We start from the raw sequence: 126,009 nt of genomic DNA, 5'->3' as shown, positions 1-126,009 counted from the left end.
ACAAACCCAGCCCTCCGGATTTTACCTAGAACTCATGTCAGGGAGCAAAGAGCCAACTGCTAGTTGGTGCAGGGACAGCTCCCCATGTCTGGGAGAAGAGTCCCTAGGGGGAGAAGAGCATGGTCATGGTCAGGGGGAGGGGAAGAGGCATGAAGGGATGGGGGATGGGAGAGGGGACTCAAGGAGCTGAAGTAACTACTTGAAATCACAAATCCCACCATGAGGGAATGCCCAGAACCAGGACCAGCTACATAACTTGTGGGGCCCTGTGTAAAATTAAAATGCAGGGCCCCTTGTTCAAAAGTGATCAAGAATTTCAGGATAGTTGATAGCACAGAATTCAACCAAGTCTGGGGTCCTTCTAAGTGGAGATGTCCTGTGGGATTGTCTCCTGCCTATGAAGCTGTTTTGCTTGTTGAGAAACAAGCCAGAGAACATTCTCCATAACCAGAGGGTCAGAGGCCAAGAGACGACGTGCATGCCTCATAGTTGGGGAAGCCCACTTGTGTCTGAGGCAGGTGTCTCAGAGTCCCTCAGGGACTGTCTCCGGCACCCTCCTGAGGGCTGAGTGGGCCTTCCTTGGCTTTCTCTGCCCACCTCTGCTGCAAGGGGCTCAAGAGGAGAAGTGGAGGGTCTTGAGCAAACCACATACGGGATGAGCTGTGTCCAAAAGAGGTCAGAAGGGGTAAATCTAACAGGGTAGCAAGTATATTGGTTTGCATGAGGCGAGCTCATGACTCACAAGCATGGCTCACAAATCAGCAGCCAGGAGACTGGGGTGGGGGTTGGGGGCAAAGCAGCTTCGAGGTTGGTTGGAATTAGGGTCTTGAACCCTGTCTGTCAGGATTCTCTCTTTGGTTTTCTTCTGCATGTGGGATTATTCGCTCCTTCTCAGGTTTTCCCTACACAGTGAGAGCCACTCTGTTAACAGACCTAGGTACATATCCTTTCAGCTAAAGAACTTTCAGCCTCAGAAGAATCTTGGAAAGAATCAATTGGCCTGGCATGGGTCATGTGCCCGCCCCTGGACTAATCACCATGAGGCACTACAATGGGGGGCAGCTGGGTCTCATGCCCTGCTCCGGCTCTGATGAGAACACGTCCTGGGATTGTCAGCTTCTGCAGGGACTCACATGGTTGGTGGGGTGTCAGAAGGTTTAAGGGAATGCAGAAGGTTTAAGTTTCCCTCAGAACGAAGAAGGGAGACAGTGTCTGGGCGACAAAAAGAATACCCATGGCAATGTTCAAGTTTGGGCCTTAGGACAGGACTTAGGATGGCCCCACCCATCCCCTCCTCTAGCTCTAGTCCTGCCTGAGAAAGGAGCTGCTGTGTTTATTCTCTTTCTCGCTTTGTCAGGAAAAACCATGCATCTGCCCATCCATAGACAACACAGCTTTGTGTGGTTGGGAGTTGGAGGGCCTGCTGTTACAGGGCCTGAGCTATCACTGTGTTAATCTTGCCAGTCCCGGAACAAGGCCAGATGAGCACTTTGGTGGGAGACTGCCAAAAACCCCTGCAGGGGAGGAAGTGGCTCTTCAGAGTCAAAAGGTGACCTTGTTCCCTTCGCCTCACTTCTGGACTGATGCCCACTAGAACTCGGGAAGCTCTCGGAATCGGAGCACTCAGCCCAACTGCTGGCAGCCAGGCTGAAAATAAGGGGCTGAGGGCTTGACCCAGCTTGTAATTACTGTGCTCTGAGTTCCTGGGGAAAAAATGTCACCTCTCTGTTCTTATGGAGGAATGACACACCTATCGTAATGCCCAGGAAGATGCTGGATAAATAAGCAGAAAGGCATGTGGGCATAACTCAGAGACCAGTTGAATGCCATTCATATTAACTTGCTGGCTGGTGGACTGACAGACACTGACTGGCTGACTGACTGACTGACACTGGCTGACTGACTGTGACTGGCTGGCTGACTGGCAAGCAGTAACGGAACCTGACTGACATTGACTGGCAGACACTGGTTGGCTGACTCATTGACACTGAATGACTGACGCTGATACTGACTGGCTGGCTGACTCACTGACACTAATACTGTCACTGACTGACACGCTTACTGAGTGACTCACTGACACTGACTGGCTGACTCACTGACATTGTCACTAACTGACACATTGACTGACTCATTGACACTGACAATGTCTGACTGACAGACACAGGGGACAGAGGCAGGCTGTCTGACGGGCAGTCATTAACTGGTACTGACTGAGACACTGACTGGCTGACACTGACTGCACGGCTGACAAGGTTAAAAGTGTGGTTGACACCTGTAGTTGTTGGGAGTCATTACTCAAATAGGGTTAACAAACCACAATAGTTTGGGTTTTATCTGAAGTCAAATTGATTCTTGAAAATAGTGTCTACATGATTAAAACAAGTCATATTAAGCCTCCAAAAGTCAGTTTCACTGTTGCCATTCTTCTTGAGGTAGTTTATAGAGGCATTTCTCCCTCAAAGGAAGGATGGACAGCACAGGATGAAGATGAGGTCCCTCTCTCTGCACCAGTGATTTTTTTTTCCTCAGTCTGGCCTCTTTTCCTTTCTCTGAGAACTTCCCTAGCTCTCATTTTCTCAAAGCCCCTTCTTCACCCAAAAGTCACCTACTGAGGGGTCCTTTGTGTTCCATCTTTCACTTGATTGTATGTAGCTCCTTTGCTCTCTTATCCTCTTCAATCTCCCCCACCGTTGTCCTCCAATCTCCCTCAGCTTCAAGGCTTCAAAGCTCTTCTCTTCCCCCTTCCTTGGCAAAGTCAGCCCAGGCCATTCTAGCACTTGTGAACCACCCTTCTCGGATTCTTTCTTCACTGCTGTCTTTTCTGGGGCTGAACATTTCCAGCTGCTCCAAGGCACCCTTTGGAATGATTTTGTTGTGAATGGTTATTTGTTGCTCTTTATCAAATTCTTACCTTGTATTTAGGTTTCCACTTAAGACTATGCAAATTGGAAGGTGGGGACAGTGTCTTTAACCTTGTCTTTCCATCAGCCTTGAGGCTAGTCAGTCAGGACCAGTGAGGTTATGTCACCAAAACAAAACAGTCCTGAATCCCAACAGCTAGGATTACAGAGCTGTGTAACATCATTCTCCATGTCCAGGAGAGGTTAGCTGGGGCTGTGCACGCAGAAACTCAGGCTGAGGGAGGATCTGTCCCTCAGCCTCCAAGTGGCCTGAAGAAGAGAACATGCTCAACTGTGCAGATTCTTAAAGCTTGCAAGCAGACATGGCATGGCAGCACCTAATTACACAGGGCAAGAAAGTGCAATCCTCCTGCACGTCTACATGTGGTGGGCATCTTTGGAGAATGGCACTGTGATCCTTTGCCTGTGGAAGGCAACAGAGAAATATTTATTAATTGAAAACCTTGAAGGAAAGAAAGAGTTACATGAAGCATGGTACATCCGTTTAATGAAATATTATAAGCCATTAAAATGATAGATCAGAGGATGTTAAGGACAGAAAATGTTGAGCATCTTGTCATCAGGGAAACTTGTCACCAGGGAAACACAAATCAAAATTTGATGAGATACCACCTCATACCTGTCAGAATGGCTAAGATTAACAACACAGGAAACAATAGATGTTGGCGAGGATGTGGAGAAAGGGGGACCCTCCTACACTGTTGGTGGGAATGCAAACTGGTGTAGCCAGTCTGGAAAACAGCATGGAGGGTCCTCAAAAAGGAAAAAATAGAGCTACCCTATGATCCATTAATCACACGACTAGGTATTTACCCAAAGGTTGCAAAAATACTGATTCAAAGGGGCACATACATTCTGATGTTTACAGCAGCGTTCTCAACAATAGCCCAGTTATGGAGAGAGCCCAAGTGTCCATCGACTGATGAATGGATAAAGAAGTTGTGTATATGAAGTATAAAAGTAGATCATAAAAAGGAATGCACCACGTTTCTCTTTTGTTAAAAATGCATGTTATATTTCTAGAAAAGAAATTCTCTAAAATGGTCAATAGAGTATATCCGAATGGTGGGATTATGACTCCAGCTGACACTTTCCTCCTTTTGGTCTTTACATATTTTTTTCTGAATCTTCCATAGTTAATGGTTTTTATAACAAGACAAAAATTCATTGCTACACACCACTGCCTTTTAAAAAATGCTAAACTAGGGGCACTTGGGTGGCTCAGTGGGTTTTTTTTTTTAAAGGTCATTCTTTTATTATTTCAAGGAGGTAATACATATAGCCCAATCCGCCAAAGCAATGGGGAATTAGAGGCAGCAAAGGGCGGAGTTTCACCTCACTGACTGAGAGCCGCAGAGGCCTGGACAGGCTGAGCACATGGGGCAGCCCCCTGCCCTGCCTCAGCCAGGGTTCGGCCTCAGTAGCAGCCAGCCCATGGAGCACTTCATTTTATGTCTGAGGGCCCAGAGTGGACAGGACGTGAATATATCCTGAGTCAAATTAAGGTGAAAGACTTAGTAGCATTAATACTTGGGATGAGAGAAGACAACACCATCTCTGAGGAGGCCGGGCTGCCTTCGGCTTGGGTCATGGTCCTGGGGTGCTGGGGTTGAGCCCTGCATGGGGCTGTCTGCTTGGCAGGGAGTCTGCTTCCCCCTCTCTCTCTGCCTGCCTCTCTGCCTACTTGTGATCTCTGTCAGGTAAATAAATATAATCTTTAAAAAAAAAAATTTAAAAATGCTAAACTACACACTCGTTATAAAAGATTCAGAAAAGTCAGGCACTTTGAATTGACATGTGATAACATGGAAGCGTAGATCCTTCCAGACTTCTTTCCATACGTGCATGCATATTTAATTGAAAGAGTCCTCATGGGCTACAGCCTGGACAGCATGGGACTGATATCAGTGACATGACAGCCCAGGTGAGCATCAGGCTAGTTCTATGGCCAGAAAATCCTGTGCAGACCCTGGTTCCTGGGGGCGCTGAAGGACCCTGGGAACTATCCCTCCAACCCCCACCCCACCCCTAAGCTCTATGTCTGTCAGTTGCTGGGGGTGCTCTGTGGAAGACCTGTCACCCTGTGGCAGCCTAGGTCTCACACACACACACACACACACACACACACACACACACACACACACTGGGGATCCTCATACTGCAGGAAGGGAGGCTGCCCTCACTGTGGGGAGCTTGGCCCTGGAGTGTCCAGCTCTCATTGCTGGGGAGAGAAGGAAGATGGATGTTTCCCCATTCTGTTTGTGTTCTTGAAGTTGATTCAGCACCAGGGAATTTTTTTGGCCAAGTCAAGTTCAAAATAACTCTTCACAATCTGTTGGGTGCAAATGCGGTTGATTTATGGCTTTGCTGACCTTTGATTCATCGGCAAAGCACTGCCTGGGGCCCTGGGAGGTTTGCCTTTGCTTGTTTACCCAGGGTGATTTAGGGGGTCCAGCGCCAAGAAGGTTTTCCTATTTCTTCCACCCCAGGACCTGACCGAGTGGCCCCTGCCCTCAGGGCTCACACTCTAGTGGGGCTCCACCTCCAGTTTTCTACAGTGTGACAGTCATCTTTTGGATGCCCTAGACCACAGTCTCTGTCTCTGGCTTTGAACACCTTTGAAGACACTCGCAGAGAAACTGCCCCAAGCGGCTTCTCACGCGGCCCAAGGGCAGCTGAGCCCAGCTTCTCCCCCATCTTCTCTGGGCTTCCACTCCTCTGCTGAGGGGCTGCTGGGAAGCCAAATGAATTATCACGATTGATGTGGATGGGGTAGCCTCCTTCCAGACTGTGAGCACAGCCAGGCCTGCAGCCCCTGCCATTAACTACTGGCAGATGTCACTCGAACAACTCTCAAAATAATTACGCCCGAGGAAGCCAGTTAGAGGACAAGATACTGTGTGATTCCATTGATATAAAGCTCTAGAAAACCTAAACTAATCTTGAGTGCCAGAGAGCAGATGAAAGGTTACCTAGAGATATGGGAGTGGGGGAGGGATTGCCGAGGGACTGATGAATACATCATCCTCTTTATGGAAGGGGTGGTTTCGGGGGTGTGTGCAGATGTCAAAACCCATCAATTGTGCATTTTAAATCCATGCAGTTTATAGTATGTTAATTATACCTTAGTAAAGCTCTGTATGTATTATTATTTTTTGAGAGAGAGTGAAAGAGTGAGAGAGAGCATGTGTGCAGGGGTGGGGAGGGGCAGAGGGAGAAAGAGAGAGAGAGAATCCTAAGCAGGCTCCATGCTCAGCCCAGAGCCTGACGTGGGGCTCAATCCCAGGACCCTGAGATTGTGACCTGAACCAAAATCAAGAGTTGGAGCCACCCAGGCACCCCAGTGAAGCTCTTTAAAAGAAAAAGAAACCTGCTGTGTTCCCAGAATGAATTCTGGAGGGTTTGATGATGCTGCCTCAGGCTTCCATCCTGAGTTGGTCCCAGCTTCTCCTCGTCACTCTTCTGTCCTGTGCTGAGCCCAGCAGGAGGTGCCCCGCCCTGTCTGAGCCCATCGAGTGTGCTGTCCTAATGGGCCCACCTTAGCTGGGTGGGGGGAGGTCTTTGCAGAGACCCTAGGGCTGCTGGGCTTCCTCCCTGCACTACTCAGGTAACAGCTTTCTTTCTTCCCTTCCCTTCCTTCCTTCTTTCCTTCCTTCCCTTCAAGGATTTTTATTTATTTATCTGAGAGAGAGAGAGAGAGAGAGAGAGAGAGAGAGAATGAGTATGGGAAGAGCAGAGGGAGAGAGGGAGAGGCAGACTCCCCACCAAGCAGGGAGCCCAGTGCAGGACTCCATCCCAGGACCCGGAGATTGTGACCTGAGCTGATGGCAGAGGCTTAACCAACTGAGCCACCCTGTTGACCCTCAGCTAACAACTTTCAAATGAAGATGTCGCTTTGGGGTAGTTTTGAAAGACTCAGGCTGGTGATGATTTCCAATGTCAAAGTGAGGAAGCAGTTTTGTTAGTGGCTTGCTATTGTGCCGATTTAGTGAATTTATGAATGGCTGTGGGGAGGAAGGTCTGCTCCTCTCCTGGTGTCACCTGTTTGGGGAACGGGTACTCAGTACTCCTCCTGTGTGGAGTGTCAGAAATACAGGCATTTGCTGGGTCAATTTTGTTCTTAGTCACATGTATGTTCTTGGACTTCAAGACATCCCAGTGCCCGTGGAGCTGGTAACATAAATTCTAAGGTCTCACGTGGTCTGGACATGCTATGATCTTTCGACACTAGCCCTATCTAGCACTAACATCTATGCAGCTCACCAACTTGCTTTGAAATGGGAAAGACCACTGTGTTCCGACCCCATGCCGTCTTTCCTACCCAGCTACAGAAATACTTCTTGCCTGAAATCTCAATTCAAATGTGGGCCTGAGACATTATTTTTAAAGGACCTCAGACACTAGCTTGGTGTTGCCCAGGATGCTGGGAGCAAACTTCTTCAGGATGCAAAGCTCAGCCCCCTTAACTCCAGGAAGAGGAGGAAAAGCACTATCTCTGAACTAGTCTAGGTGTTTTGGGGTGGGGGGGGAGGGCAGTTGGTGTTCACTGACTTCGGTCAACTGAGCAGGGAGCTCACCAAATATAAAAATTCTCCAGACTGGGGGCGCCTGAGTGGCTCAGTAGGTTAAAGCCTCTGCCTTGGGCTCGGGTCATGATCCCAGGGTCCTGGAATAGAGCCCACATCGGGCTCTCTGCTCAGCGGGGATCCTGCTTCCCTTCTTCTCTCTCTGCCTGCCTCTCTGCCTACTTGTGATCTCTGTCTGCCAAATAAATAAAAAATTCCTCCAGACTGAATCCTTCGTTCTCTTTCTTGTAAGGGCCTCTAGAAGAAAAGCTACCAAACCCAACGGAGTATTCGTCCAAGAGCGCACGCAAGTACCGACATTGACCATTAGGTGTCACTGTTGCACACAACATGTACTGACCTGGGCTCCAGACGATTGACAGCGCGCCAACATGATCCGCCTCAGGCTTTCTGCATCATCCCGGGTTCCCAAAAGTCTAGCAGAGTCCATCCTGAGGCCAGTAATCAGTCAACCATTGACGATGATTATAAAATACAGGGGAAATTTACCAATGCTTTACACCTTGGCAATTACAACTCTTTAAAATGTAAAAGAGCCAGTATTTGGAGCAACTGGAAGAGCAAATAAAATACACTTTTATGTTGTATTTTTTTAAAAAAGATTTTATTTATTTATTTGACACAGAGAGATCACAAGTAGGCAGAGAGGCAGGCAGCGGGGGTGGGGTGTGGGGGGAGACTCCCTGCTGAGCAGAGAGCCTGATGTGCAGCTCCATCCCAGGACTCTGGGATCATGACCTGAGCCGAAGGCAGGTCATAATAAACGCTGTCAATGTGCAGGAAAATGACAGAGAATATTATAACAAACACTTGAATTGCCATTTTTGCTTCAGTGTTTTCCTTTGTTTAAGAAATGAAACATTGCAGGTACAGTTGTATCCCCATTCCTTGCTCTCCAGCGACAATCATTACCTTGAATTTCGTGTGTATCCTTTCTGTGCCAATTCAAATGCCATAGCTGTATTTATATGTATTCATAAACATTATGTGGCATGGTTCTATATGTTTTCAAATCTTATGTAAATATTTCCATTTACATTGTATCACCTGGCAAGTTGCTCTTACCCCCTCGGCCATTACTTTTCACTGTGGAGGTTTATTCCTGTCCCTGTAGGTAGCTCTGATTTATTTATTTAAGCAACTGTTTTGTATTCCATTGAATCTCTACAACAATCAATTTATAAAAATATTGGCTGTTTTCAATTTTATTATCATTGCGATAAAGCTGGAATGACAATTCAAAAACAACTTTATGTAGGTATCACTCACATACCATATAGTTTATTTCCTTTAAGGTACACAATTCAATGATTTTCTTTTTTCTTTTTTTTTTTTTAAGTTTTTTTTATTTATTTGGCAGACAGAGATCACAAGTAGGCAGAGAGGCAGGCAGAGAGAGAGGAGGAAACAGGCTCCCCACTGAGCAGAGAACCCTATGCGGGGCTCGATCCCAGGACCCTGAGATCATGACCTAAGCTGAAGGCTTTAACCCACTGAGCCACCCAGGCGCCCCTCATGATTTTCTTAAGTAAATTTACAAAGTTGTGCAACCATTGCCATAGTCAAGTTGCAAATATTTCTATGACTCCCTTAAGACCCTGGTGCCCATTTATAGTTAATTCCCAGCCCAGCCTAGGCAACTACTAATCCACTTTCTGTGCAATGACTGTTCTTACACGTGTCCCTGTGCTCATGGCAAGACTCTCTCTGTCCACCAAAGAGGGCAGTTGCAAAGGCCATGGGAATACGTGTTTTAATTCTCAAATTCTGCCTCATTGTGGGCTGTGTGGTTGAGTCAATTACCACTCTTAACCAGTGGGGTGTGGACTTCTTCTTTGGCAATATTATTAGTATATTTCTTTTGTCCATTTCTTTAGTTTTGTTCTTTTCCTTGTCAATCTGATTTTAACCAGATCATTGATTCAATTTGCATTTTCCTCATTTCTGTCTTTTAGTGTTGGGTTTTTGAGTTTCCTTTTCTGGGAATGCCGATTCCTACTTTTTTCATCTTCTACTGTATTACCTTTTTGCCATTGCTTTGTAGCAGTCTCTTACATACACTGGGTAACTTTTTTCTTGAGAAATTTCCTGAGAAAAAAATATTTTCTCCCCTTCTGTGGTTTATTTAAGCTCTAGGGACTTCTCTTGAACAGAAGTTATCAATTTTTATGTAGTCAAATAATTAACAATTTCTTAGTGGATTGTGCTTTTCATGTCTCATAAAAGGTATTTACCTATCCCAAGGTTACGAAGATATTTTTCTGTATTTTCTTCTAAAAGTTCTAAAGCTTTACATTTCACATTGGGTCTTTAATCTACCTATAAAGGGTTTTCGTGTGTATCGAGAACATGTTTTCTCCGTGAGGACACATGGTTCCTCTATCAAACCCCACCCCGTGTCAAGCTTTGGTTTCTGGTCTCCCTATGCTGTTCGTCCATGCCTGTCCCAACACCGCAGCTTCTCTATTATTACAGCTTCAGAGCAAGACTTGATATTTGAATGTGACCAAGCACTATGAGGGGAGGAATTGCTGGCTATTTTGTTAACTAGGTTCCCAGCTATTAAGTTAGAATATAGAATGGATGCACTGTATTTGTCAAATGATTACATGAATGGACGAATCATAAAGATGGTCTCTCTTTTTCTCATTCCCAATTTTTTTTTTTTTTTGTCTTTAGGAATGTCTTAGCTCTATTTGGTCCCTAATTGTTCTGGATAATGTCAGGGTCAGTTGGTCAAGTTCTGTGAAACACCTTACTGGAAATTTTATTATAATTTTTTTTTGAGTTTGTGGACTATCTTGTGCAGGACTGACATCTTGGTGATACCGAATCTTCCCATCTAGAACGTGACATAGCTCTAGATTTATTTACATTGCCTTTATCTTCTGTATTGGCGATGTCATCTTCTCCACAAGGGTATGTGTGCATGTGTGACTGAAATTATTCCTGGGTACCACGTAGTTTTATTGTTATTATGAGTTGGTTCTTTTGTCTTTAATGTTGGTATTATTTATGTTTGTACAAACATAAATTTCCTGAGTGCTTTGTCTACATCTATTAAGATGATTACATTATCCCCTTTAATCTGTTAATGTACATTTCTAATGATTTATTATTTTTTTATTAATTTCTAATTTTTTAATGTTAAGCCATCTTTGCATATGGGAAAAGCCAGTTACTTTTCTCCTTTAAGTGCTGACCAATAGAGGTTTCTGTGATGATGGCCGTGTTCCGCTCTGTCCGATAGCATAGTCATTACACATATGTGGCTTTTGAGCATAGGAAATGCGGCTACGGTGAGTGAGGAATCGAACTTTACATTTTACTTAATTTAATTATGAGTCTAAGCAGCCACACGTGGCTCAATGCAGCTGTGTGTGCAGTGCTGGCCTGGGATATAGCTTTGGCTTTATCTTCCCTGTTCTCCTCACTAGAATGGGCCTTCAGGAAATGTGACGGAACGAGGCAGGACAATCATTTTCCGTAGAGAAATCTAAAAAAGCAACTGAAGCTGGACGTAATTCACGGTACAGTGAAAAAGCCACGTGCGGGCTGGGCCAGCCCCACCCCAGATATCGCCTGCTCGGTGCTCCTTCTCAGAACAAGCGATTGGGTCCCATCTCACCAGAGCTGCACCACACGTACACCCTAACATTGATTTTTGATTTCTCTCTCCCTTTTTTCCTTCGTTTGTCTGTTTCTTAAATTCCACATGAGTGAAATGATACAGTATTTGGTTTTTTTTCCAACTGGATTATTTCAATTAGCATAATACTCTTAGCTCCGATCATGTTATTTCAAATGGCAAGATTTCATTCTTTTTATGGCTGAATAACATCCCACTGTCTATATACACCACTTCTTTTTCCATTCATCTATCATTGAACGCTTAAGCTGCTTTCATGATTTGGCTATTGTAGACAAGGCTGCTGTTAACACTGGGGGGGCACATATCTTTTTGAATTAGTGTTTTTGTATTCTTTGGGTAAAGAACCAGTAGTGTAATTATTGGATCTAAGGGTAGCTCTGTTTTTAACTTCTTGAGAAACCTGTATACTGTTTTCCACAGTGGCTGCACCAGTTTGCATTCCCACCAACAGTGCATGAGGACTCCTTTTTCTCCTCATCCTTCCCAACACTTGTTTCTTGCATTTTTTATTTTAGCCATTTTGTCTGGTATGAGGTGGTATCTCACTGTGGTTTTGATTTGCTTTTCCCTGATGCCGAGTAACGTTGAGCATTTTTTCATGTGTCTGTTGGCCATCTGGATGTTTTCTTTGCAGAAATGTCTGTTCATGTCTTCTGTCTATTTCTTGATTGGATTATTTATTCTTTGGGTGTTGAGTTTGGTAAGTTCTTTATAGGTTTTGGATACTAACCCTTTATCTGATATGTCCTTTGCAAATATCTTCTCCCATTCTGTCAGTTGTCTTTTGGTTTTGTTGACTGTTAACTTTGCTGTGCAAAAGCTTTTGATCTTGATGAAGTCCCAATAGTTCATTTTTGCCCTTGCTTCCCTTGCCTTTGGCAATGTTTCTAGGAAGAAGCTGCTGTGGCTTAGGTTGAAGAGTTGCTGCCTGTGTTCTCTTCAAAGATTTTGATGGATTCCTGTCTCACATTTAGGTCTTTCATTCATTTTGAGTCTATTTTTGTGTGGTGTGTGTGTGTGTGTGTTTTGAGGGTGCAGAGGCAATGTGACTTCCACCAAAGAACGGCTTCTAAATGCACTCTGAAAACTATGCACTGGACTCTGTTTAAGGGACACGGAGGCAGAGCAGAGACACAGCAAACAGGAAGCTGGTGGCGGATCCCAAAAGGAAAAGGAATCCATGTTCCCTAAGCCTCCAAAAGAAGCAAAGCCGGAGGTAGCTCCAGGAGTAGTAGTACCAGCCATGTGGCCATGGGGGGATGGGGGGGGCAATTCTAGAATGGACCAGAGAACAACCCTTAACAGCTGAGGCAGCTTTAGTCAGGAGCAAGAGAGTGACAGCCCATGGGAGCCTGTGGCAGGGAGTCTCCAGGAGAGCTGGAGAGGTGTTCACACCCTGCCAGGGCCCCTCCTGGGCGCCCAGCTCCCACTCCCAGCACCTACAGGGTTGGCGAGAACAGCAGCCCTGATATTTCAGACCCCTGAAAGAGAATTCTGTCTCAGACAAATGGCATGGGCGAAGAGAGGACAGAAGGGGACAGGGAGGGATGTCACGGACAGGTAAGGGGTGGGACAGGATGGACTGTAGAAGGGAACAGAGGATACCGTGGACGCAGGAGAGGAAGGACCATGAAATGGTCCAGTTTTCTTCTGAATGTGGCCGCCCAATTTTCCCAACACCATTGGTTTGTCTTTTTCCCATTGCATATTCTTTCTTCCTTTGTCTACTTTTGTGCCAGTACCATACTGTCTTGAGGACTACAGCTTTATAATACAACTTCAAATCTGGAATTGTGATGCCTCCAGAGTTTTGTTTTTCTTTTTCAAGGTTGTTTTGATTATTTGAGGTCTTCTGTGGTTTCATACAAATTGTAGGATTGTTTGTTTTAGTTTTGTGCTAAATGTTATTGGGATTTTGATGGGGATTGCATTAAATCTATAGATTGCTCTAAGTAGTACAGACATTTTCACAATATTCATTCTTCCAGTCCATGAATGTGGAATATTTTTCCATTTCTTATGTCATCTTTGATGTCTTTCGTCAAGGTTTATATAGTTTCAGAGCATAGGTCTTTTACCTTTTTAGTTAAGTTTATTCCTAGATATTTTGTTATATTTGGTGCCATTGTAAATGGGGTTGTTTTCTTAATTTCTCTTTCTGTTGCTTCATTATTAGTGTATAGAAATGAAACAGATTTCTGTATATTGATTTTATATCCTGCAATTTTACTGAATTCATTTATCAGTTCTAGAAGTATTTTGGTGGAGTCCTTAGAGTTTTCTACATATTGTATCATGTCATTTATAAATAGTGGAAGTTTTACTTCTTCCTTACCAATTTATATGCCTTTTATTTCTGTTCATTGTCTGATTGTTGACTAAGACTTCCAGGACCATGTTAAAAAAACGTGGAGAGAGTGGACATCCTTGTCTTGTTTCTTGTTACTGACGTTAGGGGAAAAGCTTTCAGTTTTCCCCCAGTGGGTATGAGTTAACTGTGGGTTTTTCGCATAAGACATTTATTATGTTGAGGTATGCTCCCTCTAAATGAACTTTGTTGAGGGCTTTTTTTTTTTTTTTTTATCATGAATGGATGTTGTACTTTGTCAAATGCTTTTTCTGCATCTATTGAAGTGATCATATGGTTCCTATCCTTTCTCTTTTTGATATCACCACGGTTCTAATTTGCATTTTCCTGTTTACAGCAAAGCTTAGCTCTTCTCCCTTGAGCCTTGGTTGTTGTGTTTTCCATGTCTGAAAATTGCTTCTTTGTGACCTTTGCCCAAAAAGAGTCTCTTATCCCTCTAACCCATTCTTTACACTTGCTGCCAGGGCAACCTTCTAGAAAAGGTGGTTCTGACCAGACACCTACCCTGTTTAGCACCTCTTGCTGTGACCTACGTGAGGGGTCACACTTCCTTCTTCTCTCTGAACCCCAGGCTGCCTGGACTCCTGTCAGTTCCTCAGATATGCCAGGTTTTCTCCTGCCATAGGGCCTATGTGGCACCTTTTTGTGCTCATGCCCCACCTCCCCTCCAAACTCCTGAAATTCTCCAGGCTCAGAACAGCATGGAGCCTCAGGGTCCCTTCACTGGTCCCTGCCCTCCTGGCAGCTTCCCTCCTCCCGAGTCCTCCCACTCAACCCCACAAATCTGAACCCTGGGAGTCTGCTTGTCTTGTTTAGGGCAGGACAAGGCCCTGGACACACAGGTGCTAGATTTCTCTGCTCCTTGTTTCCCTCACTAACCGGGTGCCACAGCTGCCCCATTACCTCAAGCCCTTGTTGGACACAAGTGGGTCAGGGTTGGGAAGAAAAGATACTGCTTCTAAATATATCAAGGCTGTAAGCTGTCACGAGATTTAAAAATACACATAATGACAAATATTTGCGCCAAAGCTTTCTGAGGTACCAGACTGCTTGCCACTCTCTTTCATGGCTGATGAAGACTACGTCTTCAGAATGTCATTAAAATCTCATCTACACTGTGTTTCACAACAGAAAAAACTAAATCATGGTGCTGTGTGATTAATACTAGACCAAGAGAGCCTGAAAAAATGTGACTTGGCTGACTGGCTCAAGGTACCCCCCCCCCCCCGCCCCCGCAAGCTTTACTGAGATATTAGAACGTTGTGTGAGTTTAAGCCACACAGTGTGATGACCCCATTCTCGTATAGGGTGTGAAATGATAACCACAGTAGGGCTAGTTCCCATCTCTGCTCCTCACATATTCACCCTTTGCTGTTGTGTGTGGTGAAACCATGAAGGATTTACTCTTCGAACAACTGTCAAGTGTTCCACACAGTCCTGTAATCTCGAATCACCACCCTGTGCGTGAGATCCCAGAACTTCGTTCACCTCATAGCTGGAAGTCCGTGTCCTTTGACCAGTGCTTCCCCAGGTCTCTCAGCCCCCTCCCTGGCTCCGTTTCCCAGCTTGGCTTTTTTAGATTCCACATGTAAGTCAGACTTTCTTCTGACTTACCCCACTTAGATTGGCTCCTTGTTGAATCACTTTGCTCCCCACTGGAAAGCAACACTACAGGAAAGGCACTGAATGACCAAGGAGACAAAATGACTTAGCTGGTTGACATTGGTCAGATGTGGTTATGGATCCCCTGGAACTGGCACGAGGGGCACACGAATGAGTGACCATGGCGACAATGATGGAGGTTATACATATGTCCAGAAGAGAAACTGTCACCAAGGCCAATGGAGTTACTGACTGCCTCTGACTTTGTAACCTGTCAGCACTGGAGGCCAAAGTCAAGCCCCTGAAGTGGTCTTGCTACCATCTCCTTGGTAGCAAGTCAGCTACATTTGGCCCATTCCGTCACAGAGGGGCCAGTGGTCATTCTTCATAGAGATAGATATGCATTCTTGGTGTGGGTTGGCCTTTCCTTCCTGCCCACAGAGCTTCAGCCCCCATCACTGCTGGGGGACTTCCTTAATGCCTTACCCCTGAGCACAGAATCCCGCACAGCCAACGTAAGACAAGGGGATCCTCTTCCCAGAGAAAGGGGTGTAGGAGCGGTCCGGGAGCGTGAGCTCCGCAGGGAGGTCACAGGCCACACTACTCGGAAGCAGGGGCCTTGGGGGAGGCCTGGGGAAAGACTCCTGCCTTCTCTGCAGACACAGGGGCTGAACAGTAACATTGGGAAGGGACGGGGCCACCTTCGGGAAGCAGTTCAGGCATTAAGTCAGAAACCTGATAGGGCAGTGTCCCCAGCAAGAGCGCCTGGGGCTAGGAAACCCTGGGGGGACACAAGCGACTCCACTCACCATGATCTCCCATGACCATTCCCCACCCCCCCACGCCCCCCCGCCCCACGAAGGTGTGTGCTTCCCCTCCCCGAACTTCGGGCCCTTCAGGGTTGCGGGTCCTAGCGAGTCCCACTGACCTGTAAGATAATGCGGTGGCAGGGCACTTTGACCCTGGTGTCCGGCGGCCAGCAGGTGAGGGGGCACCCTCCTGATCAGCGGGGGGATGGGGTGTAGGGATGGGGAGAGGGGACCAGGGAGGTCGTGTGTATGGAGACTGGATGATCCCCGCGGCCGCCCCCGGGCCCTCTCCTGCCGCGCCGCGCTGGTGCGCCCATGTCTGCCGGCCGCGCGCAGGGCCGCCAGGGAGAGGAGTCCCCCCGACCCCCGCCCCAGCCAAGACCTGCTGGACTGCGAGGAGGGAGGCGGCAGCCCTGGGTGGGGGTGGGCAGGGGCGCACGGGAGCGAGGGGACCGCGGTCTGCTGCGCGCGCGGCCGTGGGGTGACGGCGACTGGCGCCCCGGCCCCTCTGCGCCCGCGCCCCGCTGCCTGGTCTGCAGGGGCGCTTCCCGCTGCCGCCCTCGGGCCCCGGCGCCGGCCCCCAGCTCCACAGGTCCGACCCCCGGGGGCGCGGTGCTCTTCAGACGCTCCTTCAGTGGCTGCTGTTGGCCTTCCCGCTGCCCCGCCGGGACCATGGGCAGGGCTCCTCCCGGCCCCGCCAGAGCCACGCCCCCCCCCCTCCGGCCCTGACCCCGGCCCCTGCCTCCCGCAGCCCCTCCTGGCCTCCCCGCGCCCAGGAGGCTGGGGGCTGACCGGGTCACTCAGCGCTGGGAAAGTGCTCCCCTTTTCGGCCGCTTGTCAAGGGGCTGGTGGTCTGTGAAGAGGTTTATGGGTGTTAGAGCAAAAAGCACGCTTTGAATCGAAATCGATTTTGCTTTATGCAAATTCAGCACCCTGTTCTCGCTTTTCTTCTGTGCTCTGGATCGCTGAGACTTTGGGTGATGGATGGGTGGGGGGAGCTCGGAGCTTGGCATCTGGGAGCAACAGGCAGAAAGGTCAACCCGCTGCGGTGTCCAGATGGCGAGGCTTACTTTATTGCAGTTGTTATTGTTAGCGAGGATGGCGGGGAGGGGTCTGAATCAAGTTGAAGGCTAACATGGGTGGTGGGTGGATGCCCCGCCAGAAGGCCTGTACTCGCACGCCCTGGGGGTGATGGTTTCGGGGGCGGTTTTCCAGCAGTCCCTCCTGGGATGCAGTTGAGAGGGGCTGCTTTGGGGGAGGATGCTGACGGCTCCCCTAAGGCCCAGGACCCCCTCCACTGAACCCGTGGCCTCCTCCGCTTGGCATTCGAGGCTTGTGACCAGCATCGAGTGCTTCACAGCCCTCCAGCCCACGTTTGGGGGCGTCTCTCGGTATTAATCAAAGATCTTAATCCTCTGCTCTACTAGTTTCTTTTGAACTGTGGCAGTATCAGCCCTGTAAGAGAATCGTTCAGAAGGGAAAACTGCAAACAGCTTAAACTTCTCTCTGTAAAGTTTTTTCCGGGTGAGCGATGTTTTTGACTTAAAAATGTTCCCTTGTAATTATGCCTCTGTGTGTATTCGTGCTTTTCTTCTGCTTGACTTCCTTTCTGTTTATTCAGCAGTTAGGAACCGTGCCACATGGGACTCAACTGAAGGAAGACGCCCTTGCGGTGTCCTTAGAAAGCAAGAACGAGGAGCCCAAGTAAGAAACCGCACGTGTGGTGTCCCCCATGTGGCATTAGCTGGGGAGGAATCCACTTTTTGAGATGCCTTCCACACTCCCTTCCTTATTAAAGAGAATATTGTTTGAAAGAAAAGAAAGAAAGAAAGAAAGAAAGAGAGAGAACACCCTGATGTCAGATTTAGGAATCCATCCAACTTAAAGAAAAGAACATCAGATGCTGCTCAGCATACCACAAATGCAAGAGACAAAGAATGCAGCATTTTCGAGCAGAGTGTACCAGCTTTAGCAAGCTGTAAGGGCAATGCTGCTAATTTGCCTATTCCCCTTTCCCTCCCGCCCAGCCAACATCACCCCTAAAACCAGTTCTGAAGTGATTAAAAGCTAATTTCCAAGCACTTAGTAACATCCCTGGACTGATAAGTTTCTCTGCTATATCCCAAAGCAGAAGCCAGAAAGCATTACGGTGTGTGGTTTTCACTAAAGGTAATGTTGGCTCACTTGCAGAAATGTATTCTTCTGAAAATGAGAGGATGCTATTTAAGAGGGAAGCTGAAAATAAAACATAACAAGACCACTCTCAGAACTAGTGGGTAACGACTAGAGAGGGGACATAATGAGGAAGAAGCCACCATAGTCCAGAGCCTTGGGAGATTCCCAAGAATAATGAGAAATTAAATTTCAAATCAATGTTTAACCTGAGAAAGCAGGACCATCTCATAGTTCTTTCGGATTTGTCAGTTTAAGATGCTGCACAGTGAGTGTAAGCAGAGACATTGACTTCACCTATATGAGAATTACTAGAATTAAAGATGTTTTTCAATGAGAACACACTTCAGACTGGGAGAACTGAAGGTGGGTAGCTCCCTGGAGAATTTTCTTTTTTTTTTTAAGATTTATTTTTTTGACAGAGAGAGAGACAGCGAGAGAGGGAACACAAGCAGGGGGAGTGGGAGAGGGAGAAGCAGGCTCCCTGAGGAGCAGGTAGCCCGATGTGGGACTCGATCCCAGGACCCTGGGATCATGACCTGAGCCAAAGGCAGATGCTTAACGACTGAGCCACCCAGGTGTCCTCCCTGGAGAATTCTACTTGGATGGCAGAATTCAAGCTATAAGAAGGCCAGAGGCCATGCCTCAAGCGTGTCCATTCCTGATGCTGGTGAGTTTCATGGACCTTCAGATGGTGGCTGTAAGTGGCTGCATGGCGCCGACCTTGGTGTGCAGATGGCGCAGTTCACTTGGCCTCTTCACAGTGTACATTTCACACTGAGCTCCTGAGGAGACCAAGATGACAACACAATGCTCCTCAACACAGACTGATCTCATGCACTTGTCTTAATTCCACAGTGTTACAGTTTGAGAAGAAAGCCGACCAAATATATTTGCCACCAGATATATAATGGTGATAGAGAGGACTTGGTATATACACTACTAATAGGCAGTTGTAAGTCAAATATGAGTTAGCAGGAGTGTGGATAATGGAAATTCCCCAGTAGGATGACTTCTGGGAGTCTTTAGCTTTAGCTATGACAAGGTTTTACCTTATACCAGAAAATTACTAAGGAAGCATCTAGTTGGTCATTTGTTTTGTGTTTCTTCTTTTCCACTTACCTGACTTTCTCATGGTGTTCGTTCATCAGAGTGGTGGAAAGGTATTGGAATATATATCAGATGATTCCCCTTCCAAAGCTTCTTTTAAAACAAATTTATTATTTTAACTTATATACTATAAAATACACTCATATAAATTGTATGGTTTTTATGTAGCAAATGCATCCATTTTTTTAAAATCTAAATTTTGTTAGTTAAAATATAGTGCAAAATTGGTTTCTGGAGTAGAATTCAGGGATTCATCACTTACATGCAACACCCAGTGCTCATGACATCAAGTGCCCTCCGTAATCCCCGTCCCCCATCTAGTCCATCCCCAACCACTTCCCTCTATCGACCCTCAGTGTGTTCTCTATCATTAAGAGTCACTTACAGCTTGTTTCCCTCTTTCCTTTTTTTCTTTTCTCCCTTTCTATATGTTCATCTCCTTTTTTTCTTCCTTTCCTTTTTTAAAAAAAGATTTATCCATTCATTTCAGAGAGAGCGAGTACACAAGTAGGGGGAGGGGCAGAGGGAGAGGGGAGGCAGACCCCCCACTGAGTGTGGAACCCCATGCAGGCTTGACTGGAGAATCCAGAGATCATGACCTGAGCCCAAACCAAGAGTCGGATGCTTAACTGACTGAGGCACCCAGGAACCCCATGTTTTCTTTCTTAAATTCCACATACAAGTGAGATCAGATGGTATTTGTCTTTCCCTGACTGTCTTATTTCACTTAGCCTAATACCCTCTAGCTCCACCCATGTCATTGCAAACGGCAAGATGTCATTCTTTTTGATGGCTGAGTAATATTCCAGTACACAAACAAACACACACACACACACCCCACGTCTTCTTTATACATTCGTCAGTCTATGGACCTCTGGGCTCTTTCCATAGTTCAGCTATTGTTGACAATGCTGCTATAAACATCGGGGTGCATGTACCCCTTTGAATCTGTATTTTTATGTCCTTTGGGTAAATACCCAGTAGTGCAATTGCTGGATCATAGGGTAGCTTTATTGAACCTCCAGGCTGTGCTCGAGAGTGGCAAAATGCATCCACTTTTAAAAATTAATTAACTAATTAATTAATTAATTTTTAGGGACAGCAAGAGCACATGAGAGTGGGCGGGGCAGGGGAGTAGGAGGAGAGGGAGAAAAATCCCAAGTAGGTTTCACACTCAGCGCAGAGCCTGACACATGGTTCGATCTCACGACCCTGAGATCATGATCTGAGCTGCCATCAAGAGTGGGATGCTTAACTGACTGAGCCACCCAGGCACCCTCAAAATCACCCATTTTTAAATGCTCTGACAAACGCATACACCCATGGAGGCTTGCCGTCGTCAGGATGTGGAATGTACGTATCACCCCAAGAAAGTTCCCTTGTGCCCCTTTTCAGGGAATCCTGGCCCACTGCTTCTGCTGGCCCTATAGCTTCACTCTTTCTATAATGTTATATAAATGAAATCATGCAGATGTACTCCTGTGTCTGGCTTCTTTCACTCAGCATAAGGCATTGAGATTCACTGATATCATCGCACAGTACTTGTTGCTTTTTAATGCTGAGTATTTCCAACAGAGAGGCCGTAATCTGCTTGTCCCTTCACTTGTTCGTGGGTATGTGGGTTGTCTCCACCATTTGGCTGCTGTGAATTCAGCTGCTATCAACATTCATGGATTTACATTTTCATTTCTCTTGGGCCTGTTACCCAGATTATTTTCATGGCTCTTTTTACCTATCAAATCAAGTACAGTCTCGACCTTGTTTCACGGACTGGTTCAAATAACCTTTTGCTCCTGTGCTCCCCTCTCAGCCAAGTGAGATTACCTGCAGATCTCCTTGGAACCCCTGTGGTTTCTGGCTCTGCCTGGGCTCACTCTGTTTTCTGCACTGTGGAACATCTTCCCCTGCTCTCGATTCTCCCCTATCATCTGAGACCCCTCTCAGATGCCTCCCTTGCATAAATTGTCCGGGACTCCACCATTAGAAGTCATCTCTCACTCCACGGAGATTGGGCCCTCTGTGTTTATCCCTTGCCTTAATGTTCTGTAAGTCCCATGAAGTCCTATAAAGTCATCACAGTGAAAAATGCCCAGATGCATAGAGAAGGATTAATTTAGGATGGATTGTTAATACTGAGAGGGAAATTAATGCTTAATCTCAAACATTAGAAAAAATGGTTCTAGAAAAACCAAATTACCAAGTTCTAAGCCATTGCTCCTTGGGCAAAGACAGGGTGAGGTTCCCACAGCCTCTGGTCATGTTTCCAACAGATCCATACATGACCTTGCTTTATATGTGTTTCTGTTTAATACATATTATTGGTTCACCAACACTGAACTCACTGGCCACAGCACTAGGATTTTACCTGAGCAAAGTACGTTTTCTCTGGAAGACACACTTGCTCGGGGATCCTTTTCAACAGCTAAATCACCAACAAAAAGCGCTCCAGTGTGAAAAACGTGGCTCTGACCAGACCGTCAATATGCACCATTGTTTACAGCAGGAAAAGCTGAAGCAAGAAGGCAGAGCGTTGGCACTTGGTCTGACCTTGGCCAGGAGTGTGAGTGGCGGGGGACTCGGATGTGGCACTGCTTGGCACACGTCCAGTCAGGGCTGTAGCGAGCAGGCAAATTCCCAAGCACCGGACTCTAAGAATAGTGAGGATTGACTATGCATGCACACCTGTGTCCCCTTTGTAAGCCCCAAGGTGGCCAGTTTCCCTCCCGGGTTAGGTAACATGTGGCCGGCCGACGGCCGGAATGCACTACCGAGAAGCATTTGAGGGCAATAACAGAAAGATACAGTTACACTGGGTTACCGAACTTATAAGGCGAACTTGAAACTTACTGCGTGTCTGCCACATGCCATGTGCCACGTCCACGTTGGGGGCAGGGTGCACGATGATGAACACGGAACGAGACCTTGGCCTCACACATCAGGAAGAGATTAGGAAGATTGGCAAATGAGGGAGAAATGTAAAGTGTTTCTTGAAATAGGAAGATGATTCTGGAGCCCGAGAGCTGATCGCTCACTGTAGCCACCTTGGAATAAGGAGGAATAAACATCCGTTTGGTTAAAAGCAAGACTGGAGTGAGAGTGCCTGATGTGGAATTCTGGTCCCGAATTCTTACCCGCTGTGTGACCCTGGGCAAGCCGCTTACTCTCTCTGTGCTTCAGGTCCTCGCTTGTGAAACGGGGACACCAGAACATCTACCATCTGGGCTCTTCGGAGGGTCACCCTTGGGAGTGTGTCCCCTGTGGTAAGTGCGTGTTGGTAGTATCTAAAAAGATGCATGGCATCTGATTTATTTGCTGAAGAAGTAGATCCTGTCAGATCAACTTGATTATGTTTGTGAGAGAAGCGGAGAAGTGGAACGTGAGGAAGTTACTGCTATGTGGCTAGGAAAGCGCAGTTTGGCCACTCAAGGATGTGCCGAGAAGAGATGTTCTGACCCTACAAGACTGAACCGTGGTTGGTCCCGAGGCTGAGAATCAGCATGGCCATCCTGCTCAGCCCCTGCTGAGTGGCATACAAACCTACTGGAAAAAAATTGTCCAGAAATGAAGAGAAGAGTTGGTTTAGGATGGATTGTTACTGCTGAAAGAGAAATTAAAGTTAATAAAAGTTTAAGTTTATTTAGGTTTTTATAGAACTATTAGAAAAAATGGTTCTATAAAAACAACATAAAGTCAACAGTCAGGGGATACAACCACTGAATGATTGGAAATGGACAAGAGCAGAGAGCAGGGGGAATGACTGGAGAGGACCCTCCCAAGGTCAGCGAGGTTCCATGGAATCAGTCTGAAACGCGCAGGCAGGGTGCTGTGCTGAGTACCACAGTGGGAAACTTCCCACATGCCCCCCCAACACATACAGGAAAGCACACATACTTTCCTGTATGTGTATTGACATACATACATGAAGCCCATTCTGTATGTGAATCAGGATGCCAAGGGGCCCACGTCCACCCTAATTCTTAAAACATGGTTAGAGGAAGGTCGCCCCTACCTGGACATGTCTGAGGAACGGCGGGAGGTAGTTATTCTGTCTAGAGAAGACAAAGCCGAAATGCTACTAAATTGCACTTTCTGGCAATGACGGGAAGAGTTTCTTTCTCGGTATCATGCCTGTAGAAAACTGAGAAGCTGGAATCAGTGAGAGTCATTACAGTAACAAAATCCATTTCCTTGTGGATGGATGAGTCTGTCAAAATGCTATGAAAATGAGAGCCTTGTACAATTCCAAGGGGGTCTCAAGATCTCTGCACTGCGGCAAATGTACATTCCACAGCACAGATGCTCAGAGGGAAAAAAAAATGACAGTTGGTCTAAAGTTTTCAGTGATTCCTGCTTATTCTTTATTTCACTTGCCTTAGAATGTGCGGGCCATTTGTTTCATGTAATGTGAACCCATTGCATTTAACTGTAGGTTATTGATGGTTATGAATGGTAGGAGAGAGGTTGTGGTGGAGGGAGAAATAAAAGTGGCAAAGTTCAGAAACTTTGCTATATGTTCCTGCCATTTGATATTCAATATACTTTGGGATGCTTCACAATCTTAACAGAAAACACCTATTATCATTCACTGCAATGAGGTTGCACGTCTTGCTTCTAAGTAGCCTTCTAAGATGTGTAGACTGTTCTATGATAAGGAGCTGGTTCTTCAGCGTATGGGTTTGTGAAATAATTCTATTAAAAGCTGAAAAGGTACTCATCAGTAAGCTCCAAGCCAATTTGTGTAAAATGTGCGCTAGTCTCATGGTGTGCATGATACAGGCAGTCTTGGTGCCACATACCCAATTCACAAATACACTCTCTGCTAGTATTCCTTTAGTCAGAACGCTGCCTTCTCCCCTTTCTTGGGAAAGGGGAGAAGGTTATTACATCGTGTTCATTCAATCGTCTTTATTCCTTTTCTTCTTGACCAGTTTTCTAAGGAAAAAATACTCTTCCATGTCCCTCTGCTTCAGCTGTGATATTAAAAAAATTTCAGAGGTGCCTGGGTGGCTCAGTCAGTTAAGCGTCTGCCTTCAGCTCAGGTCCTGGGATCAAGCCCTGCAAAGGGTTTCCTGCTCAACGGGGAGTCTGCTTCTCCCTCAGCCCCTCTCTCCCACTCATGCTCTCTCTCTCTCAAATAAATAAGGTCTTTTTTTTTTTTTTTTTAAATCTTCATGTCTAAAAACATGAAGCCACTCACAGATCTGGATCCAAGAAAAGAAAAAATTTAAGCTTTGAAGTAAAATTGGATATACTGGAACCAGGAGCCTCCATTTCAAATGTCAATTCTGTATTTCCCAGAATATCTACAACGGTCCCTACTTCTCCACACTCTTGCAGAGCCACACAGAAGATAATTGAAACATCCTATTCATTAGTTACATGTACACATCCTAGTAGTATTGTGCTATATCCCCGCATTTCAAATGCAAAGCATTCCTGTTAGTTGCTGGGCTGGGCTGGGAATCTTCAAATTATGATGTTGTTCCAATGGGAAAATACGTAAAAAGTTCAAGAGGGCCATGGCCATCCATTAACTTGGGAGTTCAATGTTAGAAATGGCCCTCAAGAATCATCATCACCATCAACAACGACTGACTTTTTACTCTGCATAGGGTTATCTACTGTGGAGACACAGAGGGGTGAGTATTAACACCTTCCCCGTCAGTGTATGAATGGACAGGTCACAGCAGCAGTAAATGCCACGTGGGCACAAGGTCTAGCAAGTGCTGCAGGAAGGCACAGTTTGGGAATGCCTCCTAACCTGGACCCGTGTCCTGGTCCTTGAACGTTTAAACTTAAGCAGACAGAGGAAGAGGGATGGACAAAGGTACACAGTGGTGGGGATGTGCAGGTTTAAGGGAAGAGACTAGGCCGATTTAGTTGGAAGAGTGTTCTGTTGGAAAGCAACAAACCATCCTGAAGACCTAGGCGACACGGGCTACAGAATCTTACAAGTAAGGCCTGGTCAGCAAAGGGGAGATGATGGGATCTCTCAACAGGAGAGCATGGGCATGGGGTTCTCTCTAATCCCGGCTGCCCCATGCCAGGACAGGGAAGAAGCCGAGGCGGGAAAACCAATGAGAGCAGTGTGAGAAAGGCGCTAAGCACCAAGAAATGATGGGTGGACTCACAGGTGGGCGTGAAAGTCCGTTTTCCCCATTAGAAGTCTCTGGAAAGCATTTCCATGGTGAAAATACTACAGTATTTGTTCCTTGTGCTATGGGGATCAATAAACTTTTGTCGCATGTAGTTGGGGGTCAGAGGAAGGATGTATTCCTGCCCTAAGGGGGGAAAAGGGAAGTTAAAAGAAAGGGATTGGTAGAGAGGCTCGAATGAAGTTCACCTTGAGCCAATTTTAGGCTTAAAACAAATATGCAAATGTGCAAACACTGGAGTAAGTCCTTTGAAGAAATTATTTTCCTGGAGAAATAATTTGTTGTACTCCATCATAAAACATACATTCTTTAGATAGCTAGACATACAACAGAAAGATAAACATGTCTGATCTTCAGGCCAGCCCCTGGATAACTTTATAATCTTCGCCAAGCAACGTACCTTTTGACGTTAAAAGGCAAGAATTTAATCGTAGTGACGGAAATACCAAATTCTGGTCCATCGAGATGTCCCTAGACCAAGTTAGAGAAATAACAGCAAATTTACCGTTTCATTCACTGATACTGTTGAGAAAACTGCATCAAATCCCATTCATTCAAAAACATGGCTCGGTTTGAGGACAATGAACTTGCCAGTGAGAAGGGGTTGGCTCAGCTAGTTTCACATTCAGCGCCCCAGTGAGGCGGGTTGAACGTAATTCATATAGTTCTCTTCATTTAACAGGGCTGAGAAATAAAAGCAAAGAACTATCTTAGGGTTACAGGGCCTATCTAGGGAGATGCCCAAATTGTCCTGATTCTTAAGAATTGAGTGGTCTCTCTAGGGAACCAGGTGCCACGGTGTTAGAAAGGCAAACACACTGAATATAGAACTGATGAATCACTGTATTAGACATCTGAAACTCATGATACACCGTATGTTAACGCCACCGGAATTTAAAAAATTAATAAAAGAATGCTAATGCTTTCATAAACTTTTTAAATAACTAGGCAAGTTGGTGAACTATTACAATGTAACATGGCAGTTCTATTTTTGAACGTGTAATATAGGAAAAAATTTATAGTTGCAAAGACAACACATTTCCAAGCATTTTTGCATGATTACACTCCCTTAAAAACCAAAACCACCAAAACATACTGGGGTGGGGGTGGGGGTAGAAATCCCCCTTTAACAAACATAAAGCTACCAAATTCTGTTTTCTTTAAAAGTCTTTTCTTTCAAGTTGCCTTATTTTCAGATGGAAGTAATAATAGATTAAACTGCAGCCCTAAACCATTTCATCTTCAAATAATATGGCTATAATAATTGTGGTTTCTAAAAACGAGCCAAAAATATGTTCATTTGTCACAGAGAAATATAAGTATTTTGTAACATTATGAGGGAAACTATGCTAACACCCAGCATGAAGATATTAAATCTGGGATGGCCCTTGGTGCCAATACAGATCGAACAGCATTTTCTAAGGCAATACAGCCAACTTCAATTCCTCATTACCGGACATTATTATATCTTACACCATTCGCTTCTTAAACCCATCACTGCTCACTGAACTGCCCATCATTTAGCTGGGATAGAGGTAACTGATGAAATGTTGGTGAAGTCTTTTTATAATGCTTTGACTGAAATATGCTTGAAGTTAACAGCCTATAGTTTCAACTGTCCATGGATTTTTCTGCACAACTTCAATTCTCCAATATAAGGTCAATTAATATTAGGTTGCAGATTGACCTAGATCAGTCATTTAAAAAAGTAACTGGAAATTATGGAGTGCCTGGATGGCTCAGTGGGTTAAAGCCTCTGCCTTCAGCTCAGGTCATGGTCCCAGGGTCCTGGGATCCAGCCTTGAGTTGGGCTCTCGGCTCGGCAGGGAGCCTGCTTCCTTCTCTCTCTCTGCCTACGTGTGATCTGTCAAATAAATTAAATCTTGAAAAAAAAAAAAAGTAACTGGAAATTATAACAGAAAAATTAGATTTCGTTATCTCCCACCAGAATCCGCAATTTAACATGCATCTTTGCGTGACGTGTCACTGTGATAGCACATATTGGCCCCTGTTCGGTTAATATAAAAGTTTCCTGAGACGTTCAGGTTACATGAACTAATTTCCCATCCCTTTAAATAGAGCGAATATCTGCACCCAAGGATTTTTAGTGATAAGAAACAGAAGTCCATCCTTCGATCTGAGGTTCTTGGACCCTGAAATTCTATTTTAGTGCAATGATTCCGGAAGGTGGTTTCCAGACCACCAGCCTCAAATTCCTTGGCAAATAATATTTCTGTTCCACCAAATTTAGAAGACCAATGGAGGCAAAGGAGGGCTTTCTACAGTTACGACAGAGAGAGGTCAGTGAATGCTACTTGGCCTTTTTCAAGCTCAGAAAAGCCAAGTGATGTTTTTGAAAACTCTTAATATAAAGGTTCTCTCCAAGAGGAGCACCACAGCACCTACACATTATGGAATAAATCAGATCTTAACTGAATGACTCCTCAGGCCAAATGGCCCAAGGTATCCCGGTTTCAATAAGATAAACTTAAAAAATTCAAAAAGAAACTAAAGGAAAAGTAGTAACTATGAAAAAGCAATATTCGTTGTTTTTTTGTTTTTGTTTTTTGGCTCAGTTGAAACGTGGTCACTCTCTTTCATTAGTTAAAAAGCTTGGGGGAACTGAGAACAACAATCCAAGAAAAGCAGCTGAATGCTAGGATGTCACAAGAAGACTCTAGAGGATGAGTTTTCTCTGATTTCAATAGCTATTAAGTGTTCTGCTGGGATATAACTTGTCTTCTAGCCCACAAACTTTTAAAAACAAGTCACAAATCCACATTAGAATATAAGTTTTTTTAATTTTTATAAATAACTTATCTGTTACAAAGATAGTTTACCCAGCTAAATCACAAAACCATCAACTCAAGATATCCAAATTACGTTTTATTAATAAAACAAGTAAAAACTGATTTATCAATCTTCACATAGAACTGCAGATGAAGCTGAAAAACAAGGCCTAGTTTTAAAACAAAATGCATCAAATGTAAGGGCTTTGGGTCTATGGTCTAATTAACTAGGATTGTCGTATTTCTTCCCATATACAAGATGCAAAGCCTGGAAGTCAAGGCTCTGTATAGATCACCTGTAATAATCCTGCTTATTGAAAAAAATATCCATTTGCAGACATTTACAATGGGTGACAGTCAACATTATCTCCTCCCTTTTGCTACGTTTCAGCACTTCCCTTAGCCCCATTCTAAGCACTGACATATAATTTCAGAATTCTGTTTTTAAAAGGCATACTGTTCTTTCTTTTTCTCGATTTCATATACATTCCCGATCATCTGAATATTTATTTTCCTTATAAAAATATATCATCAAAATAAAGAGATGCTTGAGGTTGCTTCAGTGTTCAAGTTTGCTTGTTTTTCTTTTTTCCAGCTTTCCTTCAGTTGTCCTAAATACGACTAGCCTCATTTCATAAATACACATGATACTGCCACCAAGTCAGGTTTAGAGACGGACTGCCCGGACGGGAAAGCGCTTCAACTTCTCCCGGCATCAGGGCGGTAGGTACCGCGGCTGTTGCTGGTTTTTGAGAACCGTACCTTCCCCATAGTGATCTCTTGCGGAGGCTCTGTGGGACACCAGGCAGACGAAGCAAGCTTAACCTCGGTGCTCTGTCAGTGGGTTAAAAATGCCTTTTGTGTCAAGCTTCCCTGTGGAAGGTCAGTGTGCTGCGCCCCCCACTGCTGAAGTCGGCAACGGAGCGGGACGGAGAGACCTACGGCCCGTAGCACTTGCTGCCGGTCAGCGTGCAGCGTCTGCACGTCTTCACAGAACATGGGCACTCAGGAGGGCGAAGTACAGAGTGAGCGGAGGAGAGTTCTTTTGGGCACAGTTTCATTAATGCTTTTTTATTTTAAGGCACTGCTTCTCTCAGGTAAGGCTTAAAAAGGGACATGATCGTGCTTAATCACTAACAGGAGAAAAGAAAATTAGTTAACAAAAGACTATTACGCTATACATATAGAAATATAAGAAAATAATAAGAAAAGAAATCACTTAAAGCAGACTCGAGAGATCTGTACAGTAGGAAAAGCTTTGGGACATTTCACTGCATGTTTGTACAGACAATGCAGGCTGCCTTCCTTTTCATCTTTAGCCCCCAGATGCTGGCTTCACAGAGTGGAGACGTCTTCAGGGAAGACAAGGACGAGGCCAAGAGTACCACAGATCAACGAAGTTCTTCCCCTATCCGCTGGCACCGTGCGGCAGCAAACAGTTTTGCAATAGTTAAACCTTGTTCCTTTTCTTCATGTTTGTAGTGTTTCACCGAAAGCTTTAAAAAAAAAAGCCATCGTTCTATTCCTTCCTCCTGTCAAAATTCAGTAGTGACATGAGGGGAAAAGGTACTGGGCACACCTGGGCATGAATATACTGAGAATCATCCTCAATGGGCTACTGGTAACACTGTACATGGTTAGGCAGCGGGCAACCGAGTCTCTCAGCAGATCCCCTTTCATGTGATGAATTTCAACTGCCCATGACATTAGACTGAGGTATTATTAGCTCTGTGGGTTGACATTTAACATTAGCACAACACCATCTCGTCACACCTTCAATTTGACAAAAATCCTACGTAGCAGTGAAACTTTTCCCCTGATGACAGACTAGTTTCTGGAACTTCTGATGTGGTTTTAGAGCTAAAGGGCCTTTTGGCTCAGAAATGCCTTGGCATCTCACACTGTTCACAGCGGATTAAGGCTGGATGGTTTAAAAAAGTACAGGCAGTACAATTCCACTGAGCCCCCTCATCATCTTCTGTGTCTTGAGTCTTTGGTGTTTTGATGGTGGTCCTTTGATCTGTACGGAGGCAAAAGAATTGTCTTAGAAGCAAACAACTGCAAAATTGTAAATTACTGGCAACTTGAAGCACCATTTGGACTGCACAGCACTAAGCAGCCTGTTGACCAATGAGTGTCTAGTCGGTCACTGACACCCACACCTGATCCGCACCCGCCCCCAGCAAGCTGGTGCTTCTCTGCTGGGGAACACAGACCAGACACGATGGGGTCACCTAACTGCCTCCTTCGGGGGGAAAAGAGCATCATTTTCTCCAATTGGTAGCAGGAGAAAAGGGAAATCAACTCATGGGAACCAACAGCAAAGATTCCCATAATGTCACCTTAGGACTGTGAAAAGGTGTCCTACCACCATACTGACAGTAAGTCTGGGTCTCATTAAAGTTAGATTTTCGTTCCCCACTGATGAAGAACATATTATTTCTGCTTTCTACCAGGAGTGGACATTTTTGTTAAATATTCTCTATTTGCTAAAAATGTAAGCTGTGAACAACACAAATAAAAATAGAAAGGTGAGCCAATTTCTGAAATTTTAACTCTATCTCAACAATAGATTTGGAGAAGTTTATCAGTGTAAAAATTCTACCTTTGTTTCTCATTTTATTTTAAAATCATATTCATTACAGAACAGTTAGAAAGAACCCTAGATTGAGGTTTGTGAGAATGGAGTTCTGCTCCTGACTCTGCTACTCACTTTCACACTTTTCTCTTCTGTGATCTTAGATAAACCACATACCCTTCAGGTCTAATTATTTCCCAGGAAGTAAAGCTACTGCAGCTTTAAGACGCTGAAGTTCCAGAGTGTTTGAAAGGATTAATGTATCTTAAATTTAAGGAATGATTACATTCCTCCAAGGTTGTATCTAAAATGAAATTACATTTATGAAACTACTTTTTTGGAGGGAGGATCCCATTAGAAATTCAGGATATTATTCCTACAAATTAGTTTGGGGAGGTTTAAAGTAAAAGGAACATGCACTGTTGGAGCTCTCAAGGTTTACAAGTAAAGACTCAATACTAATTTGCAAATTCCACCTACTCTACTGAGTTGGTAACTAAATTATATCTTTTCTGATAATTTAAAAGAAACTCACTGTATCTAGCAGGCAAAATAGAGGAAGTCAAGCTTTTATAACAAATGTAAAATAATTCAGAGATGTTTGGTATTCTGTCCCATTATTTTTTAAAAAAATGTGTATTTTAAAATTATTGGAAAGCGAGAGAAGGTAGACTCCCTGCTGAGTAGGAAACCCAATGTAGGGCTCAATCCCAGGACCTAATCCCCGGACCTAGAAATCAATGACCTGAAATGAAGGCGGATGCTTAACTGACTGAGCCATCCAGGCACCCTTCTGTCCCCCGTTAGCAGCATCTTATTTACTGATTAGTCTTAAGGAACACTTCATTGCAAAACTTTCAACTTTCGGCACTGTTCACAATTTTTAGGGATCATGACACTTTTTGCCACATTCAAGAGCAACTTGAGAATGCTATTTATAAAATAATTATTTTTTTGAGTAATATAATTGAGTAATAAGAAAATATCTAAGGCATATCTAAGTAAAAATATTGGAAAAATCGAGACTCTGACAATACTAGTTAATATTTCTTAAACCATATTAAAATAGTTAAAATTTTGTTTTGACTTTTTACCATATAAAATGTTTTTACACTTCATACCTGGGAAGCATTTTATGGACCGACCGTTTTAATTTGGGGCTCCATCCTACTTCCTAGAATTTTGGTCTCACTTAAGTGTTAGAAAATATTCCTACCTGGCACATTTAAAAAACTGTCTACCTTTTCTACTCAACTACAAAGGTTTTTAGGAAGGTGGACTATTTCTATTAATACTTTAATCTATTATTAAATATCAGCACCTTCTTCATTATTGAATTGAAGTAATATCCAGGGCAATCAATAGGGAACATATACTTTTTTTTTTTTTTTTTTAAATGAGAAATCTCCAATGGTTTTCTTATACCTGCACAATCTCATTTGCTGGTTAAACTTACAAATCTTTTTATTAGAGGTATCTGGAAACCAGAATTTAAGAGGAAGTTAGACTGCAAAGGTTGGCTTGTGATTTCCACAGTAATTTTAGCTATTTTAAAAATACAAAACACTGCAGTGTAAAGCAGAAATGCACAATCAGTTCTAATTAAATAAATCTCTATAAATGAAACTAGTGATTCTTTATTTTAGTTGAAGGCAAAATGTTTGATTCTATATTTCTCCAAAATAGCATAAATAGATAGAAGCACACAAAAGCTTCTATCTTTTGTGGAAAAGCTTTTAATATATTTTTTTCTTCTTTTCCTTTTTTGGGTAATAATTACTATATTTCAAATTTGACATGTTATAAACTTCTTAAGTATAGTTGACATACAATGTTATTTTAGTTTCAGGGGTACAGCAGAGTGATCCAACAATTTTATACACTATACGATGCTCACCATGATGTAGTTACCATCTGTCACTGTACAGAGTTATTACAATTTTATTGACTATATTCTTTCTCTATGCTGTACTTTTTAATCCCTGTGACTTAATCGATTTTATAACTGGAAGTGTGTACTATTTAATCCCTTTCACCTACTTTGCTCATCCCTCCCCACCCTACCCCAGTGACCATTAGATTGTTCTCTGTATTTATGAGTCTGAATCTAAAACAGATGTTGTTGTGTTGTTGCTGTTGATTTTCTGGATTCCACATATAAGTGAACTTATATGGTATATTATCTCTGTCTTATTTCACTTAGCATAATACTGTCTAGGTTCATTCATGCTGTTGTGAATGTGAAGATTTCATTCTTCTTTATGGCTGAATAATATTCCACTGTGCACACGTGAGCACACACACACACACACACACACACACACACACACCATCTTCTTTATTCATTCATCTATCAATGGACACTTAGGTTCCTTCCGTATTTTGGTTATTATAAATAATGCTGCAAAAAACATAGGCATGCATGTATCTTTTCAAGCTACTGTTTTCATTTTCTTTGGGTAAATATCCAGCAATGGAATTACTGCACTGCATGGGATTTCTAATTTTTGAGGAACTTCCATACTGTTTTCCACAGTAGCTACACAAATTTAAGTTCCCAGCAACACTGCACAAGGGCTCCCTTTTCTCTACATCCTCATCAGTACTTTGTTATTTCTTGTCTTTTTTTTTAAAATTGTTTAAAAATTTTTTTTTGTCTTTTTGATGTTAGCCGCTCCTGACTGATGTGAGGTGTTATCTCAGTGTACTTTTGATTGGCATTTCCCTTTATGATGGGTGATATGAGCATCTTTTCATGTGTCTGTTGGCCATCTGCATGTCTTTGTTGGAAAAATGTCCATTTAAATCCTCTGCCCATTTTAAAATTGGATTATTTGGGGGGTTTTTTGGTGTTGAGTTGTAGTAGTTCTTTATATATTTTAAATATTACTCTCTTATCAGATATATCATTTGTGAATATCTTCTCCCATTTAGTAGTTGCCTGTTTGTTTTGCGGGTGATTTTCTAGCTATGCAAAACCTTTTTAGTTTGACAACTTTTGTTTTGTTTTGTTTTGTTTCCCTTGCCTGAGGAGACATATCTAGAAAAATGTTGCTAAGGCCAATATACAAAATATTACTGCCTATGTTTTAAGAGTTTATGATTTCAGGTCTTACCTATAGGTCTTTAATCCATTTTGAGCTTATTTTTATATATGATATATGTGGTCCAGTTTCATTCTTTTGCACAAAGCAGTCTAATATTCTCAATTAATTGAAGAGATTGTCCCCCCCACCCCGACTTACTTTGTTGTAGATTAACTGATGATTTAAGTGTGGGTTTACTCCTGGGCACTCTATTCTGTTTCATTGGTCTATGTGTCTATTTTTGTGCTAGCACCATATCTTGAAATCTGGGATTGTGATACTTCCAGCTTTGTTCTTTCTCCAGGTTGCTTTGGCTATTTGGGGTCTTTTGGGTTCCATACAAATTTTAGGCTTATTTGCTCTAGCTCTGTGAAAAATATCATTGGTATTTTGGTAGAGACTACACTGACTCTTGGTGTAGACTGCTTTGGTAGAAAATACATTTAACAGGGTCAGTTCTTCCAATTCATGAGCATGATATATCTTTCCATTTGTTTGTGTTGTCTTCAATTTCTGTCATCAATGTCTTACAGTTTTCGGAGTACAGGAATTTTTTCCTCATTGGTTAAATTTATTTATAGGTATTTTAGTTTTCTTTGATGCAACTATGAATGGGATTGTTCTCTTAATTTCTCTTCTGCTACATTGTTGTTAGTGTATAGAAATACAACAGATTTCTGCATATTAATTTTTATGTCCTGCAACTTTACTAAATTCATTTATTAGTTCTAATAGTTTTTTTGGTGGAGTCTTCTATATATAGTATCATGTCATCTGCAAATAGTGACAATTTTACTCCTTCCTTATCAACTTGGATACTTTACTTTTTCTTTTCTGATTGCTGCAGCTAGGAACTTACAGTTGAATAAATGTTGAATAAAAATGGCAAAAGTGGGGATCCTTGTCTGCTTCCTGATGTTAGAGGAAAAGCTTTCAGTTTTTCACCAGTGATTATCATGTTAGCTACAGGTTTACCATATATGGCCTTTATTTTGTTGAGGTCTGTTCCCTACAAACCCACTTTGTTGAGTTTTTATCATGAAGTAATGTTGAGTTTTGTCAAATACTTTTTCTGCATCACTTTGTTAATGTGGTGGTGTATCATGCTGATTGCAGTCAAATGCTCTACCCCTGAGCTATACCCCCTGTATCATGCTGACTGATTTGGAGATATTAAACCATCCTCGCGTCCCTGAAATGAGTCCCACTTGATTGTAGCAGATGAGCCTTTCCCTGTTTTGTTGAAATGCATTTGATAATATTTTGTTGACGATTTTTTGCATCTATGTCCATCTGGGATTCTGGCCTATAATTCTCTTTTTTTGGTAGTATCTTTGTCGGTTTTGTTTATCAGGACAATGCTGGCCTCGCAGAATAAATATGGAAGTCTTCCTTCCTTTTTTATTTTTTGTAATAGCTTGAGAAGGATAGATACTAACTCTTCTTTAAATGTTGGCAGAATTCACCTGTGGAGCCATCTGGACTTTTGTTTGATTTTTTTTGATTCTGGATTCAATTTTGTTACTAGTAATCGGTCTGTTCAGATTTTCTATTTCTTCCTGATTTGGTCCTGGAACAGTGTTTATTTCTAGGAATTTATCCATTTCTTCTAGGTTGTTAAAATCTTGGCATAAAACTTTCTATAGTTATCCCTTATAATCTTTTGTATTTCTGTAGTATTGGTTATTATTTCTCCTGTTTCATCTTTTATTTTATTTATTTGAGCCCTCTCTTTTTTCCTGATGTGTCTGTTTAAAGGTTTATCAATTCTGTTTATGTTTCTGTTTTATGTTTATGTTTATGGTTTCATTGCTCTTTTCTATTCTTCTTAGCCCTATTTTTGTTTATTTCTACTCTGATCTTTACTATTTCCTTTCTTCTACTAACTTTGGGCTTTGCTTGTTCTTTTTCTAGTTCCTGTAGGTATAAAGTTAGATTGTCTGAGATTTTTCTTGTTTCTTGAGGTATGCCTCTATTACCATAAACCTCCCTCTTAGAACTGGTTTTGCTACATTCCAGAGAATGTGAACCTGTGCTTCCATTTTCATTTGTCTCCAGGTATTTTTTGATATCCTCTGTGATTTATTCACTGATGTACTGATTGTTAAATATGTTGTTCAGCCTCCACATATTTTTTCCCCCCAATTGTTCCCTTGTAATTGACTTCTAGTTTTATAGCACTGTGGTTGGAAAGATGCTTGACATGATTTCAGTCTTCTTAAGTTCATCAAGACCTGTTTTGTGGCCTAACATGTGAACTCTCCTGGAGAATGTTCCATGTGTACTTGACATTATATATTCTGTTGTTTTTGGATGAAATGCTCTTTATCTATCTGTTAAGTCCATGTGTTCTAATGGGTTGTTCATAAGACACTGTTTTCTTATTTTCTGTTTGGAAAACCTCTTCATTCATCAATGAGTGTACAGTTCAAGTTCCCTACTATTATTGTATCACTATCAATTTTTCTCTTTATGTCTGTTAATATTTGCTTCATATATGTAGGTGCTCCTTTGCTGGGTGCATAGAGATTTACAATTGTCATATCCTTTTGTTGATCTCCTTCCTTATCATTACATAATGCCCTCTTTTGTTTCATTACAGTCTTTGCTTTAAAGTCTACTTTGTCTGATGTAAGTACTGCTACCCCAGTTGTTTGCTTCAATCTGCATGGAGTATCTTTTTCCATCCCCTTTTTTCAGTATCTTTAGGTCTGAATTGAGTCTCTTGTAGGGAGCATATAGATGAGCCTTGTTATTTTACCATCCAGTCACCCTATCTCTATGACTGGAGGATTCAGACCATTTACATTTAAAGTAATTACTGATAGGTATGTACTTATTGCCATTTTGTTGTTTTCTGGTTGTTTCTGTAGTTCTTCTATGTTCCTTTCTTGTGTTGATGGCTTTCTTTAACGTTATGCTTGGATTCCTTTCTCTTTATTTTTTGTGTATCTATTGTAGGCTTTTGGTTGGTGGTTACCATGAAGTTTGTATGTAACATCCAAAGTATATAGCAGTCCCTATGAAGCAGATGATCACTGCAGTTCAAACACACTCTAAAAGTACTACATTTTTACTTTCTCCTCTGTGTTTTATGTAAATGTCCTATTTATGTCTTTTTATTTTGTGAGTCCCTTAATTTTTTTTAAGATATAGTTGAGTTTACCACTTTTGTCTTCATACTAAGCTTTATAAGCAATTGATCAACTATCTTTACTATATGTTTGGTCTCACCTGGAAAATTTTTTCATTTCATTATTTTCTTATTTCTAGTTATGGCCTTTTCTTGTCCCTTTAACATTTCTTATGAGGCTGGATTAGTGGTGATGGACTCTAACTTTTGTTTATCTGGGAAACTCTAGCTTTCTAATTCTAAATGATAACCTTGCTGAACAGTATCTTGGTTGTAGGTTTTTTTCCTTTCAGAACTTTGAGTATATCATGCCACCCCCTCTGGCTGCAGCTTCTGTTGCAAAATCAGCTGATAGTCTTGTGGGGTTTTTCTTTATATAAAACTAGTTCCTGTTCTCTTCGACATTTTAAGTCTGTGTCTTGGTGTGAACTTCTTTGGGCTCATCTTTTTTGAGACTCTCTGTGCTTCCTGAACCTGGATTTATGTTTCCTTCCCCAGGTTAGGGAAGTTTTCAACTATCATCTCTTAAAATAAGTTTTCTGCCCCTTCCTCTCTCTCTCTCTCCTCCTTCTGGGACCTCAGTAATGTGAATGTTATTATTCTTGATGCCCCAGAGACTCTTAACCTGTCCTCGTTTGTTAACATTCTTTTTTCTTTTTGCTGTTCAGCTTGGGTGCTTTCTATTACCCTGGCTCTAGATAATTGATCGGTTCCTCTGCATCCTCTAATCTGCAGCTGATTCCCTCCAGTGTATTTTTTATTTCACTACTTGTATTCTTCAAATCTGATTCTTTTTATATTTTTTTATCTCTTTGTTGAAGTTCTCAGTGAACTCAACCACTCTTCTCTCAAGTTTGATGAGCATCTTTATGATCATTACTTTTAAATTCTTTATCAAGTAGATTGTTTATTTGTTTCATTTAGCTCCTTTTCTGAATTTGTTTGTAGGACATTCCTCTGTCTCATTTTGTTTGACTTTCTGTGTTTGTTTCTATGAATGAGGCAACGGAGCTACCTCTCCCAGTCAGGAAGGAGAGGCTCTGTGTAGGAAGGTCCCTGTATAGACTGCATGTGCCTGGCAGTTTTGGCTGGCGGGTGGTAGCTGTCGGAAGTGTGAGCTGAGTCTGATGGTACTCCATGAAGGGATGCCCTGGTAGGATGGCTGGAGCTGCACTGGGTATAGGCTGAGGGTGCACTAGTGTGCACTAGTGCACTGTGGGCCACCTTGGTGGGATGGCCAGAGCTCAGGTGGGCATGGGTACAAGGGGCTATTTTGGAAGGATGGCTGGAGCTAATGGGGCGGGGGTGGGGGGGAGAAAGAGGTATAAGTCCTGCTGAGAGGGTAGGCTGGCTACAGTGACTAGACTCTGCTCCCATTTATGTTATCAAGGAGGTGGGAGAATGCAAACATGATGCTTGCTTGCACTTCTGACTCCAGAGTAAGTTCCAGCAGTTCTCCACCATTTGGTAGAAGCTCTAGAGTTGGTATATGGGTTTTCTTCACTAATACGTCTCCCTTTATTTTATTTAAAAAAAAAAAAAATATATATATATATATATTTATTTATTTGAGAGAAAGAGCACAAGTGGAGGTGGGGCAGAGGGAGAGGGAGAAGACTCCCCACTGAGCAGGGAGCCTGATGTGGGATCCTTAGACCCTAGGACCATGACTGAACTAAAGGCAGACACTTAACCGACTGTGCCACCCAGGTGCCCCTCTAGTTGCCCTTTAAATCACAGCTTTTTTTTGGTGTGTGTGGGGGGAAGGTGGGCAGATCTGTGCATGGGTCCCTCAGTGCTCTCTCTCTGTCTGCAGTTCACAGTGTAGGGGTTGGGGTTCCCATGGTTACTGTGATTCCATCTCTTCTTCCAATGGCTATGTGGTCCTTCCACCCTTTATTATACAGAAGCTGTTTAATCAGCCTTAGTTCTTCAGGAGGAACTGTTCTATATGGAGGTGTAGATATGGTATGTCCATGGGAAGAGGTGGGTTTAGGTTCTTCATATGACACCATCTTGGATCCCTCCCCTTGACATATTATAAATTTAAGGAAAGGCTTCCATCTGTGCTTTCTACTGTTCTAGCTTTCCTTACTTTTCATAACCATGAAAAACTTCACACTTATAAATAGAGCATAGTGAAATAAACCCTCATGTTCTTATCCTGCTTCAATTGTCAAGACCAATCTTATTTCATCTATTTTCCACGTAACCTCCATATACTTTTTCCTACACTCAACACGTAAGTAGTGGATTATGCCAAAGCAGAACAGGAAATCTTTTCATAAGAAAAAATCTAGTTAATTTTTGAGAGAGTGAAAAGATCATATTAAAGTAACTCTCATTCAGAGTCTGGAAATACCCACTTTGCCTATTTTAAGGAGCTAGGTTATGCCACTGTTCTCTTTATCCCTTTCTTCAATTAAAGTCCAACTGGCATTTAGTATTTTAACCACTGCTTACTGTGACAAAATAATCTTACTTTCGCTCTTCTGTAATAATAGTTCACTGCATTCCACCTATCTATGTTTAGAAATACTAAACAAACAAACAAACACACCATGAAGATACGGCTAATCCTAATTGAATTATATTTAAACAAAAATGAGGGAGTGGAGAGAACAGGATATTGAATGAGACTGCGAAAAGTCTTGTAACAAACCAAAGAGTTAGTAACATGCCTATTCTTTCTCATTTCTCTATTTTAATTCCTAGAGTAAAAAAATCCACACACATATTTTGACATATCTTCATTACATGTGTATACAAATCTGATTACCAATGATGTAAAATGATAGTAGGTGATAATTTTCAATAATAATCATTCATTTGAAATTCAGAGTATTGTGATTATACAGAATTATGCATAAATAAAATACTCATGAAAAAAAAACTTCCCTAAAGTATTGTTCTCATCAGTTATCTAAAATTTTAAAGAGTACAAATTTTACTGATTTTTTTTTCCCCAAGACTTGCTATTTTAGGAGTATATAATGAATCCTAAGGACATGAATATTACTTTTAAAGAGCTAAGTACATTACACTTCTGCATGCTCCCCCATCCCCAACATGTAAATGAAAATAAGCAAGTATCTTCCTAATGAATTCATCCACGAATGCCAAAGTTGAAGCACTTATAGAATGGAAGGGTGCTAAGAACAAAATTTTCTAAAATCTTGGATTTCAAAATGTAATGGTTTTCACACATAATGAATACACTAACCTTTGGGTTTTGGTGGCACAGGACCTACAAATCCAATATTGTCATAAAAGTTATGAATAGCGCTGGGATTAAAATGTGGTCCTGAAATATATAAAAAGTAAATGTATCAATGTTTATAGCTCAAAAATATTTAATTTTATTTTCCAAAAAAAGCAAGTATTTTCTTTCTAAAAAACGTCACAGTATAAACAGAAGAAATGCTTTCATTTATTTTGCACCTCTAATCTCAAATTACATGTAAGGATGTCAAAACAGCCAAGGAAGGTATAATACAGTACTCACAACAGATGTTTAAGTGGTAAATGGGGGAAGAAGTCAAACTTAACTGTTAGTAAGACAGTAATAAAATTACAACTAGACCACTGTTTTATGTGCCAAGTTAAAATAACTTACAATTTAACAATTTAAAATATAATTTCAAATGATCAAACATGATCTTAAGCAAAAAAATAAATAGCTTGGCCCCAAATAAGTATTAAAAACCTTGCACTAATTAAATATAATGGTTCAGATGACAAAAGGAGTAAGTTAAGAACTATGGTTGCTAGATCAGCACTAAATTCCTTTTTCTCGCTTTTTAAACTACGGCATCTTCATAGAGTATTTCAAGATACATGACTTATGGAGGTTTTAAAAGAAAATACAACATTATCATCTTTCAACTTGATGGATTTTCAGCACACATTTAAAAAGAGTAACTAAGGACTTCTTTTTTGTTGGTTTCCTTCTCTTATCCTGTCTTTTCCATTTCATATATTTCTATTATTTCCCTAACTTCAGCTTTAGGTTTAAGTTATAAAATTTCCTGTTAGTTGCCTAAGGAACTGACTTAAATTGTCAAGATTTTTTGCTATAATAACCAACTATTGCTTATCAGGAATAGCTCAAGTTTTCATAATAAGCTTTCATAATAAGCTATCCTTGTTCTAAAAATGTGTAAGCCACATTTTTATTCCCTTTTCTGTTTTGTCAATTAAGAAAGTGCCATTAGGGTGGAGATGCCTTTTTAACTATGTTCTTAAAAGCACGATTCTAAAAAAACAAAAAAAACAAAAAAAAAACCCAAAAAACATGATAAAGCATGATTCTCAAAAGATAAAAGGAAAAAAGGAAATAGGAAAAAGACACGAGTACCTATATTTTAACCTTATTAAATATTATAAAAATATTATAAATATTATACATTCTACTAATATTTAATAGCAATACTTTTGACAACATAGCCATAATCACTGTCTTCCCTTAACATGAGAATAGAGTAGGTTTGAATAATACAAATCTTATCAAATTATTCATAAGCCAAATACATAATTTATTCTGGAAGAAAAACAGAATAGTTTTTAGTACTATCTGGCTCCAAAGTCAAACCTGAGACAATTGAAGATTATAACTGCTAAGTTTGTATTCAGCCACAGGAAAAGAGTTGGCAAATTAATACAATGAATTTCAGTTGAATATGCACTGAACTTTACCTCGGGCTTGAAAAAGATCAATTTCTTTGGTTAAGCAGTCAATGTCAATCTGGAGTTGTCTATTACAACTTCTCAACTGCTGCATTTCTTCGAGCTGAAAAATAAGTCCGTGTGAGAAGGATCTGCATTGAATTCTCTTGTCATTAGTTAAGAGTGGAGTTTGGCAGGGGAGGGCGAGAGCAAAGAAACAAGTATGAATTGAGAGCACTTCTAAAAAAACCAGATCAGCTTTTTACACCTACGGCAGATCGCGGATTCTCATGTTCAAGCACAGAGGTCACAAGAGTTACAGACTTACTGAAGGTATTTGGGATATGGAATTTGATCTTTTCAGGCGCCTTCTAGTTAGATTATTTTCCATTTCATTGACCTCAGATTTTAGTTTATCCAGCTTTTTCTTTTGAATCTCAAGTTCTCTTTGAAGTCGTTCCATTCTGGCCTTCTGGTGTACCAACAGAGCTGCAACACATATTAGTAAACATGAGGACCCACCCACTTTAGTCAGTTAACCTTTAAGCTGCCTTGGGAAAACAAAACAAGTAAATATTTCTGCAACAAACAAGAGTATGCCAAGATACCTTAAAAAAACTATTCTGAGTTTAAATGTTTAAAATTTCAAAAATTTTAACCCGCAAATTATTTTAATTATTTAAGCAGACAAACATTACTACTTGTTTAAAATTTTTTTAAAAAAGTGTTTGGATAAACCCCCTTTCTGGCTAAGGATAGTACTTTTAGTAGCTATTACTTCTCTAAATGCTCCAGTCTAGTCAACTACTCTAGTAACTGCTATTTAATTAACATCTGACCCCCTGAAAGGTTAAGACCTTCAACTCTAAGAAGCCTGATGTGTTGGGACTCTGCTAAGGTATTCTAATATGAACACTTTGCAGACATTTTAAAAGGGAATGTGGGTTAAGCTAAATCCATTTTGATGTATGCAATAAATAAAACAAAGCAATTTCAATACATATAAATGTTATCATTAAATTGTTATTTTTTTTTTTTAAGAGAGAGTGCAACCATGTGAGCAAGGGTGGGGAATAGGGGACAAAGGGAGACAGATAATCTAAGTAGGTTCCACTATTCAGTGCAGAGCCTGATACGGGACTCAATCTCAAGACCCTAAGACCATGACCCTAGCTGAAATCAAGAGTTGGACACTTAACCAACTAAGCTACCAAGGCAGCTCCAAATTGAGAAACATTAGTATTAAATTATTCAAGTCACAAAGTAAAAATGATACCACATAGAGAAATCACTCATATTTTGTGAAAATATTTTCCTAAAGTTTGTTTTTTTTTTTGAGAGAGAGAGTGTGCGTACAGGCACAGGTTAGGGAGGGGGCAGAGGGGGAGAGAGAATCTTAAGCAGGCTCCATGCTCTACACAGAGCATGACAAGGGGCTCGATCTCATGACCCTGAGGATCATGATCCAAGCTGAAATCAAGAGTTGGATACTTAACTGACACCCACGTTCCTTTATTTTCCTAAGATTTTTAAAGAAAGAAATTATGTAAATCAGACTTGTAGCATGAATGATAAACTGCATGGGAAACTTTCTTAAGTCATAAAAATCAGTGTATGTTCTTATGATTAATCCTTGGACAATGTAAGCCTCCTTTTTAGGGTACTGGACTGGAAGTAAAGATAACCTGTGGCCACTTTTGTAAAAAGTCAGCTTGGGATGATTCTATCATGAGAAAACAGGTGGATTTAGAAAAGTACAGTTAACAACCTTTAAAAAGGAAAACTATTAAAATGAAAAACTCAAGTAGATTAAACAGAAGATTAGATTAATGCTGAATAGTCATCTTCAATTAATCTCAAATTTTATGAATCTAAAAAATAAGAAAAAGACTATGGCACATTTGGGCTATTCAATCTAGCAGTGTATTCTAGAGCCAGAATTGGGGTATGGAAGGGGGGAGGCTATTAGGCTCAAGTACTTCAAAATTAACCTTAAATGGTAGGTAATCCCGCCCCCCCCACCCCCGCCAAAATCTGACACTGTTCTAATCCATAGATGCTTCGTCTGTAATTCTCCTTTCTTATTTATTGGAAGAAATAAATACTTGGGCATAATGTTTCATGTTTTAAAAACCATGGCTGATTCTTTTTTGATAAACACTAAAACACTGTTAACCTTCCTCCCATTTTAATACATATTTTGTGACTTCAGGGAGGTGTTTTTGGAGATAAACATGTTCTTGGTTGAAAACTTGCTGTGTCTTTGTTACTTTCCTATCAAGCTTGTTTTGTCAGACTTTTATTCAAATTGGCTTATTTATGTGAACTGCAGTTTTATCCATCTATTTCCAAAATATAATTCTAAATAAGGGTTTGTTCATTCTCCTAAAAGAAGACGAGGGTGTAGGTTGTTATTTTTTGACTGGGACACAAAGAGAAGAAAAGCTGGAAGCAGGACTATAGTGAGAATGAAGGACAAGGCAAAGGAAGATGAGGAATAATATACTTTCTTTCATTTCTAAACTCCAACCATCTACTGATAATGTGTCTCAAGTGGCATTATTTAGAAATTTGTTCAAATTTGTCATTATTTATAAGTAGCATTTCTTAAAATTAATACTCAAAAATTTTTCCCTAATGACTAAATCCTTCAATTTCTCTAATGACTAAATGATGGTTTATATTTACGCTGAAATTATAAAACAAGATATATATTTGTGGTACTCTTCAATATTATATTATGAGTGGGGATGAGAACAGATTTCCTAAGAAACTGAAACCCAACTTATAACACATTTGAGTGATCAAAATTTATATTGTAAGGGCAGAGAGTGAACCACAGGGTGAGAAATTATTATGACAATTATCCCCAGGCTAGTGATTTCTTTGGAGTGTCTGCTAGAAGCAAATGCAAACTGATTGTCAGCAATCCACTTCTACTACCAGTGAGCTATTACTAAGGGATCCATACGGAAAAATTGAAGAGAAGCTCTCAATAGAAAACTATGACCAAACAAGAAAATGATCTACCATGAGAATCAATGGCCCAGAAAGAGCCCCCACACTCAAAAGACAGGTTGAAGAATAGGAAAAGATATTTACAAATGATGTAAAGGGTTAGCGTCCGAAAACTACAAAGAACTTATAAAACTCACCATCCCAAAACCAAATAATCTATCCAGTTAAGAAAGGGGCAGAAGACATGAATAGACATTCTTCCAAAGACATCCAATGGGTAACAGATACACGAAAAGATGCTCAACGTCACTCACCATCAGGGAAATACAAATCAAAACCACAATGAGATATCACCCCACACATGTCAGAATGGCTAAAGTTAACAAGGGAAACAGATGTTGGGGAGGATGCAAAGAAAGGGGAACCCTCTTACACTCTGGTGGAAATGCAAACTGGTGTAGCCACTCTGGAAGACAGTGTGGAAGTTCCTTAAAAGGGGAGACTGCACTACTAGGTATTTACCCAAAGGATACAAAAATACAGATTCAAAGGGGGTATGTGCACCCTGATGTTTAAAGCAGCCTTATCAAGAATAGCCAAACTATGGAAAGAGCCCAAGTGTCCATCAACTAATGAATGGATAAAGAAGCTGTGGTGCACACGTACACACACACACACACACACACACACACCCCACACACAATGGAATATTACTCAGCCATAAAAAAGAATGAAATCTTGCTTTTACAACAATTTGGATAGAGCTAGGGTACATATGCTAAATAAAATAAGTCAGTCAGAGACCAGTATCTTATTTTACTTAAATGTGGGATATAGGAAACAAATAGATGAACATATGAGAGAAAGAAGTGGATAGCAAAAAAAGAAAGAGGGTGGCAAACCATAAGAGACCCTTAAACAGAGGGTCAGAGGGTCAGAGACCCACTTAAACAGAGAACAAACAGGCTTAATTGAGGTAGGTGGGGGATGGGCTAAGTGGGTGATGGGCATTAAGGAGGGCACTTGGGATGAGCACTGGGTCTTCTATGTAAGTGATGAACCACTAAATTCTACTCCTGAAACCAATATTACACTATGTGTTAAACTAACAGAATTTAAATAAAAATCTGGAAAGAAAAAAAAAAAGGAAAAGTACCATAAACAACTCTAGAAATTAGAAATATAGTCAGTGAAATGAAAAAATCAAACAAATGAAACAGCAGATTAGACAAAGTAAAAGACAGTTAGTGACCTGGAAGATAAATCTAAGATCATTACCCAGACACAGAGATAAAGTGACAGCAAACATTAAAGGGGTTAAAAAATCTCATGTAAGTCTAAAAAGGAGTTCCAGAAGAAGATAACAGAAAGAATGGAGGAGAGGCAAAATTTGATGAAGAGATGCTTGCTGAAAATGTTCCAAAACTAAAGAAATAACAGAATCTAGAAGATAATGCAATAATTTGATCCTCTAGATTATCAGAGCATGGATGAATAAATACATTTTTAGATAAAGTTTAGGGGAATTTACCAACCACAGATTGCGGCTGAAAGAACTACTAATGTTTTTTGATAAGACGGAAATTAATACAAAAGGAAAGAACAGATGAATAAATTCAAATAAAGTTCTAACTCTAAAACAATGGAGAAGGACCACGGCAGTGGGTGGGGTAGCATAAATTGCTTAGAAAAAAATAAAACTAGAACATTAGAAAATAACAAGAAATTGGAAATGTGAAGACCAGACAAGCATTCTAAAGTCTTAAAAGTATTTAGGAATACTCTCAAATGTTGCTAAACCAAATACACATGTTGGGGCACCTGGCTGGCTCAGTAAGTAGAGCATGTGATTCTTGACCTTGGGGTCATTGACCTTAAGCCCCATATTGGGTGTGAAGCCTACTTAAAAAACAATACACACACATGTTAACTAGCTAGGGATCATTAGTAGAGAAAGCTAAATAGAATGCAGTTTCTAAATTAAAAGACCAAATAAAAGGAGAAATTATTATTATTATCTGGTTAAACTTAGATGGCAGGAAAGAAGGAAAAAAGAAAAAAAATTAAAAAATCATGACAAGAATAATTCCAAATATATCAGTAATCACAACTCTAATTTAATTAAATGTATTTGTTTAGATACAAGAGATCTGCACATTAGATTCTTTAAAATTTGGGTATATGCTATTCATAAGAACACATTTAAAACAATTCATTCACACATTTAATATATTGAGAGTCTACTTATGAAATCAATGAACAGGAAAAATTCCTGCCCTTGTGGAGCTTACACTATAGAGGTAGGAGAGATGTGTGTGTGTGTGTGTGTGTGTGTGTGTGGTGTGTGTGCAAGAACAAGGCCCTAAAGAAGTGGTCAACAAACTGGACCAATGGACAAAAATGGCCCACTGCCTGTTCTGCGGAAAAAAAGTTTTACCAGAGTACAGCCACGCTTACTTGTTTACTTACTGTCTGTAGCTGTTTTTGTGTTACAACAGCAGAAGTGAAGAGCTATGACAGAAATTGCACGGCTTGCAAAATCATACACAGTTTATTTACTATTTGGCCCTTTATCAGATCATGTGGAGACTTGATCATATTAGGAAGTTTGAGTAGAAGGGGACTCATCATAGCACAGAAAGGTCAGGAGTAAAAGGACTAAAGTAAAATAAATATTTTGTGCTTTGGGTACCACTCGAAGAGACACAAAATAAAAGGAGTCAATTGCTGGGGATATTCAAAGTCTGTGGCACGCTAAAGGCAACATCAACACCCAAACCCAGCTCCGCACCTCATTGAACTGACTCAGCCCTTTAATAACCCACAGAAAAGAGAGGTGTTCTTGTTTCTGGGTGTAAATACTACTTATCTAGTCTCTTCTCTCTCTCTTTTTTTTTTTACACACAACATTTGGCATTTAACAAGAAATTATGAGACACACAGAAAGCAAGAGAAAAACCCAACATCACCAAGAGATAAGGCAATCAACAGAACCACACTAAAAGATGACCCAGATGCTAGAACTACCTGATGGAATTTAAAAATAACTGTGATTAATATGTTAAAGGATCTAGTTAAAAAGGTGGACAACAGGCAAGAACGAAGAGATAATCTAAGAAATGTAAATTATAAAAAAAGGGCAAATGCTGGAAATTAAATATGGCATCAGAGAAAACAGATTCCTTCAACAGGGGCACCTGGGTGGCTCAGTCATTAAGCGTCTGTGTTAGGCTCCAGTCATGATCCCAAGGTTCTGGGACCAAGCCCCGCTTCGGGCTCCTTCCTCAGTGGGAAGCCTGCTCTCCCCTCTCCTGCTGTCTCTCCCCTTTGTTGGGTTCCCCCTCCAGCTCTCTGTCAAATAAATAAAATCTTTAAAAAAAAGATTCCTTCAACAGACTTACCAGCACACTGGACACAGAAGAATCAGTGAACTTGAGAGACAGAAATTACCCAAACACAAAGAAAAAATTGAAAAAAAGAACAAAGCATCCAAGAGATGCAGGAAATATCAAACAGTCTAATAATACACATGTAATCAGTGAAAAACAAGTCTGAAGAAATATTTGAAGAGATAATGGGAAAATATCTTCTAAAATTAAGGAAAGACAACATATCACAGATTAAAGAAGCCCAGAGATCTCCAAGCAGTATTAAAACAAAACAAACCAGACATACCATAATCAAACTACTGAAAACCAAAGATATAGAGAAAATCTTGGCCAGTAGAGAAGTGTTTTTTTTTTTTCCCCTTAAGAGATTTATTTATTTACTTCGGAAAGATAGGGCATGTATGGGAGTGGAGGTTGGGGGAGCGGCAGAGGGAGAGAATTCTCGAGCAGACTCCCTGCTGAGCGCAAAGCCTGACAGGGAGCTTGATCCCCGGGCACCAAGATCCAAGATCATGAAGGGTACCAAGATCCAAGATCATGAAGTAGGCCAAAATCGAAAGCTAGTTGCCCTTGGTTGGGCAGGTGCCCCCACTAGAAAAGTTTTGAAAGTGACCAGATGAGTATAAAATCAAAATAAACCAAGTGTAGTAATACCCACTTCAGAAAAAAAAGAAGTTTTGAAAGTGACCAAATGAGTATAAAATCAAAATAACCCAAGTGTAGCAATACCCACTTCAGAAAAAAAAAAAATTGACTTTAGGGCAAAGTATGTTATGAGATAAAGAGGCTTCTTAATGATAAAATTCGGGGAGGGGGGTAGCTAGCATCCAACTTTGTTTCGAAAACTTATAGAAGAACATTCAAATTTATTTTCCAACCAGTGTATCTCAGAACATACATTCCAGGACAGGGGCTGAACACTCTTCCAGTCAGAGAGAGCTCCATTAGTAATCCCCAATATGATAGTTTTTGTTTCTATCAAAATACAAAAGTAAACTACAGAGTTGAGAGCTAGACAGAAGACCAATGTTAGCAGGAGATACCCTTTAACAACAGCCAGAAATATGATTCAAAAAAGATTTAGAAAAATGAAGGAGCCAGAGCTGCTGAAGGTTGTGGGGGTATTTTGAAGTTAAAGAGTAAATTCTTCAGAATGTTTCTGAAATAGAAAAAAATATTACATTCATAAAGAGAGACGTTTTTACAATGGCTAATGACATGACTTGCCTTTGGGGAAAATGGCAAGATATATCCTATGATTAGCCTGAAGCCCTAAAGTAAAATATTGTGAATCCACAGTCTGAGAATTTATGAGAGATTTCTTTCCAGTGAAAACAAAAACTTAGAGCAGAGTTATAATGACTATATTACTTAGAAGTGACAAATGTAGATTATAGACTATTCGGGATTTCTTAAGTATGTCTGTCAATTATAAACAAAATAAAAAGTGCTCTGAAGATAGCAGGAGAGATATATGACTCTTTCTTAGCAATTCTTTCTTCTAAGGGCCTGGATTTTTATGTGTCTAGTTCACTTTCATTTGTTGCTTGGGATTTTTAGATAGAAATCTGGGAAAGATGAATGACAAAGAAAAGAGGGGTGTCAAGGTAAATCATGAAAATTCAGCTAAAGCCAATGAACTCCTGTTCTCTAGTTGTGGTCTGTCTCCTAATTTTAACTTCTACCATATAAACCATTATACAGTACATATACATTAAGAGCCGTTATCAGACTCGTAATGAAGAAAATTAATTACAGTCATTTAAAAAAAATTATTTGAAAGACTGAGTGAGAGAAAGCATGAGTTGGGGAGCAGGAGAGCCAGTTGGGCAGAGGGAGAGGGAGAGGGATAAGCAGACCAGGGAGCTTGATATGGGGCTGGATCCCAGGACCTTGAGATAGTCACCTGATCTGAAGGCAGATGCTTAACCAACTGAGTCACCTGGGCGCCCCAATTACAGTATTTTTATAAATAAGACCCTTTTGGTCTGAATCAGGCTCTACCTAAGGAAGTTAGCTTTCACAGTCCTTCATTCTTATATATAAACCAACAGCCATGGATCACCACATATTTCATTAACATTTGACATGTAAAAGACCTAGATAAAGAGAAAGATTAAACCCAGATTAAGCAGAGATAATTCAGGAGCTAGACAAAAACTTAAATCCTAATTAGCATCATTAAGTGATCTGTGATATTCACATACCCATAAAACAATCTGCTGTGAGAAAAGAATTAGATAACTAGCTCTTAGAAATTAAAAACAGCATTTGCCGAAATGAAAATGTCCTATCTGGGTTGGAACAAAAATTAAGGAAGTATACTCAATTACAGAACAGGAAAGATAAGGAGGTAGAATATTTGAGGACTAACGATGAGAAAGAGAAGGCTGTCTAGGAAGTCAAATTGTTGTATAAGAGAAGTTCTAGAAAGAAACAGTGGAAACAGGAATCAGGAGGGGATTTTCAGAACTGAAAGAAAACACTAGCCTTCAAACTGAAGGAGTTCACTGAATGTGGAACAAGGATAATTTAAAGATAAACCTAAACCCAGATACATAATTGTGTCTATATATATTAGATACATATTTATATTTTATAACTATATTTATAAGATACTATAGTATACTATAGGTATACAGATACTATAACTATACTATATTTATAAGATACTATAAAATATATATAAATGTATATAAGCATGCATACCTTGGTAAAATAATATCCAGTCATACATGAGTAGTTACTATAATAAGGCATTGGTAAAGACTGTGCTTTAGTTTTATCTGTGACGTTTGCATTGTAACAGTATTTCATTCAGCCAAAAACACATTAATTACATTTTTACTATTCTGGAATCTGAGATTTTCTGGATTGGATGTGGAGCCCAGTGCAGGGCTTGAATTTATAACCCTGAGCTGAAGACCTGGACTGAAGAGTCAGATGCTTAACCAACCGAGCCACCCAGGCACCCCCAAGATAATTTTAATAGTTAAGGAATTTAAGTCAATTTCTATACTCCTTGTTCAAAGGACATTACCATGAGTAAAATGTCAAGGAAGGAAACAAAGTTAAACTAGTTCAAGAGCTTAAATATTATTACTTTGTATTTATAAATCAATATCCCACTATAGGAGAAACTTGCTTTTTTTGTTAGTTCATTTCATTTTACACTTGGAAAAATGCAGCATTTTTGAGTTTTCATTATTAAGTACATGTCTCAACTAAACCTCAAGCTCCTTGAGAGTAAACACTGAATTCAGTTTTGTACCACGGGGTATCTATATTAAACCTTGACAACTGTAGGCACTTGATAAATATCTGTTAACTGTAAAATAATGACAATTTGACTTTCAATGAATGACAGAGTAAAATACTAATTTTTGGTCTAAGAGATAGAAATATTAATAAAATAAAAACATGAAATTATTTTAGAGTTTCCTTGAATGTTTATCTTTAGTATTTATCACAGTGCAACTGAATACATTTTGAAATATGGCAAGACTTCTAGGTTGCTCACAATGCGGAAAGGTAGCTTTTTTTATATGCTAGTTCTACCAAGAAAATAAAATAACTTATGTATTTAACATCTTGATCACACATTGACTTTGTTTTCTAAACCTATAATCTGATATATATATATAGTTATATATATATAACTATTTGAAACACAAAAAAAGGGGAAGATAAGTAACAGAGAAAAAAAATTCAGTACCTTTTGAAATCCTCTTTCAGTCAAAATTACATTTTAGTAGATAAAGGTAATTTAAGTATGCAACTCCCTCTTGTGGTTGTTAAAATAACTATTAGTTAATTCAAATACTAGGGCCCGTAAGGCACCCCTCTAGGCATCTCTTTTAAGCAGCAGTTTTAGAAAGCTTAGTCTTTACCCAGCTTTTGTCAACTTTCAGGGAGCGATGGAAACAATTTCTTACTCAACTTTATTTGTAATTAGAAAAACACACCTCAAGTTTCAGATGATGTTAGCTTTACTAATTTTAGGTATTTAATATTGTAAATAACATAATTTCTCCAAAAGTAAAAAAAAAGGGGGGTATGCAGTGCACATATTAAAAGAATACCTTTGCCACTGGAAAATATAACAGGTATTTATGGATACAAAGATCTTGGGCTTATTATAAAAGAGAGAGAGAGAGGAGAGAGAGAAATTTGCCATTGGAAACACAATAGATATTTACAATAGATATTTATTCCTAATGTCTTTTATACTTTTGTCTGTCATAATGATTTTATATGCCTAAATCAGGTACATGCCTAAGTGACTGTACCAAGCAAGGTACAATGTCAGCTTCTAAAATAAATCAAGACTTTTCTAGACTCTAACTGTTGACAGCAGGGGTATTCGTTTTATATGCTAATGTGTAATTATTATCACTTGTTTAGTGATGGAGTCACAAAGGATTCAAAGATGGCAATTACTCATTAAAATAAACATCTTGATGTTTTCATCTACTTTCCCATTTTTAAGGAGACTCTGAAATCAGATCTGTCAACAGTGCTGCAACTAGGCCTGTAATCTGGGTAACAGAAATAACAAAACTATGAGGAATGATGCTTAACTCCTGTAATTATTTTTAAGAATCTTAAATTACTTATACTTCATATTAATAATAGAGGAGTATGAGATTTCTGCTTGATAACACTTTTTTGGCCTAATTTGTACATAAGATTCTAATGCAATCTTACAGCATTAAGATACAGATACTATCTAAAATTTTTGTTTTAGAGAAAAATAAAACCAGGCCTTAGAGAAGCCAAAAGAGCCTCCAAGAAATACAAATGGATGAACCATTAAAGAAACTGGGGACATTTACAGTTTAAAAAGGCTTACCCTTTTAAAGGGGGAATATATATGAAAATAACTATTTTCAAGTTTTTGAAGGGTTGCCACAGGTAAGAGAAATGAGGCCAATTCTATATAGTTTCAAAGACTATCACTATAATTTATGAGAAGGTATGTGCAAGATTTCTGATCTTTTGAAATACTGGAATGTTGTGAAGGGCTAGTTTCTTTCTTTCTTTCTTTCTTTTTTTTCCAAGATTTTATTTATTTATTTGACAGAGATCACAAGTAGGCAGAGAGAGAGGGAGGAAGCAGACTCCCTGCTGAGCAGAGAGCCCCATGCCCCGATCCCAGGACCCTGAGACCATGACCTCAGCTGAAGGCAGAGGCTTTAACCCACTGAGCCACCCAGGTGCCCCGAAGGGCTAGTTTCTAAATAAGACATAAACCCCAGAAACCAGAAAGGAAAAAAAGATTGGCAAATTTGAACATACAAAATTAAAGAAAATTATAAAACAAAAAAATTTATTGATCAAGTTAAAAGTAATCATGTATTAGAAAAAAACAGACCAAGTATCCAACAAAAACAGGCAGTTCACAAAATATAAATGGCTTAAAAATTAATACAGGAAAAGATGCTCAAACTCACTCATATTTAAAAGATGCAATTTTTAAAAATCCCAAACAATACATTTTAGCTTGCTAGATTGACAAAGATATATACATACTTTTCAATCACCTACATAATGATGGGTAGGGGAGGGAAGAAAGGAACATCCTTATAAATGTTGCCAAAAGGGGCACCTGGGTGGCTCAGTGGGTTAAAGGCTCTGCCTTCGGCTCAGGTCATGATCCCAGGGTCCTGGGATTGAGCCCCGCATCGGGCTCTCTGCTCAGCAGGGAGCCTGCTTCCTTCTCTCTCTCTCTGCCTGCCTCTCTGCCTTCTTGTGATCTGTCAAATAAATAAATAAAAATTTTAAAAAAAAGTTACCCCCCAAAAATTGTTGCCATAATTACAAATATGAGAGTATAAATTGGTAGATAGAGTCTTGAAATTGGCAACATGTTCTGTGGTAGTCATTGGTGTCCTTCACCAAGTATTTCTGGCTCTCTGCCTTCTGGGTATGTATAGTAGAATTATGCCTCTCCATTCTCTAGCAATCAGATGTGGTTAGATGTGGCTCAGTAACTTGCTTTACTAAAGAGTAATATGTCTGGGTAGAAGCTTAAGGAATCAGTACCGATTTGTTGTATTCCTTTTGTCTTGCCTGACCACTCATGGAGGCATGGAATGGAGCTTCCCTCAACCTGGGTCCTTAAGTGAGGATGATACAGAACAGAGCCCACCAGCTAATCTATGGTGGCAAGTGAGCTAGAGATAAACCTTGGTTGTTAAAGCCAGTTTGTTACTGAAGCATAACCAAGGCTAAATGATATATCTATCAAAATTAAAAATACACATATCCTTTGACACAGCAGTTCCACTCCTGGTAATCTAATCTCTTCTGCCAACATACTTGGACACGGGCATAAATATGTACGTACAGGATTTTTACTGCAGCAGTTTGTAAAAACAAGACCTTAAGGTCTATCTATCAAGAAAGGCCTGGTTATGGATTATGGTACAAAATACTACGCAGCCGTTTTTTAAGAAAAGAGATCTGCACCTGCTGACATGGAATAATTTCAAAGAGACAGAGACAAAAAAATGACAAAGACAAAAAGCAACATGCTGTATTTGTACAAAAAGAGGTGTAAATATGTGTGTATATATGTATATAAATATGTTTATATACATATATATGCTTGGTAGACAGTTTCAATTTTTAGAAAAATACAAAATGAAATATTTGTGAATAGCTATTGGTTGTCTCTGGTGAGGGGAACTTTTCAGTACATACCCTTTTATTTTGATTGTATTTATTTTTAAATCAAGTATATGTAGAAAAATATTTCAGTGCAATTCCTATAAGAATCCCAGCTGACTTATCTGTAGAAATTGACAAGTTGATTCTAAAATTTATATGGAACAAGAGGCCACAAATAACCAAAATAATCCAGAAAAAGAACAATGCAGAATTTACATGTCTCAATTTCAAAACTTACCACAAAGTAACAATAATTAATCAGTATAGTACTGACATAAAGATAGACAGATAGATCAATGAAAAATAATTAAGAGTCTAGAAATAAACCCATGTGCTTAAGGTCAACTGATTTTCTATGAGGGTGCCAAGACCATTCAGTGAGGAAAGAAAAGTCTTTTCAACAGATGGGTGCAGGGATATCTGGATAAGCCACATGTGAAAGAATGAAGTTAGGCCCTTACCTCATACTAGTATATAGAAATTAACTCAAAATACATTAAAGATCAAAATATGAGCATTAAAACTATAAAACTGTTGGGAGAAAACATAGGAGTAATTCTCATGACCTCTGATTTGGCAACTGATTCTTAGATATGACACCAAAAACATGTGCAATGAAAGGAGAAACAGCAAAATAAATAAGTTGGACTGTAGCTAAATTAAAAACTTCTGTGCTGCAGAGAACACTATTAAGAAAAATAGAAAGACGGGATGCCTGGCTGGCTTAGTTGGTAGAGCATGCAATTCTTTTTTTAAAGATTTTATTTATTTGACAGACAGAGATCACAAGTAGGCAGAGAGACAGAGGGAAGCAGGCTCCCCACTGAGCAAAGAGCCCAATATGGGGCTCGATCCCAGAACTCTGGGAGTCATGACCTGAGCAGAAGGCAGAGGCTTTAACACACTGAGCCACCCAGGTGCCCCAGAGCATGCAACTCTTGATTGCGGGGGTCATAAGTTCAAGCCCCATGTTGGGTGTAGAGCTTACTTTAAAAAAAGGAAAAAAGAAAATTCACAGAATAGGAAAAAATAATTACAAATCATGTAAGAGACTTACATTTAGAAAGCACAAAGAATTCACATAACTCAGTAGAAAAAGACAAATTACCCAATTTAAATGGGGACACAGGATATAAATAGGCATTTCTCCAAAGAAAATAGACAAATGGCCAATAAACACCTGTAGTAACCTTCAATGTCATTAGCCATCAGAGAAATGCAACTCAAAACCACAAGGAGATAGACTTTACAGTTATTGGGATGGCAAGCTTCAAAGTCAAACAATGGCAAATATTGTTGACGATGTAGAGAAATCAAAATCCTCTTAATCAGCTGGTGGAATCTGCCAAATGGTTCAGTCACTTTGGAAAGCAGTCTGGCAGTTCCTCAGTGGTTAAACAGAGAATTACCATGTGGATGAGGAATTCCACTCCCAGTATATGTCCAAGAGATATAAAAACAAATGTCCACAAAAAAGTGTACATGAATGTTTACAGTAGCATTATTTGTAATAGCTGAAAGATGGAAACAACCAAATGTCCATCAACTGATGAACGAACAAACAAAAGTGTAGTGTATCTCTCTACACTAGTGCATTATTTGGCTATAAAAAGGAATGAAGTACTAACACATGCTACAGCATGGATGAACTTCTAAAACATTATGCTAGGTGAAAAAAGCCAGTCACAGAAAACTATGTATTATATAATTTCATTTATATGAAGTATCCAGAAGATGTAAATCTAGAAGTAGATGACTGGTTGCTTAGGACTAGGGCTGGAGGTAATGGGACAGGCGGGTGATGGCTAAAGGGTGTGGAGTTTCTTCCAGAGGGGAGAAGAATGTTTAACATTGGTTGTTGTTTCTGGTGGCATATAAGTGACTATACCAAAAATCATTGATTTGTACACTGTAAGTAAGTGAACTTCATGGGATTAACTCTATTTTAATAAAGCTATTAAAATAATAACTAAACCTTTTAACTGACTGAGCTGCCGAGGTGCCCCAGGACTGATTTTAAGGAAGAATGAGATAAATTTGTACATGCCAAAATGCAATGATCTTAAGGTGTTAAGCAAAAACCGTGTTGTCTCTCTCTACAATGTTTGTTATATATACCATAGGGTATGTACAGATGATAAAATCCTGCATATGTGTATTCATGTATACACACCCCATATGGATAGTGTATCCCCATTACAGATGGGGTGTGTGTGCGCCTGTGATTATGAAGCCAAGGAGGATAAAGATGGCTAACGGAGGTTACCTCTGAGAGTTAAGTGCTGGGAGGGCTGGTGGAAGGATTAAGGCAGGGGCTGAAAGAAGACCCATTTTTATTCTACCTTTCTTTTTTGGGGGGTTGAAATTTCTTTTATCATATGTGTACGTTGCATAATACTTTTTAAAAAGATCAGTTTAATATAGGAAATAACTTGCTAGAAGAGTGCAGTGTTCTTTAGCTATGCAAGCATGTACAGAATGGATTCATACTTACTGGGGACTTTGTAGGATTAAGGTGTTGGATAAGCAAATGGATTAGATAACCTTTGAAGAATGTGAGATGAATTTTAAAGTCTCTTCCAACCCTGAGATTTATTTCAAATTTAAAAAGGTAGTTAGTCTCAAGATTGGGAAGAAACTATGAAAATTCTGTACAGGTTGATGTCAATTAAGCTTCACTTTGATTTAATTACCTAACATAATCTCAAGGTCAACATAGTAAGTCAAAAAAGGCATTTCTAATCGGTAGGCGCATAAAGGCAAAAGGCAAAATAAAAAAATCTGAACTAATTGAAGTTATATCTCCTCTTGGAAAGAATACTTAGCTCTCTCAATTTTTGTCATGATTAAGCATTTTTATGAAATCTTATTAAAAACAAAGGTGTTGTGATTTGGAGAGAAGCATTGATAAAAAAGAAAATGACAAGGAATAAGAAATACAAAGTCCAAGAAGCTCATTTTCATGTTGTAAGTTTTCTTATTTGTTTTTCTATTTTAGGTTCAAAGTCAAGGCTACTGCTTAACAATATGACAGGACTATAAATATAACTGGAAGGAAAGTACTGAAGTATCATTAAAAATGTTTATGACCTTATATATGTAACTTTTAACACCGCACAGATGGATTTCTGTAGAAATAACAGAGAAGAAATTATTTTTTGGCAGCAGTGGTAGTTTGTAAGAGCTTCTAGCATAGAAAGCAGCCCTTCTTCCCCTGACCATGAAAACTGGCTTGAATGAGTGAAGCATTTGTTCTCCACATCATAGCAGTTGCCAGTGTTACTAAGAGCATACTTCTATGAACAGAAAACACGAGAAAGCCTCAGAATACAGTGAATAATCAGGTATTTCTGGTACTTTCAGAAGTCAGGTAGAGTCAGGTAGTATAACTGAAGGGGGGTAAATGTAACCATTTGGCCACACAGTAATCTTACTGCTGCTGAGCAATTTTCGCTGCAATCTTTGTTCTTCTTAGCAGGTAAAATAAGAGTCTTCTTCACATCCATAGACTATGAAATGGAACTTCTCTCAAACCTGAATTTGTCTTTACTATTGGGCAGTCATTTGTGTCCCTGGTTCCTGTGGTAGTTTAAAGACTCAAGTGCAATTTATTTCCTTTAGCAGTAGCAGTGGGAGATTTGGTGGAGAAATAAGTAGGATTGTGATAGAAGTTTCATTAATTTACATCTTTTTCTTCTGCTCATTCTATAGCAGAGGGCATATCCAACAAAGTATCTTTTTAAAACATAAATTCTCTTTTTTGAAATGTTTTATTGTAGATTTAAAACGTTATATGAAATACAAATGAAAAAAATAATGCATTTTGTTTACCAAATATATTTATGTGTATATTCCCTCCTCAGTCTGAGAAAAATATTTTCCTATGACTCTAGTACCTGGCTCAGCTTTTTTTTCCTACTTGGAAACAGTCATGTTCCAGGAACTATAGAAAGATCAATTTCACTGCAGGAGGGAGAGAGATTGCTTTTCTCTGTATTGCCAACCCCACAGAAATCAGAGTTGAGGAAAGATGCTTGCTTAAGATCAGTATTATCTGGTAGTATGGTAGTGAGCGCTGCAGGAACGGCAGAGCATCATGCACATGTAAGGTACCATCATAAAAGATGCATTTTGGGGGCACCTGGGTGGCTGAGTGGGTGAAGCCTCTTCCTTCGGCTCGGGTCGTGATCTCAGGGTCCTGGGATTGAGCCCCATATGGGGCTCTCTGCTCAGTGGGGAGCCTGGTTCCCCCCCCCCATCAGCTGTCTGCCTCTGTCTACTTGTGATCTCTCTTGTTATCAAATAAAATCTTTAAAAAAAAAAAAGATGTATTTTCAGAAAAGAACAATCCTTTGATACTAATAGAACAGAGTCAGAAAAAAAACACTCAATCAAAACTTTGTCAGTGGATATGCATAAATCTGGGTCAACAACAGCAGTTCCACATGAAACAGAAGGAAATGAGATGGAAGGCTGCAGAACAGTATCTCCCCAATACGGTGTGCACGCACAGAGAAAATACAAGGGTGCGTGGCCACACAGATGTTATGAAATTCAGAATTTCACACGTAGATATGTTTAAAGAAAGTGAGCATGGTTGTTTAAATGTTCTGAAGGCTGTTAGTGAAGAGAAGTAATCTGAGTGGCAGAGTCTAAGGAACCCTGCTATTTGCTATTTGGGTAGATTTTGAGCTCTCAGATCAGAGCCTGCACTCATCAGCAATTTTTTAAATCTTTTTTTTTAAACCTTTAGGTGCCTTTAGAAGGTGTTCCCTATACAACTCCAGGGTATTTATTTTTCAAATTGTTTTCCTAATTACAACTGTATGTTGTGATTTCTTTCCCTACAGCTGCCTGTTTTTGTTTTACTTCTCATTGAGTGATCTTTTAGCTTCACACTTCTTAAACCGGGGCACATGTGGTCCCCACAATGACGTACCAGGGGTTACGTGATGCTACAAGACAAACTTGAAGCATCTTTCCAAAGGGTTTATTTTGAAAATGTGGAAAGATATTACAATGCCATTGATTCTGTTACTTGTCCTTTGGCAAGGTTCTTACTTACTCAGTATATTCATAAATTAAATAAATAAGAGAGAAGATAATTCAGAGTGGGCTCCATGTTCAGTATGGAGGCCAATGTGGGGCTCGATCTTGTGACCCTGAGATCATGACCGGAGTCAAAATCAAAATCTGGACGCTTAACTGACTGAGTCATGCAGGTGGCCCCTGTTCCTAAGTGTTTTAATCTGAAAATAGGAATAGTACTAGTGTCTACTTTATACTTGGTTGTGAGAAATGAATGGGCATTCAGAAAACTGCCTAGCACATAGTAAACTTTCAGCAGGTATTAGCTATTGTGTCTTAATATTCTTCATTCACCCCGCCCCCCCAAGTAAATATAAGCAAGGAAGGAGACAGGAAATGCTGGGTGGAGATTAAGATAGGAAGATCAAAGATAATCTCATGGAAAGGGTGAAGGTGACATTTGAGTAAAGATCTGAAGGGAGATAAGCATGGATTCTGGGAGAAGAGAATCTGAGACAGAGAAAACAGACAAATATGAAGAGCCTAAGGCATGCCTACCATGCTTAAGGAATGCCAACAGGGCTGGAACAGTGAGTGAAGTGGTAAGCAGAAGGAAAAGAGATGAGGGATGGGTAGTGGGTCATGTGAGGCTTCATAGCTTTTACTCTGAATGAAACAGCCATCATCTGCAGAGGAGTGAGATAATCTCATTCATGTTTTTTAACAGAGTCTCTCTGGCTGCTGAGCTGAAAAAAGACCACAAGGAAGCAAGAGTGAAAGCAGGTAGGCTACTGCAATAATCCACTTGAGAGATGATGGTAGCTCAGATCATAATGGTGACATGGGGTAGTAAGAAGAGAGAAAACTTCTGATACACTTTAAAGGTTAGAGTTGACATATTTTACTGTCAAATTAAATGTGAAATACGAAAGAAAGAAGGAGTCAAGGGTGTTTTTGAAGTATCTGGCCTAAGCACTAAAAAATTTAAGTTGCCACTAACTGAGATGGGAGGACTGATCACAGGAAGAGTACGCTGGGGAAATGTCAGAAGGTATTGCAGATACAGAAATTTTGAGATGCCTAGTAAACATTCAAATGGAGACACTAAATAACTAGTTCAATCAACTGGCTTGAAATTCGGGGAATAAGTTCAGATTAGAGTTACAAATTTGGGAATCACTAGCACATGATATTTATTTATTTTTATTATTTTAAAAAGATTTTATTTATCTGGAGAGAGAGGGAGTGTGTGCACATGCCAACAGGGGAGGGATAGAGGAAGAAAGAGAATCCTAGGTAGACTGCGCTGAGCACGGAGTCCAACGTGGGGTTTGACGCCATGACCTTGAGATCACAACCTGAGCAGAAATCAAGAGTGGGACGCTTAACTGAGCCACCCGGGCGCTCCAGCATTAGCACATAATATTTAGAATCATGATACTGAATGAGATCACCTAGGGAATGGTACAGACAGAAAAGAAAAAGGCCTAAGGATTAAGCTTTGAGGTTTTGATCTCGTTTCTTTGAGAAGTGGAAGGAGAGATAAGAGATGAGGGAGGGAGAATCATCGAAGAATAAAAAGAGCGGAGGAAATTCTAAAGTAGTATCCTGGAAGCTGAATGAACAAAATGTTTCACAGTGAAGAGGGTGCTTGACTGGTAAATGCTGCTGATACATACATCAAGGAAGTTGAGGGCTCAAAGGAGACCATGGGTTTTGTAACAATGCTGTCACTCATGACCCTGACAGCATTCTGGGTGACTATAGTGGGTAAAATCCTGCCTGGAGTAGATTCAAAAGACAATGAGAGAAACTGGAGGTAACAAGTTTAAGCAACACTTTATATTCACACTCTAGTTAAATGTGATTATGTCCATTTCAGTGGAAAATTCCTTTTATCAAGTTATCTTCACACAACAATTTATTCTCCATTTAAGAAACAGCAAGTATCTAAATACAGGAAAGCTGCTATTTTGATGGAAGGAGAGAAAGAGAAGAGTACTGTGGGAGAACAGGAATTAAATTTCAGGAAAATTAATAATGGTGTATTAAAATTCATGTACTGACTGAAGCTAAACAAAAATGCGTCCAGTTTTAGCACAATTTCTAGTGCAATCAGAAGCACCCATGGAGGGGCACTTAGGTGGCTCAGTGGAAGCCTCTGCCTTCAGCTCAGGTCATGATCCCAGGGTCCTGGGATCGAGCCCCACATCGGGCTCTCTGCTAGGCAGGGAGCCTACTTCCCTTCCTCTCTCTGCCTACTTGTTCTCTCTCTCTGTCAAATAAATAAATTCTTTAAAAAAAAAAAAAAAAGAATCACCCATGGACCTTTAAAACATGCCTGCACACCTACACTTCATTTTTCAGAGATTCTAACTGAGCAAGTCTGGGATGAGCCTTGGGCATCCTTATTGAAAAGCTCCACAGGTGTTTATGAAATCTGAAAGCATCACAGCCCAGCTTGAGTTGAGAATCACAAGAATATAGTAGTTTAAAACACAAAATAAGGCCAAACAATTAGGCTCCTCTGAGAAGCTCAGCAGTAAAACCACTATTTTCAAAAGATTTTAAAAGGACAAGTGATACTAGTGGTCGTATGGGGCTGCATGTTGCAAAGGGGTGATAACCTAGTATTTTCCAACCTACAATACTTTTTCTTATATTTTGGGATCCAAAAATGATCACGATATGTTGTTGCTCTAAAGGACTCCCAGCTAATCTACAAAACCGCATCAATAGTCAAGAAAACACACAATGAATCACCACTTTCTTATCTGAAGGAGTTTAATGGTTTCCTACTGAAGATGAAGTAACTTAGAGTCATATAAAATATATGACAAAAATTGTCTCTACTTGAATTAAGTGATATAATTTAGTATTATGCCAATATCAACTAGCTTATTTCAGAAAAGGATTATCAAGTGAGATAGACTAACCAATGTTTTTATCCATGGTTCCAAATAAAAAGAAAGGCTGCTTTAGTTGATGTTTAAGGGAGGCTGAAAGAAACACATACTGCAAACAGAATTCAAAATCTCTCTTAAAGGTAAATTATTCTAGGACTTTCAAGAAGTTAGATTTTGATATAAAATAAGACTAACAATGTTATATTAGAAAAATGAAAATACTGGAATAACAGAGAAATTGCCTGGTCAAAGCAGGCAGATTTACTGACTATCCAAGGCCCCTAAATCTCTTACTAAAATGTGTTTTTATGTATTTTTATCTGTAGAAATTTTCAAGGCAAGTCAACAACACCACAGAGAAGAGAATTCACTGAAAAGCAAGTCTTAAGATATTAAGAAAGTAAGCAAACCAGGGGGTGGATTATGCTGAAGATGTGACAACCTTATCCTTCAAACTTTAAGTTATATGGCAGTAAAAATGAAATTCACAATTGGTCCGAATACTTTCAGAGGTTTTATAAGTAGTATGATTTGACACTTACAAAAGATCAACTAATAACACTGATAGTCATTTCTACATGTGAAATCAAACGGATACCAAAAAGCCCAGCATGGAACGTGACCCCACCTTCAGTGTCATTACCTTGAGTGTAGGCAGCATCATCAGATCCCATACTCAACTTCCGTGCTTCACTTATTCTATCCACATGTGCTAATGCAGGGTCCGTGAGGTGCTGCATATTCTCTGTTTCTACATAATGATCAGGATGGTTTAGAAGATTTGTAAGTTCAAAGGTAGGGGACACCACCCCCGGTGAAACTGCAGGGGGTTTATTAGGAGAAACTGTAATTTTGAAAGTATATTTTGTATTGGGTTGAGTGACCACGACTCGAGGAGAAGTTGCAGAGTTACTGCCTATTGCTCGACTTTTGGGAGGGTGGTGATGAATAAAGGCAGGACCCATGCTCACTTGCCCAGACATATTCCTGGAGGCAGCAGATGCTCCAGAGTTTGTGGATATGAAGAGAGTGGGCTGATTCCGCATGATCTGTTCATCTCCTGGGGCAGCATTAGCTGAAATATAGACCTTGGGTTGACTACGGGACATCACCTCATCAGTATTTGGGGGACTGGCAGCTATGTAAACAGTGGGCTGATTTCTATTTAAGGTCTGGCTGTTGACTGAAGACGAACTGCTGGAGGTTCGAGGTCCAGAAGAACGCAATTTTGAAGAGCTGTTTCTTTGTGGGGGTTCAAGTTTGATTTCAATCTGGTTTTTTCGAGGTCCTGTTGAAATATTCTGAATGTTATATTGGCTATGGGCAGAAGACTGGGAGCTACCAGATGAATGAATTGTTGGTGGCTGTGGAGTAGTAGGTGAGCTGATAGGCATGTAGACATGAGAGGTCTGGTGGCCTTGCTGGTTTGGCTGCTGGGCTGAGGTATGTGACATAGGATTCGATGCAGGGTAAGTAGTCCAGGGACCAGGTTGTGAAGGCTGATAGGCTTGTTGAGGGTTCAGAGGATTAAACTGAGATACCCAGCCAGAATGCTGTTGCGTCTGTCGAGTTGTACCACTAGGAGTTGTAATATAAGGCCTAATATAGATAGAATTTCCCTGTGGACTGTTAAGTACAGGTGGAGGTACACCATGTATGTGCAAAGATGTGGGAGTGTTACGACCAGTCTGGATATTTGGGGCTAAAGTTACCATAATGGGATTAAATCTGGGAGTTTGTTGAGAAAGGTTAGATGTTCCTTTGCTGCCTAACTGAAATCCAAGATGTGGTGCTGAATTTGAAGCACCAGATGTACTAGACATTCCAAAAACATTAAAGCCTTGCGGAACTTGAGCTGGTGCTGTCTGTGGCTCCTGTTGAAAGAGTTCATTATTGGACTGACCACCTTGAAGTTGTCCATCACTAATGCTGTGCGTTAGAGTCCTGCTTCCATTCATTCTAGTTCCTTCTCTTCCATGGTGGTAAACATTCTGTGACTGCAAGTCCAAGTTGAGAGAAGTCATGTGATTTCGTAGGCCAGAAATTCCAGAGTCATCCGAGAAATTCAAGTCTCCTTCACCATAAAGATACCTTGTACTCTCCTGAGAGAGAACGGCACAGCAAGCATCCAGGTTATTATTATTCTATAAAACAAAATAAAAAGTTTTATGTTAAGAACCAGAAGGTAATGCCTACACGCTCACCACTACTAAAATATTACGTGATTAACAAGTGATTAGTTAATACAATTCTAACAGACCTTACACTCTCACCACTACTAAAATACTGTGATTAACAACTGATTAGTTAATACAATTCTAACAGACCTTTGAACCTTTTATTTGAGAAGAACTATTTTTCTGTGTAAATGCTTGAATTACAAATCCTCACTACTAACATGATGGAAAAGCTCTAACTAGCAATAGCTGACAGCAAACCAAGTCACTGTTCCTAATGTTTTAGGAGCTTTTTTACAGTAAAATGGATTCATGCAAATATAGTAAAATTATAACATAATTAAAAACACGATTTGAATGCTGAACAAAATAAAACCATTCAAGTATCATATTCATTAGGCATATAATACTATATAATTACATGTTTTGCACATTCAAGTGCTATATGAGTTGTTCTAAACTAATGACTGTCTAAAAAATTATACATGGAGTTGTTCTAAACTAATGACTGTCTAAAAAATTATACATGGTGCCTGGGTGGCTCAGTCAGTTAAGCCTCTGACTCTTGATTTCACCTCAGGTCATAATCTCAGGATCGTGAGATCAGGCCCTGTGTCAGGCTCCATGCTCAGCACAGCATCTGCTTAGGATTCTCTCTCCCTCTCCTGCTCTTCCACCTGTTTGCAAACGCTCTCTCCAAATGAATAAATAAGCTCTTTCAAAAATTATATTATGCAGTATTTCAATAGAAAAAGTCCTAAAATAACACAACAAAGTCATCTCAATTCCTTATACGCTTCCTTTTAACTTGTGTAAAAAAATCTCCCACACCTATGAAATAGAAACTCAAGGTAGCACCTAGAGCAACTGAGCTCTAGAGAGCACTATACAAATCTACTCCACAGAAATGAAAACAAAACCAAAAAAGCAACCAGATTATTTCTAAAGAATCCTCAAGAGACTGACCAATCACTACTCATAACTCATCCATAAAAATATTTACTGAACACCTAAAATATACACAGTACTCCGAGACCGTAGAAAACTCAATAATGACATACAAAACCAAAATTTTCCCTAGAAGCTTGCAACTCAATTAGAGAGACAAACCATGGATTTATGAAAAAGTAACATTATTAAAACAAGACAATGTGCCAACAGTAAGTGGTTTTTAAGTTCAACAGAGAATCGGTATTGTAGACAACTGTACAGAGAAATGTGTTAGTAACGGACGCTTAGTCTGATGGGCTTCATATGTAGTATATGCAGGACTTGCATAGGAAAAAACGAATTCCTGGGGAAGGAAAAGGCATGAGTGAAGACAGACATTAGTGTGATAATAACTAAAAGCATATTCTAAACAAGGTTAACTACAAGAGACTTAGAGTTAAAGATTTGTACTGGAGATTTGGTGGAACAAATATTAAGAAAAACAGATTGGGATTAAATACAGGCATAACTCCTTTTATTGTGCTTTGCAGATACTGTTGTTTTTTACAAATTTAAAATCTGTGACAACCCTGTATTAAGCGAATTTATCGGCACCATTTTTTCAAGAGCATTTGCTAACTTCATGTCTCTGCCACATTTTAGTAACTGTTAGAATATTTCAAACTATCATTACTATTATATTTGTTAGGGCAATCCCTGATCCACTGATTTTTTTTTTTTAAGATTTACTTGTTTATATTAGAGAGAGAGAGAGAGTGCATGTGGGAGCATGTGGAGTGGGGGAGGGGCAGAGGGTGAGAAAGAGAATCTCAAGCAGGATCTGTGCTGAGCGCAGAGCTCCACCCAGGACTTGATCCCACGACTCCTGGGATCATAATCTGAGCTGAAACCAAAAAGCTGGATGCTCAACAGACTGAGGAATCTAGGCGTTGAATCCAGTGATTTTTGATGTTACTACTCTAATTGTTTTGGAGTGTTATGAATCATACCCATGTGACATGGTGAAGTTCACTGATAAATGTGTGTGTGTTCTGACTATTCCACTGACTGTTTCCCTCTTTCCCTCTCCTTGGATTTCCCTATTCTCTGTGACACAACAATACTGAAATTACCCTAATTAATAGTAATAATAACCCTACAATGGCTTCTAAGTGTTCAAGTGAAAAGGAAGAGCTGCATATATCTCAATTTTCAATCAAACGCTATGACTAAGCTTAATAAGCATGGTGCCAAACAGCAAAGTTGTAAATGCAAAGGATTTTAAGTTCTTGAAAGAAATTAAAAGTGCTACTCCAGTGAGCACATTAATGATAAGAAACCAAAACTGTCTTATCACTGATATGAGAAAGTTTTAGTGGTCTGGATAGGACAGCAAAATAGTTTCCCCATTCCCTTGAGCCAGAACCTAATCCAGAGAAAGGCTCTAACCTCTCTTCAATGCTGTGAAGGCTGAGACAGGTGAGGGAGCTGCAGAAGAGAAGGCTAAAGCTAGCAGAGGTTGGTTCATGAGGTTTAAAGAGAGAAGCTGTTTCCATAACATCAAGTGCAGGGTGAAGCAGCAGGGGCTGATATGGAAGCAGCAGCAAGTTCTCCATGAGATCCAGCTAAGAGAATTAATGACAGGGGCTACACTAAACAACAAATCTTCAATATAGATGAAACAGCCTTATACTGGAAGAAGATTCTATGACTTTCTTAACTATAGAGGAGAAGTCAATGCCTGGCTTCAAAGGACAGGCTCACTCTCTTGCTAGAAGGTAATGCAGCTGGAGACTAAGTTGAAGCCAATGCTCATTTACTATTCCAAAGACCATAGGGCCCTTAACGATAATGCTGAATCCACTGTTTTTGCTCTATAAAGGGAACAACAAAGGCTGGATGACAGCACATCTGTTTGCAACATGATCCACTGAATATTTTAAGCCCACTGTTAAGAACTACTACTCAGAAAAAAGATTCCTTTCAAAATATTATTGCTTACTGACAATGCACCTGGTCACCCAAGGAGCTCTGATGGAGATGTACTATGAGATTTATGTCATTTTTACGCCTGCTAACACAATTTCCATTCTACAGTCCATGGATCAAGGGGTAATTAGACTTTCAGGCTTTATTATTTAAGAACTATACCTTTGTAAGATTATAGCTGCCATGGACAGTGATTCCTGTGATAGATCCAAGCAAAGTAAACTGAAAACCTTGAGAGCATTTGATTCATGGGAAGAGGTCAAAGTAGCAACATTAACAGAAGTGAGGAAGAAGCTGATCCCAACCCTCATGCATCACTTTGAGGGGTTCAAGACTTTAGTGCAGGAAGTAACTGCAGATGTGGTGGAAAGAGCAAGAGAATTAGAAGTGGAGCCTTAAGACAGGACTGAGTTGTATAATCTTATGATAAAAGTTCAACAAGTGAGGAGTTACTTCTAATGAATGAAAAAAAGTGGTCCTTTGGAGATGGAATCTACTTCTGAAGATGCTGTGAAGATTGTTGGCATGACAACAAAGGATTCAGAATATTACATAAACTTAGTTGAGAAAGCAGTGGCAGGATTTGACTGATTCCCATCTAGAAAGAAGTTCTTTCTCCTATGGGTAAAATGCCATCAAACAGCACAGCATGCTATAGAGAACTGTTTGTGAAAGAGGCAATTGATTTAGCAAATTTCACTGTTGTCTTAAGAAACTGCCACAGCCACCCCGACAGCAACTATCACCCTCATCAGTCAGCAGCCATCAACAAGGAGGCAAGACCCTCCACCAGCAAGAAGAGTGCTACTCACTGAAAGCTCCATGATGGTTAGCATTTTTTAACAATAAAGTCTGTTTTAATTAAGGTATGTTCACTGTCTTTTTAGACATAATGCTACTGCACAGTAAACAGACTATAGTATAGTGTAAACATAATTTTTGTATGTATCGGGAAACCAACAAAAAATTTGCTTGACTTGCTTTGTTACGACATTTGCTTTGTTATGGTGGTCTGGAACCAAACCCACAATATTTTCAAGGTATGCTATAATTAAGAATTTTGAAAAATGAGTCTAAAGACACTAAAGTCTGTACTCTGATATAGGTAATGGGGAGAGCCACTGAATATGAATGAATGGAGAAGTAAAGACACAAGAGTAGTTTGGGTAGGTAGTCTGTTGATAATCGACATGAATAGGAGAGGGAAAATTTCTCGACAAGACCACTACTGGAAGATGTGAAATAATGACTGTTTGACAGTGGACACAAATTATGAAAGACTACAAATAAGCAGTCAATAACAATTTGGCTATAAGAGAGAAAATGACTTCAAAGAGGACTGGAAGATTAGAAGCCTGACAGAAAGAGGTCAGTTTTAGACATAAAAAAGATGAATAACCAAGTTAAAATGTCTATAGGTGGTTTGATAGAAGATAAAATCTAATTAAAGGAAACTGAACTACAAAAGGCATCCTGAGGTACTGTTAAGAAAGGATGGTCCACAGTTTGAATGGGTAATGCCAAAACAAAGTTAGTGAGCAAGGTTTGACTTTTTTTCCTCCCAACTTAACAGTTCAAATCTCTCATTCTACAAAAATTCTTTTACCCTATTCCTAACTCTGAGTAGATAGACATTAGTTTTTCAAATAAAATTTAAAACTTCATCTTTATCAACCAATTACTGTCATTATAGTTAGATCGCATCTTTTGCCAAACCTAATTGGTGCTTTTTGCTTCAAGCTAACTTTACTGCTATTCCTGTAAATTCTCCCCACTAAACCAAAGCTTACAAAGACCCCATCTTCTCATCTCTTCTCTACCTACATCCCCAAAGTAAAATGAGTATTGTCTACTTAATCCAATCCCACACTTCCTTTTTGAAAGTGGATACTCATTATTTACAAAGTCTTCCTCCTTAATTCTCTTGAGTTCTCAAAAATCCCTTCAATCCTTTATTAAATCTGATTATTCAACATGTTCTAGTCCCAGTAATATGCCAGTAACTCAGACACCCTTAGGTTTCTTAAGAAAGACATCACTTTCTTATTAGCATAATACTGGTAAGTAGTATACGTACAGGGATTTTATAAAGCCACAACAGGATAAAAGAAAATGTACTTTTAACTAAATTCATTTTAAAAATTTAAAACATATTAAAAAATAAAGGGTAAATATGATAAACTCATCTATATTCATCCAGCTTTAACAATATCAACATATGGCAAATATTTTTTCATCTAATAGATGTGCTCCAGCTTTTCCCCCGACCAAGCTAGATCAAGTCTCTGACATTATTTCACTTTTATCTGTAAATACTTCAGTATCTTTTTTTTTTTTTAAGATTTTATTTATTTGACAGAGAGAGAGAGAGAGAGAGACAGCGAAAGGGAACACAAGCAGGGCAGTGGGAGAGGGAGAAGCAACCTTCCTGCTGAGCAGGGAGCCCAATGCAGGTCTCGATCCCAGACCCCAGGGATCATGACCTGAGATGAAGGCAGACGCTTAACGACTGAGCAACCCAGGCGTCCCCAGTATGTATCTTTTAAAAATAGGGACCTATAAAAACAAAACCACAATGACAATATCATAAAATATTCAATACTTAATATCACTTAAAAAACTTAATATCTAAATAGTGTCAAAATCCCGATTTGTGTCATAAACGTCTTTTTAGTTAGTCTGAATGAGGATCTAAGGGAGATCCACATATTTAATTTGGCTGATATGCTTCCTAAATTTCTAATAATTAATTTTCTCCTCTTCTAAAAACTTTCTAGTCATTTGTTTGTTGAAAAACTTGATCATTTCTGCAGGAGAATTTTCCATCTAGACTGGATGGGTGCACTCTATGGTGTCAAAACCTATATTTCATTGTGAACTAGTAGTTGTAACTCCATGTATAAGCAGGTGCATGTGCAAATTTTTGGCAAGACTCTTTATTGGGTCTGTTTCTTACTGCATCACACGGAGATAAAATAATGTCCATCTGCCCTTTTGTGATCTTAAAGCTGCCTGGCAGATACAGATTTTATTAGCCTAATCCAGCTAATGATTTCTAGCAGTTACTGACAATCCCTGTTTAGAATCTTTATCTCATTCAGGGTTGCAAAATGGTGATACTGGTGATATGCCAATTATAAGATTGTTCTTTATGTATTAGCTGCAGTTCTTCCTCAGAGAACTTGTTCTCTTCAACTATTTAGTACTCTTTGCACAGAAGAAACAGGATAAGTAAATTCTCTGTCTACTGGTTTTTAGAATAATGAATTGATACCCTCAGCAACGTCTGAAGGTTACTAAGATTTATTTTCAGTATTGTCATAAACTTCAGTATATTTTTAAAAGAAACAAAAAAACTTCAGTATGTTTAATGTTCTGATGTGCATCAATTTTTTTTACGATTTTATTTATTTGAGGGAGTGAGTGAGAGAGAGCACACACAAGTAGGGAGAGGGGCAGAAGGAGAAGCAGATTGCCCACTGAGCAAGGAGCCTGATGTGCGGCTCGGTGAACTGAGTCACAGGCAGATACTTAACCGAGTGAGACATCCAGGTGCTCCGATGTATATCAACTGATTGCGGTCATTGTATCCTACCTTTAGGCTAGTGGGAATGATATCATGTTGGCTCATGTGTATACGGCATGAACCTAGTAGTCTTTCATAGCTTCTTTCTGATATGACAAGAAGTCCAAAATCATCTTGTATACACCCCAGTTACTTTCAGTGAGACTTCCTTTAAGCATAACAAAAGGCGTGGGATGAGTTTCCAAAGGCTGAAAATCATTGCTCTTTTGTATATATGCAAACCTGCATTTATTTTCTTCAAAGCTACAGAAGCTCTGACTCATTATTTCCAGTTCCTCTTTCATTTTCCCTAAGCTTCTTGAACAGAGACGAAGATTACAGATAGTATCAAGATATCTATGAACGTCCTTCTCTAACTCTGATTCATTCACTCCTTCAACCAATTTACCTAACTTCCATTAGGCGAGTAGAAAGGAATACGACGACTGCGGAGGATATCATGGTCTAGTAGAGGATATTAATGTGTTCACAAATAAATATAATATAGAATGACAAGTATTTTAATAAGAATTTGTATAAGGACTATGGGTGGAGGTCATCTGAAAAGTCTTCAACTAAGGATATGGTACTTAAATACTAAGTATTACAAATACTGAATGAACACAACTATTGCATTGCTTTGAAGAGAAACAGCATATTTTAAACTTATAAATTCAATTGTCACTTTAAAAGAATTGAAAAATTCAGTTAAAAAAAGGAAAAAAATCAGTGTCAACTATGCAATATTTTTACACTACCCTAAGATTTAATTATCAAATAGAAACAACATTTAAAGATATGAGTAACACCTGCTAATATTATTGCCATCTTAGGGAATCCACAGCACAAGGAAATGCTATAAGTAGCTCCAAACAGACGGATCTGAGCAGTAAATAAAGTCAAGAAGAGAAAAGAGGATAGACACTTCTGTTCTCTTAAGAAGCAAGTATTTAAGCGCAAATATACAAAGTGGCAGCATAGCATGATCCTTTGATGACTAATTTCTTATATCTTCTTCACCATGTTTTTTTTATCTAGTTAAGTTCTGAACCAGTATTTATAGGGCGGCTCTCCCAAGAGAAAAGACAGAAGCCCACCCAATTGAGAAAGGGATAGCAGCTCCCAAAAGAAAAGGCTGTCACCAAATAAGAGATGTTTAGAAATACATTTACAGGTACCTAAATGTACCTTTACTTTAAAAATATCTCCCCAAATTTGGAAAGGTGTATGTCCTAGCCATATTGCCAGAGGAGCCTTCCCCATTCCTTTCTTTAACATTTCTTGTTATATCAGCTGAAACCCACATTACTTGGATGCCCAGAATGATTACCAACTCAATTTAAAAGAATGTGGTCTCACAGGTAATTTGCAAGCAAAACAGATTTCATTTTGGTTATCATTAGATACTGGGAAGCATGCCCTAAGGAAGTTTGTCCTTGTAAAACCAGCTAAACACGGTAAAAGTGTTATTACCGGGTGACCAAAAGAAATAAAAAATCATTTCTTTTCTTTTTTTGGTAAAATTGAATACATACTTACTTATTACATTTAAAAAAACAGGTTAATTCATGTATACAGATCAAAACAATAGAGAGAGATATATGTTGAGATGTCTCACTTCTACTTCCATCCCCATCTGGCCTGTTCCCTCTTGCTCACTATGGGTGACTATCTTTTATTAATTCTGTTTTTAATCCTTCCAGTATTTCTTTATGGAAACAAGGGCAAATAAATGTGTGTCTATATATTCCCCTATTCTCATTTATTTTTATTTTTAAAAGATTTTACTTCAAAGAGAGAGAGCCTGTGTGCGTGTGCACACGCAAGGGGCTGTGCAGAGGGAGAGGGAGAAGCAGACTCCTCACTGAGCAGGGAGCCCCTTGTGAGTCTTGATCCCAGGACCCTGGGATCGGGACCTGAGGTGAACGTAGACCCTTAACTGACTGAGTCACCCAGGCACACCCCATCCTCCTTTATACATACTATCCTGCATTCTGTTTTAATACACCCTGAAAACCATACCGTAGCATTCTCTATTTTTTTGAAAATATTTTCAATAATTCTACAAAATGCTCCCAGTTAAGGTTCTTCAAAATCTCTACAGCTGTGTTCTGGGCAGTTCTTTCGTATCAAGTCATAACATTTTATTGAAGAACCTATATTATTTTTCTATTTTTCAATGACTCACTGAACTCTCTCGGTATAATGTTATTTTATTATAACATTAAAAGTTAGAAAAGTTAGAAAGAGGTACCTGGGTTCTACGGGGAAACACCTCTTCCCCCAACCCTCCTCCCGCATCATCTCTGCTCCTCTGCATACTTTAACTTCTGACTCTACTCTTACTACTTTTTCCCCCAACTTTACATTTTTTTCTTTTACATACTAACTATATCAACTAATGTGGACTACTGATTCATTCACCAAATATTACTATAGGTCTTCTACTACTATTATTATTACTAGTAATGGCTGCTAACATTTATTGAGCACTCATGAATCAGGTATCCTACCAGTTGTTTTACCTGCCATCATCATATTTAATTCACTATGGAATTTTTTTATTCCAACTACACAGGTGAGGAAAATGAGGGTAGAGAGGGTAATTAAATTACTGTTAGTAACTGTTAAAACTTGAACACAAGTCTGCTTATCACCAAAACATACACTATTTACTTACTATTTACTTTTAAATTTTATTTTTACTTATTTATTTCTCCCCAATTTTACTAGGTATGATTGAGAAATAAAAATGGTACATATTTAGGCTGTACATGTGATTTTTTTACAAGTAAATAGAATATGATTTAATATACTTCTACAGTGTGAAATGATCACCACAATCAAGTTACTCAAAGCACCCACCACTTCACAGTCTTCCCCCACCCCATGTGTTTTTTCAGTGATGGTGAGAATACTTAAGATCCACTTTTTGTGAATTTCAAGGACACAATACAGTATTATTATATATTATCAAAACATATGCTCTTAAACACTATACTATAGAAAAAGCCAGGCGTGTTCAGAGAATTCCAATCAGTTGAAGACGTCTGCAGCATGGGGTGTGAAGAGGAAGGACGAGGCAAGACAGCAGGCTGCAGAAAAAGGCAGGATTCCAGATCACAGACCTAGTACGCCCTAGTCACGACATATGAACTTTATTCTGAAAGGTACGGGAAACAATCATGAGGTTTTTAGGCAGGTAAATACATGACAAAACCTGCATTTAGAAAGACACTTTGTCAGAAGTGAGGTGGATGGACTGGAGAAACCAAAACCGGATCAGACTAAAGGCAAGTAATTAAATGTACAGATAAAAGCTGATGAGGGTATGAACAAAATGTAGTCACTTGGCATCAAATACAGATGTTGAGCCTTTAAAAATTTCATGCAACATCAACCTTTAAAAATAATTTGTCAAGTAAATACATCTGAGCCAAAATTATTTTTTATAGCTCTATTTTTAACAAGCTGAAAGATTTCTAGTTTATCAAATGAGAAGACACAACTATCACTAAATATTTAGAATTATGGATTTCTAAAATTGTACATACAAGAAAAATGTAAAAATTTATTACATGGTTAGTGATATTAATTAGAAAGCCTACAGTTCAAATTAAAAATATATAAAAACTTGTTTTGTTTTTATATATTTTTGACCTGAGGCATTGTTGAAGTCCAATCCCTTTGCTTTACAGACAAGCAAACTAGAGGATAAAGAAGGCATATTACTTACAAGATTGGCTTGGGGTGCTCATCTGGGATTAGAACCCATGTTTCCTGACTCCTTATTTAATGACTTTCTCACTTTTATATGGAGATGTGGAATTAAAAACATTTTGCCAAAACAGATGGGGTGTTGGGGGCAGGGGGAGAGTGAAGCAAGCTCACAGTAAGTACGGACCACATACCAATGCTTTCTACGGGGCTCCAGTTTAGTCCTCACGCCTACTTTACAAGGTAGGTATCATCTGTATGCCAGAGCTGAAACACCTATTAAAGACCACCTGAAGATCAGATACCAAAGTTTGTTTCTTTTCATCACAGCACACTAATGCCAACAAGAGGTAAGAGCTTTCTTCCAATGTTAAAAAAACAACCACCCAGGTTTGTATGAATGAGTTCAGAAATCAATGCACACTGACCTGTAACATGCACCTGGATACAACAACTTCAGGTACTTCAGGGAATTTTTGTCGCAGGTCATTTAAAACCTGAAAATCAATTTGGTGGCTTCCTTGGGCCATTCGTATATTGCCTGATCAGGACTATTTGTACAGTAGGCAATTCTAGGCCTTAGTGGAAATAGTACTCATCTCTTCTGTCCAAGCATTTTCTGTGAAAGAAAGAAAAAAAATTTTAATGACAACTGATTAGAGAATGAATATTGTTGTGGATTTAAAATTTCGATACATAGGGTACGTGCTTTAGTACCGAACATTTAATATAAGTTATCAAAATATTAATCAGTCCTATAATGCTTTCCATATAGTTGTATTGTCTTTTCAATTTGTAACTCTTGCTGGAAAACTTTTAGACTAATTCCTATCTATTTGTATGCTTTATGACGGCTGTTCCAAAAGCTTTTAAGAAACTATTGTCAAGGATGTCTTCCCTCATTCTTCTAAAAGGGGAAAATGAGTAACTTCCCTAGCATTTTTCTTAATAATCTGAGGACAGCCTAAGGTGCATAATCTTATTTACTCTACCTATTATTTTTAAAGTTTGGATCCTGATAAAGTCTGATTCTACAAACGACTTTGCATGCTTTGTCTAAAAATGATCTATAACCCAGTATGTTTGATATCTTGATTTTCAGATATATTTAATCCTTAAATGTGCAATGAGTTAGTAGCATTTTACTCCATTTCTAATAAAATTAGTATTTAAAAAATACTAATGCTTGAGCCTCAACCCCAAAGGTCCTGATTTAACTGGTGGGGAGTAGCCTGGGCATAGGGATTTTTAAAACTTCCCCAAGTAATTCTCATGTGTGGCCAAAGCCAAGACCTACCTACCTTGTTTTTATTCTTAATGCAAACCATGCTTAATCTTGAAAAACTCTTTGGGATATAAATAGTATGTAAGTATATTTAACCTAAATAACATATTAAAATATTTAAATATCATGCTATTTTCTTAATCATTTCAGTTTATGATAAACTTAACAAACAAGACCATCTCTCTAAAACAGATTTCTTATCTGTAGTATTTCTCTTTTAATTTTCTCTTTTAACATAAGCTTAAAAAAAAATACAGACCCTTAAGCCCCACGAATATAGGAATCAGGTCTCTTTTGTCCCTTTTTGCGTAGCTAGCACTGTGTAGGTGTTCAGCGTTCAGTGGAACAATAGATATTAAAGTATTTTTTATTAAATTTAGTTATGGAAGAACTCCTGAGTCCTCAATAGAATATAAGCTCATTTAGATATACATAGTAAAAAGCCTTTCAGCTTTTTATTATTTAATTAAATTCCTTAATTCTTTTGTCTATGTGACGTTTCATAAATAAAAGCTATAGTGGGTTACAGAAGAAAAGAGAAATACTGAAAATTAGTAAATGATACTTAAAAGTAAATTAAAGTGTGATTAACAGTATTGCTCAACCTGAAAAGGCCATCCTGGACTTCCCTTCAGCTATCAGCTCATTTCTCTGCCCTTTCCTTCTTCTAGGGGAAAACTACTTGAAAGGAATGTTTATACGTGTCTCTTCCTTTCCTCCCTTCTAATCTCTTTGAAACCTTTGAACCCCAAACAGGCTTTCCCAGTTTTTCGCCACCGAAACTATACTTATCAAAGCTGGGGGAGAACTTCAGCTATCAGACCGAACCAGCAGTCCTCAGTCCTCATCCAGCTTAGGACTCAGTCAACCAATCCCTCTTTAAACAAGGGCTTCACTTGGCTTGCGAGAGTTATACTCTTCTGGTGTTTCTCCTACCCACTGCCAGCTCCTTCTCAGTTTTGTCAGATCTTCTTCCTTTTCTGGACATCTAATGTTGGCTGACAATGGAATTCAGATCTAGGGTTTCTTTTCAACGATACTGATATTCCTCTGCAGGGTAATCTCATCCAAATATACTGCTTTCCACACAGAGGCTTTGCTAATTTATTTCTGATTTAATAAATAAATAAATAATAAATTAAAAAATTTATTTATTTTTGCTCTCCCTTGAGTTCCACACTAATAGAGCCAGTTAGATACCTGCCTCATGTCTCCTACTGGACATCTAAAACTCACTTTTCTGAGTAAGCCCAAAACTAAACTCTTAACTCTCCCCATCCAACCAATCCTTCCAGTCTTTTTCATCCCAGTAAATGGTGCCATCATATATCCAGGTGATCCTTCTTTCATATCCCATATCTAATCTAGTATCAAGTCTTGTTGGTTTTATCTGTAAACAGTATTTCGAATCGGACCACTTTCCCTAACCTGTTACTGCTCTCGTCTGAGCCCCCTATAAGTCACCTAGACCGCCTAGACTGCCACAGCAAAGGTCCCTTAACTGGTTTCCTCCCTGCCTTCACTTTCTGCTCTACCCCTGCCCCTCACTCTATTGAGCGAAGTGATCTCTGTGAAAAGTAAATCAGGGCAAACTCCCTTGCTCGAGATCCTCCAACACAAGGCCCCCAGCTAACTCCCACCACTCAGACTTCACTTCTATCAATCTCCCGGTTCCCTCAATTCTGGTTAGTTCTCAAAAAAGCCATTCTTTCTTCCCTCAGGAATTTTGTACTTGCTGCGCCCTCTACCTGGAACATTTTACCCTCAGACACTAGCACGGTCCCTCTACTACTTCATTACCATCTCTGATCAAATGTCACTTTTCTCAGAAACAGTTTCTTTGACCCACCTCTCCAAAATAATGCCACAACTGTCTCCCACCCTGCCCCATCACATCCTCACACCCTGCTTTTCTTCATAGCATTTGTCAATACCTGATATGTATTTATTCATTACCTATCTGTTCCCACAACGTTAACTCCACAGGATTAAGAACTTTCAAGTTCACTGCTACATCCTCAGGATGCAGATCAAATGCAACATTCGTTGGATGAAGGAAGGTTTTACTGTATAGTTTTTTCGTATTATTTTACTTCTTTTAAAACACATTTAAAAGATTAAACACATTTAAAATGATCTAGATTTGGAAATTTTTACACAATTTGAGGAGAGGCAAATAAATTTTTATTCTAATTGAGTTAGACCACCTTTATTAAAAGAGGATGAATCATGAATATAACTTTTGACTGATTCCATTATTAAAATATACATTTCCAAGATTCTTTGAAAAACTCTTAATCAAACCTGCTTTTCTTATAAAAACCATCAAGTGCACAAACAGGAAAATTGTTCAAATGTACAACTGTATTTTAGTGATTCCACTTCCTGTAATGGTCAGTAGCTCCTACTAGATCAACTCTTTCATAAACAACTATAAACACTAAACAAAGTATAAAATCTGCTACTTGAAGGCAAAAAGCATCAATAACTATAGAAGGATGGTGGGGAGAAGGAAGTCAGTATTTTGAAGGTAACAGCATGGGGTGATTTTCCCTTTTTTAAAGGAATTGAGCCAGAGAACCGGTCCCAGCTTGTTTGGGTAGCTGAAACCTAGACAGAAAACCTACAGGCCTACTTGTTTAATGAACCAAAGGATAGACTCTGGCATAACCACAACAGCTGAAAACCTAGTAAGTAAATCACAGAAAGAGAGGAGCACCCAATCCTGTCTCTGATCCACAAACTACACACATGTGGGATCCAAGCAGCCTGGCCAAAGCTAAAATAACTGAGATTTCAGAGTCTCTAGTTGGGAGTTCAGCAAAGTTAATTGCCTACTAATGCAAGCAAGCAAGCAAGCAAACCAACCAAACATCAATACTCACAACTGGACGAACACAATAGAACCTAGCGTCTTTATACGTCATTTTCATAAAAACACGTAAAGAACAGGAAAAACTGACCCATACTTAAGAAAGTAGGCAACCCAGGGAGACCAAGCCCAAAACAACCAAGACACTAGAATTATTAGCACATAAGGATTCTAAAGCAGCTGCTCTTACTATGCTTAAAGATATGAGGGCAAATATGCTTGGATCTCAGTTAAAGGAAAAAAAAAACACACACACACAAAAAAACACAACCCCCAAATCAGAAACTGTATTTAAAAAAAAAAAAAAGAGAGAGAGAGAACCAAACTCAATGTCTGAGATAAAAAATTCACTGGATGGATTTAACCACATACTGGAAATGACAGAATAGTCAGTGAACTTCAAGACAAAGCAAAAGAAATTGTCCCAAACTGAAGGATTGTGGGGGAAAAAAAAAAGGGCTGGCGGTAGGGTGGGTAGGGGAAGAAGAGAATCTCAGGGACCTATGGGAAAACATCACAAAGTGTAAGGTACATGTAACCGGATATCCAGAAGGATAGGGGAGAGATAATGGGGTAGAAAAGAACTATTTGAAGAAATACTGGCTAAAAATTTCCCCAAGTTAATAAAAAAGATATAAACTTACAGATCAGGAAGATCTTAATCACCTCCCCAGACACCCTGGTGGCTGTTTTTGGTTGGGGGGTCATCTCACACATAAGGCAGAAGATGGTGGCTACAAAGACAACAAAAAAAAAGTTGCCGGAGTCCATCAATTCTAGGCTCCAGATCAACTCTAGGCTCTAACTCCTCATGAAAAGTGGAAAGTGCTTGCGGGGGCAGGAGCAGACTGTAAAGATGATCAGACAAGGCCAAGAAAAACTGGTCACCCTCTCCAACAACTGCCCAGCTTTGAGGAAATCTGAAACAGTATTATGCCACACAGGCCAAAAACGGTGTCTGTCACTACAGTGGAAACAGTACTGTATTGGGCCTAGCATTTGGAAAATTTTGCCAAGTATGGACTGGTTACCACTGATCCAGGGGATTCTGATATCACTAGAAGCATGTTAGAACACACTCGTGAAAAGTAAATCATGCAAAATGTTTTATAAAACCGACCAGAGCCTGTTTGAATCAACAACAACAACAACACAAAAACAAACAAAAAGAAGATCCTACTCAAGAATATCAAAGCCTGAACAGGTTAGACTCAAACCTTAAACCGGAAAAGCCCAGGAAAACCACACAAAGGCATAACTGTCCAACTGCTGAAAATCAAGGAAAAATGTTGAAAGCGGCAAAAGAAATGACAGAGAGGGGAAGAGTAATTCCGGTGATGTCGACTTGTCATCAGAAACTTGGAGGCCAGGAGACAGTCAAATGACGTCATATAAGTGCTGAAAGAAAAAACACCAACCCACATTCTATATCCAGCAAGAGTAAACTTTAAGGACAAGGCAAGATTAACGGTTTTTAATGTAGTCTTTGTGGTGAGTAAATAAATTTAAAAACTAAATTCATTACTGAAACAAACAACAGGTGGTATTTAATTTTAAAAGGAAAGTCATGCAATATAACTTAATCTGGAAAATTATTTCTAATAATAAATGGAAATATATTTTCCATGGTTAAGATGCAACATGACTGTCTTTTGAGAAAATAAAGAAACCATACTTTCTAGAAATGTTTCTGGTGCAAAAATTTGGCACCAAACTGTCACTACCTCAAATGATCTAGGACGATTAATTTCTTAAGGATTCTATATTGTAACAGAAAATATACAGTTCTACAGACTCTAACAGTAAATATACTGGAAAGCCTTATAAAATGTGCCTTATTCTTTCCTTTCTTAAAGAATATGTGAACAATTTATTTCTGACCCCTCAATTATTATCACGAGCGTGCAGAGAGCCAAGAATGAGAACAGGGCTCACCGACACCTCAAGCCATGATAGTTAGCAAGTCTTCACATTCACCATCACTTGTCACAGTGATTTTTTCCAGGACTCTAAGAGTAGGCAGCATGACTAACTTTTTAACTGTACCCACAAGAAGAGACCATGGTCCCCAATTAAAAAAACAACAAAGAGAAAAGCAACAGGACTTACAGATCTGATCAAAATTCGGGCATTTATGAGGGAATGAGATCCAAAGAATGTTTAAAACTGGACAATCATTCTCTAATTATCTTAATTACACTTAAGGAGTGCCCAGAATGAAGCAGATACTGTGCTGAAGATACAAGTAGTAGTCTGTGCCCTGGCTCTCCAGGTCAAAGAAATTCCTGGATTATAGGCACACAGACACAGGTTTATAATTCAGATAGTTATTTGAACTGGTGCACTATTTTACCTTCTATCTGCCTCCTGTTATCAGTCTAGGTTGTTGCTACCATATTTGTTCCACCTCTTTCATATTCAAAAAGAGACTGAAAAGGAGCAATGTACATGAGGAAAAACTGCAGAGAGCGGAGAGCAAGAAAAATGTATGGCCCTAGTCCTGATGTGCCTTAGAGGCCATTAAAATTTGGAAGTCTTATTATCTTCAGAGTAATGGGAAGCCACTGAAGATTTAAGCTCAGAGACAGGGAGGGAGACCTGATCAAGAAATCATGTATGTATGAAGAATGGCTATAGAATAGAGAAAAGGGTAAAATATAGAAGCCCCATTGGCAAACCACTGCTGGAGGCTAGCCAGGAAATGCTAATAGCTTGTCCCTGCAGAAACAGCAGTGGAGGCTGAGAAGGAAAAACTGAAGGATATTTAGGAAATAAAATTAATAGAACTTGTTGATGAATTAAACATTGGGGTGAAGAAGTAGGTGTCAAGGTCAGTTTCTGATCTATGAATGATAGAAGAGGACCAAGAAAACAAAGGGTAGATTACAGGTTTGGTGTTGAACATGTTAAGTCTCGGGCAACTTAAAATACCCAAAGAGATATAACACAGAACGAGTAGAGATCGATGGGTCTAGGGCTCAGAGAGCAAGTCTGGGCTACAGAGAAACACGAGAGAGGTATCTCCGGTGCTGGCATTAAATTAAAACCTGAGTGTAGATAATCCTAACATATAACTGAAGAAAAAGATTCTTGGTTATATTATGTATAAAACATTATACAATCATTATTAATTTTTCCTTAAAGGCCAACATTCCTTCCAGCATAAAAACCTGAACAGTAGATACAAAAAAATGATTTTAAAAAATCTTACTATTTATTTGTCCAGGAAATATTTTAACATATATATATATAAGACATATCTTATATTGAAAATTTTAAATAAAATTGTAAAAACAAAACCATGTACACAGTTTAAGAGCCAAAAGAGTACTACAAAACTTACCAGGGAAACCAGCAACTTCCCTACCTCATGTCTTTCTACTCTTATTCTATCGAGTAACCACTGTCAACACTGGGCTTTTTCTCCACAATCTTACACAAAGTGATTATGGGGTTATTGATTTTTCCAACTTCACACATTATCTATGGATTTCCTACTGTGGAAAATGAAGACTTAGCATTGTAATTCAGTTCCCGAATATACACATACACCATGCTTCTCAATTCCTATGCCCATCGGCCCAATTACTCATTTCAGAATTTTTGCTTAAACCTGTATTCAGTGCTTATATTTCCTTTTTTTTTTTTTTTTTTGGTAAATACTGTTAGCCTAGCCACTTGGTCTGTTATGGGGGATGAGCTCTATCTCCAAGGTGCTTTCCTATACTAGCATTTGGGGAAGAAAAGTTTGAATGTTCTTAATTAAAAAACTGTAGAATATTAATCATATCTGATCAAAAGCTAGTTTTCCATCAAGTACAATGAACAAAGCCTTTGCAATTCTCACTCTACAGGACATGAGGAAAAGAGGCATGAAATGCGTGAAGGGTTGTAAAGGGGAGACACTACCATTCTACTAAGTTACAGATTTAGATGAGACATGTTACTTTCGCAAGCAAACTGCCTAGATAAGATAAAAAACAAAACAAAACAAAAAAACCCTAAAACAATGACTATGGAGATATGTAAAAGTATATCAAAGACTGCTGCTGACCAGAAGGTACCATACAAAGTAAATGAAGGAGCAAACTTTTTTTTTTTTTTAAAGATTTTGTTTATTTATTGACAGAGAGAAATCACAAGTAGATGGAGAGACAGGCAGAGAGAGAGAGAGAGAGGGAAGCAGGCTCCCTGCTGAGTAGAGAGCCCGATGTGGGACTCGATCCCAGGACCCTAAGATCATGACCTGAGCTGAAGGCAGCGGCTTAACCCACTGAGCCACCCAGGCGCCCAAGGAGCAAACTTTTAATATGAAAGGAAAAAATGGCAAGATCCAACTTTTAAAATAAAGGGAGTAGCTAGTTATGTACTTTGTATAATTTAAGCTTGACAATCAAAGTATTGGCTTTTACTATTAAAGTCTTACCAAAAAAAGAAATCAGTGAATAAATTAAATGCCACTCTGAGATAGGCTTAAAATTTTCCCAAAGAACAGAATTTCAAGAAACAGCAATCTACGCTTTAGCCATTTGTTTCTAAAGTTTTCTGGTGAAGAAGCATGTCAATGGTTAAAAGCAGAGATAACACTGCTAAATATTTCAACCTCAATTCTGTATTAGTGGGCATTGTCTCATTTAATGAGATAAATAAATGAGATAATGTATATAAAGTATACAGTAATTGACACCTAGTGGTGGCTGCTTAAGTATAAATTCCAGGATTCTATAATTTTCTCACTTATGAAATTGACTCTGCCTCTTACTTACAGTATCTTCTTGGGCAAATCATTTAACTTCTCTGTGCCTCAGTCTATAAAATGGTGATGATTGAATAGCTATCTCATATATTATTATGAAATTAAATGAGTAATACATACAAAATAATTAAAAAGAGCACAGAGTAAGTACACAAATAAGGTAGCTTATGTAAGTGCAAGTCACTAAACTACCATTCGTTGTAAAATGGAGAGAAGAGCTCAAGGAACTTCAAGGATTAGTGATAACATAGTAAAAGTGAATTGCATTGCGTCTGCCTGCCCTGTAGCAAAACATATACACTGGTAGTAATATTATTTATTCTAAATACCATGAATTCCCACGAAGTACAAAGGAGCAAAACCTTAGCAGAAAACAGGGCTGCAGGCTACCCTAGCTGTAGAATACAGAGACAGCTGACTGAAATTCTGTAGCCTTTGCTTTCCAGGTATATGGACAAATAACCCAAGTAACGAGGAAACTCAGGCTCCCTGTGAAAGCAGTCAGTCAGTCCCAGGCCATCCGTGAGGGCCAGATGAGTGGTATAAACTGCGCTGTATGTGTTTAATGGTCCCTCTGGGCTGAGGGAGAGACTGGGAGGCTCTGAATCATGGGTACTTAGCAAGTTTAAGAATATAAAAAAGAATGAAATCTTGCCATTGGCAACAACATGGACGGATCTGGACGGTATAATACTAAGTGAAATAAGTCAGTCAGAGAAAGACAAACCAAATGATTTCTCTCGAATGTGTTCATTAAGAAACAAAAGAACAAAGAAAAAAAGGAGAGAAACCAAAAAACAGACTTACCGATACAGAACAAACTGGTAATTACCAGAAGGGCAGTGGCTGGGGTGGCGTGAAATAGGTGAAGGGAGCGAGTGCACTGTGATGAGCACTGAGTAATGTACAGAACTGCTCAATCACTACATTGTACACCTGAAACCAATGCAACTGTAATATTAACTAAACTTAAACTCACATTAAAAATAAAGGTTTAAGTATGAGGCAAGACGACCAAATGAGAGGCAGATTCTGGAGACAGTGAATCAGTCATCTGTCTGGCTAGAAAAAAGGAGGGACAGAAGGAAGGAAGGGGATTATGAAGCAGGAGTTTGGGGTGGGGAGTAGTTACAGGAGAAGATGAGAAAGGCCATTATTACAGAAAACCTTCCTTGAGATATAATAACACTATAAAGTTTTAATATTATTATGTAAAACTATATACATATTTTATCTTTGCCCCATTCTTACATGATTTTTATTGGAATAAATGTAATTATTCTAACAAAGGAATATACAGTTCAAGTTGAATATCAAAAAGAAACAATGAAATATATACAACTATAATTCACTTCTCAATTAGCACTAGGGTTCTCCTTTAGCTTATGGACCAGAAGGTGAAATCTTCCCATTTTAACATATATACCATCTCAAAATTAAATTAATAAATACATTAATTAATTTCTCAGAGACAGACAGAGAGAGTACAAGCAGGGGGAGCAGCAGGCAGAGGGAGAAGCAGATTCCCCACTGAGCAGAGAGCCCGAACCCTGGGATCATGATCTGAGCTGAAGGCAGACACTTAAGTGAATGAACTATCCTAGTGTCCCGTCATCCCAAAATTTAATTCCGGCTAATAACCTCAAGAGATGATTTTTTTTTTCCTGTAAACAATGGAATCTTGAGTGGGACAGGATCCTAGGTAATTATCTTGTGAAAGTATATAATTTAAAAGGTTAGAGAAAAGCCTGTTGCCCAGTATACTCCATTGTGAGACTTCTCTTCCATCTATCTGATTTTATTTCATAAAACCAACCCCTGATGACAAACAAAATTCTTTATGCAAGTCCTCTTAGTCCCAAATGTAAAGACTATCTTGATCACTGCTGTATCCTAAATACTTAAACAGAGTATGCCAAATATTAGACGCTCAGTAAATATGTGCTCCAGTAAACTCCATGCATCAGAAAATGCCTAGATTCTGAAGACTACTATAAAAAGTGGAATCTATCTATCCAAACAAGTGTTTCCCTTACCCTGAGCTGTTAAGTCAGTGCTGCTAGAGTACTTGTTTTGAAACTGTTAAGTTTGTTCTAATGCAACTGACACAACAGGGAACAATTTGAGCATTAAGTGAATTTTGCTGTGATTTTGCCAGCAGGAAACACTAGCTGAACACAAAACCACACTCAGCTGAAACAAGTTGTGTGAATACACAAAATGTAAATATGAACACACCTCAAACATCTGCTAGCCACCTCAGTTCACCATATCTGCGCATGGTCCCACCTTTCTACATCTTGTGTTACAACTTTCGTTCTGATTTCAGAAAACCCTTCTTTGGACCACTTAATTAACAAGCTGCCGCATCTATGCTCACTTCCACAAGCAAACTTCAGAACTTTTTCAAAGTACAATATTTGCTTGTATATTGTGTATGAGTACATATAATCATTTAACATGTGTAAAACTATACTGTCATTTTTTAAGGTTCCTATCTTTTTTTATTGTTCTCTGATAAAGTTTTTGAGCGTTTCATCCCAAATTCTGCTTTTTCCATAAGCCCTGTGGCTTTTTTTTTTTCATGATTTGCATAGCACAATTTTTTTTGCATGATTTTTAGAAACACTATGTTAAATCTTAACGGAACTATCTGTGCTGCAAAGCCCCTCTGACGTCAGCACCTGTGAATACTAACTTCCCCAGGGTGACTACTAGGAAGACAGAATGTTTCAACTTATCTCTTTGTTGTCAAAATCATGTTAGTAGTTTCTCATAACTAATTACAATTTATGTGTCTTCTGTGAATTGGCTGACATTATCAGACCATGCAGTGAGTTATTCTTAAAGAGTATCCTCATCAGAGAAAGAAGCATTGATATGCAGGAAGAATAGCTGAAAAATGCTATAATTGTTTTTAATTTTATTAACATATAATGTATTATTTGTTTCAGGGGTATAGGTCTGTGAATCATCAGTCTTACACAATTCACAGCACTCACCATAGCACATACCCTCCCCAATGTCCATAACCCACTCACCCTATCCCTTTCCACCCCCGAGCAACCCTGTTTGTTTCCTGAGATTAAGAGGCTCTTATGGTTTGTCTCCCTTCGGACCCCATCTTGTTTAATTTTTTCTCTCTCTACCCACCAGCGACCCCGACCCTGTCTCTCAAATTCTTTGTATCAGAGAGATCAGATAATTGTCTTTCTCTGATTGACTTATTTTGCTTAAGATGCTATAATTTTTAAAATTAAAGCAAACTTTGAAAGCTTTCAGCCTCAGTATGATTTCAGAATTAAACCTTAAAAAGAAAAGAAATATATTCCCTGTCTAATTACATACACTGTTTTAAATACCTTTTACTTTACTGATACATTATCTAAGCATCTCATCAAATGCTAATTAGGTAATAGTTGGTGCACTAAACATCTGCTTAACCTCAAAAGAATTTGCAAATGCCACTAACTGAACATGAAAAATTAAAAAAAATTTTAACAGCAAATTATTAGAATTTTAATTCTTGGAACATGATGTTACAACTTTACTAAGGCAAAACAAACCCTACCCCCACCAAATTTACAATATCAAGTCATTTTCCTAAGAGTTAAAATGTGGGAATTATAGCTATGTAATTAGAAAATCTAAAATTCAAATACTATCACCAGTGAAGCCTCAAAACAAGATAATTATAATTCAACTTTAGCATAAATTTTAGCATGAAACAGTTGTAATATTGAATCACTTTACACAACCAGTTATTTACAAAAATAAAGTAACGGAAACATACCAAATCAGTCATCTAAATGTTATTATTTTAAATTAGCTATCATGTTCAAGCATTTTAAAAGCTTGAAAGGAGCAAAGGATTATGTTAGCAGAAAATCAATTCCTCAACTTTATAACCCTGCAATAATTTACTTTGTAAAGGAAAAAAATAAACATCAAAGGCTGAAGTATGTAATGATCAATACTACCTCCTCCTAAAAAGAAAATGTCCCAATTTTTTCACTTAACACATTGCCTCAAGTCCATGAATACTGGCCATTTCTTATGGTTAAAAGGCTTACCAGTTAGAAGCTTTTCTAAAGGAATGTGCAAGTCAGCCACACTTAGCAATTTATGTACTGTGGTTTTGTGGTGAGTGCTACCATTTTCTAAGGATCAAGAAAAGCGCAATAAATCTAAGACAGAATGGTTATAATTCATCAAAACATATTATATAACTAACTACCTTGGGTGTATTTTCCAATTCGTATCTCACTATTTTTTTTCCAATACATTAGGGCTCTAAGATGGGACACACAAAGTTATCTTTCAGTGCCCCCTTTTACTGTACTTTTTGGATAATCCATCCTGTGTATAAATATCCTTAAAAGAAAACATGATATAAATAAATGATATGACAGTAAGTTCCTATTATGGATAGGAGGGGAAAAAGAGAGGATAAAAGAAAATGAGAGCACTCGGAAGGACGAGTTAGCATCTTCTATCAACCACAAACATTTGTAATGAACCAATGAACTCAATGGCATGTGAAAATTATAACAATCTGGTTAAAATATTAATCTAAAATGGCATCTTAATATGAAGGCGCAGATAAAGTTAGGAGAAGCTTCATCAACTAATCCCCATGCAGTTCCAAACACTTACTTGGTCCCATGTTTTTATGGTACATCTCACATAACTTTGTCCATATTCCTTCAAATGTCATGGTCCTCAACTGACTTTTCCCCAGAGTGGACTTCTGGCCACATGCTAGATGTAGTGTGTGAGTGTGTGTGTATATGTGTGTTACAGCACTGACTGTGTGTTAATTATGTTCATGAGTTACACATAGTTTAAATAGGTAGGTGTTATTGCTCTCTTATTAACAAAAAGCTTTAATAACTAACAAAAAATTAAACTGGCAATTTTAAAATTATACACCTATACTTGATTGGTAATACAACTGTGGTGAATGGAGACAGCTATGCCTGCTAATGAAGAAACCATATAAAAAATTATTTGTAAAGAACAGCATTTAAATAAAACATGTCATTACTGTAATAGCACCCAGAACCTTAAAAAGAAATTACAGAGAATTCAAAATGAGCAAAGGTGAAATTTGTAAAACAGTATTAAATTGAATCAAGTCTCTAAAATACAACACAATGCAATAATTTTGTTTAGTATGTGCCCATCTTTCAAATATTATAGTGTGAAACTGTTGTATATAATTGGCTATTAGTCTTGTTACAGTTATGGTGAATGAATTTTTTTATTAGATGGTCAAGAATAATCTCAGGGGGTGCCTGCAGGGGTCAGTCGGTTGAGCATCTGCATTTGGCTCAGGTCATAGTCTCAGGGTCCTGGGATCAAGTCCTGCATTGGGCCCCCTGCTCAGTGGGGAGCCTGCTTCCCCCTCTCCTCTCCCAGCCCCCCATGCCTCTCTCTCTCAAATAAATAAAATCTTTAAAAAAACAAAACAAAAAAAATCTCAGAACTGTATGGAAACTTTCAACAGCACATTTATTATATATAAATCTATTCCACAATTCTCCAATTTAAATACTCTTAGAAAATATTCAATATTTTTAATTGTATAATGTAATCAAATAAAGAACCATAAATCTCATCCTACAAGTACCCATAAACCTACATACTTTCCTAACAGGAAATCTGAACTGTAAAAATACATAGAAGTGACTATATCTACCTAACATTTTTATTTATGATAACCCATTTTCTAATTTATTTTTATATTTTTTCACATGTACTCTCTCTATATATTGCTTACTCAAACTTTGTTGAGTGCCTGCTACTACTCTACACTATAGTAGGTGCCAAAAATATTAAAATTAATAAAAGCACATTTGCCTAGGTTCAAGAAATTCACATTTTAGTAGGGGAAGATAAACATTCAATAAATAAATGTAATAACTGAGTTGTTACAGATATAAAGTGCAGTGAACAGGGGAGACAAAAGAGGGGCCAGTCAGTTTTGAGGGAAGGGGAGGATTTAAGGAAAGGATTCATTAAACAAGGGGATCCCTAAGCCGGGCCTTGGAAGATCAAACATGTTCACCAGGTAAGTGAGAAGGAAAGAGTATTTCAGGCATGGGTAGTCGCCTAGGGAAAGAGTTAAAGGAGTGAAACAGTGTGGTGAGTTCAGGAAGCCAGAGTCGCTAACTAACACTGAGGTGCAGGGAGAAAGATTCACAGGGAGACCGTGTGATGAAAGATGAGGCTGAAGCAGCAGGGCAAGGCACATCACGCAAGATGTGAAGGGTCCTCCTCTGCATCATACGTGCTGCATCCCACAAGTCAGCAAAAACAACAGGCCTCTCATTTTCGCAATACAGAGGATTTCTCTCTGAAGTTCCAGGCCCTGCCATGCCCCAGTGGTGGGCATGCCTTCAGACAGCAGCAAACACTGTGCCATTTACAGGTGTATAAACTGTAGTGAAGGTTAAGAGGAAAAAGTACCTAAAATGTAGAAACTAAGGAAAAGGCAGGTGAAACGTCACAAAGAATGCTGTGCTTCAGTTTAGTCATTAGGAATAATAAAGGTCTTATGGGATATCCCTGACAACTGTTTGTATTGGGGGAAAGGCCATAAAGGAACATGATAAATTTTAAGAATTATGGCTGAGTGGGGCAGAGAAGTAAGATAAGGTTGAAAAGGTGGCAGTGAAAACTGTATAGATTCCTAATAATGTAGAAAATACATCTAAGAAAATTCTATAGGCCTGAACCACCTTCTGGTCACCTTCCTGTGTGGGACCCACTCTACAAATACTGCCCACCATATGCCAGACAATGCGCTCTAACCATTTAAAGGTGAATAAAATACAGCTCCTGCTTTTGCGAAGATTACAATCCAGTAGAATTCAGATTTATACTGGACTTCTACAAGCACATATCCATGACCTCTCTTTATCCTCCCCACTTGTGAAGCAGAGAGGACAACTGCTAATACCGCTCCTCTGAATGGAAGAGAATCATGGACAGACACACAGATCAGTGTTCTGTGCCAGCGGCTCCCAATGGTGGTGTCACCACCCAGTGCTACTGCCGTCAGCTGTGAGGTGGGCTGAATGCAATCTGTCATGAATAATAAAGCATGAGTGGTCTAGCTCTTTGTCTACATAAATTAAAGCGCCTAATCTAGAGAGAAACACAGGTATTTCAAGAGGGAAGGCACCTTAGTGTGTACTACTAAAAACAACCTCTATCGAGGCATGAATAAGTACATTATATAGTAATATGAGGGAATACCCTGCAGCTGTTTGTTTTTTTTTTTAAAGTGGAATAAGACATCCAAACAATTAAATGGAAAGACCTTTATGACTTTAATGAATGAAAAAAGAATCCATTATAAGAGTATACTTTGTTGTTAGAAAAAAAAAGACATAAAAATAGATTTTAAAAATTATTGTTATATGAATGCATAGGAAAGGTTCTGAAAGAACACACACTAACTGGGGCGCCTGATGGCTCAGTCGATTCAGCATCTGCCTTCGGCTCAGGTCATGATGCCAGGGTCCTGGGATTAAGTCCCGAAACCTCAGGCTCTCTGCTCATCAGGGAGCCTGCTTCTCCATCTCCCTCTGCCCCTTCCCCCCACTCATGCTTTCTCTTGCCTTCCCAAATAAATTAACTAATTAAAAAAGAAAAAGAACACATGCTAATGATTTTGGAGAGGGAGCTAGGTAAAGGGACACATGGATGGAAGACGACCCATCAGAATACATTCTGGAACATGGATGGGAGAGTAAGAGTAGAATAGTTTCAAAGTACCTGTATTTAGCCAACTATATATACTTCCAAATAACTTAAAGCTAATTTATCTATATTAAAACTGTTACTGCTATAGTTAAGCTGCAACAATTACCACTTTTCCGGATGCTTGACAGTGGAGATCTATAGTCACATTTTGATTTAAATCTTATGTATGGGCTTTATGTTTAGGTGCATGACTATCTCTATGCTCAGTCCTGTTAAAACAAAAAGCCAGGTACCCCCCCCCACCCGCCTTTTTTTCAACAGAAGGCTAACTCAGTGTGAACTAATGTGCAGCTGTCCAACTGAAGTATTCATTCACTAATGGGATAGTTTAACTTAAAAGAAAGAGGCAAGGGGTATTAGAAAAAGAGGTTTATGTTACTTCTTCAATAAACACAATATTCTTATAGAAAGTTATCACACATAAAGGTGGACAAGAACACTTTTCTCTGAGTTTACAGTATAATCGCCATGATTCAGCATTAATGATTCATCATTACTTTGGGCCAGGTCCTGTGCTAAATGCCTAGTATGTATTATTTCAGTTACCTCTCACATTCCCGTATTGAGGATTAAATGAGAAATTTCAGGTAAAACTCTTCACACATAGCGTGTGGTACATACAACAATGAATGTTGTCTTTAATTAGGTATTACTACCACCTACTCCGACTTCATCAAGTCAACCCTTATTCTACCTCAGTCAGCTTTTCAAAAGACTCACCTACTTAAGTACGCCAATGCTAAGAAATCTCCAATAATTCCCATTACCTACTACTGAAGTCCCAACTCTTTCACATGACATTTGAAAGCACGCACGACATAGATCCATCTTCTATCTTATCCCATACACTGTTGTCTAGGCACACTGGAATGCTCACAATTTCTAGGACATGTTATATACTTTCATTTCCACAACTTAGAAATATTCTTGCCATTCTCTCAAAAGAATTTTATCTGTTCTTCAAGGCGCAGTAGAAATGTTACCTTCCCCACAAAGCTGATTCTTTCTGGTACTCTCCAGTACACAATTCACACCCCTATTACAGTACTTTTTTGGTATTACTTGTCTGTAAGATCACTGAAAGCAAGGTTTATTCATTTCCACATACCTACTGTGCCTATTACAGTGTTTTATACAAAAATTGCATTTTAGGTAATGTAGAAAAATCTCATCATTACCAATAGCCCCAGTGATAACTAGTAAGACTTGAAATTCAAATGCACTTTCTCCCCTCCAATTCCTGTGACAGCAGTAATGATCCTATAGTAACTCTGGCAGCAGATCCCTTTCCAGTCCTAATTTTATAATGTCCTAACATTTCATGAGATACAATCCTTTCAATACCAAACAAATCATGTGGGACATAATCAGTGACCCAATGCTGAATACACCGGCTGACATTAAATTCATTATACATTAACAATGGAGGAGAGAATTTTTAAAGCACAAGTTAAGGATATTAGAATCATCTTGCAAAATCACAGTTGGGATATAAAATTCCTCTGTTCAATTCCTCTGACTTGAACTTTAAAAGCAAAAGATATGGAGGGTCGCCTGGGTGGCTCAGTTGGTTAAGTGTCCAACTCTTGGTTTTGGCTAGGTCATAATCTCAAATGTCATAGGACTGAGCCCCTGTTGGGGTCCACGCATGGTGGGGAGTCTGCTTGGAGATTCTGTCCTTCGGCTCCCCACCTCCAATAAATCTTTAGAAAAAAATAAAGAAATAAAAACAAAAGATATGTATGGCTATCTGCCCACTTAGTAAATAAAGTTACTTTTTATGGATTAATCCTGTTTCTAAATCTATACAAATGGGTAAAAGTAATAAAAGTCCTAAAAAGCTAATTGCCCTCTGCCCTCTAACCAACCATAAGTAGTTTTTACTCCATTAATATCTAAGGCAACAGGAAACCTCAGTTTTTGGTTGTGTTGTTATATTCCAGGACAATTCCAACTACTATGACTTTCTTATCTGATTTATTTTGAACAACTAAGTAAAAATACAGCAATATTATATACTTACATTTAAAATTCTTCAGGTTAAAAAGTACTATATAATACATTATCTGGTTCAATTCAGAAATCCTATGATTTCCAATTACTGAAGAATATATTAATTCTATGTGAAGACGTTTGTAGTATAGAATAGTTGTGAGAACTAAGATCACTTATTTAATTCCCTGTGCTACTTATACTATATGTGAACCTCTTAATGGAAGAGTTTTGTTGTGTTTACTTTTCAATGAAGACCAGAGTATCTTTTGTACATGTACAGGGCCTAATTTCTAATTTATTTTTAACTGTTTTTGTATTAGTTTGCTACTACTAGCAAACAAGTTAAATTAGAAATATTCAGGCAAAGGGTATGTTAAAGTCAAGAGTAGCTGCATGTTATCTAGATGTTAGGCATGTTACTAAACTTGAAAGCAAGAGGACTACAGATGTTGAAAGTAAAGTTTTGGTTATTATAATTGTCATAGTAAAGCAGTTACGCAAGCTAAGCTTAACTGGTGCCATGGACTTTAGCATACCTGGAAATAGAAAAATTCAAATTGTAGCTGTTCTTGATTGGCCCATTGCCATTTTTGTAGCTTACAAATTTTTAATTAAGTAACTGCAGTGAGCTCATCTCTACTGGATACTTCTTTTCCAGGGCAGGTCCAGGAACTGGGTCTGGAGCCTTGAAAGCAGAAGAGAAACTGGAGTAAACTAGGGGTAGGCAGAATAAGAAACGTGACCAGATAACATTATGAGATCTAAAAGCAGTGAGTTAGTCCCCAGTGACTCTCACATAAAATACTGAGATGGAAAAAGGATCTCTTAAGTTCCAAGTTCCCAAAAGATGCTATTTACATTAGTTAAGTCATTGTCTTACTTTACCCAATTCTACTCTACAGACTCCCAGTTCCAGATGTTCAAACAGTGGCCTATATGAAATCTATACAGGCTTTTTGCAACAGACTGTGCAATATGGGACCACAGAGTATAGCAGAAAGAGAAAAACAACAAATCTACTTTCAGTGGTAAAATTAAAATTGTAAAGTCCTCATCTTCCAGTCATTCTGCTCTTCTCTCACTATCTCATTTCCAGTCATCTTCTAACTTCTCCCCTAATTTCCTACAATCAATTCTCAGAGGTTTCTTAAGAAATGCATCCAAGCAATGAACTGAATTTCAGGTTCCAATTTTTTAAAAATACTTGGTAATCCTTAAAGTAGGAGGCAAAGAACAGCTCATAAGATGTGGTTCGTAACCACACTGGAAACTCTTTTTTCCATTACCAAAATAGACTGATTTTTTTTTTGGTATAAATTTGTTAGGTCCATAGGAAAAAAAAAAAAACAAACCCTGTAACTACAAAGGTTACAGAAATGTAGGATACTAAAAATGGTAGACTGTTGTACAAGGGCCTGGAAACGATATCCTTATGCTTGATGAATTGGCACCTGCAGGAGTTTCTCTAAGGAACAAATGTCATAGCAGTCAAAATAAACTGAATGCTCTGCAACTGTCAAATGATGGCAGACTGTGAGAACTGTAACAGCAAAAAAACCAACAACAACAAAACACACACACACACACACACACACACACACACACAGTGAAGAGGAAGATTCAAAGAACTCCTTGCATTTCTTGTGACCAGCCAACACAGCAAAGTGAAACAGAATCAAAGCAGTTTTTAAGAAAATGTAAATTTCCCATCTTTTGTGACGGTATGTTGTTGGTGAAAAAATTCTGTAGAGACAGATCCAGGTTCAAATCTGGTTTCAGGATGGAATCACACTAAAACTCTGAACAAGTTTCTTTTCTATTAAGTGGGATACCACACCCTACCTCACTGGGCTGTCAAGAGGATTAACTGAAGTGTAGAAGAACCTGGCATACAGTGAGTATTCAATATATTTTTCTGTATTACTACAGAATGAAACAACATTTTTTTATTCTAAACATATGGGTATACTTAAGTTTCATTTTTATATAAGCTAAAGCAACAGCTATATGATAAGCTTTAGGTTTAAATATCTCAACCGCATCACATCGAAAGAGATATAACTGATTTATCAAACTGATTTCAGAACAGCTAGCTATAAAGGGAATGTGTGAGAGCCCAAGTCAGGAGCTAATGATGAATAAAAATAAAACAATTTACTTTTAGGATATAAACAAAATCAGTGGTAAAGAAGGAGACATGAATTCTTTTCCCTACAAATAAAGGAGAAAATACCTTTGTCCATATACTTTTGTTAAAAAGTTATAGATCTGGAAGATGCTATACTTTTAAAAAACAAAACTATTTCCATGCAAGATAGAACTTGGTCTTTGAGTCAGGAAATGCTTTAAGGGAAAAGAAAAGCCTTACATTTGGGCAATAATTTTCCTATCACTGATAGAACTGTGGGTTCTATACAAAATTATTATTTACCAAATATGGCTCAAAGATCAGATTACACCTTCCCTAGCATTACCAAGTAACACAGCAAGTATCAAAAGTAACAAGAATTTTAAAAAGATCTTAAAAATAACTATCCACTGCTACAAATTTATTTCAAAACAGTGTTTAAAAGTTAACACAGAGGAGCATCTGAGTGGCCCAGGCGGTTAAGCATCTGCCTTCAGCGGTTAAGCATCTGCCTTCAGCCAGGTCACGATCTCTGGGTCCTGGGATTGAGCCCCACATTGGGCTCCCTGCTCAGTGGGGGAAGTCTGTCTCTCTCTCTCCCCCTCTGTCCCTCCTCCCTGCTTGTTCTGTTTCAAATAAATAAAATCTTAAAAAAAAAAAAGTTAAGGTGGAAAGTGTCTCATTCAAAACACACGCAATTTACTTAGAGATGATAAGATTAAAGTCAGTCTGTGTATTCCCTAGAAGGCAAAAAAAAAAAAAAAAGTATTTAAGAATGAAGATTCCCATTTATTAATCCATATAGATGGACTTTCAAAGATCAAAAAAATACTTTAAATGATTTTTAAAATTTTATAACTACCTATAATGAAATCTCATTACTCACAGTAAAGTAGATTCTTTTCGTCTTTTCCAGACATACAATGTCATCTATAGATAAATTTGCCTTCTCCCTTTCAATAATTTTTTTGTTTTTTAGTCTGATTACATTGGGCAGTATTCCAAAGACAATATTATAGAATAGTTAATGCTGGCCAGACTTTTCTTGATTCATGACTTTTAAAAAGGAATTTAATATTTATTTCTAATAACAAAATGCAGACTTCTGGTCTGAGATATGTCAAATCTTAGGTATACTCATTTATTCCTGTTTTATGAAGGAATATTAGAAATAAATGTCGATCTCCCCTTTTTTTACGCTTCAAGATATTCATAACCCTCTCTCACCTACTAACATATGAATGAATGTATCATTTCTACATTCTACATTGCATTCTACTTCATTACAGTATTATTCTGTTAACATAATGGTAGTTTCCATTTGATAGTTTTATTAATCATTTTTTGCACCAACTGTTGTGAGATTGGTGTGCAATCTTTTACGCTCATATTTTATTATCATGTTACACTGGCTTTGTAAAAAGAACTGGGGAGTTTACCGTTTTCCTTCTACACTCTGAAATTGTTATCAAGGGCTTGAAGTTTTGGGGCGCCTGCGTGGTTCAGTGGGTTAAGCCGCTGCTTTCGGCTCAGGTCATGATCTCAGGGTCCTGAGATTGAGTCCCGCATCAGGCTCTCTGCTCAGCAGGGAGCCTGTTTCCCTATCTCTCTCTCTCTGGCTGCCTCTCCGTCTACTTGTGATTTCTCTCTGTCAAATTAATAAATAAAAGCTTTAAAAAAAAAGGGGGGCTTGAAGTTTTAAGAATTCAATAGTACAACCTCCTGGGTTTGGTGCATTTTGCAGCAAACAGTCTCTTACTAGGAAGACCAGCACTTTCATCCATGGCTCCAGATGCTATCCCCCACCCCCATCTTGAGGAAACCAGCCACCTACCTTTCTTCTCATCTCTCCCTTCAACCTTTGAACATGTTTAAGTCTTAATCATCTTAAACATAATCCATGTATATACTCATACCAGAAAGTATTTCCTTATCAGTTAAGTCTTGTCCAGCAAGTATTTATTCACAAAACTATTTATGAAAATAGCTACTTTATTCAAGGCACTAAGCAAAGAGAATGGGTGTAGTTCCTGCCCTTTGCCTCCTCCTCATCACATGAGAAACACAAACATAAAAAAAAAAACCTGCCATAGCAATGTAAGGAATGGATATGCTATGCTAGGCCATCTGTCTCTTACCATTCATGCCGTGCCAAACTTCTCTATTGAGTAGTAATACTGTGGCTTTGATTTTGTCTTAACCGACCTCGAAATTTCCCCCCTTGGTAAGAGTTTTATTCAGATCAAATACAATAACCTTTTCAGGATCCTCATCTACCATATTGCAATAACTAAACTTCTTAAAATATTTTGAGTTTTACTGGTTAATTTCTTTTTTTTTTTTTTAAGATTTTATTTATTTATTTGACAGACAGAGATCACAAGTAGGCAGAGAGGCAGGCAGAGAGAGAGGAGGAAGCAGGCTCCCCGAGAAGCAGAGAGCTCGATCCTAGGACCTTGGGATCATGACCTGAGCCGAAGGCAGAGGCTTTTACTGGCTACTTTCTAATTCATCATATCATTTGATCTTCATGAAAAACCACTGAGAAGGCTTGGTAGTCATTACTCTCATTTTGCAAGATTCAGAAAATTAAGTAGTATATTAATTATCAAAAACTTCAATCCGTGGTAGATTGAGGGCCAGAAATGTATTTGTGGCTTTCTAACTCCTGGTTCAGAGTTCCCTCTGGGCGATGCCTCAGACCTTACTGGGGATATTACATAGTATACAATAAAAATACCATGTTTTCTTTCTAAAATTCAAAAACATTTGAATTCCGAAACAGTTGGCCTTGGGTTACAGATAAAGTACTATGAACCTGTACAGTATTATTCCAGGAATCCCAATTAGGGACTATTCTTTTCCCTTACGCCACTCCATGCATTTTAGCTCCCATGTTTACCACCAAGCCCTTTAAGTTCTTAATAGCTCTTAGTTAGAATCGCCAATTCTACTCCACCCCTACCGCCACCACACTACCCCAGTCATCCCACATTTCAATGACCAGACCCACAGCTTACCTCCCTGCCACCAAAGTTTTCCTATTTGACCTATGAAGCCCAGTACAGCAGATTAAAAATGCTCCTATATAATCACTTTAATAAATATTTCACTCCTTTGCAGAAGAACTTAATAAACTGGAACAGATACATGAAGAGTATAAGGATAATGAATGTGGGATGACAGACAAGTTTTTGTTACCTTGTAAACTTTATAGCTGTGAAATAAAGAACTCCCTCTTTTTTAAACTTAACGAAATTAAAAATGTTTTCTAAGTTAACTTGCATTTATTCTGTAATCAAAACAAACAAAAAATTTATTAGACTCCTCCTCTACTTATCATTTCAACTAGAACTCTTTGGTATGGCTTTCAAGGCCTTTTCCCATCTGGTGTCACTGACCCCTTCGGCAGTCTGAAGGCTACAGATATCTTCTCATAATATTTTTAAATGCATTAAATACAGTATGTAGGATTACAAAGAGTCAGTTTTACTAAAAATATAATTTTAAAAAATGGATTTAAATGCATAAATGATTACAAAGAATGCATAATGAATACAAATGCAAAATGATTACAAAGAAATTAAAAAAAAATACTGAAAGTTACCAAGTTTCTTTTAAACCTGTATTTGTGATATGTTTATATGCTTCTTTACTAATACTCAATAAAATAAAATCTAGCAGAAGTCTAATAACCTTAATTTTGAAGTAATCTGCATAAATTATATTAAGAAATATCAATAATCAATAATAAAGTAATATGGAAATATCTGTGCTTTACCATTAGTAATAAAGTCACGGCCACTGCTAATACTACTGTGCTTTACTGTTTAAAATCCTAATACAGATCTTTCTTGAGTTATGATGGGGTTCCAACCATCATAACCCCATTGTAACCTGAAAACACTGTAAGTCAAAAATTCATTGGATACACCTAACCTACAGAACATCACAAGTTAGCTTAGCTACCTTAAATGTGCTCAGAACACTTACATAAGGGCAAAATCATCTAAACAAAGCCGATTTTATAATAAAGTGTTAACTATCTCATGTAATTTATTGAACAGTGTACTGAATGTGAAAAACACAATGGCTGTTTGGGAGCAGAAAGGTTCTGTAAGCAAACATTGGTTGTTCACCCTCACAGTTTCATGGCTGACTGGAGGCTGTGGGTTGCTGTGCTGCCCAGCACACAAAAGAATCCGGCAGTACATATTGCTAGCCAAGGAAAAGATGGAAATTCAAAATTCGAAGTATCATTTCTGCTGAACACATATCTCGTTTGCATCATCAGAAAGTTGAAAAATTTTAAGTTGAACCACTGTAAATGGGGACTGTCCATAGAAGGAAATACTGAATTTCATTTATAGGTTCCTGTTAGTGAAAACATAAAAATGTAGGGTTTTTTCCTCATCTAAACACAGGGATTCCTCTAAAGTCTATCCTCAGACCCCTTCCGGTTCATGGAGCTAGAGTAAAACTCACACTAAGTCCACCTACTTTCATTTCACACTAGTCCTTTTACCCATAGGAATCCAGTCAGGCTTGTCTGAACATGTTTAACCCAGCTTTCTTTCCTGTACGCTACTGCCCGGACTTAAAATGTCATTTCTCCATCTTGATGCTTATCAAAATCTTAACTACTCCCCAAAACCAATTCAAGATTCATCTCCTTCTTGAATTCTTTTCTTACTGCTTCAGTCCACATGGATCTATTCCCAAAACTCCCACTGTACCTGTGGGTCAATGCTTCAAGATCCAACATTTAATTTTTCTCTTCTAATTCCACTTCTGTGTCTCTTCATCTAGGTTATAAAATCCTTGAGGACATGGGCTGCATCCTTGTAAATAAGACACTGCTTACATATAATAAAGGCATACAGAATATACTCACAATAAGCAAACTACTCTCAATAAATTAGAAGATCATTTTTGGGACAACTTTAAAAACAATAAAACATCAAGAAGGCCAAAAATTCCACAAAGCACCTAAAAGGCAGCATAAATTAAGTTTAACAGTTCACTTCAATTAAAACCTAGATATTCCTACTATATTAAAAATTCAGAAGCTTATTTACTAGGTAGTAATGAAGTCCAAGTAATAAATCAGGAAAGGAGTGGTAAAGTAGGCATAAAACAATGATTTGTTTCAAAAAATATTTGCTAAGCACCTACTACATGCCAGGCACTATACTAGATTCCACAGATTCAATGATTAAAAAAAACAAAGTATCTCACATAGGAATTTACTGTTAGACCTTGGACTAGAACCTAGGGCTCCTGACACTCATTCCGAAGCTCTGAAACAAAAAGCTATTTCTATCCTTCAGGACGGGTTAAGTGTGGAGCAAGGGGAATGTTCCCGACTACTTATTACTACTTACTAGAAGGTAGTAAATCATATAAAACATTATAAAAAAACTATTTGGAGCTATTAAAGGTATATATACACATATACACATTAAGTAAAACCTACATAGTGTTATTATTAAACATCATATAAAAACCTCTATACATAAAATCTATTAAAAAAACCATTTTGGGATAAGTTTCAATTATCTTATGCAGCATTATTTATTACCTAATGAAACCAGATGAATGAGGGGTTACTCTATTCATTGACTGATGTTTTAATCAGAAACACTTCATAAAGTTTTTTCTTCAAAGATCTCTATCCAGTTGACTCACTTATTTCAAAAAATACTAAAAACTTACGTACCATATCTCAGAGGTTGGGTGGGTATGGCATGAGGTGGTAAGAGTGATGGTGGTAAATACCATTCTAAGTAATCTGTCTTTCTTTTTTTTTTTTTTTCTAAGTAATCTTTCTTGTTGGAGGGAAGGGTCAAAAGATGAGGATAATGGGAATGTGGGTAGGAAACAAGGAATTGCTTTTCACATATTACAATTTCTACTGTTGATCATAACCACAAAGAAATTAATTTTCCTAAAAGGAAGTTCTTAGACCAATAGTAATGGAATACAGTGAGTGAGGGAGGCAAGGGCCAGGTGTGGAGGGACGAGTAAAACTAATAGCCTGACAATGCCATGCTAGGGACCCAAAGTTACTCTGTCCAAAACTTATCTCACTACCTCCCACCCAAAAATGTACCTCTATGTCAATTATTAATAACAGCATGATTCTGAAGCTGGCAATTTCAGGGTCTTCAACTGTTTTCCTTGCTACACACAATCAACAGCAAAGTTCCACTGATTATTCCCCACAAATATTTCTTGCATACATCCCCCTCTTTATATCCACAATGTCCTTGATCAGGTATCTGATACCTGGACAAACACAGTAACACAAGTCTCTTATCTGATGGTTTATTCTAACCTTAGACCTTCCTAAGCTGTATTTTGGAGTGGTAACAAACCTCTTAGCTCTTTTTTTTTTTTTTTTTAAGATTTTATTTATTTATTTGACAGACAGAGATCACAAGTAGGCAGAGAGGCAGGCAGAGAGGAGGAAGCAGGCTTCCTGCTGAGCAGAGAGCCTGAAGTGGGGCTTGATCCCAGGACCGTGGGATCATGACCTGAGCTGAAGGCAGAGGTTTTAACCCACAGAGCCACCCAGGTGCCCCGAACCTCCTAGCTCTTAAAACTCACATTCCTCCCTAACAGAGGTTAACAGATTTTGTAGAATTATACAGTACTGAGTATCCGTAGAAGGTGGTAACACTCATCTAGGGAATTATGGAAAAGGTGCTAAGCAGGAAAAGAGACTTGAAGACCAAGAACTTAGAGCAAAAGAGTCAGAAGAATTAGATAAAATTCAGGAAGGAGTGGGGTCAAGAAAGCCAAATGAAAATAAGCATAACAATAATGATTATAGAGTTTTATTATTTTGGTAATAATTTTATAGCTAATTTAGAATATAATAATTTTCTATAAACTAACATTTTTAAGATTTTATTACTGCATCAACAATATCAGAGAAAGCTTCTTCCAATAAACCTTATTAATCTGTTATAGAATCACATGACATAAATATGTGTATACAGATATATACATACACACACATATACACATACGTGTATAAACAAACTATATGGATCTGGAAATAAAATACATGGCTGCAAAAATAAATGTTCTCAGGTACTTAAATCTGCACTGGAACAATAAAGGCTCAGGGTATTTTTGTTTTGTAAAGCTCAAAGGAATAAAGGTTTATGAAAATGCTTTTGAAAGTATAATTATTACGAAAGAGAAAGTTGGCCTATAACTCTACCATCTACCTGGATATGGGAAGGACGAGTAAAAGATTTTTAAAATGTGCGCAGGAAATTTCTTATGAGACATGCTACTACGGGCTAAATTCTAAGCTCAGCCTACTATTTGCAATGTATGCCCCTTTCACTACAAGAGTCTGGGCTAAAGTTGTGATGATTTTTGCATAAATCCATTACCACAAGGAAAAAAAGAACAAATAACAATAGGCAAAATGTGTGCCTCACTAACTTTGGTTAGTATTGTTGCTATGTGCATTCTGTAGGAATATAATGTTTGTCTGAAAGCATCAACTCAAAATGTGGTACTCAGAAGAGACATATGGCCATAACCCATACTCTGGAATCTCAAAAATTCATTTACTTTCAAAAGCAAGCAAGGTTACTAGCTTTAAACTTTAGCAGTGTATATATGTGTGTTCACTCATTTACTCACAAATACTTACAGAGAGCTTAAGTGCCAAGGCATAGTACAAATGCTGTGAAAACTTACATTTAATGGGAGAAACTGCAAAGTAAACAGACTATTATAACACAATAAAGTAAATCCTACAACAGAAGAACTAAAACAAAGTGCTAGAAATATAGAAATTATCAATCAGAAAATATTACTAGAGTTAATTAGTTACAACAGAAAAGACTGTGGTATTTAAAAAGTATTTTCTGAAATACCTTTATATGAAGTAAACATATCTTAATGGAACTCAGAAGATCTGTCTTTTTACCAGTTCTGTAAATTGAGGCTCACCCTCTCCCTTCACCAATTTATTTTGGGGTCTAAGTCAGAAATTAAGGTCTCTTCCTTGCTAGATATTTTGCATACGTATTTTCAATTTTTGTTTTTGATCTGTCTCTCTGGCTGTTCTGTTTTTTCCTACAAGAGAAATATTGCCACAGAAAGCCTATAAGGCATTTAAATAATAGTGCCAAACCTTTTTCACAATACACATAGAAGTACTTCCTTTTAATAAAGGTTCAGGAGAAACCTCTGAAAATATAGACACATGTGTCTATACTACTATTATAGTCATCTTCCTGTCAGATTAGCATGGTTAAATACATTATTACAGGAAATACATATCCCCCAATCACATAATTTCTGGTGCTTTTTTTTTTTTTAAAGATTTTATTTATTTTATTTGACAGAGAGAGAGATCACAAGTAGGTAGAGAGGCAGGCAGAGACAGAGTGGGAAACAGGCTCCCTGCTGAGCAGAGAGCCCGATGTGGGGCTTGATCCCAGGACACTGAGATCATGACCTGAGCCAAAGGCAGCGGCTTAATCCACTGAGCCACCCAGGCGCCCCTCTGGTGCACTTTTAACATCAGATACACAACAGTAGGTTGATAAATAGAACCAATCCAAACTGGAACTTGGTAAAGTTCTTTATGTGGTAGGAAAATATGGCATTTTGCTAATAAACCTTAGATAAGATACAGTAAAAAGAAAAAGGTTACAGGGTATAGTTTTTAATAAATATTGCTAGACTATAAATTTCTCATATATCAACTCAATTGTTAACTCTCAAATTTCCATTTCTAGCCTGGATCTCTTGCTGGAATTCTATTTTGTATACCAAATCACCTACTTGATATTTATAAATCTAATGGGCCTTTCAAAGTTAACATGTCCAAAAACAAATCTTGACTGCCCAGCCGAAGCCTGCTACTTCAATGTCTCCTCCAATTCAATAAACAGCGACTCCACAGTTCCAACTGCTTGGGCCAAAAATTTTAGGAGTCATCTACGACTTCTCTTTTATGCCTCAGATCCAATTCATCAGCAATTCCTGCCCACACAAGGTTTGACACATATCCAAAATCTGACCTCTTCTCACCCTTTCCTGTTACTACCCTGGTCCAAGACACTATCATCTTTCATTTGGACTAATGTAATAATTTCCAATATGATTTCCCTGCTTATAACTTTGCCCCACTCCCACAGTTTATTCCACATAGCAGCCTCAGTGAATCTTAAAAAGAAAAGTTACCGTCAGTTTAAAAGTTTAATGAAGAAAAATATGATCCTATTAATTGATGTAGAAAGAGTACTTTATAAAATTTAATACCCAATCATGATAAAAATTCTTGAAATTGAAAGGGAACTTTCTTAATCTGATAAACAGCATCTACAAAAAACCTACAGCTAACATATACTTAATGCTGAAAGACTGAATGCTTACTCCTAAGATCAGGCACAAGACAAGCTTGTTTGATCTCACCACTCCTATTAAACACAGTACTGGAAGTACTAGCCAGTGCAGTAAGACAAGAAAAACAAATAAAAGGCACACAGATTGGAAAGAAGAAAGAAAATTATCTCTATTCACAGACATATTAGAAAACTCACAGGATCTACAAAAAAACTCCTAAAAATTGTTCAGCTTATCAAGGTCTAAGGAAACAAGGTCAGTTAACAGAAATCAATCCTAAACTAGCAATGAACAACTAGAAACCAAAATTTAAAACACAGTATCATTTACAAGTGTTTGGTATAAGTCTAACAAAACATGTACAAGGTTTGTGTACTGGAAACTAAACAATGCTGATGAAAGAAATCAAAGACCACCTAGATGTAAGAAGAGATATAGTGTTCACAGACTGAAAGACTCAGCAAGGTAAAAATACAGATTTTCTTCAAATTGATCTATAGATTTAATGGAGTTCCTACCAAAATCCATGATTTTTATAAAATTTTATAAATTTTACATGGAAAAGAACTGGAATAGTTAAGAAAAAAATCTGAAAAAAGGCAAATTAAACTGGAGGAATTTTACCATCTGGTTTTAAGACTTAACTATATATAGTGACAATAATCAAGATCGTTACTAATGGAGGGAAAGACACAAAGATCAGTGGAACTTAACAGAGAACCCAGAAACAGACCCTTACAAATACAACCATTTGATCTGTGACACAGGTACAAAAGCAATTCAATGGAGGAAGGATATAATTTCCAACAAATTGTGTTCAAACAATCTAGACATCCACAGACAAAAATGATCCTGAATCTAAACTTTACATCTCAGGGGTGCCTGGAAGGCACAGTTGGTTAAGTGTCTGTCTTTGGCTCAGGTCATGATCCTGGGTCCTGGGATCAAGTACCACAATGGGCTTCCTGCTCAGCAGGAAGTCTGCTTCTCCCTCTGCCCTTACCTCTCCCCCAGCTTGTGTGAGGTCTCTCTAATAAAATCTTTTTTAAAAAATAAAATCTTACGGGCGCCTGGGTGGCTCAGTGGGTTGAGGCCTCTGCCTTCGGCTCAGGTTATGATCCCAGGAGCCTGGGATGGAGTTCCACATCGGGCCCTCTGCACAGCAGGGAGCCTGCTTCCTCCTCTCTCTCTCTCTGCCTGCCTCTCTGCCTGCTTGTGATCTCTGTCTGTCAGGTAAATAAATAAAACTTATTTAAAATTTATTTTTTTTTAAATCTTAAAAATACAAAACAAAACACCCAACTTAAAAAAATAAAATAAAATCTTAAAGAAACAAACCACATCTTAAATAAAAATTAAGTCAAAAGGATCATATCTCTATATATCCAAAATGTAAAGGTTTCGGAAAACTTACAGAAGAAAATTTGGGATCTAAGGTTATATAGTGAGTTCTTAGACTTGACAACAAAGGCACAATCCACAAAAGGAAAAATGGGTAAGTTCAACTTCATCAAGATTAAATTTTTTTGCTCTGCAAAGGACAATCAAAAAAATAGACAGATAAGCCACAGACCAGGAGAAAATATTTACAAATCACATACTTGACAAAGCATTTGTATCCAGTATATTTAAAGAACTCACTAGACTAAACAAGAAGAAAAAAAAAATCCCATTAAAATATGAGCAAAAGACTTAACAGACACTTTACTATATAGGATATACAGAGAGCAAAGCACATGAAAATATACTCAAAATCATTAACCATTAAGGAGATGCAAATGGATACTTTGATAAGATGCCACTACAAACCTAGCAGAATTTCTGAAATAAAAAATACTGACAACACCAAAGGCTGGTTAAGGATGTGGAGAAACTGGATCTTTCATATATTGCTGGTGGGAATGTAAAATGGTATAGCCACTGTGGAAAAGTGGTAATTTTTATAAACATGTATTTATCATACAACACAGCAAATGTACTCCTGGGGACTTACTGTAGAAATGAAAATGTATTTTCACAAAAACCTGTAGAGTTTTATTTTTATAGAAGACTAGAAACTCAAAAGTCCTTCTGTCAGTCAATGGTTAAACAAACTGTGGTAGATCCATACAATGGTATACTTCTTTGACATTAAAATAGAATCAACTACTGATAGAGGCATTAACTTGGATGAATCAAGAGCATAATGCTGAGTAAAATAAACCAATCTCAAAAAGTAACATAATGGGTGATTCCATTCAGACAATACTCTTGAAGCACCAAAATTATACTGACAGAGAACAGATCTGTGGTTGTCAGGGGTTAAGGTTGGGGAAAAAACACAAAGGAGTTTCTTTGTGGTGATGAAACAGTTCTAGTTCTATATCCTGACTGTGATGGTTACAAGAATCTTATATATGTATGATGAATGATATATAGCCATACACACATAAAGTGAACAAACATGTTCTAAAAAACGAGGGGAAAAAAGGCAAATAGATCATGTCTTAAAACCCTTCAGGGCTTCTTATCACATCCTGAATAAAATCTAAAGTCTTTACTACGATCTAAAGACACTACATGAAATACATACTTGGATCTCATCACCTTTCCCCCCTCTCTCAGCTCCAACTACAGTGGCCTTCTTGCTCTTAGAACATGGCTAGCAGACCCCCACCTAAAGGCCTCTGGACGTGTTATTGCCTCTATTTGGAAAGCTCGTTTCCTTTATCACTTCATCAGGTACGTATTCAAATGTCATCTAATCAGAGAAGGCTTCCCAGTCTTTCCCCAATAAAGTGGTATCTTCCTACTCTCTCTTTAGGAACCTTGAAATGAACAGAAAGAACTCAAATATATTCCTCACACGTTATTGCCCTGGTATGTTCTTATGCTGGTAAATGGCAGGCATTACACTAGGCACTCTGGTACTCAAGCCAGGGCATGTGGACCATTACCTTGTTTTATTTCACACTCAGTATTCTCTTCTCAAATTCATTACGTACTCTTCTCTTTAATCATTGCCTTAATTCATTAGTCCAGTTCCTTATCCAAATACATGGCTGTAAGGCCTGCCCGTTCCTTCCAACCCTGGCTCTTTTCTAAATATTCTGTACACTACAGCCAGAAAGATCTTTTTTTTTTTTTTTAATTTATTTATTTGACAGACCAAGATATCATAAGTAGGCAGAGAGGCAAGCAGAGGGGGAAGAGGAAGCAGGCTCTCCGGTAAGCAGAGAGCTTGATGTGGGGTTCCATCCCAGAACACTGAGATCACGACCTGAGCCAAAGGCAGAGGCTTTAACCCACTGAGCCACCCAGGTGCCCCCAGAAATCTTTTTAGAATGTTAATTTAAGCACTTGCCTTTCATCATTTATAGACTAAGGCAAATCTACCTTACAGAGCATAGAGGTATTTTCATGCTCTGTCTTCTAATTTTCCACCTCATTTCCTACTGACCCCTCACTAGTGCCTATGCATGATGAAACTACAGTTACTTAAGGTGTGTGGACTTTCCTTCTTCCATCCTTCACACATATTGTTTTCTCGGACAGAAATGGCCTCTCTTCTCCCAGCTTGTACTCCTGGTCTGACATACGCTCAGATTAAGCATCATCTCTCCTATGAAGATTTCTGTCGTATCCCTTCATCCCTCACTGAGTCAGACACTCCTTCTATAGAGTCCTTAAGGGTTTTACCACTACCACAGCATTTGTTACAGAATAGCACACCAGTTTTTATACATGTCTGCTGAAGGCAAGACCTAGATCTTATTCATTTCCATCTCTGTCACCAGCAAAGTACCTAGCACACAGCAAAAACTCAAAAACAACTCAAAACTATTAGGTAAGTGAATTAGGTTGACTAATAAAGAATGTAGAAATAAGACACAGTGGAAGATTGAGTCAGGCAAGATTCCCTGGGTTAGCCAACTATTTCACACAGGTGTGTCACAGAAGGCATCTGAAACAAATTCTGTGGAGTTTCTGTCTACTCTTTTGATCACGTGACAGTCCATGAAAGTTGAAGTACTAATCCTGTAGCTTGGTTTGGCTAAGATCACCAGTTCAATTTTCCCATGAACCAGCTACCTTCCCCACCAAAGTACTTCCTGTTCCATTTGCTGATATATGGGAATGGCTCTGAACAGTAATCCTGTAAATTCATGCCATTGTTCACAGGGGGAAAATCTCCTGAAGAGAATGAAGATGTCTCACTCAGGCTGACCAACTACTTCATCTACAAAAGCCCTGGAAAAGAAAACGAAAAACAAAAAAACGAAACCTCCAAGTAAGGAAGGAAGGAAGAGAGGAAGGGAGGAAGGAAAAAAAAGGCAGGCTGGCAAGCTCAACCACACAGGTCAATACATTTTCCTATGTAAAAAAGCAGAACTGTGGAAATGGAAATTTATTTTTCCATTTCCTTAGAAAATCATCATAAAGTGGCAAACAGTACTTAACTTAAGTACCATTCAGGTAAATGTTAGCTACAAGGTAAATAGCAAGTTGCTCTCAATGCAAATACACAGTACCTGTATCTCCACCAACTTTTGTTTGACAATGATATCTTAGATATCTCTGTGAAGTACTTTTTCTTTTCAATTCTAGCAGCTACTTAACTGTGATGCCTACATACAACTGCTTCAGTTCCAAAGAGTAAATGTCCATGTTTATGAGGTCACTAATTGCAACTATACAAGCTGTGCTTAATAGATTAAAATGGAACATACATTGTATGTCGAATTCCTTTCAAAAAACCACTGAGGTTTTTTTGTTTGCTTCTGCCTATATTACTGTCTTCACTAGAACTATTTTCTAGGGATGACTTAGCACCAATAAAAACCTATGATCAGGAAATGCTAGTATAAAAGACAGGACAGCCTACAGAAAGTTAAGAATATGGAAGCAAGTATCTATCTTATTTTTATACCATAGATTTGAATGTAATTAATTTCTTTTTTTTTTTTTTAATTTATCTGATACAGAGAGAGAGAGATCACAAGTAGGCAGAGAAGCAGGCAGAGAGAGAGGGGGAAGCAGGCTCTCCACTGAGCAGAGTGCCCGATGCGGGGCTCAATCCTAGGACCCCAGGATCATGACCTGAGTGGAAGGCAGAGGCATTAACCCTCTGAGCCACCCAGGTGCCCCTGAATGTAATTAATTTTTAAAGCAGACTTCCTCAATTTAAATCCTTATGTAATTGATTACTGATCTGTTACATATAAGATGAACTCTGCTGCAAAGGACAAAAAAGCAAAAATTTGCTGACTTAATTATTATTGGCATTAAGTGACCCATCTGAAAGGTTCTGAAAATACGTTAAGTTTTTAAAATAATGGCATTTGAGGAAAACAAAAATTACATAAATAATCCTACAAACTACATACTGACTTTGCTAAAAGAAAAACTATTCAGCTATTAGAAACAACACTAAAAAGACCAATGTAGATTTCATAATCCTCTCTGCAATATTATTATTTATCTAATGATTAATGACTAAACTTCCAATGCCTCATGGCTTTATTTTACAGACTGTACACAAACCACACGTGTTAAGAGTAAAGTGTATTTATTACCTCTAGGGTTAGAGATTTCATATACACACTACAAAATGTTCTAAACATACTTTTTATTCATTCATTCATTCATTTATACTGTTTAGCAGTAACCACAGTAATTGGATTTATATTTTAGTAATAAATTACTTGTATTACTTATAATGCAGGGAAAGTTCTGAAATTTACTGGATGATAAACTAATGGTATTTGTTAATATATTAAAATACTATTTATGCAGATAGCACTTATGCTAATTAGTAGAGTAAAATATCCTACAACAATCACATTAATTCACTCAATAGATTAAGATTAAAAAACTTAGGAAAGATCAAAGCACAAAATCATAGTTAATCCAGTAATAAACATTGGGAAAATCAGCACTATATTCCTTTTAAATGTGAAATAGACACAGAAGAGTATTACTGAAATAACTTACAAAATATTAACTAGGAACTTAAAACAGAAAAGGTACAAATCATTTTATATAAAGTAGCACAAGTTTTATGGTATTATATTTAACCTCATATTTAAGGTGTTTTCAAATATGATCCGTGGCAATTTTCTAATTAGAAAGAACTTAATTATGAGCATGGACTACTTTCAAATTGAAAATAAAGGCTTCTTCACAGGAAAGGGTAAGGAAAATACAAAGAAGTCACACATTTATTTTGTTGATTAAAAAATAATGATGATGCTTTGTTTATTTCATCCTTGGTCCAAAGAGTAAGAGTAAATTAGTAGAGAAATTATTTTCTTTTCATTCTATTTTTTGAGGAAAAATAAGGTACCCTGAAGGAAAAACCTAACAAAATTCCAAATGTAAAATTACTTCTAATTATTTAAGCTATATGTCTTATGTAACTACAAGAATTTGCCTTGTTCTATTTGAAAGATTAATACTTTAAAAAATTAAACTTGACTAAATAGAAGGCACTCAATATGAAGCTGACATGAAAAAGTTACAGGGAAGAAAAGATGCCTTGAAAAGCACAAGATTATCATAGGATATATTCTCCATTTTGACTATTTATTGATGCCTATTAGGTTCAAAGTCAGTACAGTACTAAGTAACATAAGAAATACAGATAATGTAGTTAAAACTACCATTCAAGGTAAGTATTAGTATGCATTATTTTTCTGAAGAGAAGTCCTAGGCTCAAAGAGTTTGAGAGGTCAATCTAAGGCCACATACTTAGAGCCAGCAATACAACCCAGGAGTTGAACTTGTGCTCATTGACTTCAAAGCCCAGGTCTTTTCTTATTAACCCTGAGTGAATCCCCCATGATAAACTTAAGATATTTAGTTAAAGGGGTAGAGATTGACAAGTTGACAAGAGAGACCAACTCAAAATCAAAAGTAATATTCTCTTCAGTTGTTGACAGAACCAAAACTAAGTAAACTCCCCTCATCTCTTATCTCTCCAGTTTATATCAGAGTTACTGTTTTTGTTGATTTGTCTAACTAAGCAAAACTTGCCTGGTGTGAGAATCCTCTTCTACAAGGTCAAGTTGCTGATTTCAAGTTTTCGTTTGTATTGGCAAGTATTTTCTCTCATTGATAGGGAATGGAAAATCATTCCACTGAACAGTCATTGGCTCTATATTGATGAAACAAGCCTGCCCAGCTGGCAAGATGACAAGCAGCAAACCTGTGATGTGCTCAGTTTTGCTGACACCAAAACAGTTAACATTAAGATAGGCCCAAAGAAATTTTCCTTAATATAAATGTTAAGAGTAAAACTTCAAACTAAAACTCAAAATAATAGTATTATCTATTAATTCAAATAGAAGTATGGTTAATAAACCAGGGAGTAAGTAGATTTTAGTAATTAAAAGGACTCTTTTACACACTTTTGGGGAAGGGGCAATAATTTGCTGTCATTCTCCCAGAACACGTCTTCTGCACCAGCCAAACAGGCAAGTTAAACGGTCAGAATTACCCCCCAGAAATGTTCACAACTTTGCTGGTAGCACTAATCTCTCTAATATATCTAGGAATGTGGCATTGCTTTGACTTACTGTTTTGGCAAGGTTGGGTGGAGGGATCGGATGCAGGGATCACACGGTTTGATAAATTAATTCTTTTGAATAATATTTTAGTAACAACCAACATTCATTTATTTCCACCAAAATCTTCGTTAAATTTTAAACTACTCTTGCTTCTCTCCTGTCTCTTTCTCTGCAGGACCTTCCCAACCTGTATTATTTGACTTCTTTGACTTTTGCTAGGACTGTTTTTGTTTTTCTTAAGTGAAACAAGAATGCCATTTTCTTTAACAATGCAATTAAAATATTACAAATTCTTACCATGCTCTCATCTATGTCCTACCTGTTTGTGGATAAATCAGACTTTCCTTCTGAAGCCAAACTGTGGGAATATTCCTTTTTAGTGGTAGGTTGTTACAGTTCAAAACAAGTCAACAAAAGACCGTAAGAATATCAAAATATTAAATTGTATTCCTATCTCATTTCTAAAACAGTATGGGAATACATCAAATTTGAATATAAAACAATTTGCTCCTATATACCTTTGAAGAACATTTTCTTAAAACCTAAGAAATATTTTGTATAAACGACTAAATATCTTAGAAGTTGAGGAAATCTTGGGTTTTAAGAAAGCTAAAATTACGGGTGCCTGGGTGGCTCAGTGGGTTAAAGCCTCTGCCTTCGGCTCAAGTCATGATTCCAGGGTCCTGGGATCGGAGCCCCCGCATTGGGCTCTCTGCTCAGCAGGGAGCCTGCTTCCCCCTCTCTCTCTGCCTGCCTCTCTGCCTACTTTCTCTCTGTCAAATAAATAAAATCTTAAAAAAAGAAAGAAAGCAAGCAAGCAAGCAAGCAAGCTAAAATTACTATACATTAGGCAGAGGATAACTTGCCACAGAACAGGAAAAAGTTGGCTGATGTTAAGATTTAAACACAAGAAAAACGGTTACTGTTGAAGTAGGGTGGGGTGGGATGATTTTCTGTGAAAACACGAATATTCCCCACATTATAAGATTGTAACAACGTGACTGAACCCAGTTAATTCATAAAGCCAGTATAAATCTATAGTTTCATTGAAAGTTCTTTAAAAAGAAAGATAAACTTATCTTTTAACAGTTAAGAGCATGTAAGTATGTGTGAATTATTTTTTCTATTCTTATAAACACTGCTATTCACTTTTTCACTTGAATGTCAACAACTTCATAGGAATAGGTTAATAAATGCCAATCTAGCTGCAAATTACTGATTTCTTCCTTTCAATTTCTGTGGTATATTTCAAATTTTCGGCTAGATTTTTAAAAAATGACTTTCAGGAGACCTTGCCTGACACCTCAGTCTGTGCTTAAACTAGAGATTCAAAGTAGTCACTTTTCAAACTCAAAAGTGGCTTACCACCAAAATGAGTTGTGATACACAGAAAAACTAAGAACCATTCAACATTTAACACACAGTATTTCTTGAGCTCTTAAGCAGAGGCCAACCACTGAAGATATGGTGAAGTCAAAACTGAAATGAAAATAAACCATGGTCTGTCCCTAAGAAGCTCAGTTAGTGATCTTCCAGAATAAAAATGAAAAACAAATACTTCAATTTAACTGGCTATTCCACTTTCCCCTCAAAAAAACTCATCAACAATTCGTACTTTTTTATCTCTGTAAAAGTTTTCCTTAATATTTTGTGAATTCTTTGGATTAACCCCTTCACACAATAAAGGAGTAATAAATAATGAAAAGAGCAAACATTTATCAAATGCTTTACCGTATGCCACGCTATACTAAATGTTTCACAACTATTGCATAAATTGGAACCTTAACACACTATTTGTATTTGTCAAAATGCTGAGATCCAGCTTGTCAATCTTAATAAGCTATGTCACAATGTTCTGTCACCAGAAAAACACTGTATACCTGATATCACATTGACTAGGCAACTGTACCAATTTCCCAGACAGTGCTAGTGACTGTAAGTTATAGGTGCATTTTAATTAACCTTTGCTATCAGACAAGAATGCTTTAGTTGCTCAAATGAAATATATATTAAACAATGCCCCACAGTGTTACCAGAGCTTCTTGGAAGGGTCACCAACTTCAACTATATTTGTTTGACAGAACTTTCTGGTAAGCAGCAAACAAAAATGTTACAACTTACCTAGCCCCTTCTATATAGCAGATAATTGACACAAAATGTATAATTTATAATCACATCAACCTTAGTGATATACACTACTTTTAGACAGAAGAGAACAAGTTCAGAGAGGCTACAAAATTGTAATCCTCTCTGAATCACAAAGCTAATCAGTGGCAAAATGAGGACAGCAGACTCTAGATTTTCTATTGAGCAACAAAGCAGTTTTCTGAAGTATGCACAATAGGAAACTGCTATCAATGGAAACTATAAAGTACAGACATAATTGCATTTCAAAAGTTATAAAATATATTCCTAAAGAAAAAAACTGCAAGTTTTTGTTTTTGAAATCAAGGATAATAATTGAGCATACAGTTCTGAAAAGAGCCAATAAACAATGTCCATTCTCAACAAATTTTTCTGTTTTATTTTCTCCACAGGACTTTTTCACCCAAGACATATTAATTTTACTCATTTGTTTTTCACTACCAAAATGTAAACTATGTGAGAACAGAAATTCTATGTCAGTCACTGCTGCTACCTCCAACATCGCAAAGGTTCCTGGCACACAGTAAGTGCTCAATAAATATTTGTGAAGCAAATGAAAGTTTGGCACCCAGTAGGCATTTAGTAAATATTACTGTCTTTTTCTTTCCTTTCCTATGAAAGAAACACTAAAAAGATATTAAATTTTTAAAGGTCAAAAAAATTTCATGATTCCCTTGATAACGAAATTTTGAACTGGAACAGATTAGAAATGCAACAGATTTATTAAAATTTAACATTAAAAATATTACAAAGCAAATCAAAAAGACATTCAGCAATTTACCACGCATCAAGAGAGAAGGGGGAGTCTACATAAATTGTATTTTGAAAAAATGCTCTTTTAAGTGCCAAACTTTAATTGATTTTCATAGGTATGTTTTGTGACATTAGTATCTATGATTTTAGTTTGTGGCAATTCTGGCTTGGATCTCCTGAAATATCAACTTGTCACCTGACACTTTTTACTGTGCTTTTAACAGTAGCTCATTCCTCTTCTGAGGATTAAGAAATGAGAAACTAAGCATATTCTATAAAGTGACTATATAGAAATCAGAGTGAAAGGCTAAATGAAATGCTTAACTTTAATGCCAGAAGGTTACCTGGTACTAAACATTGTGTTTTTAGGGATGGAATGAATACTTAGAAAACAAAGAAAAAGCCATTCTTATCTATGACTTTATCAAGATCACAGTCAGGTTTAGTGGTCAACAAAAGAGAATGCTGAAAGTACAATACTAGCTACCCCATAAGAGTACTTCCTCAGGTTTTTTAGCTTTCTGATTAATCAAGTGTCCTTGATTTTATAGGACCAGAATCACAAGAAATGAAATGTCAAACTACTGTGTTTTCAAAATATGAGCCAGAGGTAAGTAATATAAATAAATTCCCATAATTTAAATGTCTCCAAATTCTTACCACTTTGATACAGTTTTATTTCATTTTTTATAAAGATTTTATTTATTTATTTGTCAGAGAAGAGTACAAGCAGGCGGAGTGGCAGGCAGAGGGAGAGGCAGGCTACAACCTGAGCAAGGAGTCCAAAACAGATTTGATCCCAGCACCCTGGGATTTCTACCCGAGCTGAAGGCATAAGCTTAATCAACTGAAGGTTTAAAATAAGATGACATACATATGGTCAGAGTCTATCAAAAGATTCAGAGCAAATACCCTTAGTACAGTTCAGCATGATCATTTTCCTATGCTTGGTAGCCACCACTACCCACATCTACATATTTATAGCTACCCAAAACTGTTCATCTAATAATCCCTTATCTTCTCCTCATTACTATTTTGCCTCAGTCTTCGCATTGTGAAGACCTCATAAGCTTTCTATTACAGACAGTCCCAATTCAGATGGATCAAATAAAGATGGCATAAGTGAAACAAAGGAAAAGTGCTACTACTGTTCTCTGGGTCATAGGAGCCTGGCCAGGTAGAGATATAATGGAATTGAAGCCTTTCTGATTTACAGTTTAATTTACAAACTTTACATGTTGGGAAGATTATCAGACACTTTTTTCTAAACGATCTATAAAAGACAAAAATTCCCACTTCAAGTATGTTGATGATTGTTAAAAAAAAATAAACTTTTAGTCTTCATCAATTTATGTTTCTTAAAAAATGTTCAGAAAATTCAGACATCCCTCAAGGAATTTGTGGCAAGAAATGTATAGTTTCATGTAAATGATCTACATTACATCTATTTTTCAAAATGTGGTGTGTTCAGATATATGTGTACATTTCATCCTGAACAGTATTGAGAAAAGAATTTTCCTTACAGAGAAAATGACAGAAATAGAATAAACTTTTACTTGTATAATGTTAAGATAATTACCCACGTTACTAATACTAAAGAAGGAATACTCATTAACATAATTGGGGATCTGGGTAGTGTCTACCGAACTGAAGTTTAAAAACCTCATTTCATTAGATATAATAACTGTATGCAAGTCTTAAAACAATCCTTAGTTGAAGCCAAGTACTTCTTCCCACTAAAGAGAGGACCAAATATAGATGTTATTTCAATCAAACAGGACTGGTTTAAGTCAAAATATATTTTTCAGGAAACTGGTATCAGATGAGATGCCCATCATTTACCGAGTTCTTAATGAGTTAAAAGAGCACAGGCTCTACTATTTAATCAGTTCACCAAAGAGGGGTGAATAACTACAGTTCATCAGTGTCCTGTGAGAATACTTTTAAACTCAGAAAGTCATTACCACGTACCCAAAAGAAAAAAATGAAATAATGGAGTATATTCAGTGGATGACTTATCTAATTAACACATTCAACTTTCAGTTGATCCTTTAAAGATTTAAATCGTAAGACCTTATATTAGAAACTGATTAGATAAAAAGGAGGAAAAAAAAAACCCAAAACAAAAGAAAAAACCAAAAAAACCCCAACAGAAGTTCTGAATCACTGGAATTTTTGTTCTATTTCCTGTTAACATACTGATGGTACCATCACTCAATATATTTATTCCATATATGTTTTTAAATGCTTAAGGATCCCTTTTAAACTAACTTGGCCCTAATTTAATTTGTAGCTCATTTATCTGACAATTCCTTCCATTGTTTCTAATTTAAGTGCTCAGCCAAAACATACACTAAGATGAAAAGCATGCCCTCTTTTATTAGAAAATGCAATGGTTTCAAAACTAAAGTTCCAAACTGCAGGGTTTATTAAAACCAATCACGATTTCACTGTCACGCAAAAAGGGGGCCAATACTTTGCTACTTGTGGCAACCAGTTAAGTGTGGCAACCAATTAGCAGTGTAAAAACTGAAAGCAAAAATTCTATTCCATGCCCACCAAAATTCCCAGCCAACTCTGATATTGCATAATGAGCAAGATTTTCTGAGTGAGCTAAAGCACAGATCAGTTCCTTTTATAAAAAAGTGAATCAACCTGACCCTAAAATTTGACACTTTGAAATCTTACCTAAAACAGACAAAATGGATGCAAAATTATACTGCCTCACTGTTGTCTCCAATACGACCTTAGTGTTCAAGAACTTTCCAGTGAATAAAATGCTCTTGAAAACAGCCTCGAACTGGGGACCTGAATTTCATGAACTACTGAGAAACCCCTGTGAAGCTGCAAACTCCCTCCGCTCTCCTGGAAACCCCTCTTATCAGAAACATTTGAAGAATTTCTCCACAACAATTAAGCGGACTTGAAGAATGGAAACCTAACATCTCAAATATACTATATATGGAATGAAACGTAGCCAAACACATAAATACAAACACACGTTCTCTGAAACCTTGATATACAACTCTGCCGGAGCAATTCGACAGCATCACCAACAGAAAGATACACCTGTCACCTGTTCAGCAATACCCAGGTCCTTTCAGCCTCCCAGCTACAACCACAATCTTAGGGTTGGAGTTCGTATGGACAGAACACTAGAATTACCCAGTGAAATTAGGGGGCCACATATTCACAGCGGGGCTTGCTCCCCACTTCAAGAAGGCTGCAGAAAACCAACGCTGCAAAGGGAGCGAAGTTCTCCCCCACCCCCGTCCCCCCCACATCTCTTTCACTCTCTCCCCCCACCACCCTCGCTAAGTCATCTTTATCCGGACCATGGCTCCCCAAAAAGGAGTTTTCCTTTCCCCCTCCCCCATCTCACACATGCCTGAGGGGCGGGCCGGGGGCAGCGGTGCAGGCAGGGGCCCTCCCCACCCCCTGGCACCCTCCCCTACCCGGGGCTCTCCCCGGCTCCCGACTCCAATGAATGCCCCCCTCCCCCTACACACATACTCCCCGGAGCCCAGGCCCGGCCCGAGGCTCCCCACCCCCACTCGGTCGGGAGGACTTTGGGGGGCCTCCCACTCTGCCTCGCCACTGGGGGAGGAAGGAGGCGGAGGGAGGAAGAGTGAGAGGAAGAAGCGGGCGCCCCGCAAGGGCCCAGCGAGTCAGCAGAGCCCCTTCCAAACGAAGGGGGGGTGCGGGGAGTTGAGGGGAGAGCCGGGACTGGGGATCCCGCCGAGGCCCGGCAGTGCTGTCCGTTTACCCTTCGCCGCCGCCGCTTCCCCCTCCTCCTCCTCGGCCGCCGCCGCCGCCTCTCCCACTAGGGCAGCCGTCTCCACCGTCGCCGCTGCCGCCTCCACCACCACGGCTGCCGCCAGCGCCGCCGCCGCCGCCTCCGATTCCACCCGGCAGGGGGGACACCTCAGCCCTCCCTCCCTCCCCGCTCAGCCCCTCCGATCGGCCGCCGCCGCCAACTCCCTCCGGCCGCTGCCGCCGCTGCTCGTGGCTGAGGGGGAGGGGAGGAGAGGGGGTCGGGCTGGGTCGCCCCGCCGGCGGCTGCTGCAGATCAAAAACGCTGGCTGGGTGGCGTCGCCGCTCCCCGCTCCTCGGCTCCGGCTCGCTCGGCCTCCCCACCTCCCTCTGCCCCCACCCCCCTCGCGCTCGCCTGCCCTCCCCCCACCCCCCCAGCTCTCGCTAGCTCTCGCCGCGGCTCCGCCAGCCCAGTGCAAATCAAAATACTGTCACACAATATGGCGGCTGCGCCGCCGGCAAACACCGCGAGATCTGCGGCCGCTGCTGAGGCGGCGGCTGTGACGAGGCCTCCCCCAGCCGGCCGGCGGCGGCGGCGGCTGCAGCGGCGGCGTGGGGATGCTCTTTCTCCGCCCTGCACCCCTCCCCCGACACTCGCAGCCTCCACGCCCGCTTAGCGAAAGCCGGAGCGAGAGCCCGGCTCCGCGACGCGAACTGGCGCTGGCCGCCGCCGGGGCCGTGCCAGAGGGGCAGCCGGCGCAAAGAGCTCGGGGAGGGCCCGGGAGCCTACGTTTTCAAATCCCGACCGCTCATACTTTGGAGGGCTGTGTGTGTGTGTGTGTGTGTGTGTGTGTGCGCGCGCGCGCGCGTGCGCGGGTGTGTGCGGAGAAAGTGCAAGTTCCCCCACCCCACGGGGGCCGGTAGCAGTTCGCGCTGAAATCTGTCCGGAAGCGGGCGGCGGGACCTGCCCCGGATCGACCGAGCCCGCGGGTGGGGGCCTAGTGCTCGGGGCTGGGGGCGGCCCCGCCGCGGGCCGGGGCCGCGGGGGGCAGCAGGTGGGCACGCGGCGGAGGCTGTGTCTGGCAGCGGTGGGGCCGGGACACACCCCCTTGGAGCCCGGAGCGACGGGGCCGAAGCCCGGAGTCTCAAGAATGTATGTGGGAGAAGTCCTGGAAGCCACCACGCTCCCACCGATGAGACTTGGGAGTCGGACTTTGAGTTTTCTAGAGCGCTTGGGAGAAAAAAGAAAAAAAATTAAATGCTTCAAGAGTTTTGTTGTTCCGATTTTATTTTAATTGCACGTTCCTAGAAGTCCTAGAAGCGGAGCCAAAGACACTTTAACTTGGGGGGGGGCGAGAAGGGGAGACTTGTTTCTATCATCTTAAAGAAATATTTGTTTAATTTCCCCTGGGGGGGGGGGATACGAGTTTAACACTCAGACATTTCTCACAATGTAAAATATTTATTTAAAGATTCTAGTGCTTTTATGGTGTCCAAAACACTCCGGCATTTTTCTGTCCCCGTCCAAAATGTCCACATCGCTGCCAGTTTCTTCCTTGAAACCATTCTTATTCCCCAGAAAAATCCTGAAGGACCATTTTTATATTTGTTCCCAGAATGAGCGCTATAGCTATACTGAATTTTTTAAAAAATATCTTTTAAGAATTACAGGTTTCTATACAGTTAAGGGACTTTTCGCAGTTCCCTTTTCCGCACTCATCATTTAAAAATAGCTGTAATCTTGGAATAAAGAACCAACTCAAAACCTTTACCATTTCAAAAGCCAAAAGTACTTGTTATTTACAACATCAGAATTTAAGTATTTTCTCTCCTACTGATATCATTAACAGATGTAGACATAAGTTAAAAAATGGAAATGTTATAGTCTTAATTTCTTCACTGGTGAGTAATAAAAAATCAATAAAAAACCTTGATACTTTTAGTAGCTCTGTTTGATGAATTATTTCCATACTTCAAGTAATTGAATAAATGAGTTTAGAGGAATTGGATCTATTATTAAGTAAATTGCAACTGGTCTTTGAAACCACTAAAAAGCACAAAACCAACAATGTCTTGAAATGGTAGAAGTGTCTATTTTATACAAAAATATTTTTAGAAACTTATTTAATGAAATAAATGTGTATTTTAATAGAAACAGAATCCTTATAAACTTATGAGTATGATAGGTGCGAACATACATTGAAGAGCTTTAACCTGGATCTAATTATGAAGAAGAATCAGACAAACCCAAAAAGAAGAAAAGTTTTATAAAATAACTGACCTGTATTCTTTTTTTTTTCTTTTTTTAAAAGATTTTATTTATTTGACAGACAGAGATCACAAGTAGGCAGAGAGGCAGGCAGAGAGAGAGAAAGGGAAGCAGGCTCCCCACTAAGCAGAGAGCCCCGATGTGGGGCTTGATCCCAGAACCCTGAGATCATGGCCTGAGCCTAAGGCAGAGGCTTTCACCAGCCCAGGTGCCCCACTGACCTGTATTCTTAAAACAGTATCATAAAAGACAAAACAAAGTCACAGATTAAATGAAACTAAATAAACATGACAATTAAATGCAAAATGTGACCCTGAACTGAATCTTTTACTGGAGCAAAAAATCGCTATCAAGGACATTATGGGGATAACTGATGCAATTGGAATATGGACTGCTGAGTAGATAAAACTACTGTTATCAATGTTAAATTTCCTGAATAGGATATGTCCAAGAATATCCTTATTCATGAGAAAACAACACTGAAATATTAAAGGGTAAGTGGACATTAAGTATGGGATTTTCTCCCAGATGGTTCAGAAAAAATAAATTGCATACACACACAAACATATACATGCACACATACACATCTCTCATGTCTCTCATACACATGTAGACAGTGATTGATAAAATTTAAAAATTGGTGAATCTAAGTTATTATTATTTTTATTAAAGAACCAATTTTATTTCTATTGAGGGTGGAATATGGATGAAAAAGGGGTTCCCTTTTAAAATACGGAATTTAAAATTAGCCATAAGGAAGAACTTTTAAAATGCGAGAATTTGCAAATACAAGAACAGATTGATTTCTGGAAGAATAATTCAGAGGATAAAAGAAAAGATATTTTCTTTTTTGGAGTCTACAATAGAATTATAACTTGTTTTTCAAAGATGGTTTAACTGTTCTGGTGCTGGAAGGTGGTATGCATTTTGTGTGTGTGTGTTAAAAAAAAAGTAACATAAAACTTACCATCTTAACCATTTTTAAGTGTGCAGTTCAATAGTGTTAAGTATATTCACATTATTGTAAAATAGAGTTGTAAACTTTTTTGCCTTGCAACATTGAAACTCTATACCCAGCTCAACACTAATTCCCTCTCCCCTCCCCCAACCCTTGGCAACTACAGTATTATTTTTAAATTCTAAGATATGTTTAAGTATTTTAAAAACCTGATAAACATGGAAATTTCTGTGCTGTTCTTACAATTTCTCACTAAGTTTGAAATTATTGCAAAATTAGAAGTTTTAAAAAACAAAGAACTCTAAACTGCAGAATTCTGCTTGACTAAGAGAATATAGTTGTAAGGTAGACAGGTCAATAGAAAGATCCTTTTAATATGGACTAGCCATTGTGTCTCAGTAACAGGGGAGTTTTGTCCATTCAGCTTACCCTTCTCCCCCATTTAATCTACTCGAATTTGGAACAAAAATATCTTGGAGCCCTTACTTATATACTGTATTTGGTAAATGTGATTTCCAAATTTAATGATCTAATAAATATTCAGTGTCTATTGGCCACAAGACTCTGTGGAGAAAATAAGAGAGAATAAAACATACCGTGCCTTTCCAGTGCTCTTTGTAGTGATTACAGACATAAAAGAGATAAAATCCCTCGGCTACATTTAAGAGCCTTTTAGTCTAGGACTATGCTGTCTGATACAGTGGCCACTACCTACTTGTCGTTATTTATATTCAAATTAATTAATTGAAACAAAATGAAAAATTCAGGCCACCAGTTGCACTAACCACATTTCAAGTGCTCATTAACCATCTTCACAGAAAATTCCATGGCATAGCACTGGTAGTAGAAGAGATCATGCTATATAAATAATATATTTTATTATTATTATTTATTCATGGTAGTAATAAAGACCAAAGACATTTAGGGGAAGAGTTGACTTGGTAGAAGAGTTTACTTTGCAGGGTGTGGCAGTAGGGAAGGGATAGCTTCAAGAAGAAAATTGTATATGGACAGGAGTAGGTAGAGCAAGAATATTCTCGGGAGAGAAAACCTGAAAAAAATCAGGAAAGGGAGAGGTGCATTTGAGGGATAGCCCTTAACTTTGTGTAACTGTTACATGAGGTATGAAAAGCATAAAACCCACAAATGCTGAGTGGCTGAGTCTGAACTATTCTCTAGGCAATAGGAAGTTACCAAAGGTCTTTGGATGAAACCAAAGACATGATCAAATAGTTCATAGGAAGGATAATCCAGCAGCAAGTATATGAAATAGATTAGGTTTGAAGGCATACAGATCACATAGCCCTGCAATTGCCCAAATGAGAGATTATGAAGAACTGATATAAAGTAGTCTTTCAGTAAGGATGTTCTCACAGGCATGTAACAAACCTCAATTTCAAATAGATTAAGTAATAATGAGATTTTGATGTCATAAATTTGGATATTGTAAACTACAGTGGACTTCAGATTTAAAAGATCCTGAAGGCTGATAATATCATCAAGCACCAAGTTCTTTCCTTCTCTGTTCTGATGTCTTAGGTGTAGGCATCATTGTCTGGCTAATAGCAAGATGGTAATGGTGGTTCCAATGATTGTATCTCCAAGTCATAATGTCCAGAGGAAGTAGAAGGGTCTTCTTAAAAGAGGGAAAATGTTTCCCACAACCACTTCCCCATCCCAGAACCCAGACCCCATCTTCTAGGCCATAATTGAATCACATGCCCATTAATGAAACAGTTCCTGATTTATATCATGGAACAAGCATTGAGGAGTCAAAGACAGAGAGATGCGAGTCAAAGACGACTCAGGGTTTAAGCCTAAATGACTGCAGTACATAGGAAGAGGAAAAGTTGTGGAAGGAAAGAGGATGATTGTTGTGATAGTCCTTCTAATTTGAGATGTCAAAGAGATATCTAGATGGAGATGATTAGCATCTGAAAACATGAGACTGGAGTCCAGAAAGAAGATCAAAGTTGGGGATATACACTGGATGTCATCTGCAGAGAGAGAATAAATGAAACCATGTGATTGTCAAAGGAAAAGAGGAGTGGAGAGGATCTATAACACAACCCTGGAGGATGAAGTAGAAATAGGGAAAGCAAGAGAAGTAGGCAAAGTTGGGCTATATATAGGAGAGAAATGAAGGAGAAGGGATGGAGTTTCAAAAAGGCAAACAGTGTTTAGTGCTATGAAGAGATTCAGGATGATGTAGCCTTAGAGGCATTGGGTTGCTGACTGGAAGGTCATTGTGACCTTTAATAGAGTTTTTTTGTTTTGTTTTTTGTTTGTTTTTTAATAGTCATGTAGGATCAGGTAAATTTTAGGAGTTAAGGAATGAGCAGATAGGTAGGGTAGGAAGAAGTATGAAATACAGACTATTCTTTCCAAAGGTTTGGTAGTCATGAAAGGGAAAACTACATGAATGAGGATGTTTATAGCAATATTTACTTACATGACTAAAAATTGGAAGGAACAAAGATTTCTGAACATACTGCTATTTTAAGAATTAGGATTTGTATAATCAATTGTATGTGACACAGTTATTTAAAATAATTATTAAGATTATGGAGCAGTATGGAAAAAAATTTTGTAATATTAAGTGGAGGAAGAAGATAGAAAACTTTTAAAAAACACACACAGATTACAACACCAAAAAGTATACATGCATGTGTATACAAAGATACTATGAAATAACCATAATTGTCTTGGAGTGGCTGAACAATGAATTTTCCAAATTTTGTGTAATGTTATAACAACTTTATAATTAAAAATGTATATGTATGTATTTAAAAAATAAAAGACAGAGTACATAACTGGGGGAAAGGTAAGGCTGAAAAACATTTGTTTTTGCTTGTTTGTTTGCTTTAGCAGGAAATAAGAGACATTTAGCTGTGTTTATCTGCTGAGGGGAACAAGTCAAAGGACAGTAAAAGACGAAAGGTGCAAGAATGAGGTGATGATGCTTGAGCATGCAAGAGAAGCCTCGGGGATTAACACTGAAGGCACAAAAGGAGAGTTTGAACTTTTTAGGAGAAGGGATATTTTCTGAGACAAAGATAAATAAGAAGGGAAGAAAATTTCCCCCAAAGTGTGTGTGTATGTGCATGTGCATGCAAATTGAGTTGATTCTAATATTTATATAGAAATATAAGGGCCTAGAATAACCAAGATAAATTTCAAGGAGGAACAAAGTTAAAAGACTTATACTACCAAATTTAAAGACTTATTAAAAGACTCAGTAATTAAGACAGTGTGGTATTGGCACCAGGATACATGAATACACCAAAGGAACATAATAGAGAATCCAGAAATAGAACTTGATTTATGACAAAGGCACTGCTGCAATTCAGTGAGGAAAGGGTAATGTTTTCAACAAATGGTGCTGGAGCAACTGGCGACTCAAGTCCTACCTCACACCATATATAAAAATTAATTCA

General features: G+C 38.7%; 1 protein-coding gene and 1 pseudogene across 3 annotated transcripts; one reads left to right on the top strand and one right to left on the bottom strand.

The window, feature by feature from the left end:
* Nucleotides 1-28,248: 28,248 nt before the first annotated feature.
* On the bottom strand, nucleotides 28,249-119,448 carry TAB2 (TGF-beta activated kinase 1 (MAP3K7) binding protein 2). 3 transcript variants are annotated; one of them, XM_059400916.1, is made up of 8 exons: nucleotides 119,359-119,448; nucleotides 94,175-94,323; nucleotides 75,386-75,576; nucleotides 63,223-64,723; nucleotides 41,955-42,115; nucleotides 41,657-41,750; nucleotides 40,185-40,265; nucleotides 28,249-30,184 (listed from the first exon to the last, which is right to left on the bottom strand). In XM_059400916.1, the coding sequence occupies exons 3-8, from the start codon at nucleotides 75,485-75,487 to the stop codon at nucleotides 30,042-30,044; spliced, it is 2,082 nt and encodes a 693-aa protein (XP_059256899.1). In that variant the 5' UTR covers nucleotides 75,488-75,576; nucleotides 94,175-94,323; nucleotides 119,359-119,448; the 3' UTR covers nucleotides 28,249-30,041. The 3 variants fall into 3 exon arrangements, with proteins under 3 accessions (XP_059256899.1, XP_059256900.1, XP_059256901.1); XM_059400917.1 differs by lacking the exon at nucleotides 94,175-94,323 and having other exon boundaries at nucleotides 119,359-119,445; XM_059400918.1 differs by lacking the exons at nucleotides 75,386-75,576; nucleotides 94,175-94,323 and having other exon boundaries at nucleotides 119,359-119,426.
* On the top strand, nucleotides 79,842-80,273 carry LOC132017415 (large ribosomal subunit protein eL30-like; annotated as a pseudogene).
* Nucleotides 119,449-126,009: the final 6,561 nt, after the last annotated feature.

Source organism: Mustela nigripes, chromosome 5, assembly GCF_022355385.1.
Source record: "Mustela nigripes isolate SB6536 chromosome 5, MUSNIG.SB6536, whole genome shotgun sequence".
Taxonomy (NCBI): Eukaryota; Metazoa; Chordata; class Mammalia; order Carnivora; family Mustelidae; genus Mustela; species Mustela nigripes.
This window is presented reverse-complemented; position numbering and strand designations above follow the sequence as displayed.

Excerpts from the sequence above, each read along its gene's own strand:
- TAB2 (XM_059400916.1), bottom strand. The coding sequence starts at position 75,487 with ATGGCCCAAGGAAGCCACCAAATTGATTTTCAGGTTTTAAATGACCTG. Across the intron at positions 64,724-75,385 it reads TATCCAGGTGCATGTTACAG|AATAATAATAACCTGGATGC; the intron begins GTCAGTGTGCAT and ends TTTGTTTTATAG. Across the intron at positions 30,185-40,184 it reads TGTGCCACCAAAACCCAAAG|ATCAAAGGACCACCATCAAA; the intron begins GTTAGTGTATTC and ends GCCTCCGTACAG.